We start from the raw sequence: 142,994 nt of genomic DNA, 5'->3' as shown, positions 1-142,994 counted from the left end.
AAGAGACATTTGCGCCGGTAGCAAAGATCAACACTATTAGGGTTCTTATGTCATTGGCAGCAAATCTGGGGTGGCCTCTACGACAGTTTGATGTGAAAAATGCATTTCTACATGGAGACTTGGATAAAGAGGTATACATGGATCTTCCTCCTGGATTCACTACCACTTGTGATATTGGCAAAGTATGCAGGTTGAGAAAGTCCTTGTATGGATTGAAGCAATCACCAAGGGCATGGTTTGGCAGGTTCGCTCAATCCATGAGAAATTATGGGTTCAAGCAAACTCAGGCTGACCATACCTTATTTCTTAAGCATGATAAAGGTAAACTTACAGCCTTAATTGTTTATGTGGATGATATGGTGGTTACATGTAATGACGTCGAGGGAATTCAAAAACTTCAAATGTATCTAGCCTAGGAATTTGAAATGAAGGACTTGGGTACTTTGAAATATTTCTTGGGTATTGAAGTTGCAAGATCAAAGCATGGCATTTTTCTTTCTCAAAAGAAATATGTTATAGACTTATTAACTGAGACTGGGATGTTAGCTTGTAAACCTGCAGACACACCAATTGAGCAAAACCATTGATTAGGAGACTATCCTGATCAAGTTTCGGCTAACAAGGAAAGATACCAAAGATTAGTTGGGAGGTTGATTTATTTGTCTCATACACGACCTGACATAGCCTATGCTGTAAGTGTGGTGAGTCAATTTATGCATAGGCCAAGTGAAGCCCACATGGATGCTGTACAACGCATTCTCAGGTATTTGAAGTCTGCTCCTGGAAAAGGCTTGATGTTTTCCAATCATGGACATCAAGAAGTTGAAGGATACACTGATGCAGATTGGGCTGGGTCAGTAACTGATCGCAGATCGACTTCTGGATACTTTACATTTGTTGGAGGAAATCTAGTTACTTGGCGCAGTAAGAAGCAACATGTAGTGGCTAGATCCAGTGCTGAAGCTGAATTTAGAGGTATGGCACACGGCGTGCAAGAATTGTTATGGCTCAAGATTTTGTTGAGAGAATTGGGTTTCAATTCTACAAAGCCATCAAATCTTTATTGTGATAACAAAGCCGCCATTAGCATTGCTCATAATCCAGTTCAACATGATCGTACTAAACATGTTGAAATGGATAGGCACTTTATTAAGGAAAGGTTGGTTGATGGTACCATTAACTTGCCTTATGTGAAGAGTGATGATCAGCTAGCAGATATTTTAACAAAGGCAGTGTCAAGTAGGATTTTCCATCTTTCACTCAGCAAGTTGGGCATTCAAGATATTTATGCACCAACTTGAGGGGAAGTGTTAACTGAAGCAGCCAGCCATTGTAGACTTGTAGCAGCCAGCCATTGTAGACTTGTTAACTAAATCAGCCATTGTTGACTAAAGAATTAGGAAATCAGACATGTTTTCCATTGTAATTAATAAAGTAGTTGTAAGCTGTAAAGTTAGGTATAGGCAGTAGTTTCACAGCAGTGTTTTTATGACTTCTTGTACTGGTTTCATACCTGATCATCATTGCTTGTATTCCTATATAAATCCTCCGATTGGGAGATGAATAGATCAAGAAATTAACTCTATTTTGGCAACTTTATTCTTCAACCACAAGCCTTATTTTAATTATCTTCGCCTTCGTGCAATCTCCACTGATGGTCAATCAAGTCATTCTGGCGGGCTATGTGCCAGTATGGCTCTTGCAATGAAGTGTATCGTTGAACGATCAATTCATTGTAACGTCCATCCCGTTCCAACGGCTCGTGTTGCACGGGATCTTCGGTCCGGTCATGAGCATAGTAGATTTGTGTTCTTGAGTTGTTCATCAGATCCGGCTCGTATTCATCGACGGCATCATAATCATACTCGTCTTCAACAATCATGTTGTGGAGAATAATACACGTCATCATGATGGATCGAAGAGCCTCAACATCAAACATTCTAGCTGCAACCCTGACAATGGCCCAACGAGCTTGCAGGATACCAAAACAACGCTCGACATCCTTCCTACACCCTTCTTGACATTTTGCGAAGTGTTTCTCTTTTTCACTCTGCGGGTGTGGCACTGTTTTGACAAATGTTGACCACCTTGGGTAAATACCATCTGCAAGGTAGTATGGTCCCTCGTATTTATTACCATTAACCCAATATGTGCATCTCGGCCCACGCCCTTGTAGCAGTTCGTCAAACACTGGAGATTGGGCAAGGACATTTAGGTCATTCTGAGCTCCTGGAACACCAAAGAAAGCATGCCAAATCCATGTATCAAAAGAAGCCACCGCTTCCAGAATGATGCTTTTGGCTCCTTTTCTGTCGCCATAAGCTCCTTGCCACGCACTTGGATAGTTTTTCCATGTCCAGTGCATGCAGTTGATGCTTCCAATCATGCCAGGGAAGCCTCGCATCTCACCCTTCCTCAGAAGCCTTCGCATGTCCCTTGTCGTGGGTTGCCGAAGGTACTCATTGGTGTAGAGGGCTTCAATTGCAGAGCAAAACCGCATCAGGGACTCCAGAACCGATGTTTTACCCATCCTTGCGATCTCATCCACTTGATCTGCAGATGCTCCATATGCAAGCATTCGCAAGGCAGCCGTAATTTTTTGCTCAGGAAGAAGACCTAGAACATGAAAAGCATCATCTTTTTGCACAAAATATGGATCATGGTTGCAGACATCACTCATGATTTTAGCGAACAAACTTCGTTGCATTCTATAACGACGTCTAAAAACATGATCAGGGAAAACGCTGTTGGGAATAAAATAATCTTCCAAGAGATCTTTACCTCGTCTTTCCCTTCTTCTATCGATGTTTGCCGCATGTCTGGGTTTGGCTATCTGACCCATAGCTTCCATGATACGGCGGGAATGTGAGGCCCTCCGCCTTCTATGGTGATCATCCTCATCCTCCTCCATTGCGAAGGCCTCATCTCCACCTCCACCTTGGTCAAGATTGATCAATTCTTCCTGTTGTGCCAACAACCTTTTCTGCTGCTCTTGCAACTGTTTATACGCTCTCCTTGAAGAAGACATTGTAAGAACTCAAGATTTGAAAACGATAAAGAAGAATTCTGAGCTAAAAAAAAGGATTGAGTTTAGTGTGAGGATGGATGTAGGGATGTAGGGTTTATATGGACAAAAAAAAAAAGAATATGAGGTTCTGGACAATGCCACGTGGCACTACGGGATTGGTTGAAAATCTTAGCGGAAATCTATTCAAAAAATAGTACGTTCGGATAATGACACGTGGCGTGACGAGATTGGTTAAAAATCTTATCGAAATCTTGCCTAAATTATTGTAAACAGGAAGTGACACGTGGATTGTCGGGATTGGTTGAAAATCTTAGGGGAAATCTATTCAAAAAATAGTACGTTCGGATAATGACACGTGGCGTGACGAGATTGGCTAAAAATCCTATCCGAAATTAAAACTTTTTTTTTTTATTATTTTATAAAAAAATTATTTAATATTTTAAATGGACTGGGTGCCAGCGCATTTTGTAGGGGTGGAGATCGTTTGTACCAGCGCATTTTTTAGACTGGGTGCCAGCACATTTTTTTTGGGGTGGAGATGCTTTGGCCTATTACTGTTCTTTGGGTCTATTACTGTTCAATTAAGTGGATAAATGCGCTGGGTGCTGGCGCAAAGTGGATAGGGGTGGAGTTGATCTTATGAGCTAGAGATAAGGCTCTGAAATGTTCATTGCCTGCTCAAAATCATATGCTTACTATGATTCTGCAATCTTCCATTTCATGCGACTCATACTATTCTTTTATCTTTTGGTCCAAATAAAAAAACTACTTTTGAAAAGCTCACTATCCAGATGCCGGTGTAAATTTATGTTGCAGACATGTTTTCGCTGATACCACGTGAAAGAGAGGATCCATGTCTGTGTAAATTTAATTTAGCAGCAATCAAATCTTCCAGTATCATCCAAAAACTAATCACCGAACTAAGTTCCAACTAATCAACTAATTATACGGGAAAAAACGATTCTAACCAAATTAACCAAAGAAATTAATCCACCTCAAGTCCCAGAAATTAATTAAAAATAGAATTTAACCAAATTAATCAGCAAATTTCAATCATTTTGGAACAAAAATCAATTGCAGAAAAATGAAGAAAATGACTTATAGTTGAATCAGTTCAATATTTCAATATTCCAACAATAAATTGTCAAAATAAGCAAATTAGAAATTGAAACGAAAGAAAACTCACCTGTTGTTGGTTAAGAGTGCTTGAACCGGAGGAGATGAAGAGGATAGATGGGTCTATGCCCGAACCAGATGAGAGGGAGAGGAGAAAGCGCGAGAGAAATAGGGAAAGGTGGAAATTGAACGAAGCATAGGAGAAAAGGATAGTATTGTCAGCATAAATGTTTCATTAATTGACAATTTTTACGCTCTTCTATGAAAAAAAAATGCTCTTTTAGAGTCTAACCTACTTTTGCCTTCTATTGTTTTTGATCCACAATTGAAGAAAAAAAAAACTCTTTTTTCCAACCAAACACAATTTATGGTTCCAACTTTTTTTTTCAAAAAAATTAAGCAATCCCAAGCCAGCCTTATGTTTAGAGGAGGACATATAAATTTAGAATTTTGGCATGGAAAAAAAAAAACTTAGAATTTGGTACCTTCAATTCTTAAATTTAGTTTCATGTAAATAGATGTTATTTTCATATTTCTATAAATGAGAGTTTAAAAATAACAAATTCTGTATTCATTTCTATTGTTCTTTTAGGTTAATCAAACAAGCAAATTCACAATTTCTAGATAATAAAATTTTGTCATTTCAATTTCCATCATTTTAAAATTCTTTAGTAATATAAATTATTTTCATCCAAACAGATTGTTAGGTTTTATTCTTATGCTATGTGTGTACGTCATTTTGTAGTTTAACATAAAGAAGATGAATTAATAATCAATAAGAGTCTTGTCTCCATTTTTCTAATAATATATGAACACAACTACAAGTTATTTTAACTTAAGATAGCACAATTCAAAAAGAAAATGGTGCAACCTCCACTTCAAATTTCTAGAGTGCACAAAATTTGCCACAAAAACAAAACAAAAAAATCCTTCCAATTTTTTCCTCGTGTTGCACAATGCCAAAATATCATGTGCATTCTCCGCACCTCCAATTTTCCATTTGCGAAAAATCTACAAAAAGAAAGTCTTGCTCAATTTTCATATTGTTTGCCTCATTCGTCTTGTGAAAAGACATTAAAATTTGTTATTGATTCCTGCAAACAGAAAGTTAAGCGGGTAAATATATAATATAATTAGCATTTATGACATCAAGTACACATCTATATTTGTTTTTATGTATTTTAGTTGTCATATATGACATGTCATCTCGACCAAACTTTTTTCCTGTATTATCAGACTTATTTCTTCTCAATTCGCCCTAGTCAGCTACTCTCTTTTTTCCCTTCTTATCATCTTTTCTTATGTATTGAATAGTCTCATTCTTCTCCTCATCATTTGGTCCAACAGTTTTAGATTGTAAACAAACATCTTCCGTGGATTCCTCCATAATATCTGGTGGTAGTACACTAGACAAAGGTAAATCCACTTGTCATATAACTATTGTATTGAAAGATATATCTTTCGATGAAGTGGAAGAAATAGATCAAAGGAAATCTATAATTAATTAGAGCTGAGGATGCTTAAAGGAAGAATATCTTATATTATAAAAAAAAAAATACAAATATGCTATATTATGTTATGCTTAAAAAAAATAATAATAATAAAACGAATGACTGAAAAAAAAAAAAAAAATACAAACAGATGACATGTTTCACAATATATATAGTAATGGGGGATTATGGGACAAAAAATAAATCCATTTGGCATGGAGCTAGAACCTTGTTTCGAGATGGTTTTGCTGGTATTGCTCCAGATTTAGATGCTCAACTGGAATTTGGAGCATTCCAAAAACTTGGAGATCCAACTACAAGAAGACAAGTAGTCTGATACAATATGCGTTGTTACTTGTTACTTTTCATTTTTTTTTTTTTTTTGTGATTTTTAGATGGGGTACCAAATAAATCTTGATTTGAATCACTGCCTTTTCTTTGACTCTTGTTCTTTATTTATCCGGGAGACGATCCCAAATAAACAGGTATGGAACCTATAACTGTAAACCACGATCGAATCTATGGAAGCATTGGTTCATACATTCCTTTTAGTCTCAACTCTAGAAATAATATTTTTCGCTATCTTTTTTCGAGAACTGCCTAATGTTCCAACTAAAAAGGTAAAATGATTTGTTATCATCTCAATTGAAGTACGAATCCTCCCAATATTGGGAGAATCCATACTTCAACTATTTCCTTTGTTCCTCGAATGGATCTCTTAGTTGTTGAGAGGGTTGCCCAAAAGAAGTATATAAGGTGTACAATTTTTTGGTTGATAAAGGGATCAAATGGTATAATTCTTTTGTTGGTAGATTGGAGGATTACGAACATGAATATTGCTTCCCTATTGGCTGTTTTTGCATTAATTGCTACTTCTTTAATCTTACTGATTAGTGTTGATGTTGCATTTGCTTCTCCTGAGGGTTGATCGGGTAACAATGTTCTATTTTCCGTATACCTGACAATTTCTTACACGACCCGTTAACACGACACGTAAACGACACGAAAATAATGGGTTTCGGGTCAACATGATAACTAATCGGGTCATTATCGGGTCACACGATAATAACCCGTTAATAACAGGTCCTTAACAGGTTTACACGAGAGTAACACGCGGGTAACCTGTTTCGACACGATAAGAAAAATGCTATTTTGATGATTTTAATTTTTTAAACTACTAAAAAAAAATTATTATAAAATGCAATAGATATAATGAATATGTATATATTGTTTATTAATTATTATTCTATATAAACTTTAAATTTTAAGTTTTATCTATTTATTTATTTTTATAGTATATTATAGGCAAAGATTGAGATTAAAAATCATAAAACACATTAAAAATAAAAATATCAAGTAATATAAAAATACCAAACACATAAAAAAATTATAATAATTAATTTCCCGCCTAATATTTCAAGAGTTTCATCCATTTCCCCGCCTAATGTTTGGGAAATTTTGCAGCCTATATCCATCCATTTCCCGCCTAATATTTAACCCATAGAAACTCTAAGTGTTAGTTAATGTATCGTTTTGATGGGATACGCATCCTATGAAACAAATTTCAATGATCCAACCGTCAAACTTGTTTATATATGCTTCGAGATCGCATACACCAAAATTTACAAAAAAAAAAATATTCAGAGATCAAGAAACGAGACAAAACTTTTCAACGGTTATAAACGAAAAATCACGATTTAACGGTTGTTTTAACTCTGATTTTGATGATTTTTTACAGCTATACTCTTTGACCCTATATGAATATAATGAATGAATTCGATCTTCAATTTAAAATATTTACATTGGTGGATACCACAAAATCTTATGTTATGACACACCCCGAGATCAGGGCGTGCTGGCTATCACACGGAGGTGACGTAGCCATATGCACGTGCGGAAGCTAATAAAGTAGTAATATAAAGTATGAATAATTTAAAAACTAGCATACAAAGTACTAAAACAAGTGCTAGCGTAAGTGAAACACGAATTCAGAGTAAGACTACAGCAGTCCAAAGAAAAGACTCGACGATAGTACACCCGAAGGTGACCCTACAATGGTGAGTGTCTGTCAGAAATGCCGGGAATGCCCTCTGGGAAACCACCGAAACTGCTAAGCAACTAGAACCTGGAGGGGCGCAAAACAAAAGCGTGAGTGGGCAAAAACAAATCTTTCGAAAGCCATTTATAGAAATACTTTCTAACCCTTCGCCGTAAAACCTGTATACTTCCCAGAAAATAAACATATATACGTATGTATATAGGTATGTCAATCATGCTCAAATATATGCCATGTGCTCAATAATATGCCATGCCGAAATCTCATAATGATATGCAAGTGCTCAGGTATAAATCATGATCATAACATATAATCTGGTAGCCGGAGTCACCTAACGTGACCTGTACGGCTGCATATAGAGCTCAAATCTCAAACTCAATAACTGAACCTGCCCACGAGTCGGAACCAAAAGCCCACTCACTGATATGTGGAAGGGTCGTAGCCCCCTGCCTCGAGTGACCACGCTCGTCCTCGGGATACGTATCACCTATATGCGAAATAACTATAAAAACGTCAATTTTAAAGCACATAACCAACTTCTCGTAATAACTTCTCATACATTGCTCAAATTGGACAAATGAATATACTAACGTGCTCTACACAACCTCAGGATCACAACCATATTTTTAGAAAAATTTTCCTCCGCCGCACGCGCCCCCACGCGCCGGCCAAGAAACGGCCACACGCGCCGGACACGCGCAGGCACGTGCCTGGCACGCTGACGGCGTCAACTGACGCCGTTAGGAATATTCCGTCAGTTTTGACAGATTCCATTAACGGCGTCAGGAATATTCCGTCAGACTTGACGGAATATTCCGTCACCTTCTCCGGTGAACCTCCGGCGAGGCTCCAGCGCCGTCGTCGGCGCCGGAAAACTGGAAAAACTTCAAACTTCGTTTTCTCACTCGTTTCTACACCATTTTTCACGTTTCTTGAACCAAAATGAAGCTTAGGACTAGTAGAATCACAATATACTACTTTTAAAGGCTAAAAACCACTCGATCATACCTGTCTCCAAACTCCAAAAACCGGCCAACTTCGAACCAAGCTATTCCGACGTCCAAATTCGTCCAACGAAGTACTCCTGAGCTCCTCGTGACACCACCAAGCTACCTACGAGCTTAGAAATCCCAAAAATGTGCTAGATTAAATTTGCATGAACAGTACTCAAATCGGACCACCTCGAATCGACGTGAAAACGTTAGGATTCTCACCTGAAAATGGTACGATCGTGCTCCTCTCTACCTCACGAGTTCGACAGTGTCCTTGGTTCCCTCGATCTGCTAAGGTTTAGAGTGCTTGTGGGTGTGTCCGTACGTGAATAGTGAGAGGGGAAGGGAAATGGGAAGAAAGGGAACTCAGGAGAGAGAGAGAGAGAGAGACAGTGAGAGTGGGAGTGACAGTGTGTGTGTGTGGCCCAACACATGCCAACACCACACCAAGTAACCAAAAACATGACGAAAACGAACTAGGGGCAAATTCGTAATTTCACACGTACGTTAATATGAATTTTGGGACGGGATGTCACATGTTATACTTGATAAAAGTATAAATAAACTCTCAAGTGTTAGTGAATTTATCATTTTGATGGGATACGCATCCTTCAAAACTAATTTCAACGATCCAACCGTCAAACTTGTTTATATATGCTTCGATATCGCATACACCAAAAATTGCAAAAAACAAACATTCAGAGATCAAGTAACGAGACAAAAAATTTTGACGGTTATAAACGAAAAATCACGATTTAACGGTTATTTTAACTCCGATTTTGATGATTTTTTACAGCTACACTCCTTGACCCTGTATGAATACAATGAATGAATTCGATCTTCAATTTAAAATATTTATACTAGTGGACACCACAAAATCTTATGTTATACTTAATGAAAGTATAAATAAACTCTTAAGTGTTAGTGAATCTATCGTTTTGATGGGATACGCATCCTACGAAACTAATTTCAATGATCTAACCGTCAAAGTTGTTTATATATGCTTCGAGATCGCATACGCCAAAAATTGCAAAAAACAAACATGTAGAGATCAAGTAACGAGACAAAACTTTTCAACGGTTATAAACGAAAAATCATGATTTAACGGTTATTTTAACTCTAATTTTGATGATTTTTTACAGCTACACTCCTTGACCCTATATGAATACAATGAATGAATTCGATATTCAATTTAAAATATTTATACTAGTGGATACCACAAAATCTTATGTTATACTTGATGAAAATATAAATAAACTCTCAAGTGTTAGTTAATGTATCGTTTTGATGGGATACGCATCCTATGAAACAAATTTCAATGATCCAACCGTCAAACTTGTTTATATATGCTTCGAGATCGCATACACCAAAATTGACAAAAAAAAAATATTCAGAGATCAAGAAACGAGACAAAACTTTTCGACGGTTATAAACCAAAAATCACGATTTAACGGTTGTTTTAACTTTGATTTTGATGATTTTTTACAGCTATACTCTTTGACCCTATATGAATATAATGAATGAATTCGATCTTCAATTTAAAATATTTACACTAGTAGATACCACAAAATCTTATGTTATACTTGATGAAAGTATAAACAAATTCTTAAGTGTTAGTGAATCTATTGTTTTGATCGGATACGCATCCTACGAAACTAATTTCAACGATCCAACCGTCAAACTTGTTGATATATGCTTCGAGATCGCATAAGCCAAAAATTGCAAAAAACAAACATTCAGAGATCAAGTAAAGAGACAAAACTTTTCAACCGTTATAAACGAAAAATCACGATTTAACGGTTATTTTAACTTTGATTTTGATGATTTTTTACAGCTACACTTCTTGACCCTATATGAATACAATGAATGAATTCGATCTTCAATTTGAAATATTTACACTAGTGGATACCACAAAATCTTATGTTATACTTGATGAAAGTATAAATAAACTCTTAAATGTTAGTGAATTTATCGTTTTGATGGAATATGCATCCTACAAAACTAATTTCAACGATCCAACCGTCAAACTTATTTATATATGCTTCGAGATCGCATACGCCAAAAATTGCAAAAAACAAACATTCAGAGATCAAGTAATGAGACAAAACTTTTCGACGGTTATAAATGAAAAATCACGATTTAACAGTTATTTTAACTCTGATTTTGATGATTTTTTATAGCTACACTCCTTGACCCTATATGAATACAATGAATGAATTCGATCTTCAATTTAAAATATTTACATTAGTGGATACCACAAAATCTTATGTTATACTTAATGAAAATATAAATAAACTCTAAGTGTTAGTTAATGTATCGTTTTGATGGGATACGCATCATATGAAACTAATTTCAATGATCCAACCATCAAACATGTTTATATATGCTTCGAGATCGCATACGCCAGAAATTGCAAAAAAACAAACATTCAAAGATCAAGTAATGAGACAAAATGTTTCGACGGTTATAAACGAAAAATCACGATTTAACGGTTATTTTAACTCTGATTTTGATGATTTTTTACAGCTACACTCCTTGATCCTATATGAATACAATGAACTAATTTGATCATCAATTTAAAATATTTACAAAAGTGGATATATACCACAAAATCTTATGTCATGATGATCTATGAAAATTGAGGATTTTGTAAAAGGAATAACATGTAAGCTTTGAGTTCCATTGGCAAGGTTACATGGTCGTTTATATTTTTAAAACCCTTCAAATCTCATGAACAATGTTATTTATTTTAGTGAAAAATTAATAAAATTAATAATAATAATAATTATTGTAGAAGTGTGAAAAATGTAATCACTCGTAATAAAAAGCTTTACAACTTTCATTAAGGGGTCAACTCCGAAATTTAGTATGCATATACTGATTTAGTATTATGTTTTACATTTTTTTGGGGTCAAATTATGTTTTTCATTTTCATTTTTATTGATTTAAAATATATTTTTCTTAACGGGTAACGGGTCGGGTCATATTACCTGAAAATATTAACGGGTTGATTTCGGGTCGGGTCATATTACCCGTTTACTTTAACGGGTATTACACGACACGACCCGTTAAGCTATCGGGTATGACACGAAAACGACACGAACACGAGAAACACGACACGAATGCCAGGTCTAATTTTCCGGCACATCATTATGGTTTGGATTAGTCTTTCTGGTGGGTATCCTTAATTCTCTCATATCCTGAACCTATTCGTTCTATATCCAAAAATGAAATGACCCCCCTTCCCAATTCCTTCAGGTTGTGAGACACACTAAAATTCAATATAAGTCCCAAAAATTCAAATAAAGAAAAAAAATTAGAAAAATTAGAGAGGGGTCAAACTTTTGTGTTTTTGAATTGTAAAAATATATATAAATGAAAAATATTAAATCAAAATAAATAGATGTAAGCTAATAAAAACCAGTCTCTTGAAACAACTAATCAATTTCTTGTACTACCAAGAAGAAGCCACCCCAATGGTATCTTTTCACAATCTTTAGGAGCGAAATAGCCAATTTGAGAACCTAGCTATTTCGATGCCTTCTTAATTAGCGTGGAAATACAATTTCACAAAACCACTGGGTTTACGGATTCAATATTAAAACTCTAACAAGAAGAAAAAGATCAAGATTAATTAATTCTTCATCCTTATCGATTATGCACTTATGTAAAGAATTCTGGTCATAAATTTCTACCTTTTTGTTGGGTCAAATAATTTTCTACTGTTTGAATAAGTCTCTGTAGCTAATCGCCCATATTCAACTTCAAAAGTTTTGCCCATCAACAGTTGGACATGCATAATATAAACATGCAGATAAATGACTCTTTGTTTCCGAATCCAGAAAACATTTTCTTTCCCTAAAAAAGTCAAGAGTATTCAAGGATTGATTATTTCAAATTAAGATGAGATCGATCGAACTGTTGTGTACATTATCTTACTTTTCAACTCAAGGAATAATTTTATAAATAATGTATTTTTGTAGTATAAGTTATTAATTTCTTAATCTTAATATGAATATCATATATACAAAAAACTATTCAAATTGAAGACTGTTTAGTCATCCAAATGTATCAATAAAATGAATAGTTCGTTATAAATCTTTTATTGAAATAATTCTTTTTGTTTAGATGATGTTCAAATAAAAATTAGGAAACTAAATGATCACAATATAAAATTTGTAGAATATGTGCATTCCTCATAGGTGGAACGCAAGGATTATCCATTCTTTTACGTACGCAGACAACTATTGGGTACATGAAACGTGCTTTCTTTTAAATTACAGTCCATGACTTGGACTTTAAACTAGGACTTTCAAAGCCAATTTTGTTTACAAATTTTAACCCTTTACTATTCTCATTCTTGTACCAGCAAGAAGAATGTGTAACTACTATACTTTGAAGGGTGTCCAAACCTTCGAAAAAACCACCCCAATGGAATCCTTTCACAATCTTTAGGAATAGCCAACTTGAGAACCTAGCTATTTTGATGCCTTCTTAATTAGAGTGGAAAGACAATTTCAAAAAACCACTGGGTTTACCAATTCAATACTAAAACTCTAACAAGAAGAAAAAATCAAGATTAAATTCTTCATCCTTATCGCTTACTACTTATGTAAAGAATAGTGGTCATAAATTTCTGTTTTTTTGTTGGCTCAAGTAATTTTCTACTGTTTGAACAAGTCTCTATTGCTAATCTTCCATATTCAACTTCAAAAGTTATGCCTTCAACATTGGGACATACATCATATAAACATGCAGATAAATGGCTCTTTGTTTCCTAATGCAGTTAACATTTTCTTTTGCAGGAAAACTCAAGGGTAACTCAAGGATTGATCATTGCAAATTAAAATGAGATTGATCGTACAGTTGTCTATATTATCTTACTTTTCAACTCAAGGAATGATTTGTTTTTATAAATAATGTATTTTCATATATATAGTATAAGTTATTGATTTTTTAATCTGAATTTGAATATCATATATGCAAAAAACTGTTCAAATTGAAGGCTATGTAGTTATCCAAATATGTCAATAAAATGAATAGTTCATTATAAATCTTTTACTTAGTATCAACACTATCGATTGGGTTCATATATTTAAATGACTAAACGATCTCAAATTCAAATAATTATTTTTGTTTAGATGATCTTCAAATAAAGATTAAGGAAATGAAGTATCACAATATAAAATTTGAAGAGTATGTGCATTCCTCATAGGTTTATCCATTCTTTTACGTGCGTACGCAACTTTTGGGTACATGAAACGTGCTTTCTTTTAAACTACAGACCATGATTTGGTCTTTAAACTAGGGTTTTCAAAGTCAATTTTGTTTACAATTTTTAACCCTTTACTATTCTCATGACTTGGTCTTTAAACTAGGGCTTTCAAAGTCAATTTTGTTTACAATTTTTAACCCTTTACTATTCTCATGAGCTAGTACGTAGACACCATATCCCTTCCTCCCTTTCTCTATATAAACCCCATGCAATATTCCAGGAGGAGATAACTTAATTAATTATCTCGATCGATATCAAAACTCCCAAGTTATGGCAATGAAATATTCACGATCTTTGCTCTTTGGTGTGCTGCTACTCATTGGCTTTGCATTGACAAATAGCAAAGCAACTAATACAGATCCACCTGTTCATTGCGAATTTCTCAATCGCAGCAGTTTTGAACCAGGGTTTATATTTGGCACAGGTTCCGCAGCTTACCAGGTCTGTATATATATGTATTTTACACACACACACACACACATTTATATATTTCTTTTGGGATTATTTACCATATTTTTGGTGTATTTTATACATGCAGTTAGCATCCATGCATGAATTATAATGTTGACATCTTCCTTGCGTGTGTAGTAGTACTCTTACGTATATGCATGTGTGTATATTTCAGTATGAAGGTGCAGTAAAAGAAGATGGAAGAGGCCCAAGCATATGGGATACCTTCACCCACAAACATCCAGGTCTGTGATTTAATCAATTGATAATATGAAAACTTTAGCTACTTCATTTCAAAAGGAGTATAAATAGCACCTCATTCTTTTCTTCGTGAGGACAAGTAAACTCCAACCTCTCTAATAACCATGCACTTTGTTGGGAGACGAATAGTACGTGGTCATGTGATATGTACAATATATGTATATACATCATCAGTGCGCACGCATATAAAGTACTTTGCACATGATATGGATTTCACCATTATGTTTTTGAATGACTACAGAAAAAATCGCTGATGGCAGTAACGGAGACGTCGCTATAGATCAATATCACCGCTATAAGGTCTAAAACCTCATAACTTTGTCTCTTGACCCTTTATACTTGAAGGGCACATGTTAACATATTAAATTGGAGCCTCTATAAAAATAAAATAAAAAGGACAATAGATAATGAGATCCTCAATATTTAATTTTAAACTTTTGTCATTTTAGGAAGATGTGGGGATTATGAAGGATATGGAGTTGGATGCTTACAGATTATCTATTTCATGGTCCAGATTATTACCAAGTAAGTTGCTCCACATCCTCATATTTGGTTGGGACCAATGTCAATATTGTGCATAAGAATTATTTTTCCTACAAGAAAATTATTCTCTTTATATACTTTTAACTAAAGTAATGTGATCGAGTTATCTACTGGTTAACCCTCTTTTTTTTTTTTTTTTTTTCTAATTAGATGGAACATTAAGTGGTGGCATTAACAGAAAAGGAATTGATTATTACAACAATCTCATCAATGAACTCCTACGAAATGGTTAATCATCCTACCTTAAACAATTATTACATGAATTTTTAGAACATCATTCAATTAGACTTTTAATTTGATTTTACTGATCATGTACTACAGGTTTAAAGCCGTTTGTAACACTCTTTCATTGGGATGTTCCCCAAGCTTTAGAAGATGAATATGGTGGTTTCTTAAGCCCTCGTATTGTGTAAGTGAACAAAATTTATTTTCTCTTTGATAATTTGATAAAATACATACTGATATACGTAACATAAATTTGTATCTACAGGGATCATTTTAAAGACTATGCAGAACTTTGTTATAAGGAATTTGGTGATCGAGTCAAGCACTGGTTCACGGTAAATGAGCCATATACTTTTAGTAGCATGGGTTATGCTGTTGGGACTCTAGCACCAGGACGTTGCTCTTCTTGGCAAAATCTAAACTGCACCGGTGGAGATTCAGCCATTGAACCATACTTGGTGACACACCACATTCTTCTTGCTCATGGAGCAGCTGTAGAATTGTACAAGAATAGATATCAGGTTCAATAATAGTTTCTTTTTTTTTAATTTTTTTCTTTTTTTTTTTGGGTCAGCATATTGGCTCCTAATTGAGAATTCTATATGAATCATTATTATTGAGTTCTAATACAAGAGGGAATACTCTCAGTAGTAAGATAATCTAAAGGTTGTATCTTTTTCTATAACTCCTATTTATTCAACAAAAATTCATATTTTTGGGCAGGCATCTCAGAAAGGCTTGATAGGAATAACATTGGTGACATACTGGTTTGAGCCTGCTTCGGAGTCAAAGCAAGATAAAGATGCTGCCTTACGATCTTTGGATTTTATGTTTGGATGGCAAGTGTCTTAATAAATTATATATAAACTCAATTACACGTTTACTTATGACTTGTAACATTGATACAACCTAGCTAGCATTACTCTTTATATATAATGCTCTAATTAGGCTAATATTTGGAATTTTCATGTTTTGTAGGTTTTTGGATCCGTTAACAAGTGGTGACTATCCACACACCATGCGATCAATTGTTGGAAAAAGATTGCCAAAATTCACAAAAGAACAATCCAAGTTGCTAAACGGATCGTTTGATTTTCTTGGAATAAATTATTATACTGCTAGATACGCAACTAGTACACCGAAGAACAATTCACTACAGGCAAGCTTCTTAACAGACCCTCAAGCTGATCTTACAAGTGAGTGCGAAAGGAAACTTACTTTCAATAGCTTAAGTTCTTTGTTCTTCTTGACCTAGTTTGACTTCTTAATTACATTAATTATATTCTAATATTTACACCAATTGTATTCTAATGTTTGTAAATATTGTGGCAGCTGAGCTTAATGGAGTACTTATTGGTCCACAGGTATACATCAAATTTTTTATTTTGTGCTATTTGCATTTGGAGGATTAGTTTTTTACCCCAACAGTAACGTATTATCTTGAAATGGTGTTGCAGACTGCTTCAGATTGGTTATATGTATATCCAAAAGGAATTCACGATCTTGTGCTCTACACAAAGGAAAAATATAATGATCCACTCATTTATATTACTGAGAATGGTATGTCATACATACTTTTAAGCCTTGATTAAATGCAAAAGTTTCACATATTTATAATGGTGTAAAATGAAACTACCCCTTTTTTTTTTTTTTAGAGGAAAAAACTAAATTTAATTTTTTGTGCATTAATATGTACGTAGGTGTATCAGAGTTGAATAATCCAGAACTATCAATTGACGAGGCTCTTCATGATACCAATAGAATTGACTACCACTACCGTCACCTGTGTTACCTTCAAGCGGCGATCAAGTAAGTAGTTATTAACAAATTAATTAAGGCTATATACTGCCTAGCCTTCTTAAGTTATTGTTATTTAATCATTATATTGACCTAATCCATTTGAACATTTATGTATTTGTGTGCAGAAATGGTGCGAAAGTGAAGGGATACTTTCCATGGACATTGTTGGATGACTTTGAATGGGATTCTGGATACACCGTCCGATTTGGTTTAAACTACGTGGATTATAATGACGGGCTAAAAAGACACCCAAAACTCTCAGCACATTGGTTCAAAAATTTGCTTAAGAAGAATTGAAGGAATTAAAAGAAATTTATTGTTGATTATAAACATTTAAGTGGATAATTGTCCTTTTTATGTATTTGTATTTCAATTCCTTCCGCATTTGTATTTCCTTTCAATAATGTAAGTATTCTTTGAGATTCAATAATTCAATAAAAAGCTATAAGAGCTGTGAATGCTACAGTAAGACCTCTCTATACAAAGGAATAACTTATTTATAGCCGTAAACAGTTTTGGTCCTAGTTTGGGTTGAGAAATAAATAGCACATTGTAATAAGTTATTATTTTTCTTGGTCCTATTGTAAAGAAACTCGCCTCGACATAGTAGTAATTGTTAATAAGCACAATAATAAACAAGGCCACAAAAAAAATAAAAAATAAAAAAAAGATAAGAAAAGGTTTTAGATGGACTAAAACATTTCTATACTATTGTTTGGGATGTTTTTTTTTTTTTTTTTTTTTTTTTTTTTGGAGTTGATACCACACCTTGGAGCTTTTGGGTACGTATGTAAAACCTTGTTAATATCTTCTTGTTGAAGTCAAAATATTTCTAGCTCCTCAGGATTATCTTTGTCCCCTTCTTGCCTAATTGTATTAGTGATTATTTTTTCAATTAAAGCGTGCTCAACTTTTTGCACAACTTAACGCAAATGTTTTCAGTTAGCTGGCTTTACATATGACCTTGGGTGACATGACAAATTTGATAGAAGAAAAGAAAAAGTATACGCTTGAACTGGTCGAAGGTTGGATTGTACGTATTTGTCAAATTTACTTAGAAGAATTAAAGAGTTTTAAAACTTTTGCTATATATTACAAACATCTATTTTTTATTCTTTGTTGAACATAAGGATGCTAATAGATTTTAATATATTCCACCTGTTTAACACAGTTTTAAAATTCACGGCATCGCGCGGGCTTAATTGCTTGTAAGAAACTATTTACAAATGTTGATGCACAAAATCAGTGAGACTTTGGAACGACGTAAAGTGTTGAGTTTGTAACCATCGCAATGTTGCTTCATCACCTAGTGAGGATAATATGTAAAGAGATGGAGGTAGGGAAGCAACACAAGATGTACGTGGTTCACCTTAAATGGGGCTACCTCCACGAGGGTGGAGGAGTCCTCATTAATAGTGAAGATTTTACACAAGACATAAGTTTAAGCATAATCATCATTAGTGAGTTCTAATGACGAGTTTATGCACCATAATGACATTAGGAATTAATTGTTCGAGAACGGTCTCCTTGTATAGTTGATGAGGGTCTTTGGCTCCCATCCACGATTGATGTGGGACTCTAGGAGTTTTATTTTTAGGTTGACGCTTGTCGTGTTGTGATTGGTCTCTTGATTGGAGAAAAACTCATGTGCTTCGGCAAGGGTGCCTCCACATGAAGTCTTCAGTGGGTCCTTGAAGGTATAAGGTTGACCGGTGCTTAGTAGTTTCGAGGGTGGTGAACTACGGAACAAACAGTGGTCCCCCAAGTTCACGAGTGAGGAAAGCTTCTCGGTTGGAGACTTGCAAAACCCAAATTGGTGAGTACTCATGAAACTTTCGAGTACTAAAGTGCATTAGCATATATTAGGAGTCCACCAAATCTCCTATCGATGAGGATTACTGAAGGAGGTGTCTTATATTTCCCGAGCCAATGAAGAAAATAGACTTTAAAAAAATTTTCCTCTTTTTTTTGGATGTAGCCCAAGTACATAAATTTTTTTTCTTATGCCCAATTCCTTCTTTCTTTTTTTGTTGAGAAAAGAAAATCGGATTGAAGTTTTTCATTTGTGTATATAACTTGAGTGGTTGAAGCTTTTTCCTTTGGACAAATGGCTTGAAGGGTTGATGTTTTTTCCTTTGGGCACATAGCTTGAGTGGCTGAAACTTTTTCCTTTAGACACATAGCTTCAGTGGCTAAAGATTTTTCTTCTGGGCGCATAGCATGGCTGAAGTTTTTTCCTTTGGCCACGTTGTTTGAGTGGTTGAAGCTTTTTCCTTTGGCTGCATAGCTTGAGTGGCTAAAGCTTTTTCCTTTGGATACATACCTTGAGTGGTTGAAACTTTTCTCCTTTGGACACTTAGCTTGAGTGGTTGAAGCTTTTTCCCTTAAGCACATAGCTTGAGTGGTTGAAGCTTTTTTCTGTGGACACTTAGGTTGAAAGGTAGAAGTTTCCATTTACCATTGTTGGCAAGTAAAGTTAAGATATAATACTTGCATGTTGTCATGGTGGCTATATAGGTTATTGAAGTTTGCGACTTCGAAGTTCTTGTAAATGTTGGAGTAGAAAATGCCTGATGTTTTTAAAAAGCCTATAAATGAGTTTCCTTCAAACCATATCCATGGCAACCCAACTAATTTATTGAAGCTACAATGTTTGACCTCCTTGTACAGTTGAAGGAGATGTTAATAATGCTTCATATTGCATGGTGCAAATTAAGCCACTGAAGAGTTGAAGCCTATGTGTTGCTTAAAGCCTTCTGGAAGCTATACAAATTGATTGACCTCCTAAATGTGTTATTCCCCCTACGCAATGCCTTTATAGATAATAATAAGGTTGGAAAGAAATCATTCTCCTCCAAGGAATACAAGTCCTAATAGGGAAGAATAACTACAATAAAAGCTAATCTATGATTTCCACAATCACACTTAAATAAGAGGTTTATAACACTCCACCTCGAGTGTGTAAATACTCAAGTAGATTCGGCATCATGTGTTGTTGAGGAAGTCGACTCGTCGTCACTGATTCTAGGAACACGGTAGTCTCATTAAGGTAGGAACATGCATAAGGAAATAAGTCTCATAAAAAATTCTAAGCCTATGGTAAAAATCCGAGTAAGGACAAAATAGTTAAAGAAAAATTTGTGAGCAATGCAAAGTCAAATGAAATGTCTACAGGACGTCATTAGGGATATAACCAACCCAAGATGAGAGCCTCGTCAAAACCTCGTCAGGTAGCAAAACCCCAGTGGGAAAAATGCTTCTAATCGTAGGGAAAAATAGTACATTAAGATCAAGCAAGTATATTTCAGGATACTCCCCTGAGTTTGACATAATTTCAAAGGGAACTAACAATGTCACAACTCAGAAAGTTTACGCATACCAATCCTTGAACAAGCTTCTGAAACGTCGCTTTCGGTAGTGATTTGGTGAAGAAGTCAGCCAGATGGTCTTGTGATCGAATCTGCGTGACTTCAACCTTCTGATGCTCTTGTTGTTGATGTGAGAAGAAAGACTTCGATGCAATGTGCTTGGTGTTGTCTCCTTTGTTGTAACCCTTCTTGAGCATTCGATGCATGCTGCGTTGTCTTCATAGATCATCGTCGGGAAGTAGCAACTAAGGTCTGTTTAGTTGACCTTTAAGAGATTGCGGTGCCTCTAATGGTAAAGACATAACAATTCCAATCGAAGTTTCATCTCCAAATAGATATCCACCATGGCTGACCAAACTTCTTCTGCAATTGAACAGATTGTGCAACCTAATATCCCAAATTTATGCTTTTGGCAAAGACCCATGAATTTGAAATTGCTTTGTGTAGGTGATTCACCATATTTCTGTCCAATTTAACTTCACTAAGGTCTCTCTTATTCTGGTTTCGTATGAAGGCTAACCCTGAAAAATGCGAGAGGAAATATGCAGCTTTCTTTTGTTTTTTTTTTTTTTTTGTTTTTTTCTTTTACTTGTCGGTTCAGTATTGCATAGACTTGTGATCTATGAAATAAACATGTGCTGAAGGCTTCTCCAATTCCAACAAGTGACATGCACTGCACAAAAATCAAAAGAAAATGAATGTAGGCCACAAGTATATTATACAGCCAAATAGGTAGACACTTAAATCATAACAGACCATTAGGTTTATTTAAAAATAAGGAATTATAACATCATATTTTCCTCCACCTCATTAATATAACTATAAAAGCACAACACTATGTAATTCCTTTCGTCTAAGTCCAAAATATCACAAGAAAATGTAGCTTTCGCGAGAAAATAAATAGTAAAATATGCGTTCATCATTATGCTATTTCTTAATGCTTCCATCCCTCCTTGGTTGTGATTTCGATCTTCCTCTTCATCATCATCAATATCGCTCTCTTCACTATAGTCTTCGGGGTCATCAAAATGCCTATCACATTCAGAATGCCTCCTTTTGTAGTTATGAAGAGCCATTGTAGCAATGACAATATTCACTTGCTTATTGAACACACAATCAAGCATATCCCTCAAAATTGCCCACCTTTTTTTCATACTCTAAACGTACGCTCAATTACGCTTCTAAGAGAAAAATGTCTATGGTTGAATACCTCTTTATGCCCCGTTGGTTGGCCACTCCTATAAAAATATGAGAGATGATGTCTTTGACCTTTATGCCCCATGGGGTGGTATTAAATTCCAAATCTATAAGTTTGATAATATCTATTGCCATCTAACATACAATATCCAACATAACACCAAAATATCTACTAACGATTTCCGAAGAGTGTTGAAATTGCTCTTAGCTATTCTTTTTTTTTTTTTTTTTCTTCTATACTATGTCCTAACATATGCAAGAACATTCCTAATATCACTTCCTCCTTGAACCTTTCAAACTATAGTTAGCTTGCAATACTTTCATTAACCAAATGTTACCTGTTTGAAAAAATTCATACATGGAGTTTTATGCACATATTTTAGATAATATGCTTCAATAGCTCGAGTACAAGCACATGCTAATATGTCAAACTCTTCCTCATCATTATCTAGAATGTCCATATTCAAGCGCACCTGCAAGTTAACAAATAATCCTTAACAAAATTCAAGCACCTTGCCAATTAACAGTTGTACCAATATTGAAAACAAAGTATCTAAAAATTAACTCATAATTCAAAATAACATTCAAGGAAGGTGTCAAACAAATTCTACGACATAATCCTAAAATCTGACTAAGAGTGTACAAATCCAGAATGTTTTGTAAAACTACAACTCCCTCATTGGTTGATGAACTCATAATTCAGCCAAGTAAGTTGCACACTAGGATCTTTCAAGATAGAGAACATCTCTCTCTTCTCTTGATTAAAAAACAAACGAGTTGCAAACAGCCACAACGGGCTTGTACGCTCACAACCGGTAACGGTTCAACAACCTGCACAACTTCAGGAATACTAGTGCCTGTCACCAATTGCCTCATAGTGTTCTTACCCTCTACTCCACCAATAAGGCGGTCAATTTAACCATACAATTTTGCAACATCGCCAACCTTTTTCCTTTTTCTATCAAACTTACTTGTTCTCAATTCACCTTGGTCAGCTATTTTCTTTTTCCTTCAGCTCTTTTCTTTTTCCTTTCTTAGCACCTTTTCTCATAGATTCGGTAGTGCACTCTCCTCATCATCTGATCCAATAGATTCATTTTGTATATTAACATTTCCTGTTGAGTCATCCCTACTATTTGGTAGTAGTGCACCAAATGTAGGTGCCCAAGCATTTGTACCAGTAGCAACGCTGTTTGAGAGCATCCTATCCAACTTTTCTTCGAACTCAGGAGTGATGCCTTTCTGCAATCTTCCATATTCAGGATTTATCTACAAATAAAAAAGAATGTTGTTATTATGTAGTTTATGATTACTATAACTAGAATAACATCATAACTGATGCAAAGTGAACATACCTGAATCTTATTATTCCACCATTCATCAAAGGCATCCACTGTTCCTTTGCTTGGATTCCACTCTAGGCCAGTTTCTTTCCCAATTAGTTTTTTGCACAACTACCAATCCTTTTTTAGTCTATCTCACTTATTTTTCAATTGCGCTTTACTATAAGAATTTCCTGTTTCTTTCCTAAAGTTTTCTATCAAATTTGCCGATCTTTCTTTGTTAAAGTGAGGGCCAAGACGACGTCCGACCTCAACATCCTTGATGCACAACTCACTGAATACGGATATATTATGATCATTGCATGTACCATGTGGAGCTCTTGCTGAAGTTCCCACCTTTTTTGCCATCCTTATATATATAATATTAAAGGAAAACTAATGAAAGGGTTTGAAAACTTTGAATTTTAATGATAGAGCAAAACAAGACACAAAGTTCAGAAGCTATATGGTGTATATAGATCTGGAATGGAGACCACAACAAGTCACGCAATAAAGCAAAAAAAACCACAACATCATCAAGACTTACATAGCATAATTGTAATTAGAGCATGTCCAGCCCGTGCCCAATGGACCGGCACCAAGTGAAAAAAATGGACCGGCACCAAGTGGATCAGCTCCAGCCCGCAAAACAGGCTGGCATCCAGCTCGTGCCAGGCAGGAGCCCAGCCCAAAATGGACAGACCCAGAGGCCGGTCCATTTCCCTGGCGTGTGCACAACACGCTCTCCATCCCGCGAGTAGCCAACAGCAATTGCAGGCAGTGGGGCCCGCGTGCAGGCCAAGTTGGGTTCGACTGGGTGAGGGCTACGTGGCCCTCCTCAGAGCCGTTGGATTTCCAACGGCTAGTTTTTGTAGACCGTTGGATTTCCAACGGTAAAAAAAATTTAAATTTCACTTTTAAATTGGACTGTCCGATCACAGATCAACGGTCCACGTTTTTTTCACCAAAAATTAAAAAAAAAAAAAAAGGCCCAACGGTCAGAAATTTGACCGTTGGCCACGTGGCAGCGTGTTGGCTGTTGGATTTGATTATTTTTCAAATCCAACGGTCCAGATTAATTACAACATTAAAATTTATTAAAAATTAATTAAAAATTGTCAAATTTTTTTTAAAAAATACAGAAAAATTTTAAAAAATTAATTTTTTTCTTTCTATAAATACCTAACCCTCATCTTCCACCTTACACCACATTTCAATATTTTCTACACTTTCTACATTTGAATATTTTGTACACTTTGAGAGAAAAAAATGACTTCGTGGAAGCTCAGTGACGATGTTACGTTGTGTGAATGTTGGGTTCGCACTACTCATGACCCGATTACGGGTAATGAGATGGATAAGCGAGAAATGTGGAGTAAAATTACGAAATCGTTTTGCGATGTACATGGAAAAGATGTACATGGAAAAGATGCCAAATCTAGTCAAGGTCTTCAAGGTCGTTGGAAAAAAACTCAACGCATCCTTTACTTGTTGGAAAAACGCCCTCTCTCATGCTTCTGGTAATCTGCGTAGTGGGACAAGTTTAGCGGATGAGGTAACAATATTTTTATTTATTTATATGCATTCCACCACATCAATATTTTAATTTATTTAATTTCTTATGTAATTTTATGTAATATGCATTCCACGGCCATCAATATTTTATGTAATTTCTATGTAATTTATATGCATTCCACGTCCATCAATATTTTAATTTATTTATTTGTGTTACACCCGTATTTTTTAATACTATCTTATCCCACATTTTTATAGACACTACAAGCACAAGCATTCTACAATGCAAGGAACCATAACAAATCATTCAACAAATGGGAATGTTGGCAAATTGTCAAAGAATGCCCTAGATACAAAATTGTGGCAACCGGTCCAGAAGTTGTCATGCACGGTATAGGTCTACACAGTTCGCCAGAAGCAGACACAGCCGAACAAGAAGCCAACACATTTGAAGACATAGAAGGAACGCCTGAACAAGTGCCAGAGACCCAACCGACTCATCAGTCCCTCAGGCCTCAAGGTAAAAAGGCATCAAAGAAAAAAGGTAGTTCTTCCAAAAATGACTACACTAAATATATGGAGGAACTTACTCGTCAAGGTGAACTGAACATGGCATGGGAAAAGGCTAGAGATGAGGAAAAAGCTACTGCTATGGCAGCAATTATTGCAGCTACTAAGGCTCGTGATGCGGCGGCTGAGAGACAAAGAGAAATAGTTAATCGAGAGAACAAGATGATTAGAGAAGCACTTCATCGAGAGAATGAGATGCTTAGAGAAGAAAGGATGGCTCAAACAGATCGTGACACTATGAACAAGTCTCTAGTAGGACTGTCGCCGAATTCAAAATATTTTTGGACATCAGAAAAAAAAGATGTCGTACGAAGGAGGCGTGCAAGAGATGCCGAAACAAGTCAAGGGGATTCCAGCTACAGAAATCCTAGCAACCAAGATCCTAGCACCACATATCCTAACTCCACAGACTTTGTATAATTTCGCATTTATTTGTACTACTTTATTTAATTTCTTATGTAATTTCTTATTTATTTTTAGAACTTTATTTAATTTCTTATGTAATTTCTTATTTATTTTTAGAACTTTATTTAATTTCTTATGTAATTTCCTATTTACTTCTAGAACTTTATTTAATTTCTTATGTAATTTCTTATTTATTTTTAGAACTTTATTTAATTTCTTATGTTATTTATTATTTACTTTTAGAACATTATTTACTTTCTTATGTAATTTCTTATTTACTTTTAGAACTTTATTTAATTTCTTATGTAATTTTTGTACTTTATTTAAATATTTGAATAAGATTACATAAACTCACCAAATAAACATTTTAAAAAAAAATACCAAATAAAATTACATAACCTCACCATTTAAACTTAAAAAAAAAACAAACACACTAAATAAGATTACTTAAAAAACAATACACTTTATTCTTCAACCACAAGCCTTATTTTAATTATCTTCGCCTTCGTGCAATCTCCACTGATGGTCAATCAAGTCATTCTGGCGGGCTATGTGCCAGTATGGCTCTTGCAATGAAGTGTATCGTTGAACGATCAATTCATTGTAACGTCCATCCCGTTCCAACGGCTCGTGTTGCACGGGATCTTTGGTCCGGTCATGAGCATAGTAGATTTGTGTTCTTGAGTTGTTCATCAGATCCGGCTCGTATTCATCGACGGCATCATAATCATACTCGTCTTCAACAATCATGTTGTGGAGAGCATAGTAGATTTGTGTTCTTGAGTTGTTCATCAGATCCGGCTCGTATTCATCGACGATATCATAATCATACTCGTCTTCAACAATCATGTGGTGGAGAATAATACACGTCATCATGATGGATCGAAGAGCCTCAACATCAAACATTCTAGCTGCAGCCCTGACAATGGCCCAACGAGCTTGCAGGATACCAAAACAACGCTCGACATCCTTCCTACACCCTTCTTGACACTTTGCGAAGTGTTTCTCTTTTTCACTCTGCGGGTGTGGCACTGTTTTGACAAATGTTGACCACCTTGGGTAAATACCATCTGCAAGGTAGTATGGTCCCTCGTATTTATTACCATTAACCCAATATGTGCATCTCGGCCCACGCCCTTGTAGCAGTTCGTCAAACACTGGAGATTGGGCAAGGACATTTAGGTCATTCTGAGCTCCTGGAACACCAAAAAAAGCATGCCAAATCCATGTATCAAAAGAAGCCACCGCTTCCAGAATGATGCTTTTGGCTCCTTTTCTGTCGCCATAAGCTCCTTGCCACGCACTTGGATAGTTTTTCCATGTCCAGTGCATGCAGTCGATGCTTCCAATCATGCCAGGGAAGCCTCGCATCTCACCCTTCCTCAGAAGCCTTCGCATGTCCCTTGTCGTGGGTTGCCGAAGGTACTCATTGGTGTAGAGGGCTTCAATTGCAGAGCAAAACCGCATCAGGGACTCCAGAACCGTTGTTTTTCCCATCCTTGCGATCTCATCCACTTGATCTGCAGATGCTCCATATGCAAGCATTCGCAAGGCAGCCGTAATTTTTTGCTCAGGAAGAAGACCTAGAACATGAAAAGCATCATCTTTTTGCACAAAATATGGATCATGGTTGCAGACATCACTCATGATTTTAGCGAACAAACTTCGTTGCATTCTATAACGACGTCTAAAAACATGATCAGGGAAAACGCTGTTGGGAATAAAATAATCTTCCAAGAGATCTTTACCTCGTCTTTCCCTTCTTCTATCGATGTTTGCCGCATGTCTGGGTTTGGCTATCTGACCCATAGCTTCCATGATACGGCGGGAATGTGAGGCCTTCCGCCTTCTATGGTGATCATCCTCATCCTCCTCCATTGCGAAGGCCTCATCTCCACCTCCACCTTGGTCAAGATTGATCAATTCTTCCTGTTGTGCCAACAACCTTTTCTGCTGCTCTTGCAACTATTTATACGCTCTCTTTGAAGAAGACATTGTAAGAACTCAAGATTTGAAAACGATAAAGAAGAATTCTGAGCTAAAAAAAAGGATTGAGTTTAGTGTGAGGATGGATGTAGGGATGTAGGGTTTATATGGACAAAAAAAAAAAGAATATGAGGTTCTGGACAATGCCACGTGGCACTACGGGATTGGTTGAAAATCTTAGCGGAAATCTATTCAAAAAATAGTACGTTCGGATAATGACACGTGGCGTGACGAGATTGGTTAAAAATCTTATCGAAATCTTGCCTAAATTATTGTAAACAGGAAGTGACACGTGGATTGTCGGGATTGGTTGAAAATCTTAGGGGAAATCTATTCAAAAAATAGTACGTTCGGATAATGACACGTGGCGTGACGAGATTGGCTAAAAATCCTATCCGAAATTAAAACTATTTTTTTTTTATTATTTTATAAAAAAATTATTTAATATTTTAAATAGACTGGGTGCCAGCGCATTTTGTAGGGGTGGAGATCGTTTGTACCAGCGCATTTTTTAGACTGGGTGCCAGCACATTTTTTTTGGGGTGGAGATGCTTTGGCCTATTGCTGTTCTTTGGGTCTATTACTGTTCAATTAAGTGGATAAATGTGCTGGGTGCTGGCGCAAAGTGGATAGGGGTGGAGTTACTCTTATGAGCTAGAGATAAGGCTCTGAAATGTTCATTGCCTGCTCAAAATCATATGCTTACTATGATTCTGCAATCTTCCATTTCATGCGACTCATACTATTCTTTTATCTTTTGGTCCAAATAAAAAAACTACTTTTGAAAAGCTCACTATCCAGATGCCGGTGTAAATTTATGTTGCAGACATGTTTTCGCTGATACCACGTGAAAGAGAGGATCCATGTCTGTGTAAATTTAATTTAGCAGCAATCAAATCTTCCAGTATCATCCAAAAACTAATCACCGAACTAAGTTCCAACTAATCAACTAATTATACGGGAAAAAACGATTCTAACCAAATTAACCAAAGAAATTAATCCACCTCAAGTCCCAGAAATTAATTAAAAATAGAATTTAACCAAATTAATCAGCAAATTTCAATCATTTTGGAACAAAAATCAATTGCAGAAAAATGAAGAAAATGACTTATAGTTGAATCAGTTCAATATTTCAATATTCCAACAATAAATTGTCAAAATAAGCAAATTAGAAATTGAAACGAAAGAAAACTCACCTGTTGTTGGTTAAGAGTGCTTGAACCGGAGGAGATGAAGAGGATAGATGGGTCTATGCCCGAACCAGATGAGAGGGAGAGGAGAAAGCGCGAGAGAAATAGGGAAAGGTGGAAATTGAACGAAGCATAGGAGAAAAGGATAGTATTGTCAGCATAAATGTTTCATTAATTGACAATTTTTACGCTCTTCTATGAAAAAAAAATGCTCTTTTAGAGTCTAACCTACTTTTGCCTTCTATTGTTTTTGATCCACAATTGAAGAAAAAAAAAAACTCTTTTTTCCAACCAAACACAATTTATGGTTCCAACTTTTTTTTTCAAAAAAATTAAGCAATCCCAAGCCAGCCTTATGTTTAGAGGAGGACATATAAATTTAGAATTTTGGCATGGAAAAAAAAAACTTAGAATTTGGTACCTTCAATTCTTAAATTTAGTTTCATGTAAATAGATGTTATTTTCATATTTCTATAAATGAGAGTTTAAAAATAACAAATTCTGTATTCATTTCTATTGTTCTTTTAGGTTAATCAAACAAGCAAATTCACAATTTCTAGATAATAAAATTTTGTCATTTCAATTTCCATCATTTTAAAATTCTTTAGTAATATAAATTATTTTCATCCAAACAGATTGTTAGGTTTTATTCTTATGCTATGTGTGTACATCATTTTGTAGCATAACATAAAGAAGATGAATTAATAATCAATAAGAGTATTGTCTCCATTTTTCTAATAATATATGAACACAACTACAAGTTATTTTAACTTAAGATAGTACAATTCAAAAAGAAAATGGTGCAACCTCCACTTCAAATTTCTAGAGTGCACAAAATTTGCCACAAAAACAAAACAAAAAAAATCCTTCCAATTTTTTCCTCGTGTTGCACAACGCCAAAATATCATGTGCATTCTCCGCACCTCCAATTTTCCATTTGCGAAAAATCTACAAAAAGAAAGTCTTGCTCAATTTTCATATTGTTTGCCCCATTCGTCTTGTGAAAAGACATTAAAATTTGTTATTGATTCCTGCAAACAGAAAGTTAAGCGGGTAAATATATAATATAATTAGCATTTATGACGTCAAGTACACATCTATATTTGTTTTTATGTATTTGTAGTTGTCATATATGACATGTCATCTCGACCAAACTTTTTTCCTTTATTATCAGACTTATTTCTTCTCAATTCGCCCTAGTCAGCTACTCTCTTTTTTCCCTTCTTATCATCTTTTCTTATGTATGGAATAGTCTCATTCTTCTCCTCATCATTTGGTCCAACAGTTTTAGATTGTAAACAAACATCTTCCGTGGATTCCTCCATAATATCTGGTGGTAGTACACTAGACAAAGGTAAGATCCACTTGTTATATAACTATTGTATTGAAAGATATATCTTTCGATGATGTGGAAGAAATAGATAAAAGGAAATCTATAAATTAGAGCTGAGGATGCTTAAAGGAAGAATATCTTAGATTATAAAAAAAAAAAAAAAAATACAAATATGCTATATTATGCTATGCTTAAAAAAAAAAAAAAAAAAAAACAAAAAAAAACGAATGACTTAAAAAAAAAAAAAAATACAAACAGATGACATGTTTCACGATATATATAGTAGTGGGGGATTATGGGACAAAAAATAAATCCATTTGGCATGGAGCTAGAACCTTGTTTCGAGATGTTTTTGCTACTATTGTGATGCGAGATTTATACGACACACAAATTAAACCCTATTTGTGACAATTGTAGTAATGATGTAAGTAGGGATCGTTCTAACCGGGGATTAACTAGGGGTGCTAATCTACTTTGAATTGACTCAAAAACACAAAAACTAAATGTAAAGACTCTTAACAAGACTACTATGACTCAGAATAGCTTTGAAACACTCAAACTACCTAAAACAATCAAATTGACTCAAACAGAAACTAGAACTTGATTTAGACGAATTTGAAAGTGTTTATGACTCCAAATGCTTAAAGACACAAAATAAAACGAATTTGAATGACTAAGACTCAACAAAATATGGGGGAATGTGTTTGGACGAGATTAAATTAAATGGACAGATTATAATTAAAACAGATTGTAAAACAAATTGTGATGAATTAATGGATGATGGAATAGCCAAGGGGTTCTTCTCCACACATGTTACACTTGCATACAAGATGATTTTCAGTTGGTCTTTCGATAAATTATGAAACTCAACACCCCGGGTTAATTAGGTCCGCTTAAATTAACTGTCAAGTTCTCCTTAAGTTAATGAATTGGATGGGTTTGCGCAACGCAATTCACAACATTCTCCAAAAGTCCTTTACGTGAAAAGCACAATAAAGATACAATCAAAGATCATTAAGCATCATGAAAACTATAAGTGTTGACGAGGCCTTCGTTACTATGATGAGCATGAAACTAGTGCCAAGAATTCATTTAACGCGATTATTTATAAGCAACCTCCACTACTTGTGAATATAAGTTCATAACTATTAGGTGAAACTCACTTATATTCGAGCGTCATATTCATGCATGAAAATTAAGCATGCACTCTCAATAAACATACATAAATAAGTTATCAATCAAACGGTTAAACAAATTGAATCCACAACTTATGAAATTCCAACCAAAGGTAATCAATTCATATTGCAAGCATAAACATGGTTTCGAATCACCCCCTAGCTAAAGGGGGTTTAGTTCCTCATACGTACAAGACAAAGAGAATTGAAATTAAACATTGAAATCAAAGAAACACCTAAACATTCCAACAACTCAAACTTGAATTGTATGAACGTTTAGGCCCTCTTCTCTTCCTCTTTGTTGTGGCACAAGGTCTAAGGAAATGTTTAGGGCTTTAGGTGTATGTGGAATGGAGTGGATGTGTGATGGTAGAGTAATGTAATGGTGAAGGAATGGTTGAATTTCTGGAATGGTGGATGGGGAGTAAGGCACGGCACAAAATGGTTGGAATGGTGTGTTGTGTGTTGGTGTGTTGTGTGATTGATTTGTGGTGAATGGAATGGTTTGTATGAATGCATTGCATGGTTTTATAGGGAGAGAATGGATGGGAGAGCATGTGAATGGCAGCTAGGAATGATTAAAGAAGGGAATGCATGTGGAATGACAACTAGGTTGGTTGGTGGAAAGCTGAAAATGCAAATGGGAATGCTGGAAATGCAAGGGGATGCACGGCAAGGTTGTGTTTGTTGCATGTGAGAAAATGGATGAATGATTAAGAGTGCATGTGAGTGAATTATAGAATGGGAAAGCATGTGAGTGACAACTAGGGTGAATGGTGGCTGCAATGATGAAGTGTGATGGCTGAAATTGCAAGGGAGGCCACGGCATAGAATGGGTTTTGTGTGCATGTGGCTGAAATTGGTAGGTTATGCATGGGTTAGGATGGTTTTTGGGAAGAGAATGGGCTAGGCCCTTTGTTTTATGTCCTAAAGTGCATACAAGGCCTTCAATTTCATCCAACACTTTGGCTCCAAGCATAAGCTATCCATCCTTAGCCCAATAGTGCTCCAAAAGTCCCAAATTCTTTGCTCCTTTAGCCCTTAGAACCTGAAAACATACGAAAATAACTTAAAAGACTTAAAGAACTAAGACATAACAACGTAAATGCACAAGAACAAGCCAACTAAGTTGCCTAAATATGCTCCTATCATATTGATCCAGATTTAGATGCTCAACTAGAATTTGGAGCATTCCAAAAACTTGGAGATCCAACTACAAGAAGACAAGTAGTCTGATACAATATGCATCGTTACTTGTTACTTTTCATTTTTATTTTCTTTTTGTGATTTTTAGATGGGGTACCATATAAATCTTGATTTGAATCACTGCCTTTTCTTTGACTCTTGTTCTTTATTTATCCGGGAGACGATCCCAAACAAACAGGTATGGAAGCTATAATTGTAAACCACGATCGAATCTATGGAAGCATTGGTTTATACATTCCTTTTAGTCTCAACTCTAGGAATAATATGTTTCGCTATCTTTTTTCGAGAACTGCCTAATGTTACAACTAAAAAGGTGAAATGATTTGTTATCATCTCAATTGAAGTACGAATCCTCCCAATATTGGGAGGATCCATACTTCAACTAGTCCCTTTGTTCCTCGAATGGATCTCTTAGTTGTTGAGAGGGTTGCCCAAAAGCAGTATATAAGGTGTACAATTTTTTGGTTGATAAAGGGATCAATTGGTATAATTCTTTTGTTGGTAGATTGGAGGATTACGAACATGAATATTGCTTCCCTATTGGCTGTTTTTGCATTAATTGCTACTTCTTTAATCTTACTAATTAGCGTACATGCTGCATTTGCTTCTCCTGAGGGTTGGTCGGGTAACAAAAATGTTCTATTTTCCGGCACATCATTATGGTTTGGATTAGTCTTTCTGGTGGGTATCCTTAATTCTCTCATATCCTGAACCTATTTGTTCTATATCCAAAAATGAAATGACCCTCCCTCCCAATTCTATCAGGTTGTGAGACACTAGAATTCAATATAAGTCCCAAAAATTCAAATAAAGAAAAAAATTAGAAAAATTAAAGAGGGGGTCAAACTTTTGTGTTTTTGAATTGTAAAAATATATATAAATGAAAAATATTAAATCAAAATAAATAGATGTAAGCTAATAGAAACCAGTCTCTTGAAACACTAATCAATTTCTTGTACTACCAAGAAGAAGCCACCCCAATGGTATCCTTTCACAATCTTTAGGAGCGAAATAGCCAATTTGAGAACCTTGCTATTTCGATGCCTTCTTAATTAGCGTGGAAATACAATTTCACAAAACCATTGGGTTTACGGATTCAATATTAAAACTCTAACAAGAAGAAAAAGATCAAGATTAATTAATTCTTCATCCTTATCGATTCTGTACTTACGTAAAGAATTCTGGTCATAAATTTCTACTTTTTTGTTGGGTCAAATAATTTTCTACTGTTTGAATAAGTCTCTGTAGTTAATCGCCCATATTCAACTTCAAAAGTTTTGCCCATCAACATTTGGACAGGCATAATATAAACATGCAGATAAATGACTCTTTGTTTTCGAATCCATAAAACATTTTCTTTCGCTGGAAAACTCAAGAGTATTCAAGGATTGATCATTTCAAATTAAGATGAGATCGATCGAACTGTTGTGTACATTATCTTACTTTTCAACTCAAGGAATAATTTTTTTATAAATAATGTATTTTTGTAGTATAAGTTATTAATTTCTTAATCTTAATTTGAATATCATATATACAAAAAACTATTCCAAATGAAGACTGTTTAGTCATCCAAATGTATCAATAAAATGAATAGTTCGTTATAAATCTTTTATTCAAATAATTCTTTTTGTTTAGATGATGTTCAAATAAAAATTAAGAAACTAAATGATCACAATATAAAATTTGTAGAATATGTGCATTCCTCATAGGTGGAACGCAAGGATTATCCATTCTTTTACGTACGTAGACAACTGTTGGGTACATGAAACGTGCTTTCTTTTAAATTACAGACCATGACTTGGACTTTAAACTAGGACTTTCAAAGCCAATTTTGTTTACAAATTTTAACCCTTTACTATTCTCATTCTTGCACCAGCAAGAAGAATGTGTAACTACTATACTTTGAAGGGTGTCCAAACCTTCGAAAAAACCACCCCAATGGAATCCTTTCACAATCTTTAGGAATAGCCAACTTGAGAACCTAGCTATTTTGATGCCTTCTTAATTAGAGTGGAAAGACAATTTCAAAAAACCACTGGGTTTACCGATTCAATACTAAAACTCTAACAAGAAGAAAAAATCAAGATTAAATTCTTCATCCTTATCGCTTACTACTTATGTAAAGAATAGTGGTCATAAATTTCTGTTTTTTTGTTGGCTCAAGTAATTTTCTACTGTTTGAACAAGTCTCTATTGCTAATCTTCCATATTCAACTTCAAAAGTTATGCCTTCAACATTGGGACATACATCATATAAACATGCAGATAAATGGCTCTTTGTTTCCTAATGCAGTTAACATTTTCTTTTGCAGGAAAACTCAAGGGTAACTCAAGGATTGATCATTGCAAAATGAGATTGATCGTACAGTTGTCTACATTATCTTACTTTTCAACTCAAGGAATAATTTGTTTTTATAAATAATGTATTTTCATATATATAGTATAAGTTATTGATTTTTTATTCTGAATTTGAATATCATATATGCAAAAAACTGTTCATATTGAAGGCTATGTAGTTATCCAAATATGTCAATAAAATGAATAGTTCATTATAAATCTTTTACTTAGTATCAACACTATCGATTGGGTTCATATATTTAAATGACTAAACGATCTCAAATTCAAATAATTATTTTTGTTTAGATGATCTTCAAATAAAGATTAAGGAAATGAAGTATCACAATATAAAATTTGAAGAGTATGTGCATTCCTCATAGGTTTATCCATTCTTTTACGTGCGTACGCAACTTTTGGGTACATGAAACGTGCTTTCTTTTAAACTACAGACCATGATTTGGTCTTTAAACTAGGGCTTTCAAAGTCAATTTTGTTTACAACTTTTAACCCTTTACTATTCTCATGACTTGGTCTTTAAACTAGGGCTTTCAAAGTCAATTTTGTTTACAATTTTTAACCCTTTACTATTCTCATGAGCTAGTACGTAGACACCATATCCCTTCCTCCCTTTCTCTATATAAACCCCATGCAATATTCCAGGAGGAGATAACTTAATTATCTCGATCGATATCAAAACTCCCAAGTTATGGCAATGAAATATTCACGATCTTTGCTCTTTGGTGTGCTGCTACTCATTGGCTTTGCATTGACAAATAGCAAAGCAACTAATACAGATCCACCTGTTCATTGCGAATTTCTCAATCGCAGCAGTTTTGAACCAGGGTTTATATTTGGCACAGGTTCCGCTGCTTACCAGGTCTGTATATATATGTATTTTACACACACACACACACACATTTATATATTTCTTTTGGGATTATTTACCATATTTTTGGTGTATTTTATACATGCAGTTAGCATCCATGCATGAATTATAATGTTGACATCTTCCTTGCGTGTGTAGTAGTACTCTTACGTATATGCATGTGTGTATATTTCAGTATGAAGGTGCAGTAAAAGAAGATGGAAGAGGCCCAAGCATATGGGATACCTTCACCCACAAACATCCAGGTCTGTGATTTAATCAATTGATAATATGAAAACTTTAGCTACTTCATTTCAAAAGGAGTATAAATAGCACCTCATTCTTTTCTTCGTGAGGACAAGTAAACTCCAACCTCTCTAATAACCATGCACTTTGTTGGGAGACGAATAGTACGTGGTCATGTGATATGTACAATATATGTATATACATCATCAGTGCGCACGCATATAAAGTACTTTGCACATGATATGGATTTCACCATTATGTTTTTGAATGACTACAGAAAAAATCGCTGATGGCAGTAACGGAGACGTCGCTATAGATCAATATCACCGCTATAAGGTCTAAAACCTCATAACTTTGTCTCTTGACCCTTTATACTTGAAGGGCACATGTTAACATATTAAATTGGAGCCTCTATAAAAATAAAATAAAAAGGACAATATATAATGAGATCCTCAATATTTAATTTTAAACTTTTGTCATTTTAGGAAGATGTGGGGATTATGAAGGATATGGAGTTGGATGCTTACAGATTATCTATTTCATGGTCCAGATTATTACCAAGTAAGTTGCTCCACATCCTCATATTTGGTTGGGACCAATGTCAATATTGTGCATAAGAATTATTTTTCCTACAAGAAAATTATTCTCTTTATATACTTTTAACTAAAGTAATGTGATCGAGTTATCTACTGGTTAACCCTCTTTTTTTTTTTTTTTTTCCTAATTAGATGGAACATTAAGTGGTGGCGTTAACAGAAAAGGAATTGATTATTACAACAATCTCATCAATGAACTCCTACGCAATGGTTAATCATCCTACCTTAAACAATTATTACATGAATTTTTAGAACATCATTCAATTAGACTTTTAATTTGATTTTACTGATCATGTACTACAGGTTTAAAGCCGTTTGTAACACTCTTTCATTGGGATGTTCCCCAAGCTTTAGAAGATGAATATGGTGGTTTCTTAAGCCCTCGTATTGTGTAAGTGAACAAAATTTATTTTCTCATTGATAATTTGATAAAATACATACTGATATACGTAACATAAATTTGTATCTACAGCGATCATTTTAAAGACTATGCAGAACTTTGTTATAAGGAATTTGGTGATCGAGTCAAGCACTGGTTCACGGTAAATGAGCCATATACTTTTAGTAGCATGGGTTATGCTGTTGGGACTCTAGCACCGGGACGTTGCTCTTCTTGGCAAAATCTAAACTGCACCGGTGGAGATTCAGCCATTGAACCATACTTGGTGACACACCACATTCTTCTTGCTCATGGAGCAGCTGTAGAATTGTACAAGAATAGATATCAGGTTCAATAATAGTTTCTTTTTTTTTATTTTTTATCTTCTTCTTTTTTTGGGTCAGCATATTGGCTCCTAATTGAGAATTCTATATGAATCATTATTATTGAGTTGTAATACAAGAGGGAATACTCTCAGTAGTAAGATAATCTAAAGGTTGTATCTTTTTCTATAATTCCTATTTATTCAACCAAAATTCATATTTTTGGGCAGGCATCTCAGAAAGGCTTGATAGGAATAACATTGGTGACATACTGGTTTGAGCCTGCTTCGGAGTCAAAGCAAGATAAAGATGCTGCCTTACGATCTTTGGATTTTATGTTTGGATGGCAAGTGTCTTAATAAATTATATATAAACTCAATTACACGTTTACTTATGACTTGTAACATTGATACAACCTAGCTAGCATTACTCTTTATATATAATGCTATAATTAGGCTAATATTTGGAATTTTCATGTTTTGTAGGTTTTTGGATCCGTTAACAAGTGGTGACTATCCACACACCATGCGATCAATTGTTGGAAAAAGATTGCCAAAATTCACAAAAGAACAATCCAAGTTGCTAAACGGATCGTTTGATTTTCTTGGAATAAATTATTATACTGCTAGATACGCAACTAGTACATCGAAGAACAATTCACTACAAGCAAGCTTTGTAACAGACCCTCAAGCTGATCTTACAAGTGAGTGCGAAAGGAAACTTACTTTCAATAGCTTAAGTTCTTTGTTCTTCTTGACCTAGTTTGACTTCTTAATTACATTAATTATATTCTAATATTTACACCAATTGTATTCTAATGTTTGTAAATATTGTGGCAGCTGAGCTTAATGGAGTACTTATTGGTCCACAGGTATACATCAAATTTTTCATTTTGTGCTATTTGCATTTGGAGGATTAGTTTTTTACCCCAACAGTAACGTATTATCTTGAAATGGTGTTGCAGACTGCTTCAGATTGGTTATATGTATATCCAAAAGGAATTCACGATCTTGTGCTCTACACAAAGGAAAAATATAATGATCCACTCATTTATATTACTGAGAATGGTATGTCATACATACTTTTAAGCCTTGATTAAATGCAAAAGTTTCACATATTTATAATGGTGTAAAATGAAACTACCCCTTTTTTTTTTTTTTAGAGGAAAAAACTAAATTTAATTTTTTGTGCATTAATATGTACGTAGGTGTATCAGAGTTGAATAATCCAGAACTATCAATTGACGAGGCTCTTCATGATACCAATAGAATTGACTACCACTACCGTCACCTGTGTTACCTTCAAGCGGCGATCAAGTAAGTAGTTATTAACAAATTAATTAAGGCTATATACTGCCTAGCCTTCTTAAGTTATTGTTATTTAATCATTATATTGACCTAATCCATTTGAACATTTATGTATTTGTGTGCAGAAATGGTGCGAAAGTGAAGGGATACTTTCCATGGACATTGTTGGATGACTTTGAATGGGATTCTGGATACACCATCCGATTTGGTTTAAACTACGTGGATTATAATGACGGGCTAAAAAGACACCCAAAACTCTCAGCACATTGGTTCAAAAATTTGCTTAAGAAGAATTGAAGGAATTAAAAGAAATTTATTGTTGATTATAAACATTTAAGTGGATAATTGTCCTTTTTATGTATTTGTATTTCAATTCCTTCCGCATTTGTATTTCTTTTCAATAATGTAAGTATTCTTTGAGATTCAATAATTCAATAAAAAGCTATAAGAGTTGTGAATGCTACAGTAAGACCTCTCTATACAAAGGAATAACTTATTTATAGCCGTAAACAGTTTTGGTCCTAGTTTGGGTTGAGAAATAAATAGCACATTGTAATAAGTTATTATTTTTCTTGGTCCTATTGTAAAGAAACTCGCCTCGACATAGTAGTAATTGTTAATAAGCACAATAATAAACAAGGCCACAAAAAAATTAAAAAATAAAAAAAAATAAGAAAAGGTTTTAGATGGACTAAAACATTTCTATACTATTGTTTGGGATGTTTTTTTTTTTTTTTTTTTTTTTTTTTTTTTTTTTTGTTTTTTTTTTTTTTTGGAGTTGATACCACACCTTGGAGCTTTTGGGTACGTATGTAAAACCTTGTTAATATCTTCTTGTTGAAGTCAAAATATTTCTAGCTCCTCAGGATTATCTTCGTCCCCTTCTTGCCTAATTGTATTAGTGATTATTTTTTCAATTAAGGCGTGCTCAACTTTTTGCACAACTTAACACAAATGTTTTCAGTTAGCTGGCTTTGCATATGACCTTGGGTGACATGACAAATTTGATAGAAGAAAAGAAAAAGTATACGCTTGAACTGGTCGAAGGTTGGATTGTACGTATTTGTCAAATTTACTTAGAAGAATTAAAGAGTTTTAAAACTTTTGCTATATATTACAAACATCTATTTTTTATTCTTTGTTGAACATAAGGATGCTAATAGATTTTAATATATTCCACCTGTTTAACACAGTTTTAAAAAATGCAAATGGGAATGCAAATGGGAATGCTGGAAATGCAAATGGGAATGCTGAAAATGGAAATGGGAATGCTGAAAATGCAAATGGGAATGCATGGTTTGTATGAATGCATTGCATGGTTTTATAGGGAGAGAATGGATGGGAGAGCATGTGAATGGCAACTAGGAATGATTAAAGAAGGGAATGCATGTGGAATGACAAATGGGAATGGTTGGTGGAAAGCTGAATATGCAAATGGGAATGCTGGAAATGCAAGGGGATGCACGGCAAGGTTGTGTTTGTGTGCATGTGAGAAAATGGATGAATGATTAAGAGTGCATGTGAGTGAATTATAGAATGGGAAAGCATGTGAGTGACAACTAGGGTGAATGGTGGCTGCAATGATGAAGTGTGATGGCTGAAATTGCAAGGGAGGCCACGGCATAGAATGGGTTTTGTGTGCATGTGGCTGAAATTGGTAGGTTATGCATGGGTTAGGATGGTTTTTGGGAAGAGAATGGGCTAGGCCCTTTGTTTTATGTCCTAAAGTGCATACAAGGCCTTCAATTTCATCCAACACTTTGGCTCCAAGCATAAGCTATTCATCCTTAGCCCAATAGTGCTCCAAAAGGCCCAAATTATTTGCTCCTTTAGCCCTTAGAACCTGAAAACATACGAAAATAACTTAAAAGACTTAAAGAACTAAGACATAACAACGTAAATGCACAAGAACAAGCCAACTAAGTTGCCTAAATATGCTCCTATCATATTGATCCAGATTTAGATGCTCAACTAGAATTTGGAGCATTCCAAAAACTTGGAGATCCAACTACAAGAAGACAAGTAGTCTGATACAATATGCATCGTTACTTGTTACTTTTCATTTTTATTTTCTTTTTGTGATTTTTAGATGGGGTACCATATAAATCTTGATTTGAATCACTGCCTTTTCTTTGACTCTTGTTCTTTATTTATCCGGGAGACGATCCCAAACAAACAGGTATGGAAGCTATAATTGTAAACCACGATCGAATCTATGGAAGCATTGGTTTATACATTCCTTTTAGTCTCAACTCTAGGAATAATATGTTTCGCTATCTTTTTTCGAGAACTGCCTAATGTTACAACTAAAAAGGTGAAATGATTTGTTATCATCTCAATTGAAGTACGAATCCTCCCAATATTGGGAGGATCCATACTTCAACTAGTCCCTTTGTTCCTCGAATGGATCTCTTAGTTGTTGAGAGGGTTGCCCAAAAGCAGTATATAAGGTGTACAATTTTTTGGTTGATAAAGGGATCAATTGGTATAATTCTTTTGTTGGTAGATTGGAGGATTACGAACATGAATATTGCTTCCCTATTGGCTGTTTTTGCATTAATTGCTACTTCTTTAATCTTACTAATTAGCATACATGCTGCATTTGCTTCTCTTGAGGGTTGGTCGGGTAACAAAAATGTTCTATTTTCCGGCACATCATTATGGTTTGGATTAGTCTTTCTGGTGGGTATCCTTAATTCTCTCATATCCTGAACCTATTTGTTCTATATCCAAAAATGAAATGACCCTCCCTCCCAATTCTATCAGGTTGTGAGACACTAGAATTCAATATAAGTCCCAAAAATTCAAATAAAGAAAAAAATTAGAAAAATTAAAGAGGGGGTCAAACTTTTGTGTTTTTGAATTGTAAAAATATATATAAATGAAAAATATTAAATCAAAATAAATAGATGTAAGCTAATAGAAACCAGTCTCTTGAAACACTAATCAATTTCTTGTACTACCAAGAAGAAGCCACCCCAATGGTATCCTTTCACAATCTTTAGGAGCGAAATAGCCAATTTGAGAACCTTGCTATTTCGATGCCTTCTTAATTAGCGTGGAAATACAATTTCACAAAACCATTGGGTTTACAGATTCAATATTAAAACTCTAACAAGAAGAAAAAGATCAAGATTAATTAATTCTTCATCCTTATCGATTCTGTACTTACGTAAAGAATTCTGGTCATAAATTTCTACTTTTTTGTTGGGTCAAATAATTTTCTACTGTTTGAATAAGTCTCTGTAGTTAATCGCCCATATTCAACTTCAAAAGTTTTGCCCATCAACAGTTGGACAGGCATAATATAAACATGCAGATAAATGACTCTTTGTTTCCGAATCCATAAAACATCTTCTTTCGCTGGAAAACTCAAGAGTATTCAAGGATTGATCATTTCAAATTAAGATGAGATCGATCGAACTGTTGTGTACATTATCTTACTTTTCAACTCAAGGAATAATTTTTTTATAAATAATGTATTTTTGTAGTATAAGTTATTAATTTCTTAATCTTAATTTGAATATCATATATACAAAAAACTATTCCAAATGAAGACTGTTTAGTCATCCAAATGTATCAATAAAATGAATAGTTCGTTATAAATCTTTTATTCAAATAATTCTTTTTGTTTAGATGATGTTCAAATAAAAATTAAGAAACTAAATGATCACAATATAAAATTTGTAGAATATGTGCATTCCTCATAGGTGGAACGCAAGGATTATCCATTCTTTTACGTACGTAGACAACTGTTGGGTACATGAAACGTGCTTTCTTTTAAATTACAGACCATGACTTGGACTTTAAACTAGGACTTTCAAAGCCAATTTTGTTTACAAATTTTAACCCTTTACTATTCTCATTCTTGTACCAGCAAGAAGAATGTGTAACTACTATACTTTGAAGGGTGTCCAAACCTTCGAAAAAACCACCCCAATGGAATCCTTTCACAATCTTTAGGAATAGCCAACTTGAGAACCTAGCTATTTTGATGCCTTCTTAATTAGAGTGGAAAGACAATTTCAAAAAACCACTGGGTTTACCAATTCAATACTAAAACTCTAACAAGAAGAAAAAATCAAGATTAAATTCTTCATCCTTATCGCTTACTACTTATGTAAAGAATAGTGGTCATAAATTTCTGTTTTTTTGTTGGCTCAAGTAATTTTCTACTGTTTGAACAAATCTCTATTGCTAATCTTCCGTATTCAACTTCAAAAGTTATGCCTTCAACATTGGGACATACATCATATAAACATGCAGATAAATGGCTCTTTGTTTCCTAATGCAGTTAACATTTTCTTTTGCAGTAAAACTCAAGGGTAACTCAAGGATTGATCATTGCAAATTAAAATGAGATTGATCGTACAGTTGTCTACATTATCTTACTTTTCAACTCAAGGAATAATTTGTTTTTATAAATAATGTATTTTCATATATATAGTATAAGTTATTGATTTTTTATTCTGAATTTGAATATCATATATGCAAAAAACTGTTCATATTGAAGGCTATGTAGTTATCCAAATATGTCAATAAAATGAATAGTTCATTATAAATCTTTTACTTAGTATCAACACTATCGATTGGGTTCATATATTTAAATGACTAAACGATCTCAACTTCAAATAATTATTTTTGTTTAGATGATCTTCAAATAAAGATTAAGGAAATGAAGTATCACAATATAAAATTTGAAGAGTATGTGCATTCCTCCTAGGTTTATCCATTCTTTTACGTGCGTACGCAACTTTTGGGTACATGAAACGTGCTTTCTTTTAAACTACAGACCATGACTTGGTCTTTAAACTAGGGCTTTCAAAGTCAATTTTGTTTACAATTTTTAACCCTTTACTATTCTCATGACTTGGTCTTTAAACTAGGGCTTTCAAAGTCAATTTTGTTTACAATTTTTAACCCTTTACTATTCTCATGAGCTAGTACGTAGACACCATATCCCTTCCTCCCTTTCTCTATATAAACCCCATGCAATATTCCAGGAGGAGATAACTTAATTATCTCGATCGATATCAAAACTCCCAAGTTATGGCAATGAAATATTCACGATCTTTGCTCTTTGGTGTGCTGCTACTCATTGGCTTTGCATTGACAAATAGCAAAGCAACTAATACAGATCCACCTGTTCATTGCGAATTTCTCAATCGCAGCAGTTTTGAACCAGGGTTTATATTTGGCACAGGTTCCGCTGCTTACCAGGTCTGTATATATATGTATTTTACACACACACACACACACATTTATATATTTCTTTTGGGATTATTTACCATATTTTTGGTGTATTTTATACATGCAGTTAGCATCCATGCATGAATTATAATGTTGACATCTTCCTTGCGTGTGTAGTAGTACTCTTACGTATATGCATGTGTGTATATTTCAGTATGAAGGTGCAGTAAAAGAAGATGGAAGAGGCCCAAGCATATGGGATACCTTCACCCACAAACATCCAGGTCTGTGATTTAATCAATTGATAATATGAAAACTTTAGCTACTTCATTTCAAAAGGAGTATAAATAGCACCTCATTCTTTTCTTCATGAGGACAAGTAAACTCCAACCTCTCTAATAACCATGCACTTTGTTGGGAGACGAATAGTACGTGGTCATGTGATATGTACAATATATGTATATACATCATCAGTGCGCACGCATATAAAAGTACTTTGCACATGATATGGATTTCACCATTATGTTTTTGAATGACTACAGAAAAAATCGCTGATGGCAGTAACGGAGACGTCGCTATAGATCAATATCACCGCTATAAGGTCTAAAACTTCATAACTTTGTCTCTTGACCCTTTATACTTGAAGGGCACATGTTAACATATTAAATTGGAGCCTCTATAAAAATAAAATAAAAAGGACAATATATAATGAGATCCTCAATATTTAATTTTAAACTTTTGTCATTTTAGGAAGATGTGGGGATTATGAAGGATATGGAGTTGGATGCTTACAGATTATCTATTTCATGGTCCAGATTATTACCAAGTAAGTTGCTCCACATCCTCATATTTGGTTGGGACCAATGTCAATATTGTGCATAAGAATTATTTTTCCTACAAGAAAATTATTCTCTTTATATACATTTAACTAAAGTAATGTGATCGAGTTATCTACTGGTTAACCCTTTTTTTTTCTTGTTCTTTTTTTTCTTATTAGATGGAACATTAAGTGGTGGCGTTAACAGAAAAGGAATTGATTATTACAACAATCTCATCAATGAACTCCTACGCAATGGTTAATCATCCTACCTTAAACAATTATTACATGAATTTTTAGAACATCATTCAATTAGACTTTTAATTTGATTTTACTGATCATGTACTACAGGTTTAAAGCCGTTTGTAACACTCTTTCATTGGGATGTTCCCCAAGCTTTAGAAGATGAATATGGTGGTTTCTTAAGCCCTCGTATTGTGTAAGTGAACAACATTTATTTTCTCATTGATAATTTGATAAAATACATACTGATGTACGTAACATAAATTTGTATCTACAGCGATCATTTTAAAGACTATGCAGAACTTTGTTATAAGGAATTTGGTGATCGAGTCAAGCATTGGTTCACGGTAAATGAGCCATATACTTTTAGTAGCATGGGTTATGCTGTTGGGACTCTAGCACCGGGACGCTGCTCTTCTTGGCAAAATCTAAACTGCACCGGTGGAGATTCAGCCATTGAACCATACTTGGTGACACACCACATTCTTCTTGCTCATGGAGCAGCTGTAGAATTGTACAAGAATAGATATCAGGTTCAATAACAGTTTCTTTCGTTTTATTTATTTATTTTTTTTTTTTCTTTGGGTCAGCATATTGGCTCCTAATTGAGAATTCTATATGAATCATTATTATTGAGTTGTAATACAAGAGGGAATACTCTCAGTAGTAAGATAATCTAAAGGTTGTATCTTTTTCCATAACTCCTATTTATTCAACCAAAATTCATATTTTTGGGCAGGCATCTCAGAAAGGCTTGATAGGAATAACATTGGTGACATACTGGTTTGAGCCTGCTTCGGAGTCAAAGCAAGATAAAGATGCTGCCTTACGATCTTTGGATTTTATGTTTGGATGGCAAGTGTCTTAATAAATTATATATAAACTCAATTACATGTTTACTTATGACTTGTAACGTTGATACAACCTAGCTAGCATTACTCTTTATATATAATGCTATAATTAGGCTAATATTTGGAAATTTCATGTTTTGTAGGTTTTTGGATCCGTTAACAAGTGGTGACTATCCACACACCATGCGATCAATTGTTGGAAATAGATTGCCAAAATTCACAAAAGAACAATCCAAGTTGCTAAACGGATCGTTTGATTTTCTTGGAATAAATTATTATACTGCTAGATACGCAATTAGTACACCTAAGAACAATTCACTACAGGCAAGCTTCGTAACAGACCCTCAAGCTGATCTTACAAGTGAGTGCGAAAGGAAACTTACTTTCAATAGCTTAAGTTCTTTGTTCTTCTTGACCTAGTTTGACTTCTTAATTACATTAATTATATTCTAATATTTACACCAATTGTATTCTAATGTTTGTAAATATTGTGGCAGCTGAGCATAATGGAGTACTTATTGGTCCACAGGTATACATCAAATTTTTCATTTTGAGCTATTTGCATTTGGAGGATTAGTTTTTTACCCCAACATTTACGTATTATCTTGAAATGGTGTTGCAGACTGCTTCAGATTGGTTATATGTATATCCAAAAGGAATTCACGATCTTGTGCTCTACACAAAGGAAAAATATAATGATCCACTCATTTATATTACTGAGAATGGTATGTCATACATACTTTTAAGCCTTGATTAAATGCAATAGTTTCACATATTTATAATGGTGTAAAATGAAACTACCCGTTTTTTTTTTTTTTTTTTTTTTTTTTTTTAGACGAAAAATCTAAATTTAATTTTTTGTGTATTAATATGTACGTAGGTGTATCAGAGTTGAATAATCCAGAACTATCAATTGACGAGGCTCTTCATGATACCAATAGAATTGACTACCACTACCGTCACCTGTGTTACCTTCAAGCGGCGATCAAGTAAGTAGTTATTAACAAATTAATTAAGGCTATATACTGCCTAGCCTTCTTAAGTTATTGGTATTTAATCATTATATTGACCTAATCCATTTGAACATTTGTGTATTTGTGTGCAGAAATGGTGCGAAAGTGAAGGGATACTTTCCATGGACATTGTTGGATGACTTTGAATGGGATTCTGGATACACCGTCCGATTTGGTTTAAACTACGTGGATTATAATGACGGGCTAAAAAGACACCCAAAACTCTCAGCACATTGGTTCAAAAATTTGCTTAAGAAGAATTGAAGGAATTAAAAGAAATTTATTGTTGATTATAAACATTTAAGTGGATAATTGTCCTTTTTATGTATTTGTATTTCAATTCCTTCCGCATTTTGTATTTCCTTTCAATAATGTAAGTATTCTTTGAGATTCAATAATTCAATAAAAAGCTATAAGAGCTGTGAATGCTACAGTAAGACCTCTCTATACAAAGGAATAACTTATTTATAGCTGTAAACAGTTTTGGTCCTAGTTTGGGTTGAGGAATAAATAGCACATTGTAATAAGTTATTATTTTCTTGGTCCTATTGTAAAGAAACTCGCCTCGACATAGTAGTAATTGTTAATAAGTACAATAATAAACAAGGCCACAAAAAAAATTTAAAAAAAAAATTCAAAAAAAAAAAAAAAAAGAACAAGTTTTAGATGGACTAAAACATTTCTATACTATTGTTTGGGATGGTTTTCTTTTTTTTTTCTTTTTTTTTTTTTCTTTTTTTTTTTTTAGGTTTTTTTTTGGAGTTGATACCACACCTTGGAGCTTTTGGGTACGTATGTAAAACCTTGTTAATATCTTCTTGTTGAAGTCAAAATATTTCTAGCTCCTCAGGATTATCTTCGTCCCCTTCTTGCCTAATTGTATTAGTGATTATTTTTTCAATTAAAGCGTGCTCAACTTTTTGCACAACTTAACACAAATGTTTTCAATTAGCTGGCTTTGCATATGACCTTGGGTGACATGACAAATTTGACAGAAGAAAACAAAAAGTATACGTTGGAACTAGTCGAAGATTAGATTGTACGTATTTGTCAAATTTACTTATAAGAATTAAAGAGTTTTAAAACTTTTGCTATATATTACAAACATCTATTTTTTATTCTTTGTTGAACATAAGGATGCTAATAGATTTTAATATATTCCGCCTGTTTAACACAGTTTTAAAATTCACGGCATCGCGCGGGCTTAATTGCTTGTAAGAAACTATTTACAAATGTTGATGCACAAAATCAGTGAGACTTTGGAACGACGTAAAGTGTCGAGTTTGTAACCATCGCAATGTTGCTCCATCACCTAGTGAGGATAATATGTAAAGAGATGGAGGTAGAGAAGCAACACAAGATGTACGTGGTTCACCTTAAATGGGGCTACATCCACGAGGGTGGAGGAGTCCTCATTATTAGTGAAGATTTTACACAAGACATAAGTTTAAGCATAATCATCATTAATGAGTTCTAATGACGAGTTTATGCACAATAATGACATTAGAAATTAATTGTTCGAGAACGGTCTCCTTGTATAGTTGATGAGGGTATTTGGCTCCCATCCAAGATTGATGTGGGACTCTAGGAGTTTTATTTTTAGGTTGACGCTTGTCGTGTTGTGATTGGTCTCTTGATTGGAGAAAAACTCATGTGCTTCGGCAAGGGTGCCTCCACATGAAGTCTACGGTGGGTCCTTGAAGGTATGAGGTTAACCGGTGCTTAGTAGTTTCGAGGGTGGTGAACTACGGAACAAACAGTGGCCCCCCAAGTTCACGAGTAAGGAAAGCTTCTCGGTTGGAGACTTGCAAAACCCAAATTGGTGAGTACTCATGAAACTTTCGAGTACTAAAGTGTATTAGCATATATTAGAAGTCCACCAAATCTCCTATCGATGAGGATTACCGAAGGAGGTGTCTTATGTTTCCCGAGCCAATGAAGAAAAAAGACTTTAAAAATTCTTTCCTCTTTTTTTTGGATGTAGCCCAAGTACATATATTTTTTTTTTCTTAAGCCCAATTCCTTCTTTCTTGTTTTGTTGAGAAAAGAAAATCTGATTGAAGTTTTTTCATTTGTGTATATAACTTGAGTGGTTGAAGCTTTTTCCTTTGGACAAATGGCTTGAAGGGTTGATGTTTTTTCCTTTGGGCACATAGCTTGAGTGGTTGAAACTATTTCCTTTAGACACATAGCTTCAGTGGCTGAAGCTTTTTCTTCTGGGCACATAGCTTGGCTGAAGTTTTTTCCTTTAGACACGTAGTTTGAGTGGTTGAAGCTTTTTCCTTTAGGCGCATAGCTTGATGGCTAAAGTTTTTTCCTTTGGATACATACCTTGAGTGGTTGAAGCTTTTTCCCTTAAGCACATAGCTTCAGTGGTTGAAGCTTTTTTCTGTGGACGCTTAGGTTGAAAGGTAGAAGTTTTTTCAAGCTTCAACCACTCCATGTATTGATTTTTCTTTGCACAGTCTTGATCAAGAGTGTGCGAAGCAATTTTTTGTTGGGTCATTCTCATGTTGTTGATGAGTTAGAGAATTGGCAGAGTATGATTTTTTTTTCTTGGACATTAGTGTGCATTTCCCACCGAAGTTTCCATTTACCATTGTTGGCAAGTAAAGTTAAGATATAATACTTGCATGTTGTCATGGTGGCTATATAGGTTATTGAAGTTTGCAACTTCGAAGTTCTTGTAAATGTTGGAGTAGAAAATGCCTGAGGTTTTTAGAAAGCCTATAAATGAGTTTCCTTCAAACCATATCCATGGCAACCCAACTAATTTATTGAAGCTACAATGTTTGACCTCCTTGTACAGTTGAAGGAGATGTTAATAATGCTTCGTATTGCATGGTGCAAATTAAGCCACTGAAGAGTTGAAGCCTATGTGTTGCTTAAAGCCTTCTGGAAGCTATACAAATTGATTGATCTCCTAAATGTGTTATTCCCCCTACGTAATGCCTTTATATATAATAATAAGGTTGGAAAGAAATCATTCTCCTCCAAGGAATACAAGTCCTAATAGGGAAGAATAACAACAATAAAAGCTAATCAATGATTTACACAATCACACTTAAATAAGAAGTTTATAACACTCCACCTCGAGTGTGTAAATACTCAAGTAAATTCGGCATCATGTGTTGTTGAGGAAGTCGACTCGTCGTCACTGATTCTAGGAACACGGTAGTCTCAATAAGTCTCACTAAAAATCCTAAGGCTATGGTAAAAATCCGAGTAAGGACAAAATAGTTAAAGAAAAATTTATGAGCAATGAAAAGTCAAATGAAATGTCTACAGGACGTCATCAGGGATATAACCAACCCAAGATGAAAGCCTCATCAAAACCTCGTCAGGTAGCAAAACCCCAGTGGAAAAAATGTTTCTAATCGTAGGGAAAAATAGTACATTAAGATCAAGAAAGTATACTTCAGGATACTCCCTTGAGTTTGACATAGTTCCAAAGGGAACTAACAATGTTACAACTCAGAATGTTTACACATACCAATCCTTGAACAAGCTTCTGAAACGTCGCCTTCGGTAGTGATTTAGTGAAGAGGTGAGCCCGATGGTCTTATGAACGAATTTGCATGACTTCAATCTTCTAATGCTCTTGTTGTTGATGTGAGAAGAAAAACTTCGACGCAATGTGCTTGGTGTTGTCTCCTTTGATGTAGCCCTTCTTGAGCATTAAATGCATGCTGCGTTGTCTTCATAGATCATCGTCGGGAAGTGAACGGCGGGGAAAAGATCGCAGGAGCTTCAAATATCACCCACAGCCGCTAGCATCCAGAAATATTCTTGAGTTGTTCAATGCATGCTGCGTTGTCTTCATAGATCGTGTACGGCGAGAATTTCTGCATTGTTGGACGAAGTAGCAACTAAGGTCTGTTTAGTTGACCTCTAATAGATTGCGGTGATTTTAATGGTAAAGACATAACAATTCCAATTGAAGTTTCATCTCCAAATAGATATCCACCATGGCTGATCAAACTTCCTCTGCAATTGAACAGATTGTACAACCTAATATCCCAAGTTTATGCTTTTGGCAAAGACCCATGAATTTGAAATTGCTTTGTGTAGGTGATTCACCATATTTCTGTCCAATTTAACTACACTAAGGTCTCTCTTTATTCTGGTTTCGTATGGAGGCTAACCCTGAAAAATGGGAGAGGAAATATGCAGCTTTCTTTTGTTTTTTTTCTTTTCCTTGTCGGTTCAGTATTGCATAGACATGTGATCTATGAAATAAACATGTGCTGAAGGCTTCTCCAATTCCAACAAGTGACATGCACTACACTTAAATCAAAAGAAAATGAATGTAGGCCACAAGTATATTATAAACCCAAATAGGTAGACACTTAAATCATAATAGACCACTAGGTTTAATTAAAAATAAGGAATTATAACATGATATTTTTCCTCCACCTCATTAATATAACTATAAAAGCACAACACTATGTAATTCCTTTCGTCTAAGTCCAAAATATCACAAGAAAATGTAGCTTTCGCGAGAAAATAAATAGTAAAATATGCGTTCATCATTACGCTATTTCTTAATGCTTCCATCCCTCCTTGGTCGTGATTTCGATCTTCCTCTTCATCATCATCAATATTGCTCTCTTCACTATAGTCTTCGGGTCATCAAAATGCCTATCACGTTCAGAATGCCTCCTTTTGTAGTTATGAAGAGTCATTGTAGCAATGACAATATTCACTTGCTTATTGAACAGACAATCAAGCATATCCCTCAAAATTGCCCCCTTTTTTCATACTCTAAACGTACGCTCAATTACGCTTCTAAGAGAAAAAGGTCTATGGTTGAATACCTCTTTATGCCCCATTGGTTGGCCACTCCTATAAAAATATGAAAGATGATGTCTTTTACCTTTATGCCCCATGGGGTGGTATTAAATTCCGAATCCATAGGTTTGATAATATATATTGCCATCTAACATACAATATCCAACATAACACCAAAATATCTACTAACGGTCTCAGAAGAGTGTTGAAATTGCTCTTAGCTATTCTTTTTTTTTTTTTTTTTTTTTTTCCTTCTTCTGTACTATGTCCTAACATATGCAAGAACATTGATAATATCACTTTCTCCTTAAACCTTTCAAACTATAGTTAGCTTGCAATACTTTCATTAACCGAATGTTACCTGTTGAAAAAATTCATACATGGAGTCTTATGCACATATTTTAGATATTATGCTTCAATAGCTCGAGTACAAGCGCATGCTAATATGTCAAACTCTTCCTCATCATTATCTAGAATGTCCATATTCAAGCGCACCTGCAAGTTAACAAATAAAACTTAACAATATTCAAGCACCTTGCCAATTAACTGTTGTACCAATATTGTAAACAAAGTATCTAAAAATTAACTCATAATTCAAAATAACATTCAAGAAAGGTGTCAAACAAATTCTAAGACATAATCCTAAAATCTGACTAAGAGTGTACAAATCCAGGATGTTTTGTAAAACTACAACTCCCTCATTGGTTGATGAACTCATAATTCAGCCAAGTAAGTTGCACACTAGGATCTTTCATGATAGAGAACATCTCTCTCTTCTCTTGATTAAAAAACAAACGAGTTGCAAACAGTTGCAAATAGCCACAACGGGCTAGTACGCTCACAATCGGTAACGGTTCAACAACCTGCACAACTTCAGGAATACTAGTGCCTATCACCAATTGCCTCATACTGCTCTTACCCTCTATTGCACCAACAAGGCGGTCAATTTGACCATACAATTTTGCAGCACCGCCAACCTTTTTCCTTTTCCTATCAAACTTACTTGTTCTCAATTCACCTTGGTCAGCTCTTTTGTTTTTTCCTTTCTTAGCACCTTTTCTCATAGATTCGGTAGTGCACTATCCCCATCATCTGATCCAATAGATTCATTTTGTATATTAACATTTCCTGTTGAGTCATCCCTACTATTTGGTAGTAGCGCACCAAATGAAGGTGCCCAAGCATTTGCACCAGTAGCAACGTCGTTTGAGAGCATCCTATCCAACTTTTCCTCAAACTCAGGAGTGATGCCTTTCTGCAATCTTCCATATTCAGGATTTATCTACAAATAAAAAAGAATGTTGTTATTATGTAGTTTATGATTACTATAACTAGAATAACATCATAACTGATACAAAGTGCACATATTTGAATCTTATTATTCCACCATTCATCAAAGGCATCCACTGTTCCCTTGCTTGGATTCCACTCTAGGTCAGTTTCTTTCCCAATTAGTTTTTTGCACAACTACCAATCCTTTTTTAGTCTATCTCACTTATTTTTCAATTGCGCTTTACTATAAGAATTTCATGTTTCTTTCCTAAAGTTTTCTATCAAATTTGCCGATCTTTCTTTGTTAAAGTGAGGGCCAAGACGACGTCCGACCTCAACATCCTTGATGCACAACTCACTGAATACGGATATATTATGATCATTGCATGTACCATGTGGAGCTCTTGCTGAAGTTCCCACCTTTTTTGCCATCATTATATATATAATATTAAAGGAAAACTAATGAAAAGGGCTTGAAAACTTTGAATTTTAATGATAGAGCAAAACAAGACACAAAGTTCAATGGAGACCACAACAACATCAAAAGCTATATGATGTATATAGATCTGGAATGGAGACCACAACAAGTCACGCAATAAAGCAAAACAAACCACAACATCATCAAGACTTACATACTATTGATTTGATGATCAAGGCATTTATGAAGTACCTCAAAGAGTCATTTCATAAGTTGTAAAGTGGAGAGCGGGAGAATAAAAAAGAGTACAACTCATGAAACATCAATTCAAAAATATTAAGAAACCGACATGGTCCATGTATAATGGTAAAGCAATGCCAGAAGTTGTTTGAACCAAAACGGATAAGAATCATGTATGTATGTCAACCATACCTGTGCACTATGGTCTGCCAATCACTTCCGCGGGTGTTATTTGGTTTCCAACCAATCATTTCCCTCTCATTTCAGTAAACCTTATCTGCTACCCTACCTTCGGTTTCCATTTCCATCATTATCTCTGAAAGTTCATCAGCCTCCTGCTTATTTCCCCTTTACCTAATCCATCAATTACTGGCAGGAATGACGGTGGATCAAATCCATATCCTTTATTCTTCATTGCATGAAGGATGCTAGCAGCATCCTCTAACTTTTCATCCTTGCAAAGTCTGTCAATGAGATCATTATAGTTAAAATTCCCCAGATAAAAATACCTGTCCAATGCAATTTCAAATAGCTCTTTAGCACTCCATATTTCCCCTCCAGCGAGCAACTCATTAAACATCAAACTATACAAGGCTTCCTTGTGGCCACACACTTAAAGCAATGTTGAATACCTCATGCACGGCTCCAAAATCACATCCCTTAGCGAAAGCTTCAATCAATATTCTGAGGGAAGATATATTCGGGGATATGCCTTTCTGCAGCATTTATAAGTGGCATCTCTGACTCTCTCTCCTTCACAGAGACTTTTCATCATGTTATTATAAGTGAATACATCAGGAGGAACTCCTCTTTCTCTCATCTCATCCATCAGTCCGTATATTTCAAAATTTTGCTTTTTCCTCCCTAATCCCAGGATTAGTGAATTATAAGTTTGAATACTCATGTTGCAACCATTTTTCTCCATGTCCTTCAACACCCGAAATGCAGATGATATCTTTCCTTGTTCACAAAAACTTCGTATAAACATATCATAAATCACTGAATCAGGGTGCAAGCTTTTCCCCAACATCTCCATGAACTTCTTCTTCGCTTCATCAAGCCTCCCAGCCTTGCATAACCCACCAATTATGGTTGAATACGTTATCAAATCAGGGATGCAATTCTTCCCATTATTACTATCGCCAACCAGGCCAAAAAATGAGTTCCCTATGTTTCCAAGAGCCACACTTCCATGAGTCCACATCCCACTCACAATTTCCATTGCTTTGTCCAATTTCGCATCATTGCATAGACCATCAATTACAATATTGCAGGTCACAGTATCTAAGCCATAACCTCTCTCATTCATCTTTTTCAGAAGCTCCTCTGCTTCTGATGTCCTTCCCTCCTTCCAAAGGCTCTGCAGCAAAGTGTTTCAAGTATGAGTATTTGGGAAGCAATTATTCGTCATCATCTCACGCAGAATATTGTTGGCCTCAAATACCTTACCTTTACTGCAGAAACCGTGAAGTAAAGTACTGTACGTCACCGTATCTGGGGAAATATTATTTCTTTCCATTAGACTCATCACCGTTCTTGCATCACGGAGTATCCCGGTTTTGCATAACCCATTTATCACAATGATGTAAGAGTAAATACTGGGTTCTATGCCTTCATCTACCATCTCTTGAAGAACCGATCATGCCTCTAAGAGCTTCCCGTTCCTGACCAGACCCAACAACCATATGTTATAACTCCCTAAATTAATAAAATCACCAGCCCTTTCCATAGATTTGATCAATGCCTCTGCTTCCCCTAACATCCCATCCTTGCAACGTCAAATTATATGTTACAACATTAGGTTGAGACAGCCCCAACTCTTGATCATCTATATGCATATCTCTAAATATTCTAGAAGCTTCAAGGATTTTCCCAGCACTACAGAGAGTCGAAATCCTAGAATTGAAAGTAACGGCATCCGGAAACAATCCATCCTCTCTACCAACTTCTCAGCCTCATCAGTCCTGCCTTGTTTGCAGAAGCTAGAAATCAAAGTATTGTACATAACCTTGTTCGGAAAAACGTCAGAACTCCTCACCTCATTCAAAACTTTCAAACCTCTGCCAGCAAGCCTAGCTCTACAATACCCACAAATCACAATTCCGACACTGTACTCATTCGGCAGACAACCTTTGCGACGTATTTTATCAAACATGTCGCGGGCATCATCCAAACGATCCGATTCACACAAGGCCCATATCAAAAGATTAAAGGTATATGTTTCCGGCTTAACCCTGGAGACGATCATGTCCTTATACAGCCACAACACGAAATCTACATGATTCTCCCTGAGAGAAGACTCGAGGAGCAAATTATACAAATACACAGAGGGGGGCTCTTCAGGGAACCGGCTGCAGAGGGATTTAAAATGGGCAACGGCCTTATAGGGGAAGTTCGACTTGGCCAGGGTTTGCACGAGCGAAAGGAGGCAAGGGCGAAGGGTTTGGAGGGGCTGCGAGTGGAGGAGGAGCTGGTGAAGGCTGTCGATTTCGCGGTGCATTTTGGAGTGGATGAGGATACGGGCAATGACGGGGAGGGAGCGGAGGCGGAGATCGGAGGAGGGCGAGGAGGATGAGGATGTGGGGGAGGAGAGAATGCGCTTGAAGAGGTGCCATGCTAGCTTGGGATTGTTGGCGTTGTTGAACAAAGCCTTGGTGAGTGACGTTGTTGGGTCCATGTTTTGGCGGGACTAACTGTTAAATATTTTTTTGTTCCTTTTTATTTTATTTTATTTATTATTTAACAAGTGTCGTTTTTAAGAAATGAGATCATAGAAGGAGGATTCTTTACCTTCCTATTCTCATCCCTTTTCATCTCTGTCTCTTACACATTATTTTTTTGTCTTATTATCTCTATAAAAAAAATCAATGTAAGATGTTGACGTGGCTTAACCATGACTATTTAAATAAGAAGGCATAGAAGGGTATAGAGATTATGAGGGTAGAGAATCTTCCTCCGAGATCATAACCTCCTCTACCAAAATGAAGACATGAGCTAATAGGTGGCATGACATGGCTGCTAATGTATGGGAAGTGTTATTGACACTTCAAAAATCTTATTTTACGCTCCTCACAAGTGTATTTTTCTTTCTAAATATAAAAAGTTTGAAATGTAGGATGAGAATTTTGAAGTGCCTATAACAATTCCCTAATAGATTAGCAAAATGGATATTTTTTTTCCTTCATTTTTCTAATAAATAGTAGAAGTTAATCGTGTATCAATTAACCGGTGAATTGACATGAATACGGCTAATATAAATAGATCAACCAGTGAATTGACACAAATACGGCGTATATAAATGGGTCAACCAAACAGTCATGTATGCGACATTAGACCTACTTTTATTTAGCAGTTGAAAGGGTGTCCGTTGTGCTCATAACTTTGGACCTGCTTCACTTCCTCTTATTGTCAACCCTAATCCGTTTAATTACGTCTCACTTGGGTCCGCCCTGCCCACATGGTGCAGCAACTTAGCCCTGCTTGAGGGACGACGGTACGACGTTGACAATGCTCTAATTGCTACAACATTGCGTTTTAAGGTAATTTCCACATCATTGAGGATTCGAAGGTTTTGCTGCCAGGGGTCACTGGAGCTTCTACTTCCCATGCGCGTCGTCAAGCCAATGAAATTGTTCACCGCCTTGCTCGTTTTCCCCAAGCGACTGCACTTGGTTCGAGGAATCACTGGATATTATTATTGATGTATTGTTGTCGGATAGTAGTTCTTTGATATAGCAGGAGCTTCTCCTGTTTCTCTGTAATTGCTACTATTCTCTGAACACTTAAATCAATGAAATACCATATCGTTGCTAAAAAAAAAAAAAAAAAAAAAAAAAAAAAAAAAAAATGTACTTACTTAAATCTGTAAACAAACTACCATCAAAAGATGGAAGGTATATATGCGTGAGACTACACGATCTTTGATACACCCACACAAAAAGCCTGCAATGTTGCATGTCTTTGCTACGTCATGTGCCACAAACGTGAGACACCAGTTACATATGTGCAAAGTTTATTTCCACCCGTACAAATCGCAGTCCATATTAAGCATACACGTGGTTCAGGTAACATTCCTCTTACTTAATGCACAATGTACCCACAAAAAGAGAATCATAATGGTTGAATATTACAGATGAGGACATTATACGATTTCTTTACAAGATTTTTGTTGTGAAATTATAAAGTAAATAAAATATAATATTTACGAAGTTCGAGAAATGTGTCTACGTACTCGCGGCAGCAATAGTATTTTATTTCATTATCTGAAATAATAGGAGTATAAAATAATTCTTACTATTTCCTCTTATTCTCTAGCCTAGCTCATTGGTATTCTCCATATGTTTCTCTTCTTTGTGTGTTGTGTTTTTTTTTTTTTTTTACTCTGAAATCATTGATCTTTTATCATATTGTTGACATTTGTTTGTTACGTCATCAATATTTAAGTTTTATGTCATTGATATATAATTTTTTTTCAATTCAGCAATGGTATCTGATTTTTACCATTGCTAAATGATACAAAAATTACCCTGTTAGAATGAGTCACCATTCTATATATATGTCACAAAAATTACCTTTTTTTTGTTTTTTTTCCTTTGTCAAGTTAGGTTGTTACCTATCTCTCAACCGTATAGGAACAATGTTATAAGGAGACTTCCGATGGCATTTGAATGCCCCTTATACGCACAACTAAGTGATTTGTGTGAAAAAAACTGTATTTCATTCCAAAAAAGTCATCATGCATCGTCCACATTTTCGCATTAGAGTTCATACGAAAACAAGTCCCGTATACCGTCCTAAGTCTTTCGTTTCCCGAAAACTAATGGTAGAAAAGCAAAGATGTAGCGTAGGGTATCGCATAGGGTTCTTCCGGAAGTTTTTTCAATTTTCGACACTGAACCTACACCATCAATCCCAGTCACCACGAGCAACTGACTAACGAACTTTGTTCGATTAAGTCGAAATCTCGAGCATCGAATGCGTATTTCGATGAGAAGGTGAAACGGATTTGGAGTGGGAATTATCAACACCAGCAACAAATCTACATGCCTTGTTACCAACATGCACTAAGCTGTAACCAGCCACAACACTCACCCTTCTTTCCTTCACCAGCCTTCTCATACTCGCTGCATCAATCCACAGCCCGTTCGCCGCATAAATACTCGACGCCAGTAAGTACCCGGCTGAGTTTTCAGGCTCCAATTCAGGAACACGAGAGGCAGCTTCTAAACCAACTTCGCTGTTCCTAAAACTTCTACAAGCACTCAATAATGCACCCCAAGCATTACTTGTTCCGGAGGCCATCAAACTTTCCGGGCCTTTTCTTATAAATTCCATTGCTGTTACAAGCTTTCCTGCTCAACTCAACATGTCAACTACACAAGTGTAATGTTCCAATCTTCGTTCAACTCCATGATTTTGAACCATTGAAGCGAACAAGGAAAGGCCCTCTTCGACTAAACCTCCATGGCTACACGCAGATAGCAGAGAAAGAATGGTCACTGCATTTGGTTTCAAACCATACATATTCATTTCTGCAAGCAAAGATAGCGCTCTTCATTTTTGCAAGCAAAGATAGTGCTTCATGGCCAAGACCATTCATTCCATACGCAGCTATCATGGCACTCAACGACACAATGTTTTTTTTTTCCACAAATTTGTCCAAATGCCTTTCTTGATTCTCCTATTGCCCCACATTTCTGAGTACATGTCAACAATTGCAGTTCCGATGGCTTCTTGTGCTGCTAAACCTCTTCTAATAGCAATTCCATGAGCCCAATTCAACTGAAGCTGAACAAGCGTCAAAAACATTTATGATGGCGATCTATTGGGCTTCTGATCTTGTCCCTGCACATCATCTAATTGAAGACTGCAATTGCTTCATCAGGTCTGCCACAACTGGCAAAACCTCCAATCGTATCGCTCCACGAAACCACCTCTCCTTTCTTCATCCCTCTGAAAAGTTTCCGTGCAAGTTCAACATCGTTGCACTTCGCATAAGAATCCATGAGAGAATTTAGGAGCAATTCGTTTGATTTGTATCCCGATCTGATTGTTATGCAGTGCACCGACTTGCAATGAATCAAGCCCAAATGTCAGATGTTTGAAGAACATTCACAAGAGTCACTTTGTCCGCGTCAATTCCTCCCTTCCCCATAGAGAAAAAACAGAGACGGGGCCTCCAAATGCTTCTCGTTGAACACAAATCCAGATAAAATAGAATTCCACGAGACCTATTCCTTCGCGGCATTGCCTCGAAAACTTTAAGTGCAGAATCTGCATCACTGCACTTGGTATACATATCGATCAAAGAGTTTCCAACAAACATATCACGATCTAGACCTCTACAGATTACCAACCCATGGACCGCCATTCCCATGGTCAAGCCCTTCAAATTAGTGCATGCCTTAAGAACACTGACCATTGTAACACCATCCGGTCTAATGCCAAGCTCAGATACCATCTTTCGGAACATCCGTATCCCAATTCGAGCTTCCTCACAACACTCAAAGCCACCAATCATCACACTCCAAGAGACAACATCTCACTCACGCATTTCATCAAAAAAGTTCCGTGCGCTGTCCATGTCACCTTCTTCTGCATACAGACTCAACAAAGAGTTCTGAACCAAAGATACAAAGCAAAACCCGCCTCGAATCACATAACCATGCACCGCCAGCCCCTTGCACTTAGCTCCGAGGCAGCGACAAGCTTGGATTACAAGCACCAAAGTAGAGTTATTAGGCTGAAATTGAAACCCATCAGCAGAAGCCCCAGCATTGTTCAACCACTACAACCCTTGTGCCAAATCACCCTCATCAAGGCACCCACAAACCACAATATTCCAAGAAACTTCATCTCCGCTCCTCATGCCGTTGAAAAAGGACATACAGCCTTGGCAAGAACGACGTTCTGTGGAATATATGACTCATGCTCCAAAACACACAATGCAGAACCCAATTCCCCTGCTTTGACGTAAAAATCCATGGCGGAGTTCGCCACGGAAGTGCAGGATTCAAAACCGGTCTTGATCAAGCTTCTATGCACCAGCTTTCAATGAGCGTAGCGGTCATCATCACGTGATGTTATGATATGATTAATATTTTATGAACGTAAAGTATTAAATATTAATAATATAATTATATATATATATATATGTTCTATAATATTAGTGAATTAGTAACAGCGATCCTGTGTTCAATTTCCCCTCCCCCAATCTCATTTGTATCAACAGAAAAATGTGAAAAAAAAAATGACTATTTACGTTCAGCAGCCAGCATAGAAACAACAGAAAAGAGAACTACCATAACCATCAACGAGCATATGATAAAAAGTGTATTTCTTAATATGATTTTCGGCAATTTTTCACACTCGAGACTATGGATTAGATTTTGGAAGCTGTTAATAGCACTCCCAAATAATAAGTACGGTTTCCAATCTGCAAAAATATCTTCTCTTCCTAGACTACAATGGCAACGCCTCCGAACGAAATAAAGAATTTCGAATTTCCATTTCTTCTTCCGACGACGAATATTACAAGAGCGTGTGTGTGTGGTGGGGGGAGGGTAGGTTTTTATTCACTGATTCTACAAAGTCGAAGGTAAGGGTTATCAAACATTACATATTTTGACCAGTATGCCTTGTATTTTGAAATAGCCAGATCCAACCATGGCTTGTAGTTTCCGTTGTAATGGATCACAGCTGCATTCTTTATCGCTGTTTGGTTGAGGGCTGGGTCATAGCCGAGTCCCAACGCATGCCAACCCCGATCCAGCGGATAGGTCAGGTTGTAAAAAGTTATAAGTCCTGGTGGCAATGTCCCAAGTTTCCAAAGAGTTCTATCTTCATTCTGCAAAACAGTTCTTCCATCAGTTACAGTTTCTTAATTGGGAATATCTTAAGAACTTGAGAATGAAAAATGGAAAATAATGGGAAGAACGGAAAAGGTGATGAATTTTACCATGTCTTGCCAACGATGATATATTCCAGTGATGTTTCGCTTCCTCCACTCCTTCAAGTCGAAGATATTCATGCCGTACGCCCAGCCACAAGCATGGGGATCGAAGTTCGCAGAGATTAATGGATTTGAGAAGTTGAGATATTTATCATACCGATGGAAGCTCTCTTTACAGGTCTCTACTGCACCATTTACATTCCCGTGAAGATCAACAGACCAAAGAGGTGTCAAATCCTTCTGAATGACAATATCATCATCCAGAAATAGAATCTTATCCAGCTTCGGGTAAACATCCGGAAGATAGAATCTCAGATGATTCAGCAGGGACAAATATTTTGGATTCCGATATTTGAGATGGTCAGAACCAATAGAGAGGGAAGAAGGATCATTTGCCTTGAAATAATATTCTTGAAGTCTGGCAGATTCAAGCTGACGGAGAACAGAACACGAAGAAGAATTCAGCCACTTGAAATCATCAATGTTTTCAACCTGGACTGTTGCTCCTCCTGCAGGAGGGTTGACAATAAACCACATTCTCATAGCAGCATAATTTAGTTTGTCAGTGACTACATGAAAAACATGCTTGTTGGGTTCCTTCGCATGCACTACGGTAGAATTAACAACCACTGATGTTGCTAAAACATTATCAGAAAATATGGCATAGTGGTAGAGAGAAGGATCCTCAAGCTTTTCTTTGTTTGCATCCTCTCTATTATGATAACCCAACAAGAAATAGTCAGATGTAAGTTGTAGAGGAAGGCAATGTAATGGTTTAGGGACTATTTTTGCAGCAAGCTGAATCAAGAATGCACTCTTTTTCTTCAAATCATTTACTTTCTCTTCAGTTGACTGAAGCATGGCTCTTAACTTCCTTTCCACAGTGAGGCAGTCATATAGTTTGTCCTTTGCCGCGGAGAGAACACGGCCCATTGCTTTTGCTCGATTAAATGCACTGGTAAAAGAAAAAAGAAATGAAATTAAAACTCTGCATGAAAAATCAAAACTGACCCTGGTAAGCTTGCAAGCAGTTAAGGAATAGAAAAACCTTGAATGAAGCTCAAGGTCTGAACTTGCTTCTCCAATAGCATGCTGACTGAGTTTAAAGTGTTTCATGAGAGAATTAAAAAGATCGGTTTCATTCTTAGACTTGGCAATGTTTGCGTAAGCTTTGGCCATTATGATCTGGTCCTGCATAAGTTTCAAGGTTGAATCAGAATTTGGGCTTTCATAATCACTCCTCCATATGCTGTACTTTCCCTTGACTAGGGGGTCAAAGTCATTTGATCGTTCAATTGCTGCTGCAGCCATCTGGTTATTAGCTTCTGTATCTTTTCCTATCAACTCTGCGGTCCGAAGATTCCTCCTTTCTTGCCGCATTACCTAATGGGCCAGGAAAACGTTCAGAATTCAAACCCAACTGAACAAAATGAATAGAGTGAAGTAAAACAAGAAGCATTTGACAATTCACCCGACGCTTGAGCTTCACTGGGCTCATTGATGATAGGCGAGGATATGGGAGTTCACCTTCTCCAGATTGATGATCATCTGTAGGATGCTGAGTCTTTTCTTCAAATATCATTCCAGATTGAGATGAATCCTCCACCATCTGGAAAGTAGCATTAACTAAGTTAATTTCCTATCATGTTTCTATCACAACTCCAATCCAGTTCAACTAAGAGCCTGTGACAAATAGATACGTAGAAGTTGTGAAATTTCAATCTATGCGACCCTCATTTCCTTCAGCTATGATTAGAAACTGAATATTCAATACCTGAAAACTCTTTGGATGTTCCTGCTTTCCATCAATAGGATTTTCCAAGACCCAGGAAGCAGATAGGTCCCCCATTCTAACCCTACCACTTTGCACAGCTCCAAGATTGTTGCTGTATGTTGCAATTATGTCAATATTCTGTTCAGGATGGGATAAAAGACATAAGTACCAATGGCATATACTCCAAACATAAAGAAAAAGTACCCGTTATCAATTACCTTTTCATCTGGAACAGTGCTGGCTCCAATAACGGAAGATGCACCCTCTCCCTGCTCAGCCAGCATATAGTAAAGATTTGGCAATATGAGATGTTTACATAGCCACTTCAATTGACGATAAAGATAAACATATGAATGAAGGGTTTGTGGGTGTCAGTCACAGATCATATCACTTCAGCGATCAATCTACTCTACTCTACCAATCATATGAATTCTACCAGTCATTCTATATCACTTCAGCGATCAATCTATCTCTCATATATCAACCCAGTAAGGTAACTTAAACGATTGTAGATCAAATAAAATTCCTCTGGAAATATCCTTCCGTGTAATGTATTTTCCTAGATCATCAAGAAAATGACAAAGGATAACTTTTCTCATAAAATAAATATCTAGTAATCTATATAACTAATTCCGAGAAGCTATGCAGAAACTATAATTCCCAACTTAGGTTCCATTTCGTTGTCCTTTTCTAAATGGCCCCAAATGTTTCCAAACTAAGAACTCTCTCAACAAATAAAAAATATAACACAACTGGATGCAAGGCCATGAAAGCAAAACGAACATAGGCGACTAAACATGTGTGTTTCCTACAGGCTGGTACAACTAAACTAGCATCACCACAAATGCATAGTTACTAAATTAACATTAAATGAGGAAAGACGGGATACAAACCTTGCTATCTCGACATTGCTCGCAGTCACATAGCGATCGGTATTTACTGATATCTCTTTGTCTGAATTAAAATCACTAACAATAATTAAAACAATAAGAGAAAAAAAATTGAAACAAAAACAACAGAAGCAATTCCGTAAAACCAAGAACAAAGCGGGACATACCGCGTTGTAGCATCAGATACATCTGCTCCAACTAGGTCACAGTGGAAGGCAACCTGAATTAATTGATTCATCAAAAGCAGAACTTAATACCGAATCTGAAATAAATTGATGCATAACCAGAAACTGCTCATATAAGTGAATGATCCAACGGTATAACACTAATCACTAAACCGAGATTAGCACTAATCATTCAATCAGAGAATACAGCAGAATCTGAGCTATCGGTCTCGACTAATACAATTAGATGAATAATTAGCGGATTATATGCATAATAAAGAGGGATCTGCGACTGGAAGTTATGGAAATCGATCCGCCATAGAAACAAAAAAACCCTAGAAAATCACAGAGAGAGTAAACTTGTTACCAATGAGATGCAGAGGATAAGCAGAGAAGCGAAGCTAGCCGACGTTCTCGGAAGAACTTCCATTGCCGATGTACAGACAGAGAGACAGATGGACAGAAAGAGAGAGATCGTCGCCTCTATTTCTGAATTCCCATTCACTCGACGACATGCCGTCCTGCTCCTTTTTTAATTTGATGTTTTCGCCGATTTACCCTTTTAGTTTTTAAATATTTTTTAGGCAATTATACCTCTTAATTTTAATTTTTATATTCGTCACGTGTATAGTTCCTGAGCTATAATTTGAGTTAGATATTTAAATTTATAGGCATAAACAAACTTAGTGGTTCAAACATAGGGCGTTTGAATACAGATGCCTAATTTTTAAAATTTTGAGATTAAATATTTATGTCTTTTAAAGTTTTGATTAAACATTTTTCTAGAATTTAGGTATGACATGTAGCCTTTTTTATAATGTAAAATTACCCAACTTGCCATTATATAAATATACTTTTTAATTCCTAAATAATACACCAAACTCTTAAAATCTTGTAGATAAATATTGTAGAATTTAATTTCAATAAAAAGTCTTTCAAAGTACACATGAACGTGACTTGCCATTATATTTAATATACCTTTTAATTCTTAAATACTATATATAAACTCCTAAAATCTTGTAGATAAATATTGTAGTATTCAATTTCAATAAAAAGTCTTTCAAATGACACATGAAACGTATATTTCTTCTTGGTACATATTCGATACGTTACTTAATATATCTTCTTGGTACATATTTGGTATGTTTGTATTCTTTTTTGTATGCATTTGGTACGTTTATATATCTTTATGGTACGTTTATATTTATTTTAAAAAAAATTGGTACATATATTTCTTCATATACGTATTTGGTACGTTATTTTTATATATCTTCTTGGTACGTATTTTGTACGTTTGTATTTCTTTTTCGTATGTATTTGGTAAATTTATATATTTTTGGTATGTTTATATTTATTTAAAAAAAACATATTTGGTATGTTACATTATATATCTTCTTGGTACGTATTTGATACGTTTATATATATTATCGGTACGTTTATATTTATTTTCAACAAAACAAAAAAAAGATCAAAGAATAAACTGAAAGATACAATGAAGAACAGATTTTTGTAAACTCCTAATCCTTGTACTAATATACAAGACATACGCAAATTACAATTCAATATAAGTCTCGAACTCCTTATCCATAGTGGACTAAACAGCAACAACAATATCACAGCAAGATTATACTGTAGCAGCAAGCATAGTTGATCCAGGCTTCTTTGGTTTATCACAAACAACTCGGCAATTTTTGCTTTTTGAGTTTCTCCAATTTTTTTGCCTTTTTTTCGTTTTTCTTTTTCCAACGTTCCAACGCCAGGAGGGATCCAAATAGAAACAAAACCTGAAAATTAATGGGATACATATCATCTTTATTTGCAATTTGGAAAACTAATGAGGTACATATCATCTTTATCTTTGAATTTCAAAATTCAAAAAATTGCCGAATAAAAAACCCTCTCCACAAATTAAAATTTGCAAATGATCATAGCTTTAGTAGGCAAAGAACGTAGCTTTTCTTTATGAAGTAATAATTTAGAGCAATTTTGTATTTACATAAACTACTAAAAGACTAAGAAGATGGATCAATGTACCAGCCTCTTGATAACACCTGAAGCAGTAAAGAATATTGATGAAACCTGCTCAACGTACTAACATTAAGCCACCGAAAACTGAGAGTAAATAGCAAAACGTACCAGCATTAAGTTGCCGAAAACTAAGAGTAAATAGTAGATTACATATACGTCTAATTATCTCAAATGATAACAAGATAAAATTGTGAAAACAACCATTAATTGAATTGGATAAACCCATTCAAAATTCAAAAATGGAAGATCACAAAATCAAACATGGGAGAGAAATCCAGGTTCTCATCAAATGCAACAAACCAGAAACTACTTCCTAAAATAAAGGTCACGTACAAAGAAATATCAATCTAAAAGAATATATTTAAAATTCAATAATTAGCATTTTAATTTAAAAAATACAATAATGACATGTAATTTAAGTAAATGTAAAAATGCTGATGTGGCTATTGTTTAAGGTGGCTATTGTTTAAGACAGCTTAATCAAATCTTAAAATTGAACCAATGTTTAATCTAAAAGTATTAAAAAATGCAGGAGATTCTAATTTAGACATTTCTTATTTATAGTTCAAGTTGTACAATATTACGACTCGTTTAAAGTGGGACAACCATGACACGAAATGATTAAAAATGGGACGGCTTCTAGCCTGAAGATGAGCCATATGATAAGTAGAACAAGAACCGATGTTAAAAATTTGAGCCTTACCAACAATTGGTTTTATTAGGAGTCCTCAAATTCCATAAGTTACATATAATTACACGTGGGAACATATTCGGAAACAATATAATCATATGTATCACGTTGTCACATGTGATTGACTAGCTGAATTATTCATCTTGACCAAGCCAAATTCAGATATCTTGACAGTATACAACTGCACTACAAGATATGAAGGATTTGAAGGATTGTGCGTGCCATTTTACTAATAAATTGAATCAAGTTAAAAGAAAACATATAATTGATTGGGCACTAAATGCACGGGCACTAAATGAACATCATATGTGTACTAATGGGATACAAAATGTAATCGCATGACAATGTTTCAGATAACTAACTAATATCTAGTCTAAATCATAAAGTGAGAGAATCTATTTAAGTAGCAAATACCATTTGTGTATTGTGCATGACGCACTTAAAACGGCCTGTACTCATGTTATATTTGTGTTGACTTCGCCCATTGTACACCTCGAATTATGAGCTAGTCCGTACGTTTACACTTATTTTAAATGCATAACTCAAAGTAGCATTCTAATAACAACTAGTGTAAACATCACCATTGTTAAATTAATGTAACGTCTCTATATTTTACATGATTTGTACTGAAGTTGCTGTAATACCAACATTACAAATTTAAACTACAAAAGGTAAACTGACAGTAAAATATTTTGTCCTTGAACCTTTAAACTTGATAACAAAATGGAAGGGTAAATTTCCCTTCCAGAAAATGACAACTAATTACTCTGCTTACAAGTTTTGAAGCTTAATCACCGAAGCTAAACAATAATTACAGTGTCACTGCTAACAGAACACACCCAGTTTAACACAACAATAAGCTTAATCTAACCTCCCAGGAGATACATAAATGAACAAATCGAAACTTTTTGACACAATATTTCCTGACAGCAGTCGTGCTAGAGTTACTTCACTCGAACCTGGTGTGACTGTTGGTAGCTTTGAGATCCATCTTGCCTGGGGTGAAGTGGAGAGCGATGATGCAACGGCTTCTGGCCTTGTCGATGAGTCATAGGATGAGTAGAACGAGGCCTTGGTTCCCTTGTAAGTTCATTAGCCGATTCTATCCGTTCCAATGTCTCCACAACATCTTTCATTGATGGCCGGTTTCTGTGTTCAGATTCGATGCATTTTAGAGAAAGAAGAGAAATTCGAAAGGCAGCTTTGGAAGGATATCTTCCCTGCAGCTGGGGATCCATAATGCTTTTCAGTTTTCTTTTGTCTGAAAGAAATGGTTTTATCCAGTCTACTAAGTTCTGTTTTCCACTTGGACGATGTGTATCAAGGGCCCTCAAGCCGGTCAATATCTCGATCAAAACAACACCAAAACCATACACGTCGCTTTTCACATACAGATGACCTGTAAAATTAAACATGGCACTAGGAATGTCATGGCTCGAACTTGAATTTTGTAATTGGCCTAAATCTTTGCCAATCCAGCATCAAAAAGTTGACCCTTTCCACCAATTGGTGTTAGGATCCCACAAATTCCATAAGTTATGTAGAATTACCTGTGGCAACATACTCAGGAGCAGCATAACCATATGTACCCATAACCCGTGTTGTCACGTGCGATTGACTTGCTGAAGGACCCATTTTCGCCAAGCCAAAGTCGGATATCTTGGCAGTATATGACTGCAGTACAACAAAAAGTAAAAAATAAGTCTAATTTGTCTCTCTTTTTTTTTCAATCAACAACTTTTGAATTAGAAATGATTTCAACAATATGGTGGATAAAAATGAGTATGTGGCATGGGTAAGGTTTGAACATATGAAAAAAGATCTCTTGAGCAATCGGAGAAGCACTTTGATGGTAAGAAAATGAAACGTATAAGCGTTTCTTAGCTTAATTCTTGATAACTGTTCATAAATCAAATAGAATTTTACCCCGTCAAGAAGTATATTTGAAGCTTTGAAATCTCTATAGATAACTTGCTTCTCTGATGTATGCAAGAATTCCAGGCCTCGAGCAGCTCCTATTGCAACTTTAATCCGTGTATCCCATGGAAGTGGCTGAACAGCCGATCCCCCTGCAAAAGTAGAAAACATGAAGTGTAAGGTGAAGAACGAACTTGCTATGTTTGTAAACTAAACACCTTATGCCTGCACACAGGAAGATGCGCATGTATAACTTGTAATGTTTGAAACTTATTTATGCTTCTTTACTTACTTCCAAATAGATGGTTTTCCAAGCTACCCTTTGACATGAACTCATAAACAAGAAGCAGCTCCTTATCCTCCCAACAGTATCCAAATAGCTTTACAAGATTAGGATGAGATAGTCGCCCTAAGAAATTCACCTCTGACTGCACCGGCAAAGAACACTCGGATAAGGATACAATGCGTTAACTAAATTGACTTGACAGTTGACACACACTGCTTTATACTCCCAGAAGACGGATAAAACAGGCCAGAAGTCTGCCAAGGGCTAATATTTATGTGTGTGTGCAATGCATGCCAAGAATGCAGGAAAGAGATTATGGCTTGAGTTGAGGGGTGTTTGGCAAAATAATGTCGCTCGACTTAGCCTTTTTTTTATTCAAACTAGAATCCACAATATCGCCTAATCAAATTTGAAGAAACTGCATATCATGGCATTGCTTTATCATCTACAGAACTCTATATCTCCCTTAAATTGTTGTGGACTCAGGGCACCAGCTGCATTAACCAATCGGCACTCTGCCCTCCGAAAGGTCAGTGGATACCACAGTGATTGTAGCTACAAAAATTGTTATTTACAGTTTAATTTTGGTAAAGGATCAGTATTTTACTTTACACTTTCGATTAGCATATCTAATCAGAACTGCAACCCTTAAGATCTCATTTCCTTGAACAAGTGCTAATACAAAACAATTGAGCACCACCAATTCCCTCAGGTGCAGCTAATTTACCTGCCATTCCTCAAATCCTTGCAAGCTCTCAGAACTCAATTTTTTCACCGCGATAACTGTTGATTTTCCTGACTTGGACGGCGCCTTGTCCTCGAGCCAGCCTTTGAAGACCATCCCAAAACCTCCTTCACCAAGCACTGTATCTGGTCTGAAGTTTCTGGTTGCAACCTTCAACTCCAAATAACTGAAGATCCTCAAGTTTGGGGTGGGTAAGATCTGCCCATGTGCACTGGCCTCCTCGCCGCTTGCAGCGGAGAACTGGCTATTCCGGGATACAGTACACTCCCCTGAAGATGTGTTATTACTGGTTGTCCGAGATAAGTTGCTGATGTTATTACTGGTTGTCTGAGATAAGTTGCTGATATTCTTACTGGTTGTCTGAGATAAGTTGCTGACCACTGAAGAAGTAGCACAAAGTCAGAAAATAACATTCAAATTAAAACCCATGGATTTTTCATTTTTCCCATTTGACATGCAGCAAGAACATCAGCTTTTCCTAGAAATCCAACAAATTCCAGCAGGAACCAATTATAGTAACTTGAAATCCAGTAGCCACAATATTCATGATTTAGTAATTACTGGTCAATGGCACAGGTTAGAAACATAATTGGCAGCTCAATTAATGATGGGCGTTGCTCAAAATCAAATACAACAAAAACCCAAATCAAAAGTTGAAAAATTTATGAAATCTAGTGAAAGAAAACAACAAAATATAAAAATAGTAATTGTGGGTTTTACCTATACTGAGATCACCGGTAGTTACTGGTGTTGGGTTTTCAACTGGAGAACCGCAACAATTCCCCATCTTCTTCTTCTTCTTCTTCTTCTTCTTCTTCTTTCTCCTTTCTACCTCCTCCAAGCTTCAACCACTAAAATGATATTTCTCTCTCCTCCCTCTCTCTCTCTCTCTTCTCTCTCTCTCCCCCCTCTCTCCAGTTTCCCAGAAGAAGAAAAAAAGGCTACTCGTGGATTCTACCTCCTGAAAGCTTCAACCACTAAAATGATATTTCTCTCTCCTCCCTCTCTCTCTCTCTCCAGTTTCCCAGACTTCCTGAAAGCTTCAACCACTAAAACGATGTTTCTCTCTCCTCCCTCCCTCTCTCTCCCTCCAGTTTCCCAGAAGAAGAAAAAAAGGCTACTCTTGGATTCTACCTCCTGAAAGCTTCAACCACTAAAATGATATTTCTCTCCCTCTCTCTCTCTCTCTCTCTCCCCACTTACCCACAGAAGGAAGAAAAAAAAAGGCTATGACTTTGTTATGGCCGTGGTTTTTGTGAGCCAATTGAGCATAAAAGAAAAGCGAGTAAAGACTGAGTCTTAAGGAAGAAGGTGAAGAGCTTGGTGGCGGGTAGTGCAGAATTTCCAGACTCTCTTTCCAAGTCAAGTCAACTGCCGGAATTACTCGTAAAGGGAAGGCAGATTCTCTGCGCACTGTTACCGTACTTTTTTCGTATCTTTTTATTTATGCGATTACGATTAAGTCACGTCAATATTTTATATTTTTATTATTTTTTATCTTATTATTTATATTAAAAAATTAATATAAAATATTAACGTAACTTAATCGTGACCGTATAAATAAAAATGAATGAAAAAGGGCAGACACTCAGCGTCCATTTGTAAGTCAGTTTGGTCAGCACACAGAATTTCAATTCAATGCAAACAATTAAAGCGCGCAATATACTAATAAATTTGAGAGCAGGCTGTTATTACTTTTTTTTTTTTTTTTTTTAAGAGTTTTAACGAAAAGCTTACAGTACTATTTATTTTTTTTAAAAAATTATATTTTTACATTAAAAAATCAATTATGGTACTATTTACTTTACCCTTTATTTTGTCGTTATCATTAAAACTCAAAGTTTTCAAGCTCTTTTTATTAGTTTTTTTTTTTTAAAAGGGTTTGACGTAAGCTTCATCACAGCAATTTATTCTTTCGAAAGTCGGGAAAACTCACAAAAATATTTTAGCCTTCCTTGATTATCATCGTATGATTCACCAATGCTAAAAAATGAACGTAAAACATGTGGTGCAGAATAGAAATCTAAAATTCGTCCCTAACTACCGAATCTCTTTGTGATGGTTACGTTGTTATTGTTAGATAGTAAGTTGTCCTGAGCAAAAGAAAGTCTTTCTCTTCTACCTTCAAATTATTATTTTATTAGTGTGGGAACCAGACAAGTTTTGTCATTCGTTTCCAATTTGCCACCTGAAAATGAAATTTGTAAGCCAAATTTAATTAAAGTTTTGCTAAAAATTTATAATTGTGCTCCTTGACGTTGACTTCGTGTTTGTTAAGAATTGGGGGAATGACTAAAGCGTTTTTGTTTTTTTTTTTTTTTTTTTTTTTTTAAAGAATTATGATACATTTAACAGAAAAAAGTTATATATGCTTTTCGAGTTTTAAAGTGTTTTTTAGAGAAACACATAATATTTTGTTTTTTATGAAACATTTGGATTTCAATAAGAGTTTCTCAAGTGAGTTGCGTTTATCATTATGCTTAGAAAGTGCATATTCTGCACCAGATTCTTTAAAAATAAAAAAGTGTTTATCGATATTTTCTCCATTAGAGTACCCTTCAAAGAGGTCATCAACAGAACACCGTAATTTTTGGAACAAAAATGGTAAATGGAGTTAGATTAGATGACACATTGCAACCCCATTGACAATGTCTTTGGGGGGTGACGGATGGTGTAGTGTTGGTCCTGAAAACTAGAGTTTGTGTTGTTGTTTCATTGAAGCACAATAATTCCAGGCAAATATAAAGGTGATAAGGGTTTGCAAAATGTAAGTTGGGTCAATACATTAGCTAATTGAGTATTTGACTAGGCACCGAATATTTGAATTGATCCAAATAGAAGCCAAATCTTGTTAGCCATTTAACTTAGACAACTTTTTCCGGAAAGAAAGGATTACTCATCTTTTGATTTTAGTCTAAAGAGATTGAAAAACCGACCAATTTTTTATATTATTAATGAAAATTTAGTCTACACGTTTAAAAATTACGTGATCTTAATAAGGGTTTGCAACATATTAACCACTCGCAATCATTCAAATGCGTGTGTAAAGGGACTCGACATGGCCTCCAAGGTGCCAGCTGCTTGTCACACCATTAATTGTTATGTTTAGATTGAGCAATTGAGTTAGAAACATCGTGCCATTGTTGACCAGCTCCCTTCCAAGAGCATAAAGACAGCACTACCTCTCCCTCTCTCTCTCTCTCTCTCTCTCTCTCTCTCTCTCTCTCTCTCTCTCTCATGGTCATGGGTCATCCACTGCCTCAGGTCAAGACATTTTGTTCCCAATGTCAAACCTGTGGCCGACATTTAAGTAACAAGACAATTTCACAAGGATACGACTTACGAGTCACGACCAAAACTGAAGACAATTCCATTAGAAGAAAATGTGTACCCACACTATCTAGATCGTTCACACGTCTACTAAAAAAAGTAAGGGTGAAGGGATAATGTTATTGACGTATCCGTTTTTATTTTTCACATATTTTTATTAATTTAAGTTATTGATTTTTTTTTAATTTATTTGATTCGATGAACGATATTGAGAAAATATGTAAGAGGTAAAAATTAGTGTTTGGATAATACCATCCAAAGTAACAAAAGGATAACAATGAAACAAAAGCTCGAACCTCTACCTGTAATTTCACATTAACACCATAAGACAAAGAGTTTGTAACTTAGTTAAAAGTATTTATTAGTTTACTAAACGTCTCAAGTTCGATTCCTGCTATTGTAATATTGCTTGCAATAATAATACTTTGTTGTTATGATCCTCTTCAACCAATGTGCGCACTGCTTGCAGGGGTGCAAGAGTCTTTTCAAGCTTAAATAAGTGTTAAGTTTACTTTAATGGCAGGCTTATTCACAATTATAAATGGGGTGCACTTAGGAGTTTTAATTCGGTGCTACGTATCATTAAATATTACGAGTATTGAATAACTTGAATTCAAAATACTATATTAACGCAATAATTTAAATCAATTTAAATCATCTAATGCTACTCTATAAATACTACGTAACATAAAAGAATTTTTCCGCACGTTAATCGAAATTCCTCAAAATTTAAATGAAATATTCAATTTCAAACCGATAAAAAGAACAACCACGGATGGTAAAGAATTTTTTGAAAAGTAACTGTGTAATACATTAAAAAATAAGAATGTGCCCACTGCCCACGGTAAGAAAAATTGTCCATCATCACTGTCCCATTAAGAAAAATTGTCTCATCATCCCATTTTTCATAACTGGATATTTTTTTTAAATTAAAAATTAATTATACCCCTTAATAAAAAATAAATAAAATATAAAATGAAAAGCAATGCTTTCAACAATTTTGATAAACTAAATTTATAAATCATATAACGTGTCATCAATTACATATAATAAAACATCAATTAAAACAAAAATCAATCATGTCTTCCAAATCTGACGCTTATAAACACATCATTGAATAATCTCAATCAAACTTTTTTTTTATACAAACTATGTTCTACTGTAATTTACATAAACCCGAGAAACAGTGAGTTATAGCTAAAATCCCCTAACCATCAGGACAATTTCACCGCTTACAATCTCAAGCAAACTTTATTTCTCCAGGCTAATAACAAAAATTTCAAATGTGTGAAATAACAATATTATCAGCGGAGATTACACTCCTTGCAGGATTACACAAGGATTTTCTAAGTTTAAGAATAGTCAGTACATCTTCTTCAGACAAACATCCTAAACCCTGCCTACATCATGGTTTCTTTCTAACCTCACAAATCAAACTTTTTCTTTTACTTTTGCCCCCGAACAATTAGCATTAGGATACATTAATACTGTACAAGAACAATCTACTCCTTTGCATTACAGTCGAGTGGGGATGCGCTCGACGACGCAGAGAGACCGCCTATGGTCTCGTCAACTTGAATCACTCACCATTCTATTGGTTAACTTAATCGAAGGAGAATCGTAATGGGGGAGGAAAAAAATGGATTAATCTCACAGCTGCAATGCTAAATCCGGCTGCGCTGAATCAGCCCGGCTAGAACTAGGGGACCCTGGGGACTGGAACCTGACATTCAGGTCTGGTGGAACTGAGTCGGGCTTTTGTTGTGGCGTCAATGCTGAATTGGGTTTCTGCTGTTGTGACAACCCTTGCCAAGATGGCCGAGGAAGAGTCCCCATTGTCCGTGCTGCCGTTGCCTCATTCACTGAATTTGGAAATGAACTGGAAGAGCTTATTATACCTGGAGTTTTGGAGAGTTTAGTTTCTTCTGAAGTTAAGCTGTTTGAAGTAGCTGGATGGAAGTTAGCGTTAGTCCTAGAGACTGCGTCGAGCATTTGAGACGGCTGGAAGTTAAAACCACCGGGCCTGGCCACTCCAACTGGCTTTCCCATCTGAGCACGAATGTTTAATCCGTATGTGCCGTTAAATCCGTTGATCCCAGGTTGGAATACGGAATTCTGATGCATCTGAAATGGAGGCCTCGGTCTCATTACACCAAGATTGCTGCTCGGCATATTAAACCCAGTATGAGCGTTTGATCCTTCAGCAGTTTCTACTTTTCCAGGGAGGGGTTCAGGAGATTTATTAGCAACAATGGGGGGTGATGAGGTAGTAGCAGACAGAGGAAGAGGACTGCTTGTATTTGCTGAAGGAATAGAAGGCACATGCTTCTCTGATGAGTTATGTCCCGATGGCTTCTCTGACGAGTTATGTCCCGATGGCTTCTCTGACAATTTATCTCCATTAGACTCAACAGAGCATGATGTTGCAGCAGAAGATGCATTTGGACGAATGGGAAAGGGCTCTGATGAAGATGGCTGACCTAGCGAGGCTGCGGCTAATTGCAGTGGCCTATTTGGCGCAACGTCATTTTCTCCAATCCAACCTGGGCCAAACTTAACCCCAGGGGGTAAAGACCTTTCAATCTTCTTTGCAGCAATGTTCCACGCAACAGGTCCAAGATTTGCAGCAAATCGAGCCAGGCTCCTTGCATAACCATAGTCCGAGTGAAGCCCTACCTGATTCACATAAAAGACAAGTCAGCAAACCACACAAATTTAAATCCATACAAAAGACAAGTCAGAGACCACACAAATTTAAATCCACACAAAAGACAAGTCAGCAGACCACACAAATCAAAATCCACACAACTGACAAGTCAGCAGACCACATAATATCATCCATCAAAAGGCAGGAAGCAGGATGTGCTGGGGTGTGTAAAACCACCGCAATGAAAATCTCTCACAGGGCAGCAAAAAAATCCAAACCCACCGCATGGTTTAATTGTATGTAATATAGAGTTAAATATCCTTTTTCCTTTAGTATGGGTTTTCCACTTAAATTAACACCCCAGACGGGTCATGACCATCCACTAGCAAATAAGTATAACCCCTAAAACATATCTAAGACACCAATATACACAGTTCTTATACAAGTTGTGGCAAAATTCAGGCACCAACTAAAGTATGAACTCAGAGAAATGCATAAAGTTGTATACGTACAGGCATTAGCTGTTTCCTTTCTCCATCGAATGTAGTCAATACAGATGACTCTTGTCCGCTGGCTGAAGGATGAGATTGATTATATGTATTACGCCTGTTCTCATCAAACACAAAATGTTTTTTCCCTAGCTTCGAAATAGCCTTCGTGGAACCTGAAATAATTGCAGATTTAAGATCAATATTAATCAATGACCCACCAAGCCTATTAAATGAACAAGTAATACCAGAATTGATGCACATAAAAGCATATCAAACCTGCGACGTCATCATTCCTCTCAAACTTGTTATCCGTCAACCAATTAGTATAAACATCATTATTCCGTGAACCTGTCAAACCAGACTTGTCTGAAAGATGAGATCCTTTTTTATGATCCAATGTGGCATTTTCAGCCCCAGTAGCAAGAGTGGCATTTGAGAACTCTGAACCAGCACGGTCCAAGGAAGGCCTGCCCAGTTTTTTATGCAAATTTTTTGTTGGTGGTCTACCTCTTCTAACGACCTTTGGTCCTGATTCATTATCATCACTGTCTTGCCTCAAATTTTCAAAATTCTTTTTCGCAAGCTCTTGTATTGAGCGTGCCTGGAAAGTAGTCATCAAAGTTCAGACAACAAACAGATAACCTCAAACAAAGTAAGAAAGGAGCTGGATCTAACTGTACCTGTCGAAAATATATGGTATCTGGGGCATTGTACTGCATTGCATTGGAGCAGATTAAGAAAATATCATCCTGCAAGATCATAAAATCGATTTTTAATTCTGATATGCCAATGTTCCAGCAAAAATGAAAAATTAGATAATCATCCCTTCGTCAATGGCACCACCAAATTCTATTGCTAATGTTCAGCGGTCCAAGACAGAATTGGCTACAATGTACTCCATGAAGATACTACATACTAGAATTTCAACAGTCTGAACCAAAAGAAAGCCAAAATTTTTTAAAGAAGATGATTTTAAAGCAAAAAATAGATTTTTGGAACATACAAGGTCAACATGAAGCAAACATTGCATGACAATCAAACATGGTAAACTGTTATTGCTTAAACTAAATAAGGAGCGAATTATGCAGTTGATAACTACAAAAGCAACATGTCGGTGGCCCGAATTTCAAGGTGTGAATATTTGATAATGTCCTAGCTGAGCATCTACACATAAACTCCTAGCTGAGCATTTTCGACAAATACATCAGAAGACTGATCTTTTGATTCAGGGAAAGCAATACAGTGGAATCTTTCTTATTAGGTACAATCATGTTAACAAGTGAAGATTGAGCCATCCAATTATGCTTCACTTCTGAATAGAATCTTTAGTAATTAACTCTCCAAACTGAAAAGGTTCTAAGCTGGAAAAACATGAACTGTTGAAGTTAATACTCTCAAATTCCCAATGCGCATTGTATATTGACCTACTCAAATGACATTTAACAAAGTGCAAATTTTGTGAAAGTTAGAGAAAAGTACGTACTGGACTAAGTACGCAGCTCAAAATAAAACCAAAATGAAACGAGAACGTACATAGACTAGAGTTTATAGTGTTTATTGTTTAACTAACAACTGATCAAAGTACTTCGTAACGCCACGATGAAAATGGTTACTAGAAGAAAAACTAATCCAATGGTCACTTAACCAATTAAATGTAAATGACCACTAGAAGACATGCAGGATGGATTTTCAGCCGACAAACTCTGATAAGGTGGGTAACATGCTATTAAAATAACTGCAAGGAAACCTCATTCCAAATCAGGACTTCTCATAATCAACCTATTCAATTGGCATACAAAACACATCACACCAGTACAGGATAAAATAATAGAGATCTCAAACAGATGATGCAAGAAGGACTAAAAGAAGATGATATCGGTGTAAGCTGACCTCAAACTGTTCCAAACTGGAGTACACTCCACTCGTAAGTTTCTTCTTCACCGTCCCGAAATCCATAGGGTGCTCTATTACTTCATGGTAGTCCGGAAGCTGCATAACATAGAATAAAAGTTAACAAAAAAGAAATCTTTACACAAATCCTGGAGGTTAATGTGTCACCACAAGATAAACCAACCTCTTTGGGGTCCACTGGTTCAGAAAACACTCCGTACGTGTCCTTCCTGAAAAAAAATTGAAAAAACACAATCAAACATCATCCAACTCTGATGTTCTAGAAGCTACTGCAGCAAAGCAAGCATAGCACAAATCCAGAAAACCCCAAAAACACACTTTTGGAGCCTGACAAGAACGAACAGCAGCAACTTTTTATCAGGCAAAGGGGTAGAGGGTCCAGGGTCCAACGTTGTAGCCCCTCCTGCACATGATTAAAACCCCATTATATACAAAACACAGCTTCCAAAATCCAAATCCCAATCCAAAAAAATCAAAATTGTTTCCAGTAAAAGCACACCTTGGAGGCTGCTTGGTGGGTTTGCAGCAGGAATTGATTTCTCACCCTGCAAAAGTGAAAAATTAAATTTGGCAACCCAAAAACAGCAAATTTATATTTTCCATTGTTGGCTGTGAAAAGGGATTCAAAGTACCCCATAAGGGGCAAATAATACAGTTTGCCAAAGCTGTGAAATAAAAATTATAAAATTGGAAAAAAAGGACAAAAGACAAATTTAAACTTTAGCCGATAGATATGACAGTCAAATCATCATTAAGGGTTAGTAAATAAAACATGAATCTAATCAACAAAATCTAAGAAAAACACTGACAATTATGATCAAAGTTAAAAACTTTTTGGGAAATTTATGCAGCTCTGCAGAAATTCAATAAAGACCCACCAGGTCAACCCTATTTACTAAAGATTCTAGAAGAAAAACACCTGAAATAAAACATAGTTCAAAGGTGCGAAATTCAAGGAATTTTGAAATAATAATGTCAACGTATAGTTTTCCAGACCCACAGAAAAATACCGGGTTAAAAAGGAGGTATATTTTTTGGCGCTTCGAACCCGCGAAAATTAAAAAGACAATTGAAAATCTGGGCATTTCGCCCAAAGCCCCAAAATTGAAATACCTTTTGAGAGTGAGTGAGACCAGATCCATCGCCGATCGCATTGATCTTGCGCTTCCGGTCGGTTCTGTAGTCGCCGTCGTCGTCGTCATTGGACTCGGAGCCGCCGCCGTGGGAGTTCCGAGTCGCGGAATTGGCCGACGACTTCTGATTGTTGGGGGGCAATTTGAGGACCAGCTTGAGTTTTTTCTCGCGGCGCTTCCCGGCCGAAGCGTCTTCGTCTTCGTCTTCATCCTCCTCCTCGTCGTTTGAATTACCGTCGGGGTCAGGGTTGCGGCGGGTGGATCGACGGAGGGAAGCGCGGGCGGAGTCGGCAGGGGAAGTCCTGTAATTAGGGTTGGAATGAGGGGCAGGGTTGGGCTTTCGCTTCTGCTGCTGTTGCAATTGCTCCTGCTGCTCTCTGAGAGTCCGTTTTTGAAGATCCAAAAGAGAGGGCCGTCCTTTCTTCTTCTTCCTCTCCACTACCTTACCCATTTTTGGTGCCCTCTCTCTCTCTCTCTCTCTCTCTCTCTCTCTCTCTCTCTCCTCTCCTCCTCTCTCTCTAGGCAGACAACAAACAGCGTCTTATTTTTAAAAAAATTAATTATATTTATCTTTTTTTACTTTATTTATGTGGGAAATTATGACTTTTGGCGACGGAAGGTGCATGCGAATCACGTGATTTACACTGCCTTCGCGTGGTGAATCGACACGTGTTGCGGGAGATGCCTGGAATGGGAGCCGTGTCAGAGGGGAACCTCCCGGTTCTGAGAACTGACTGGGTTTTTGTCTTTTTGTGTACCTTCGACCGTCGACGTGGCGGAATTGCAGACGGAAGAGACAAGAGCTTTGTGAGGCGAGGTACCACAACGTGTTTTAATGTCGACTGATCTGACAAAACAGTTAAGAGCGGATTATAAAACATAAATAGGTTGTTTTACAAGTACGAATAGTTTCGTTATTATTGTCGCTCCAAAAATATTTATACCGCATCCTCGTGGAAGAGTAGTAAAGAAATTTTTTTTTACTTAATTGACTCAAAGTAATTAAATTTTGCGTAAATTTTAAAAATGAAACCTGAAATGAGTTGTAAGATTGTAATTGGGAGACGATAGGGGATTCAAATGAGCTTACCAATCTTCACTATTTCCAGATACTCAAGTGACAGGCTATTTTTAAAGACTCAAGTGAGCGTGACTATCGTTATATTAACAAGAATCTAACTTGCATGTTGATTATGTTTTCGGTTGTCATTTAATGTCAAACTAGAATCTCACAGTTTTCATTGGTTATGACATTTATCTCCCCTTCTTGTTCTACATGTTCCACTTTTGTTCTCGACATTTATTCTTGTTTAACGTCGTGGCCTTGAGTTAATATGTACTAAAAACACAAATAGAGGATCCAAAATGCATGTAAATTTCATCTTATCATTGTAAAATGAAGCATTGCTTCTTTGGGTCTTGTTAGAACATGAATCAGACAGACATTTAATGTATGCTTCAGACCATCTCCAAAGAAGATATCAAATTTGAAACTTAAAATTTAAATTTAAAGGCTTCCATGGCCCTTTGACATATTTTAAACTTTTACTCTCCAACCAATATGTCAAATTTTAAATATAAAATAATAATTCATGTACTTTCTTTGCATTGGGAATGAAAAGAAACAAAAGGATAATGTTTTAAACTAATAAAAAATTAATAAAACGAATTTAATAATTAATTAAAAAAATCTGAAGGTGCTGTCAAATTTGGCAGCAAGAATGAGAGATGTCAATCCATGTCATGCCACATCAGATTTGACTTCTTGGTTGGAAAATATTAATACTGTCTTTTATTACCGTATTACTGATTTAAATAATTTAGCATCTCTTTTGAATATGTGACACAAAATCCTCCGCAGCGAAAAAAGTTTCCTCTTTTGGAATCAAAACCTTACCGCCAATCCCACGTAAAATCCTGAAAAAGTGCAAAGCTTTACCCCCAAGAAGGCAGCTATTGACCCACGTTTCAGTGGGGCCAACTCACGACGTGGAGAGAGAAGTGAGAGATCACGATGGACCGTCCTTCAACGCAGAATCGTTGTAGATTGTAAGCGTTGAGGAACCAAAACTCTGCAAAAACGAAGTAAAAATTGTGGGGGGAAAAAAAAAAAAGGCTACAAAATGTGTATAGCTGCGTTCGTGTGGCAAAATCACCCAGTTTACCCGTTCCTTCTGCTGCTCAACAGGGACGAGTTTCACAGCAGGTGAGTGTGGCAATTCTGGGTTGTTCTTAATTTTCTATTTTCTGATTGAAATTTGATGATAGATCTGATTCAATCGGGAGACTAAGCTAAAAGTAAAAGTGGGTTTTTTGGTTAATTGGTTTTGTTTGGATGGCTCTTCTGGGTTGCTTTTAATTTTATGTTTCTGATTGAATTTGAAATCAATTTATCCAATGGATTAGTGAGCTAAAACTGCAAGTGGGGTTGTTTTGATTCTGGGGTTTGTTCTTAATTTTCTGTTTTCTGATTGAATTTGATTTTATTCAATGGGGTTAGTGAGCTAAAACTACAAGTGGGTTTGTTTTGGTTTTTGGATGGCTCTTCTGGGTTGCTTTTAATTTTATGTTTCTGATTGAATTTGAAATCAGTTTATCCAATGGATTAGTCAGCTAAAACTGCAAGGGGGTTGTTTTGATTTTTGGGTTGTTCTTAATTTTCTGTTTTCTGATTGAATTTGATTTTATTCAATGGGGTTGGTGAGCTAAAACTATAAGTGGGTTTGTTTTGGTTTTTGGATGGCTCTTTTGGGTTGTTCTGAATTTTATTTTTCTGCTTGAATTTCATTTGATTTTATGGGTTGTTGTTAATTTTATATTTCCTGTTTGAATTTGATTTGGTTCGATGGAGTTAATGAGCTAAAATTTCAAGTGGGTGTTGCTTTGGTTTTGGTTTTTGGAGGCCAACAGAGCCTCTGGCATGGTGGGAAGGAGGGGAGATCTTAGGGGGAAGAGATGGATTGGCAGGTGGGACATGGCTGGCTTGCACCAGAGATGGTAAGGTGGCTTTTATAACAAATGTTAGAGAAGTTCAGAAGCTTGCTCAAGCTAAAAGCAGAGGGGACCTTCCGGTTCGATTCTTGGAGGTGATTATCCTGTTTGATTTCATATGTTTTGCTTCACCCACTCTATCTGCTTGTTTGATTTTCTCTATCAGCTGTTGGCAAGAAGTTTTGTTTGCATATATTGATGGGATTTTGGGTACTTTAGTTAGTGTAATGGATTGCAAGCTGAATTCCCATGTGCAGGGAGATAATAGATGGGAAATTTGGTGGAACATTGAAGTATAGGGGTCCAATGAGCTTGTGATACACCATTTATTCTCCCGGCCGGATTTAAAGAACGCAGCCATTTAGAGCTTAAACTTAGGATTCTAGTGTCGGATTGGTTAAAAATTGATTCGTTTTCAGATTTAAGTATCATATTTTCGGCAAACCAGAAAACAAACTATAAAGGTTCAAGATTTAAGGTGTAGGTGAAAACTTATTAACTTATATGAAGTTATGGAGCAGGCTCCATCCCCCCAACCTTCTAGATTGGCAGTGAAGAAAGTTACTCTACCAATTTGTGTTTACGTGGTTAGTTAACTTTTAGGTTCTTATTGATGTTATTGTTTGAGTAGGGTGAATGATTTTACTGCAATGTACTACAGAGAGCTTCAACTCTGACATGTGATTCAATTGCCAGCCAATTCTTCAGATAATATCGAAAAGGAAATTTCGTTGGTAATAATGTTCTCTTCTTATTTTTATGTTGGTTCTCTGTATGGAAGTAACGGAAGACTTGGTGCAAAACTAAGAGCAATAAGATTCGTATAGCTGACCCCACTTAACGGGATAAGGCTCTGTTGTTGTTGATTCTGTGTCTGATTTTCTCTAGTGAATTCAACAATCAATCAATATTTCTTGGTTTATTGCTATTCCTTTTTCTTCTAAGCATAGTGATTTCCAATCTAAACTCTAAACTTTAATGTTTCATCAGACTAATTCCTTTTATTAGAGACAAGCTGAGAAATTTCCTCGGATAATTGTCGCATCTTTTTGTGATTGCAGAGCAAGAAAAGTCCCATGGAGTTCGCCGATGAAGTTGTGGAGGAGGCGGATCAATACAACGGGTTTAACCTGATATTGGCCGATCTTTGTTCTAGGACCATGGTTTATGTAACCAACAGACCGAAGGAGGACAGGAATTTTGTCACTGAGGTCTCTCCCGGGATCCATGTCTTGTCAAATGCACAACTAGATTCTCCTTGGCCTAAGGTGAGAAAGCTTCTTGTTCCACCTTGTTTGCTTTGAAATAGTAAAATATCGGTCCTCGGATCGGAACCTGGAACCCGACTCCGCTACCATATTAGAACGACAGCATCCAACACAACGGACCCCGAGTGGTCCTGCATCGTTTAAACTGCACTCCCAATTGTGTTTCCATCTCTATATTTTTGTTTAACTTTCGATCCCCGGGCTACAGACTTCCGAGTTATCTCGCGTATCGTTTTGATTCGGCTTCCTCTTTTGCAGGCTCAACTGCTAGGCGATAGTTTCAGAGAGATACTTATGGAATCCAGCGGCGACGATCTTCCGATAAAATTAATGGTTGAGAAACTAATGACGAACACGGTTAAAGTCGAGGACGAAAGCCTCCTGCCTCACATATATCCTCCGGAACTGGAGCACCATCTCAGCTCCATATTTGTGGAGAAAGCCCCTCAGTTGGTAAATCCATTTATCTATCTCCCCATGCAGCTTTTGTATGTGTTTCAACAGAACCTCTCAAATGCTTTGTTTTGCATATTTAGGGACACTATGGCACTCGAAGCACCTCGGCATTGTCTGTGAAGACTAATGGGGAAGTTAGCTACTACGAGAGATACCTGGAAAATCAAGTGTGGAAAGAAGGAACATTAACTTATCAGATTGGAGATGGCTTTAACTTGTAACTCTTTCAGCCTTGTAAGATTAAATTCTTGTGCTAAATTTTTACTGACTGTCCAGTTTGGACTAATTGAAAGGATAATGATTTCCGCAAATCCTTTTATCGCCTTATAAATACTTCCGTTTGTTTATTTATGTCTCTCGATTCTCAGAGTTATTGTAATCTTCCAAAGGAGATCGAACCCCATTGCTTTGGTGGGATTTCAGCATCAATAATATCGATAACTGAAATTGTGAGGAGGAATAATCATCTAAGGAGGAACAAAGAGGGGAAACATAAAACACTTACAACACACTTTATTTACTTATTCTACCATTCCAAAACTCCATAAAGTCAGTAGGGTTTATAACTACTTGATTACACGACACTATCCGTCAACCGCGATGGAACTTAACTTAAGCTGTCTAAAGCTAATTACACCTTCTTCTTAGATACTTGGGGGTTCCCGAGTCTGAACCATTAGGCTGCACAAGAGACGCATGCGCAGCCCGCGCCACATGTGCATTTGGCCTTGCCAGCCGTGGCTGCGCTCTTGGCGCAAGTGCATGGGTTGCAGCTGCAGTGCTCGCCACAGGAGCATGTCATGTGGTCGCCCCCGCTCGTGGGGTCGGAGGTGGTTGCGCACCTGGAAATACATATAAGTACGTAACAAAGAGTTAGATGCGTCAAATTGCAAATCATAATCATCAGATCGATGAAATTATTTCGAAAACTATGGCAGAACATTTTGTTTAATTCCAAATGGAATCTAAAAACATAGTATATCTCAATTGATGTGGAATCTGCTAACCAAATACGATATTTTCATAACCAAATATAATATCCAAAAGTCTGGTAATTTAACATACCAACTATCTGAAGGTCTTACAACATATCAGATATGCAATTTCTTAAGCAGTTACTTACTTGCAAGAGGAGCCACCGGGGCACGGATTAGGGCAGCCGCACCGGTCGTTGCAGCTGGCCTTGAGACCTCCCGCTGTGGTTGTATCTGCCATTGTTGCTTCTTGCTGTGAGATGTACTGAGAGAGCTAGCGGCTGCTAGAACTAACTGCTTCCTTTTATACTGCTTGGAAGAAGGGACATGTGTGATGCATGCCGTATTCGTTCGCACAGATAATAGATATCCTGGTGATTCGAGACTGTGGAGGTGGCAATATTTTTCCATGCATGTATTGTAGTTGCACCACGTACACAAAACATTCAACATCCTTCTAGAGATTGGGATTTTATTGAAAAAGTGAAGAGATAATTATCATTTAAATTCAGGGGAAAATATTGTTCCTGAAAATTCCAGGCTCGTATGCGTGCTTATCTCATGCTCGCTCGAAAGTCAAAAAGTGTTTTAACTCGAACTTTCTTTTCTTTAATTTGATAAATCTTTGGTATTTTTCATATTTATTTATTTTACAGTAATCTTCTACCATCTGAGTTTTTTATCTACGTAATGAAAGGAGTTATATATTTCTGTGCACTTGATAATCAATTGATAAAATTGATGGGTTAATTAACAATTATGAAAAATAAAAAAAATAAAATGCATGTATGGTGCAACAACTTGATGATCATAATTCATTAGGGAAATAATTCACCCTTTCCTTTTACTATTCTTGGAAATATTTCTAAAATTATTGTTATATTTCACAAATTTGTAGGAGAAATAGGTTTTACATTCAAAATATAGATGAGGTATTTACTTTTAATATCACCGAGACTTTTTTTGTTAAAATCTTACACCTAATTATTGATGGTTAAGTTGACTATAATATCTATAATGTTGTTGATGAACCATATTTAGCATAAAAAGTTTATCAAAACTTAAGCATACCTTCTCTAAAAAATAACTTGCATGCAATAGTAATATGTTTATTTTTCTCATCACATGATCATCAAAAGATTTAGCGTTTGAAAAGGTCATATAAAATTGAGCAAGGAAAAGAATACAGGGTCCCATGGAGGGGCCGCTTAAGAATGTTTTTATGTGAATTTCATTGATTACACCAGCAGACAGCAGAAATTAAGCTCCACCATCTTTTTAGCTAGATTGAATTAAGCGTCTCTCTGCTGGGACCTTTGCTTTTGGGGGGCGGGGGAGAGTGGACTCTCTGGTGGGGTGCGAGCGTTAGATATTTCACAAATATCATTGACAAAACAGTGAGAAAAGAAAAAAAAATCATTACATAATCGATATTTGAGGTAGTTCACATGCGCAACATCGAACTATTTACTGCGACAAAAGTTGGACCCAACTTTTAAGTGACAATCATTCAAGGGGTTGTAAAATATGAACAAATTTAAGTATAAATTATCATAAACTAAAAAATTTGATATCGTAAGTTGCTTATGCATTTGTTCACAAGATCTGATCGTTTGATATATTATGAGCTAATATGTAAGATGAATAGGAAATTTTCATGCACGCATGGGCAATGAGAAGACAAAAACACATAATTTCTAACTCGCTTTCTAGCCAAAATGATCTATTAGATAAAAACATTTTGTTGAGAGATTACAAACTTCGACCCTTTGAAAATCATGTCCCAAATGTATTTGAACCATGATCTGAGTGACTCTATTTGATCCCCAAGGGAAATTCATGATCCCAATACCATAATTAGCATTCAAAAATGGTGGTGCTATTCACACACCAACTTTTACCTCTCACATATTTCTCTCAATTTTCGACCGTCGGATCGAAAGAATTGAAGAAGATCAATGAACAAAAATTAACAAAAGTACGTTAAAAGTAAAAAAGGTGTGTGAATAGCACTCTACTTAAAAAATTGGACCTCGAATGAACAAACCACAAACATTTCCAGGAATATTCATAAATTTCAGCATGAAATCAACTGGAGCAAATAATTAAGCAGCAACTCTGACATGTCAAATATAATAAGATAATAAAAAATCAGATTTATCTTATCATGTGTATCAGCTTGCAACTCTAGGAAAACAAAGTTTTAAAGAAGTGCATTTTATTTTTACCCGATCTTTTTATCACTTACCCATCTTTAATAATTTTCGTTTATTAATTATTTTTAATTCATTTAAGTTAATGATTAAAATTTAAAAAAATATGTAAAAATTAAAAACGTACGCGTAGATAGCACATCCTCAAATTTTATTGTCAGTGGAAAGGGTAAAAAAGAGTCAATGGTTTACCACCGCCATCCGCAGCAGAGTTTGGTTTTGGACTTTTTGGACCCACCGTGGTCATATTTTGGTATAATTAAATCTAAATCTTTCTTTATTTTTTATTTTGCAAGCAGCCACTCCAAAGAGACTTAGTAAAATTGCAAGGCCCAAGGCCCTCTTTTGTATATAATAATAAATGTGTACTTTTGTGTGGTCCCCAATATTAGCTGTAGATCACAAATGTGCCATTAAAGTCGGGATTTTGGGTCATGGGTGTGGCCTATTGTCCAAGTTTCCACCAAGTACCGCACAATTTGACTACAAAATGCCTAAATATGCCAATATCCGTTCATTCAATAATACTCGAAGATAAGTAAGAACATTTAAAATTTAAGAACTTTAACGAAAAGCTATCGGTACTGTTTATTTTAACGAAAAATCATATTTTTACACTAAAAGGTCAATCTTGTCACTATTCACTTTACCGTTTATTTTATCATTATCGTTAAAACTCAAAGTTTTCAAATCATTTTCATTAGTTTTCCTTTAAAATTTTTCATGTTTGAATTATAGAATTTTGTGCTGATGATTAGAAACATTCATATTATGAATCATTCTGTAATATCGTATTTATTAAAAATAAATTAAAACTCAGGTGGTTTAGTTAATTTATCGTAACTAATACATAAATAGTTAGTAATGTTTTTACCATTTCCGTTTATTTGTTTTTATACAGCTAGATGACCAAACGACCTTAGTTTTAAATGAGTATATACAGAGACGATCTTTATAGCATGATTTATAATATGAACGGTTTTGATCATAAATACGAAGTTATATGGCGGTCTCCTTTCCAAAATCTTTAAAAAATAAAAACCTTTTGGTTAAAATAAAGTTTTGGCAATGGCGAGGTTGCAGAATCAAACATTGCTTGGCTCTTGCACGACGCACTTCTCTTAACCTGCAAATTACGGTTGGAAATGCATACATGTTAAATTATAATAAATTAATTAACAATAATAAATAGGCCCAAGAGATTCAAGATCTTTTAAGTCATTAGGACCGTTGGACATGCCACATGGATAATATATGCTATGGTTGAGAATTTCATTTAAAACTAATTGCATATAAAGTTGTATGTTGGAAATCTGACGTAACAAGTATATTCAGTGATTTTACTTCTGATCGTACCAAGTCCTCTTGTGGCATGTGATCAAGCTAACATTTGATGGACCAGACTCTGAATTTTTATCGCATTGTGTAGGGATAGATGTGCTCGTGAGGTTGAATTTCCCTTCCCGCACTTTAGATAAAGGGCATGTTTACTTAATAGAATTGGGAAAATGAAGGCATTAGAGAACTAAAGATACGAGAAGTAAGAAAAAAAAAATCAGATCAATTAGTCTTCCTTGATTGATATGATTTTTTATTTTTAGGTATTTGATTATGGATTTCAAGGGAACTTGTCCGCTTTTTTATGTGGAAGTAAATATAGTAGAAAGTTAAAAAGTGAAATGATTCCCTTACGTATATTTTAGTAAACGCAAAGAACTCAAGAATCAAAATAATTTCTATTTATTTCGTGGAAGTAAACATGCCCAATTTAAGCTTAACAAAGATCAATTTTCAATATGAAAGTTGATATACAGTCAACATAAATAACTCCTTTCATGCATGAAGCGAAGCATTTTGTTTAAAGAGTGAAGGGAAAGAGCATCAAATCACATTACCAAAATGATTGTAAGGTAGGCGGCGATGGTGATTAGTTGCATAATACAAGATTACGTCCACTCCATGACAAACAATTAAGATTATGAAATCAAACTTTTGAACTTATGTTCAACAAATACTTTATGATTATTTAATCTTAATTTTATTTTTAAATTTTTTCTTTAATTTTGTATTGAGTAAAAACACAAGAACCCACTTCAAATGATGACCTGAAATTCCAATAGTAGCGTGAAATATGATATTTTTGGCTCTCCAAGTTATGTTCAAAGCATGACGATGATGACGACTGTGAAATATGACATTTTTGACTCTCTAACTTCTGTGTATCAAAATTTAAGTAAAATACTTAAATAAATGCTACACTTTATTCACTTTCACAAGCTTCTAAATTCGACAGCTAAATAGTGAATTCCACAGTTCAAAATACCTACCTCTTTGTCCAAGTTGTTAGTGATGATAATGACATTGGCATCCACTTTTATCCATTTTTATAAAACCCAAAAATACGTATCAGCATATTTTATAATATGTGAATTTTTAACTTTGCGTGAAAGTACCAGTCCCTTAGTACTAATCTAGTGATATTCATCTTCACTTATGAGTGAAAAGTTTTATGTTTGATTCTCGTCAACAATGAATTTGAACTACATTATTGCTAACTTATTATGAGGCTAAAACTCATCCATTTACTTGAGGTTGATAATATTGTTTGTAAAAAAAAAAAAATTGAACAAAACTGCCAATGCAAACTTTACCAAAAAATTGCCAATGCAAATTTCCTTCAAATGGAGAAAAAAGAAATAAACATATGAACATGTAGTATAAAAATTGATATCTAAATAACCTAACTAAAACCCACCAAAATAAAAAAGAAAAATCAAGAAAATTACTATAAGCTCAAGCAGAGCTTACTTTATCCTCCTCCGCCGCCACCGGCGCAGCTACCACCACCGCCACCCAGATACTCTCTGCCTCCAACTATCCCTCCTATAACAAAATAATACAAATTTCTATCATTTTTCTTTTAAATTTAATCTAGTCCAAAGCATTAGGCCCAGCGCAGGCCTTCAAAACAGGGCTCCAAATCCACTGCAACAAAAACTTCCTCCCTTTGCTTCCGTTCACATTGAACGTCCTCCCTTCCCTGTCCCTCATCACCTGCCCAATGTACCCGCCCCCGCCACCGCTCCCGTACAACCCTTCGCACAAGTCCCCAATCTCCGTCGGCGCCGTCGGATCCTCCCCAGCGTACCACGCATTCACCAGCGGGTTGGACGCAAGCTCAGCGAGCTCGTGCCCAATCACGCTGATCATCCCGTCCACGCCCACGTCCCTGTTGGGTGGGGACAGCGCCCCGGGCCCGCCGCCACCCATGTACCGGGGGATAGCGAACGGGTAGGCGCAGACTTCCGGGCACTGCTTGCCAGAGTTTCCGATCCAGGCGTATGGCAGAGTGTGGCCCACCATGGAGGGAAAGGTGAAATAATGGAACCCACAAACGGCTCGACAGAAGTCCTGAACGGTGACGTCCTCGGAAGTGAGGATTAGGTAGACGCCGTGCTTGTGATCGACTGGGAAGGGGGCGGATCGGACGGCGGAGGCGATGACCTGCTGGACGGAGAGGCGGGTAAGGTGATTCCCGTGGGAGTACTTCATGTCGGAGTACTGGCCGGCGACGACGACGGAGCGTGAGACGTTGGCGCCGGTCTGGTCGGTGTACAGGGAGACAGTGCGCCACCACTCGGCGACGGAGGGGGATGCGGAGGGAGCGGCGGAGATGGAGTGGATGAAGTCGGTGATGAGGAGCTTTTGGGGCGGGGCCCACTTGCCGTACCAGATGAGGTAGATGTTGATGGGGGAGGAGGAAAGGACGGGGCCCATGTGGTAGCGGAGGTCGACGAGGTTGGAGGAGCCCTCGAATTTCTTATTGGAAGAGAGGGTGCGGGGAGGGAGCTTGGGGTTGAAGAGCTCGTGGGTGTTTAGGGTTTGGACAGAGGGAGTGGCTGCGGCATTGGCGCGGGAGAAGATTGTGGCGATCGTGAGCAGGAGGAGGCGGAGGAGGAGGGAGGCGAGATTAGAGAGCGGCATTGTTGGGGGGTGGAGGACAATTGGAGAGAGGGGGAGGCAGGAGAGGGGTTATATAAAGGTAGGAATGGGAATTGGGAGGGAAATAGGCTGGAGACAGCTGCAATGTGTGGGCACAGAAGAGAGAGAGAGAGAGAGAGAGAGAGAGAGAGTGCTGTGAGTGAGAGTGGGTGTGTCACTGTCTCTCTATCTTGTGTTTGTTCTGGAAAACCGGGAATCGGTTTTTTGAGCGATGAGTTTTTTTTCCTCTTTTTTAAATTTGGACACGAAAAGATGTGAGTTAGTTTGACTGACAACACTAGTGTGTAATTTATTGCATTCAAGTTTGAATTTTTGTTTCAAATGAACAAGTTTTCATTTTTATGGTAGAATTTTCGACATCACAAATTAGAGTAATTTGAGAGATATATATATATATATATATACACACAAAAAAATTACAATTTCACTTGATTTAGTTAGTTGACTACTATGAAGCACGGATTCAAGAGCTTGTATTTCAAAAATTGTTAAAAACAAGAATCATTTTTTTGACTGGCCTTTTTCATTGAATCGTTATAAGGAGCTTGTAGCTTAGATCTATGCCAAGGTTTAAGATGAAAAGCAAAAATGGAGAACCAAAGCGGTGAATTTGGCTTCGTCAAAAACAAAGAACTCTGATTTGGAAACGACATGAATATGTCAATTGAAAACATTAAAGTATCTTAATAATAATAAGTGTTCCAAATTGTCCTAGTACTATTAGGAGTCTTATTATTTAGTATTTTTCTATTAATAATTTTATTTTTTATTTTGATAGATAAAGAAAAGAAAAAAAGAAATGATGTTAAATAAAACGTTACAGTGTCGACTTTATCTTCTCCCTCGCCCTAAGCCTTGAACAAAAAACGACTTCTCCTTTTCAAGATTGCAGCCGCTCCGAGCCAATTTCAAGATGAATTTCTTGCGAACCCAAAAGAATTTGGCCGCTGGAGCGCAATTCGTCACCAACTCGAAAAAATTGACATGCAAAGTTAAAAAAATGTCATAAATTCGGACCTGGATCCTCTCCAAGACAAACCCTCGTGATCCTGCTGAGCGAGAAACACGGACCGTTGGATTTCGATTCAACGACTACAAACAGGAGGTCCCTTTTAAATTTATAATAATTGTAGCCGTTGGATCGAAATTCAATGGTCTGTGTTTCTCGCTCAACAGGATCCCGAGGGTTTGCCTCAAAGAGGATCCAGGTCCCATAAATTCATGGTATTAAATTTTATTTTGATCTATGATAATGTAATAAAAAAAATTAACATTTTAGGCTTTTAAATATAAATTACATATTGGTGCGGAAAACATCATGCATGTGTACCATGGTGGGGATTTGGTTCCCACTGACTCCACTTTGCTTGACAACTAACTGTATAGCTGAATAACGTTATCGTTCTACTAATATATATAAACTACATTAACATAATTGAATCATAATCCTTTTAGACCTAAATTTTTTACTCAAGACCTAGTTAGAGTTGTTAATAATGCTATAACAAAATTCAAAGTACTGTAACACCACGAAATTTGTTCCATAATTAAGGGATTAGAGACCACAAATATAATTTTGGCAAAGAAATTGCTAAACCCTCAAAGATTTTTGAATAAAAAATTTAGCACTCGTTTGTCTCTTATCGTTGTCTTGGCTCATTTTCTAAGCTTTGTCTATTATTTAGGAGAAAGAAACACATGGTCAATAGGCATGGTGCTCCCAAACATTCGTTATCAAAGGGGATGGGAGGTGATAAAAAGGTAAGATGCGTGCCTTTTTCTTTTTTGGCAGTGAAGAAATTTTTTTTAGGATTTATTTCAAAAATTAAAATGTTCACTGATAAATACAAAAATATATTGAACTAAATGAACCGAGGAATATTGTAGGTTGCGTAGACGATTGGAGTAGTCTGTTATCTATCTTCCACCTAAGTTTGATTTCTCTTTTATGTTAATTATAGTAATTAGAATATCAAACTGTAAAAGGAAAAAAAATAACGCTTTACAGTTTGCTACCATTTTCTACTTGGAAAGGAATCGAATGAACAGAGGAGGCTACACGAGCATCTTGATTTTACTCTAGAACCAAAAAAAAAAAAAAAAAAAAAGCTTATTTTTAAACTAAAATAAAACATGTTAGAATTTGTTATGACTACGACGGAGATATATGTCACATCCCGGCTCGGGCCCCCATCATATTTCGGACTCGACTCCACCGTAGCACGATATTGTCCACTTTGGACCCCGACCACGCCCTCTCGATTTTGTTTTTGGGAACTCAAGCGAGCATAACTTCTCAGTGGGTCACCCATCATGAGAGTGCTCTCGCGCTACTCACTTAACTTCAGAGTTCCCATGGAACCCGAAGCCAGTGAGCTCCTAAAAGGCCTCGTGCTAGGTAGAGATGGGAATATACATATAAGGCTTACATGATCCACTCCCCTGGGCGATGTGAAATGTTACGTATATCTCCTAAAAGTTTGGGGCAATATTTATTAGGGGTTTTTAAATTTTAATCCTTTAAGAAGATTAAAATTTAATAAAAACTTTGTGTTAGATTGGATATTGATTTTAGTCCCTTAATGTGTACTTAATTCAAATTCGTATTATATTTTTGTTTTAATATTTCATAGATATCTTATTTAATGTCATTACATTAAATTTTAAATTTATTATTATACACATTTTAATTCATTAATTTTATTTAACTTCTTCTAATTAGTATACCTAAACGTCTGTATCATAATATATGACACACCCCGACCGAGATCAGGGCGTGCTGGCCGCCACGCGGAGGTGACGTAGCCATGTGCACGTGCGGAAGCTAATAAAATAGTGATATAAAAAGTACGAATAATTAAAAACCAGCATACAAAGTATTAAAACAAGTGCTAGCGTAAGTGAGACGCTAAGTTCAGAGCAATAAGTCTACAGCAGTCCAAAAGAAAATGATGCGACAACAGTACACCCGAAGGTGACCCTACGCTGGTGAGTGTCTGTCAGAAATGCCGGGAAAGCCCTCTGGGAAACCACCGAACCTGCTAGACTACTAGAACCTGGAGGGGCGCAAAATAAAAGCGTGAGTGGGCAAAAACAAAGCTTTTCTAAAACCATTTAGTAAAATACATTCTAACCCCTCGCCGTAAAACCTGTATACTTCCCAGAAAATAAACATATGTACGTATGTAAATAGATATGCCAATCATGCTCAAGAACATGCCATGTCAAAACCTCAGAATGAAATGCAAGTGCTCAGGTATAAATCGTAACAATAACATATAATCTGGCAGCCGGAGTCACCTAACGTGACCTGTACGGCTGCATATAGAGCTCAAATCTCAAACTCAATAACTGAACCTGCCCACGAGTCGGAACCACCTAAAGTGGTCTGTACGACAGGCCTGGGTGTAACATATATATACGCTCAAGTGCTACGATCACGTGAAGGCTGTGTGAATAATCGCGGGTCACCTACGAGTCGGAACCACCTAAAGTGGTCTATACGACAGGACTGTGCACCTAACTTGGATCCAAGCTGAGCGTGTGGTGCGGGAGGTGAACATCACGTGAAGGACTGTGCCCTACTCTGGGCGGGAGCACTAACACCGGGGGTGCAGGTTATGAGCTCTCTAAGTATCTCAAACCACTACTGAACGTAAATATAAATAACACTTACCTGGCACTTACCTGTGCGTTCACAGCACCCAAACATGCATATGTTTATATATATGCAACTATTAACATAACCAACGATGTATGAATAACAATAATGTAATGCATGGCATATAACTAATAAGCATTTAAATCAATTTCTGGGAAAAATATAGTATATAGGTATATACGGAAAACCAAAAGCCCACTCACTGGTAAGTGGAAGGGTCGTAGCCCCCCTGTCTCGAGTGACCACGCTCGTCCTCGGGATACGTATCACCTATATGCGAAACAACTATAAAAACGTTAATTTTAAAGTACATAACCAACTTCTCGTAATAACTTCTCATACATTGATCAAATTGGACAAATGAATATACCAACGTGCTCTACACAACCTCAGGATCACACCCAAATTTTTAGAAAAAATTTTCACCGCCGCACGCGCCCCCACGCGCCGGCCACGAGCAGGCACGTGCCTGGCACGCTGACGGCGTCAACTGACGCCGTAAGGAATATTCCGTTAGTTCTAACGGATTCCGTTAACGGCATCAGGAATATTTCGTCTCCTTCTCCGGCGTCGGCGCCGGCGTCGGAAAACTGGAAAAACTTCTAACTTTGATATCTCGTCCATTTTTCAACCAAATTCCATAATTTTTGCACCAAAATGAAGCTTAGACCTAGGAGAACATAAATATACCACTTTTAGGAATTAAAAACCACGAGATCTCACCTGTCACCAAACTCCAAATCCGGCCAACTTCGAACACGGCGATCCCGACGTCCAATTTCTTCAAACGAACTACTCCGAGACTCCTTGGGACCTCACCAAGCTACCTACGAGCTTCATTTTCCTTAAAACGTGAGAAATTACGCTTGCATGAATAGTACCCCAAAACTGACTTCGTGAAATCGACGTGAAAACGGTGATAACCTTACTTGAAAATGGTACGACTGGACTCCTCCCAGCCTCACGAGCTCGACTATGGTCTTGGTTCCCTCGATCTGTAAAGGTTTAAGGGATTTTGGGTGTGTGTCCGTATGTTTTCAAGGGAAATGGGAGGAGAGGGGACTCGGGAGAGAGAGACAGGGAAAGGGACAGAGGGTTAGGGAGAGTGACAGTGTGTGTGTGTGGCCCAACACATGCCAACATCACACAAAACAACCAATAACGTAAAGAGAACGAACTAGGGGTAAAAGTGTCTTTTCACACGTACGTTTTGATATCTTCGGGACGGGATGTCACAATATATTTTACTAATTTAGTGTACGAAAATGTCCGTACCTAAATATATTTTAGTGAATTAATGGCACATAAGAAAATATGCAAAAACATAAGTGTACCGAAAATTATGTACCTAACTATATGATACTAAACTAGTGTACCAAAATGCCGGTACCTAAATATATTATACTAAACTAGTGTACCTAAATGTCCGTACCTAAACATATTATACTAACTCAGTGTATTGAAATGTTCATACCTAAATATATTGTAATGAATTAGTGGCACATAAAAAAATATACAGAAACATAAGTGTATCGAAAAATCTCTACGACAATATTTTCTTATATAAGATACTCACCATAATGAGAATTAAAATTTATAATATTTTCATAAAATGTAATTTATGAACACCATAAAATTATAAATAAAAAAAAAGACATTGAATACATATGTTGGCATTAAATAGAGTTTAAGGACTAAAATCAATTTTTAGTCTTGTATAAGCACTTTTCTAAAATTCATCTTATTTAGGAATTAAAATCTAATTTTCTATATTTATTATTGCCATTTTCTTTTTGAATAAATTATATTATCTACATTAAGGGAGACGAGTGGGCTTAGCATCACAATACGCTAGCAATAATGTGGTTCAAATTCATTTTTGATGAGAATAGAATTTAAGATTTCTCACTTATAAGTGAAAAAATATCATTACAGCGTAGTGCTAATCGACTATTATTTAAAAATATTAGTAACTCTTATTTAATTAAACAAAATGACAGTGAATATTGAGTTGTCTAAGGGCTGGTTTGGTATTGATGTGCTTTGAAAAAAAACTGCTTTCAGTTATGTTGTGAGAATAAGCAGCTGTAAAATAAAGCAGCAGAGTGTTTGATAAACTTTTTTGTAAAAGTGTTTTTGAAAAAAAAAAAAAAAAACAGTATTATAATGACACACCCCGATCGAGATCAGGGCATGCTGGTCGTCACGTGGAAGTGACGTAACCATGTGCACAGTGCGGAAGCTAATAAAATAATAATATAAATAGTACGAATAAATAAAAACTAGCTTTACACAAAGTAATAACAACAAGTGCAAACATAAGTGCGACGCTAGGTTTATAGTATAAAAGCCTAAAGCAGTCCAGAAGAAAACGACATAACAAAAGTACACTTGAAGGTGGTCCTACACTGGTGATCGTCTGTCAGATATGCCGGGGAAATCCTCAGGGAAACCACCAAACGTGCTAGCCAACTAGAACCTGTATGGGCGCAAAACAAAGGCGTGAGTGGGCAAAACAAAGCTTTTCGAAAACCATTTAATAAATAAGTTCTAACCCCTCGCGCATAAAACCTGTATACTTCCCAGAAAATAGAATATATATATATACATATAAGTCATGCTCAAGAATATGCTATGCCAAAACCTCAAAGTAAAATGCAAGTGCTCAGGTAATAACGCATCAATATCATATAATCTGTCAGCCAGAGTCACCTAACGCGACCTGTACGACTGAATCTAGAGCTCAAATCTCAATCTCACTAACTAGACCTGCACACGAGTCGGAACCACCTAAAGTGGTATGTACGACAGGCCTGGGTGTAACATATATATACGCTCAAGTGCTACGATCACGTGAAGGCTGTGCGAATAATCGCGGGTCACCTACAAGTCGGAACCACCTAGAGTGGTCTATACGACAGGAATGTGATCACGTGAAGGCTGTGCGAATAATCGCGGGTCACCTACGAGTCGGAACCACCTAGAGTGGTCTATACGAAAGGATTGTGCACCTAACTTGGATCCAAGCTGAGCGTGTGGTGCGGGAGGTGAACATCACGTGAATGACTGTGCCCAACTATGGGCGGGAGCACTAACACCGGGGGTGCAGGTTATGAGCTCTCTACGCATCTCAAATCACTACTGAATGTAAACATAAATCACAACTCACCTGGCACTTACCTGTGCGTCCGCAGCACCAAACATACATATATATCAACCATTAACAATGCATAAACAACGGCAAAACTATAGGCATGGCATATAAACGAATAAACGTTCTAAATCAATTTCTGGGAAAAGTATAAGTATATAGGTATATACGGAAAACCAAAAGCCCACTCACTGGTAAGTGGAAGGGTCATAACCCCCTGCCGTGAGTGACCACGCTCGTCCTCGGGATAGGATTCACCTATATGCGAAACAACTATAAAAACGTTAATTTTAAAGCACATAACCAAACTCAAGAAATAACTTCTCATACAATGCTCAAATGGGGTGTATGAATACACCAACGTGATCTACTCAACCTCAGGATCATCCCCATATTTTTAGAAAAAAATTTCACCGCCGCACGCGCCGGCCACGCGCAGGCACGTGTCTGGCACGCTGACGGCGTCAGTTAACGCCGTCAGGAATATTCCATTAACTTTAACGGATTCCGTCAACGGCGTTAGGAACATTCCGTCCAAACTGATGGAATATTCCGTCGTCTTCTCTGGCGAGGCTCCGGCGCAGGAAAATCGGGAAAACTTCAAATCGTCTTATCTTCTTCGTTTTTCAACCAAATTTCACACAATTGGTACCAAAATGAAGCTTACAACGAGAGGAACAAAATCATACCACTTTCAAGTGCTAAAATCCACGAAATCTCACCTGGAAAATACCCCCAACTCCGGCCAACCTCGAAACTCGTGATCCCGACGTCCAAAACCTTCAAACGAACCACCCCGAGCCTCTTAAGGACCTCACCAAGCTTCCTACAAGCTTGAAATTCCCAAAAACATAAGAATTTACGTGTGCATGAACAGTATAAAAAATCAGGTATCCCGAGTTCGACGTGAAAACGAAGGTATCCTTACCTGAAATGGGTATGGTTAGACTCCAATGGACGTCACGAGCATGAATATGTACTTTGTTTCTTCGATCTGTGAAGATTTCATGGGTTTTGGGTGTGTGTCCGTACGTTTGGATGGAAAATGGGAAGGCAAATGGCACGAGACAAGGAAAGGGTGAATGTGTGTGTGTGTGTGAGGGAATGTGTGGTCCACCATCAGCCAACAACCAACCAAAAACAACCACACAACGTAAAGAAATCGCACTAAGGGAAAAATCGTCTTTTCACGCGTACGTTTTAAAATTTTCAGAACGGGCTGTCACATATAATGTTTGATAAACTTTTATGTAAAACAGATGTAAAAAAAAAACTGGTTTTTCAAAGTTGGGTTTTGCAGCTTTGTGTTTTTGGCTTTTTTTACCTAAAATTGTGAAAAAAAAAGCTGAAGATGAATGTTTATCAAACATAAAAAAAGTTCCCAGCTTTTTTTGATAGCCATTTTTTTTCAAAATCACCTCAGAACCAAATTAGGGCTAATTACAACACACAAAATGTGACATCCCACATCATCCAGGGGTGTGATCCTTATATGTATTCTCATCCTTACCTAGCACGAGGCCTTTTGGGAGCTCACTGGCTTCAGAGTTCATCAGAACTCCGAAGTTAAGCGAGAAGGGGGCTTGAGCAATCCCATGATGGGTGACCCACTGGGAAGTTGTTCGTGAGTTCCCAAAAATAAAACTGTGAGGGAATGGTAAGCCCAAAGCGGACAATATCGTGCTACGGTGGTGGAGCGGGCTATGGGAAGTGATCCGCCCCGGGCCGGGATGTGACAAATTGGTATCAGAGCCAATCCCTGGCCGGAAATGTGTTGACGAGGACGTCGGGCCCCTAAGGGGGGTGGATTGTGACATCTCACATCACCCAGGGGTGTGATCCTTATATATATTCTCATCCTTACCTAGCACGAGGCCTTTTGGGAGCTCACTCGCTTCAGAGTTCATCAGAACTCCGAAGTTAAACGAGAAGGGGGCTTGAGCAATCCCATGATGGGTGACCCACTGGGAAGTTGTTCGTGAGTTCCCAAAAATAAAACCGTGAGGGAATGGTAAGCCCAAAGCGGACAATATCGTGCTACGGTGGTGGAGCAGGCCATAGGAAGTGATCTGCCCCGGGCCAGGATGTGACAATTTGCTATCAGAGCCTAACCCTGGTCGTGATGTGCCGACGAGGACGTCGGGCCCCTAAGAGGGGTGGATTGTGACATCCCACATCGCCCAGGGAAGTGATCCTTAAATGTATATTCTCATCCCTACCTAGCACGAGCCCTTTTGGGAGCTCATTGGTTTCGGGTTCCGTAGGAACTCCGAAGTTAAGCGAGAAGGGGGTTAGAGCAATCCCATGATGGGTGACCCACTGGGAAGTTGCTCGTGAGTTCCCAAAAACAAAACCGTGAGGGAATGGTAAGCCCAAAGCGGACAATATCGTGCTACGGTGGTGGAGCGGGCCCGGGAAGTGATCCGCCCCGGGCCGGGATGTGACACAAAATATTTCAGTAAATTTTCCAAAAAGTATGAAAATTACATCCCAAGTTGACCCAAAATTATGTTCCTTGTTGTGATCAAAACGCAAGTTTTGTCATGGAATTGGAGACAGATCAGCTTAAAATTTATTAATTTTGACCTCTTTTCTGAAATAATTGGGAGGGCAAAAGGGCCTACAAAGTGACGCTTAGAAAATGCAAAGATCTACCTTTTAAATTGTTGAGTTTCTATAAATATCTACAGAACCTCTGAAAATATCTAGTGGAAAACTTCAAGTTTTCTGTAACTAGTGACTACTGCAGTTGCATTTAATGGGAGCGATCAACTATTTGTCCCAGTCCTTCATTATTTCTTTGATTATTATAAACTCAACATTTATTGGAACACAGGAGCAGAAGAGAAAGAGGAGTTGTGTTATTTTATGTTTATATGAACATATGTTAAGACAGTGATATCCTAAACTAATTATACGACGTTAAATTTGGTCATGATATGTTTGAGCACTATCAAAAAAACTTAGCCGTCCCACTTTTTGAAGTTTGATTTTTATGACATTTATACCTTTGGAAAAAAAATTTATGACCTTATCTATGAAAAAGAGTTCAACGTTCACCATTTTTCCTCTATCCTTTTAAATCCTATTATTATCGTGTATAATCTTCAATTAACCTAGGAGTTGTATTAATCTTTAACCTTGTATTTAGGATTGATTCGATTGACAATTCTTTGACACAAGCTTGTTACATTAACCAATAATTAACTTGTGAAGAATTACTAATTTTTATAGCTTATTGTTTGCGATGATAATATTAGGATGAATTATCTTAGATTGTCCAACATTAGCAAATTCTATTTTATAAATCCGTGTTAGCTTCGTACCGTGTTTTGTCAAAATTTATCATCCTCCAACACCAACGGTTCAACACGATCGTGTTGTGTCTCATTGCGATGAGGATTGAGGATGATGAAAATTGAAAGAGCTCTGGCACCCCTTCATCAAATTTCACTTTTATCGTAATGTTCTCGTTGCTTTCTGCATGCCTGGCCACATACTCAACTTTAAGAATAATGTTAGGGAGATCAATTTTTAAAATTAAATATACAAATAATCTGATGTATCACTAATAAAATAAGCATATTAATAAATACTTAAAGGGACACTTTGGATGCGGTCTCTATGTGACAGCCCGTTTCGAAAATTTTAAAACATACGTGTGAAAAGACGATTTTGCCCCTAGTGTGATTTTCGTTGTGTGGTTGTTTTTGGGTTTTTGTTGGCATGTTTTGGGCCACACACACACTCTCCCACACCCCACACCCTTTTCCCTTGCCCTGCACCCTGTCCCGAGCTCCCTTTCCCTCTCATTTCCATCCATTTCGTACGGACACACTTCAAAACCACCCAAATCTTCACAGATCGAAGAAACAAAGTACATATCCATGCTCGTGAGGTCCATTGGAGTCCAACCATACCAATTTCAGGAAGCTTGGTGAGGTCCTTAGGAGGCTCGGGGTGGTTCGTTTGAAGGTTTTGGGCGTCAGGATCACGAGTTTTGAGGTTGGTCGGAGTTGGGGGTATTTTCCAGGCGAGATTTCATGGATTTTAGCACTTGAAAGTGGTATGATCTTGTTCCTCTTGTTGTAAGCTTCAGTTTGGTACCAATTTTGTGAAATTTGGTTGAAAAATGAAGAAGATAGGACGATTTGAATTTTTCCCGATTTTCCGGCGCCGGTGACGGCATCGGAGCCTCGCCGGAGACGACGGATCGTAGCACTTGAGCGTGCTAGGCAAGTGCCTGCGCGTGGCTGGTGCGTGTGGGCGTGCCTTGGCCGGCACGCGGGGGCGCGTGCGACGGTGAAAAATTATTTTAAAAATATGGGGATGTTCCTGAGGTTGAGTAGATCACGTTGGTGTATTCATACACCCCATTTGAGCATTGTATGAGAAGTTATTTCTTAAGTTTGGTTATGTGCTTTAAAATTAACGTTTTTATAGTTGTTTCGTATATAGGTGAATCCTATCACAAGGACGAGCATGGTCACTCGAGGCAGGGGGGTTACGACCCTTCCACTTACCAGTGAGTGGGCTTTTGGTTTTCCGTATATACCTATATATTTATACTTTTCCCAGAAATTGATTTAGAACGTTTATTCGTTTATATGCCATGCCTATAGTTGCCGTTGTTTATGCATTGTTAATTGTGTGTGTCTATATATATATATGTATATGTATATATATGTATATGTATGTTTGGTGCTGCGGACGCACAGGTAAGTGCCAGGTGAGTTGTGATTTATGTTTACATTCAATAGTGATTTGAGATGCATAGAGAGCTCATAACCTGCACCCCCAGTGTTAGTGCTCCCGCCCAGAGTTGGGCACAGTCCTTCACGTGATGTTCACCTCCCGCACCATACGCTCAGCTTGGATCCAAGTTAGGTGCACAGTCCTGTCGTACAGACCACTTTAGGTGGTTCCGACTTGTAGGTGACCCGCGATTATTCGCACAGCCTTCACGTTATCGTAGCACTTGAGCGTATATATATGTTACACCCAGACCTGTCGTACATACCACTTTAGGTGGTTCCGACTTGTGTGCAGGTCTAGTTACTGAGATTGAGATTTGAGCTCTAGATTCAGCCGTACAGGTCACGTTAGGTGACTCCGGCTGACATATTATATGATATTGATGCGATATTACCTGAGCACTTGCATTTTACTTTGAGGTTTTGGCATAGCATATTCCTGAGCATGACTTATATATATATATATACTCTATTTTCTGGGAAGTATACAGGTTTTACGGCGAAGGGTTAGAACTTATTTATTAAATGGTTTTCGAAAAACTTTGTTTTTGCCCACTCACGCTTTTGTTTTGCGCCCCTCCAGGTTCTAATTGGCTAGCACGTTTGGTGGTTTCCCTGAGGATTTTCCCCAGCATATCTGACAGACGATCACCAGCGTAGGACCACCTTCGGGTGTACTTTTGTTGCGTCGTTTTCTCCTGGACTGCTTTAGACTTTATGCTCTGAACTTAGCGTCGCACTTACGCTTGCACTTGTTGTTATTATTTTATGTAAGACTAGTTTTTATTTATTCGTACTATTTACATTATTATTTTATTAGCTTCCGCACTGTGCACATGGTTACGTCACTTCCACGTGACGGCCAGCATGCCCTGATCTCGATCGGGGTGTGTTACCCTAACTATCAATGTTCTTTGACTAAAACTTTTGTGATTTTTAGTTTTTTATCGAAGTCCGTAACATTAATGTAATAATGTATTTCTATGTAGGTTATTTTATTGTTAAACTAAAAATAAAATTTGTAGTTATTTATAATAATGAGATTCTAGATAAAAACTCATAATTTATGGGATTAAAAATATTAAAGATAAATTATACTCTCCAATGTATTATGTGCATACATGGGTACGTTCATAAAAAACTAACCAAAATATGGGTGCATTTTTCAAAAACACAAAAAAGAAGAAGATATTAGGCTTAATAATTATTAAGCATTTCTTCTCTTAAACTTGACATGAATACATTCTTAAATCAACAAAATAGAATGTACCCATGTAAGTTTAAAAAATGGATTAGAGAAAATATTGAATGAATTTTATATGAAAAATGGATACGTTTTATATTAAAAAAGGGTACATTTTTCATATAACAAATTGGTATATTTAAGAATGGGTACATATCATTCTTTTACAAAAATTTAATGGGTACAAACTTATTCTGATTTTATTTTTTATATTTTGGAAATGTTTGAATTGAAATTAATTAGGAGTTTAATAAGGGTGTGAGTATTAAATGTCACATCCCCGCCCGGGCCCCCACCACATCTCAGACTCAACTCTACCGTAGCACGATATTATCAGTTTTGGGCCCCTACCACACCCTCACGGTTTTGTTTTTGGGAACTCACATGAGAACTTCCTAGTGGGTCACCTATCTTGGGAATGCTCTCGCCCCAAACTTGCTTAACTTCAGAGTTCCTACGGAACTTTAAGCCAGTGAGCTCCCAAAATGCCTCGTACTAGGTAAAGGTGGGAATATACATATAAGACTTAGATGATCCACTTCTCTGAGCGATGTAGGATGTTACAATCCACCCTCTTTAGGGGCCCGACGTCCTCGTTAGCACACTACGGCCAGGGTTAGGCTCTAATACCAAATTGTCAAATCCCGACCCGGGCCCCCACCATATCCCCGACTCGACTCCACCATAGCACGATATTGTCCTCTTTAGGCCCCGACCACGCCCTCACGGTTTTGTTTTTGGGAACTCACACAAGAACTTCCTAGTGGGTCACCCATCCTGAGAATGCTCTCGCCCTAAACTCACTGAACTTCGGAGTTCCTACGAAACTCGAAGCCAGTGAGCTCCCAAAAGACCTCGTGCTAGGTAAAGATGAGAATATACATATAAGTCTTAGATGATCCACTCCCCTGGACGATGTGGGATGTTACAGTAAAACTCTAAATCAATTACTAATTTTTATTATAAAAATTATGCAACTTACTTGTAATTCATTAATATATTAATGCTAGGGACTTTGATCAAAATCTAAAAACTAATAAGGTCTTAATCAATGAACATTAGAAACTAAGGACCGGATACAAATTTTTCTGTACTTAAATAATATTCTAATCATCAATAACTACGTCATATAATTTACAAAATATGATTTAAAAGATAATCTCCATAGCATTACCCCAACTTCATATGGTACAAAATGGAAATTTGGTGTTGTCTTTGTCTTTGATGCTCTCAAGAGAAATGCAGCCATGTGGCACACCAAAATGGACAGACATGGATCCTCTCCGGATCCAATTGTCTTAATTCTCGGGATCAATGAGTCCGGACTATTGAAATTTGATCCAACGGCTACAAACAGGGGCCCACTCTAAAAGTTATAATAACTTTAACCATTGGATCAAATTTCAATGGACCAGATTCATTGATCCCTAAAATTAGGACAATTGGATCCGGAGAGGATCCATGTCCAAAATGGACAACATGATGCTTAGGTGTCATTCTGTCATTTGTGCAGCCAAAAACAAAAGAATAAGACAAGGAAAGGGGGTCCGTCGAATCCCTTCCACCTGAGCCAATTGAGTAAAAAATTCGAACCTTTAAAATTTGATCCAACGGTTACAAACAGAGAGTCTCATTAAAAGTTATAATAATTTTAACCATTGAATCAAATTTCAAGGATTTGAATTTTTTCCTCAATTGGCTCAGACGAAAGGGATCCAGAGAACATCATTTCCTAAGGACAACGATAGGCGTGTGAGATGTCTAGTGTCGTTTGGTTGTAAAAGGAAAACTATATGTCTTTTGTGTCGTTTGTGTCGTGACATGACAAGATATGTGCCATGATGGACATTGTCACGTTGTCGTTTGCTTCTAATTCTGATTTGAACTCAATGCTTTGAGAGGCCTAGGCAATTGGGCTTTTATTAGCTAAAAGTAAGGCCCCTTTTGAAAGATAAAAACCCTTGTGGCCCATCGTTTGATGGCTAATTCATTATTGAACACTTGATAGCTAGTTTGGTACTGCTATGTTTTAAAAAAAAAAAAAATTATTTTTGTTATGCCATAAGAATAAGAAGATGTGAAATAAAACAGTAAGGTGTTTGGTTAATTATAGTTATAAAAGTGTTTTTAGCAAAAAAACGAAAAACCTATGTTATAGTGTTTGGTAAATTTTATGTAAAATAGACGTGACTGTTTAAAATGAACCAAAAAATATATAATACTAGACGTGCTATTGATTTATAGTGTTTGGTAAATCTCCTAACTAAGTAAACATTTTGTATTAGCTTACATATATGATATATCAAAGGGAACTTGATGTATCAGAAATATTTGGTTCTTTATAATTACTCTAAGTAGGAAATTTTAATAGTTTGATGAACGTATGTATTGAATTTTTTCATTCGTGCTTAACGATGGGAAAGTAAGGCTACAAAGTAGTCCAATAACCAAGTCTTTGTGAAAACTTCCTTCTGTTGAAGATGAAGAGATTTAGGGAGAGATACGACGAAATGGGAAGGAGATTTTTAGTTTTTGGTATTAAATGGTTGATATTAATGCGTGGAATGAAATATTTTATTGAAAATAATAACATTAAAAAAAAAAAAAAACCTGAACTAGACTAATTGCGATTTAGTTCGGATTAGTCCAAAATTGTAGTATTTTAGTATATAAAACCTAAAGCAAACAACTTGAACTAGCGTAATTTAACATGTTTCAATGGTCCGTGCAACTTTTGTTTTGTTTTACCCTTTACTCTCACTAATGTATGTGGGAAATGATCTTCGCATTTTATTTTACCCCGTTGCACTCCTTTTCTTTTTTACATTTAAAAAGAAAAAAAAAAGTGAAAACGCTGATAATGTGTCATCGATGTTGTTATGACTAGGCAATATGGTAGCTACACAGATGATGAGAAAGCCAATTTGCTTTGGATTTTTGACCCAAAAAAATATGTCCCATGGAAAATGAAAATGACATCTCCTCCAAGATACGAAGCAGCTTGGAAAATGGTCTTCCCAACAAGGCCGTCATCGGATCTAATCATCAACCTTTATATGTGTTTTGAGGAATTTTCATTGGTAATACTTAATGGGCCGGGCTCATTAGAATCAGTGGCAGTTTTGAAATATCACAACAATACAGTACCATTTTTGTCACAAAAAATGAAAAGGAAAAATCGATTAACGCGACCGTCTTTTTACCTCAAACTATTGGCATCTCTCAGCGTCTCCGTCGTCTTCTTATTTTCCTCCTAATCGGAGAAGAATACGTCGTCGTTTTCTAAGGCTTCGGAGTCTTGGTCCTCCGAATTCGTGGTTTTCTGATTCTTCCCGGCGCTCCTCACGATTGATTCCATGGTCTGACCTTCCGCGAATCGCAATCTGACTGTGGCGATGGCGTCGGCTCAGAACCAATCTGCGAATGTGGATCTCTTCGATGCGTATTTCCGACGAGCAGACTTGGACCGCGATGGCCGGATTAGTGGCAATGAAGCCGTAGCTTTCTTCCAGGGCGCCGGTCTCGCCAAACAGGTCCTTGCGCAGGTACTCTCTCTCTCTCTCTCTCTCTCTCTCTCTATATATATATATATTTGTATATGCTTGTGTGTGTGTATATATATATGTATGATTGGATGTGTATTGGAGTGTGTATGATTATATTTGTTTAATTATAGTGGTTGATCGGGATTTGATGCTGGTGGAAATGTGTTCCAAATCAGATTGATTTTGAATTTTTAGTCCAATTGTAGTTGAAGTGGTTAATGTCATCTCGGGATGTCATAATTCTCTGATATAAATGCGGAATTGAAGTCCAAATGGTAGAACATAAGTAGATGAAGGGTTTATACTACAGTAGTGAGGTAGAGAGTTTTTAGAAATGTGTTATATGACACAGGGATTGACCAGGGATTGTTTATTACATTACAATAATGTAGTAGTGAAAATCTGCAGCATAAGATGACTACAGAACAGTTAGGATTGTAGCATACAAGGGAAATGTTCTTGGGTCATGATCATATCGACAAATAGGTTCTTGAAGCTGTATATTTGTTTTGCTGAAGGATTTTCCGTATAAAATGATAACCGGGGGCATAATATGTTAAATATTGATTATATTAATGCACTTTCTCATTATCGTTTCGTAACAGAAGTTTGGATCTGTTCTAATTTATATTGGTTGCTTATGTTTATTGGCAGATATGGGCACATGCAGACCAGAGGCAGACTGGATTCCTTGGTCAGGCAGAGTTTTACAATGCCCTTAGACTTGTCACTGTGGCACAAAGTAAGAGAGAACTTACGCCAGAAATGGTGAAGGCAGCATTATATGGCCCAGCTGCAGCTAAAATACCTGCACCCAAGATAAATCTTGCAGCGACTCCTGCCCCTCAGTTCAATTCTGCTGCAGCAGCACCTGCCACTCAGGGTGGTCCTGTTACTCCGACGTCCTCGCAAAATCTTGGGTTTAGGGGACCGCAAGTACCACCTCAGTATAGTTCTTTTGGAGCAGCACCTGCCACTCAGGGTGGTGCTGTCACTCCAACATCCTCCCAAGATTTTGAGTTCAGGGGACCACAAATACGATCTCAGTTTAATTCTGCTCCAACAGCGACTCAGGGCGGTCCTGTTACTCCAACATCTTCCCAGAATCTTGGGTTCAGGGGATTACCTCCAAGTGTGAATGTGAACCAGCAAAATTTCATTTCTCAAGATGGAAGGTCAATTAGGCCTCCAGTGCCTCCATCTAGTTCTGATTCCCAACCCACACAGGGTGTTGCTGGCCCAGGCTTTCCCAGTGGAGGTTCAGTGGGTGGTCCTCAACCACAAAATTCAAGCATGTCGAATGATTGGGTTGGTGGAAGGGCAAGTGGATCAATGTCCGGGATACCCTTGCAGGTTGTAAACAAAGGGATCACTCCTTCTGCAACACAAGATGTATTTGGGCAGGCAACATCAGGACCAACAGCTTCCCTACCACCTAGGCCACAGGCAGGTTCTGGGATCAGACCACCAGGACCACCGACTAAGGATTCCAAACCATCAAATATATCTGGGAATGGCTTTGCTCCCGACTCATCTATTGGAGTCGATGTGTTTTCTGCAACCCCATCTCAACCAAAGCAGAATTTTCCTCTTGTCAGTGTACCCTTCTCATCAACCATTGTGCCAGTATCTGCTGGGACCCAGTCTTCAGCTAGCCCAAGTACACAGGTTGGTGGGCAGCCTCAGCCGGCCCAATCATTTGCAAAAGCAAACAACCAGGTCTCAGCTCAGACTAGTGCTACTGGAGTTTCACGTGGAGCTGGGAACTCTGCTTCTAGTCAGTCCCATTTGTCATGGCCTAGGATGACTCAAACTGATGTTCAAAAGTACACCAATATTTTTGTGAAAGTTGACACAGATAGAGATGGGAAAATCACTGGTGAACAAGCCCGCGACCTATTCCTGAAATGGGGACTACCAAGAGGTAGTATTATTTTCTTTGAATTCATCTTTTAGCTTGCGTTTTACAGGCACAGGTGCCATGTGGTTATTGAAGCTCTTTTCTTTTGTTTGTTTCTCTTCTGTGTTAGCTTGTAACTAAAATGATGCATTTTTGCAAAACATGTACTATCCCTATCCTGTAGTTAAAGTTGTTTATGTTTCCTCTTCCGGGTGGTGGATTGGCAATGTTTAGTTGGTGACATTTAGCTTGAATTCCTGAACATAAAAGGCTAGATCAAGCATCTTTTAGCTTGCATCTCATCAACCGTTGTGATCTGTTTGTATATTGATGTAAAACTTACTTGATGCCATAGATATTTTGGTAGATATAAAATTATATTTGGAAATCGGAGTAATTTTTTTCTGGACAATTGACATACAAAATCCATAAATACTACCTATCATGCCACATTATCTTGAAAGAGAATGTCGTTATTGCATGTGAAATTTCAGGGTGTGTTAAAACTCATATGGTGCACTTCTTTAAGCTGATAGTGCAGGCGTGGACACTGTCCATAGTTACAGTTATGCGCCTATATAGTATGACCACAAACATAACTTTTGGAAGCTATAAGTTCCCCTACTCTTAACTTTATGCTCTGTTTACATCTGTCAGAGGTTTTAAAGCAGGTGTGGGATTTATCCGATCAGGATAACGATAGCATGCTTTCTGTCAGGGAGTTTTGTGTTGCGCTATATTTGATGGAGCGGTTTAGGGAGGGACGCCCTCTTCCAGCAGTGCTACCAAGCAATGTTATGTTTGATTTATCCAATATTTTTCAACCTGCAAATAATTACTCCAATGCTGGCAATATAGCCTGGAGACCTGCATCTGGTATTCATCCATAAAACAAATCACTTTTTTTTTTCTTTGTTTTTTTGAAACCATACGTCTTTCTTTGATGGAGAATAGTTTCTTATTTTTCACTTTCAAAGGCTTTCAACAACAGCAACTGATGCCTGGTCCTGGTGCTCGGCACATGGCACCTCCAGCTGGAGGAAGGCCACCGAAGCCAATTGCTCCTTCTCATGCTGTGGAAAGGCAGCAGGCCAATCAGCAGAAACCCAGAGTACCAGAATTGGAGAAACATCTTGTAAATCAACTGAGTACGGAGGAGGTTAACTCGTTGAATTCAAAGTTCAAAGAAGCAACCGAAGCTGATAAAAAGGTACTTAGAACTTTAATGTTTCCCCAATTTTTTCAGCTTCAGCAGCAAAGTGATGTGTGCATGTTACATTCTGATAAATGTCAAATCATAACAAATATCCCAAAGACTTGGAATTCTTGTGATTGTGAGTTTTACTTTGCTCTTAATATTGCTCATTTCCATGGGAAAGATTTTGATCAAGTTTAAGAAGCAGGGAGGCTTTTAAGGGTTTTGAAGTTCATGATCAGTTCTTTGATATTAGTAATTTTAATGATTGGCATTCCACATTTTTTTAGTGCATGGCATTCATTATACTTTCTTTTTAATACAGCATTTATTATACTTTATTGCTGTTTTGTTCCATGTTCAGCTTGTTTTTTCTCAACCTTTTGATGCGATTCCATTTGTTCTTTGCAGGTAGAAGAACTGGAGAAAGAAATTTTGGATGCTAGAGAGAAAATTGAATACTTCCGGGTCAAAATGCAGGAACTTGTGAGTATCTCGTGTTCTTTTCTGCCCTTTCTTTCTTGTATGCCATTGGTTGTGCATATTGAACATTCTACAGTAGTTTTAATTTTTGCGTTTGAATATAATTGTTCTCGATTGATAGATTTTTGGATGTCCTAATCCTTTTTTGTTTTTAAATAATCTGCAGACTTCTTAGTATTTGATCTTTGCAGTGGTTTAAGATGCTTTTTTGAACAATTGGATGTTTGTGGTCTGAATTAGTATTGAGTCTTGAATTGACAAGTACTCTTGAGAGAAGGTGCAGATCACGTGTTTTATCATTGTCCTCTAGCTTTATATGTGTGGCTGAGATTGTGTAGGGAAGGAAATGTGAGCTGGGTAATTCCTGCAGGGTACATATGTAGTTTGGTGGTGATATGAAGGCTTTTGTGAGGGTGCAGTATGCCAGCAATTTATTGAGGGTTTCTTGGTTTGAGAGAAACACGAGGGTTTTTGAAAACTATATATTTGGGTGAGGAGTAGTTATGGAATAAAGTTAGATTTTGTTCACCACGTTGGCTCAGTATTTTCTCAATTTCATGATCTATATTTCTTAGCCATGTTCTTTGATTGGAAAGATGCTGTTTTTGGATATTCTATGTTGAAGGTCCTGTATGTAGGAAGAAATTGTATTGTTCATGTAGTCTAGTTTTCATTGTTGTCCGTTAGCCGAAGAGATTGCACTGTTTGAATAAAATTGTGTTGAGGAGCTTTGGTAGGCAATTAAAGCATTCCTTTGTATTCACCACAATGGTGATGAAATAAAGATCCAAATTTGGTTGAACGGGGAACTGGGGGTTGGGAATATTTTATCATATGTGTAAATTAAGACCACATTCTTACAAGATAATTTTATCTTCCTTTAGGCTCGGAATATTTTAGAAGGCATTTGACTCAAAAATGTAATAATTTTTTATCTAGCTACTAGCCTAAGGAAATGATGTTTTTAACTTTCAGTTTTTGAATGCTGATTCTACATAATTGTGAATGCTGGTGCTTTATTTTAAGTCTCACATATATAGGGTGTGGTGTTGAAACTATGATGTATACCTTTTTATATTTGTTGTAATATATTTTCTTATTGGTATAAGGTTTTGTACAAGAGCAGATGTGACAATCGCCTCAATGAGATCACAGAAAGGGCATCTGCTGATAGACGTGAGGTATGCTGTTGGATACTTGAGACTAAGCACATATTTGCATTAATCTTTACCTACTGTCTTGGCTTAATGAATACTACATGAATCTAGGCTGAGTCCCTGGCTAAGAAATATGAAGAGAAATACAAACAAGCTGGAGATGTAGCTTCCAAGTTGACTATTGAAGAAGCCACGTTTCGTGATTTACAGGTACCCTTCACCACATATAAATTTGTGGACAATTAGTGACCCCATGTAGTGTATTTACTTTTGCTCATTCGAAGATCAAGGTGTTAAAGGCTTGCTGTTTGTTTTGTTAGATCTGAGTCATAATTGCCTGTACATGTGATGTGAGTTGGTGTGCTTTTATTTTTTATGAGATAAGTGCCAATCAAAATTAAAAAACAAGTATGAGTAGGACGTTTTACTTTTTGGAGAAACAAAGAGAATTGTTTTATGGTTTTTGGGCTTGTTGGGATAGATAGCTGATGACAGAGAAAGTAGTGTGGGAAAATAGAATCAGTTGAATGGTCATACCCCTACAAGTGTATTCTTTTTATTATCACTGGACTGATTATCTTATGTGATTTATTTGCAGGAGAAGAAAATGGAGCTATACAGGGCAATTGTCAAGATGGAGCAAGAAGGTGATGGTGATGGCATGCTTCAGGTACCTTTGCACAACCTTGCTGTTTAAAAAATATCTTTGCTCAACTTGTCTAAGATCATTTCCAACTGAAATTTTCAGGATCGTGTTGATTGCATCCAATTAGATCTTGATGGGGTTGTGAAAACTCTCAATGAGCGCTGCAAGAACTACGGATTACGCGGAAAGCCTACAACATTAACTGAGCTTCCCTTTGGTAAGTTGATCTCTTAGCTAATTTCTTGGGAATCTAAGAATACTATATATAATGATAAGGGTACTTACATTAGCTTATTCTTTATCAAACTATCTGATGGATTGTACATAGAACACACTGTTTTTGGATATACTTTTGATTTGGGTAGTCAAATAATTTCAATTTATTAATAGCATTGCCTTTCTAGAAGCCGAAAGTCATTCTGTTGCTAAATTATCAATATCCTACACAGAAGCCCTTATTTTCACTATTGTAATTTTTCCTAATCACTCTGGTTTGTTTGATTATCAATATTCGTATTCTACGTAGCTTTCATGAATGTGTCATTTTCTTTTTTGTTATTGTTCACTGCTGCGGTATTTGTACTACGTTGCATTTTATAATCTGAAAATTTATTTTATTTTCATATAGGCTGGCAACCTGGCATCCAAGAAGAAGCTGCTGACTGGGATGAGGATTGGGATAAATTTGAAGACGAAGGTATTGCCAAAAATGAGTTATTATAGGTCCAGTATTGTCTCTGAGATAATGAATTTCTTGTGGCACTTAAGATTCCTTTTACCTTTCACCTTGTGGTAAATGGATCATATTGCCCGCTTTTTGTAGTTTTTGTCGTCTGGTTGTGGTTTGCCAACCTGTTTAGGAGTTTTAACTATTCGAGGTGATTGATTCAGAAGTTTAATTGTCAGGATTCACTTGTGTCAAGGAGCTCACTCTTGATGTGTCAAATGTCTTGGCACCTCCAAAACAGAAATCATCATCAGTTCAGAAAGAAAAAGCTCCCCAAGTTGAGAGTCCAACAACTGCTTCTTCACTTAAAGTTGATGTTAAGTCTGAAAAGCCTCAAAGTACAGATGTGAGGGTTGTTGAAAATGGAGCAGCATATGATAAAAATGAGGACGAGTCAGCAAAAAGTGCTCCGAACAGTCCATTTGCCAGCAGTACTGTTGGAAGCCCATCTAGAGAATTTTCAGATTCTAACTACGGAAAGACAACAGATGCAGATGCCTCACCCCGTAATAAGGAATCTCAAAGGTATAGTTCTCGATCTGTAGTTTTCTACATATTTCACCCTGATTGGTGCAAAGTTGTTGATATTCTAAACTTTCATGCTCAGTCATGATCATGCGGGTGCTGGGTCTATGTTTTCTGGTGACAAAGGTTCCGATGAACCAGCATGGGGGACATTTGACAATAATGATGACGTTGACTCGGTGTGGGGTTTCAATGCAGTTAGTACCACCAAGGTAAGCCGATATTGTACATTCAGTAATTATTTATTTTTATTTTTATTTTTGTATTTATTTGTATTTTAGAGTGCATTCAGTATTTATTTATTAGAACTCAATTGTTTGACCTTGTGTTTATGCTGACTGGATATTGCTTCATGATTGCTGTTAATACCACTTAGTTGTTTGTGGTGGTGACCACTTATCCTTGTTTTAAGAGTTTGCCTTAAGTGTCCTAATGCTTGCTGAGTTGTTTAGTTATTAAAGATGGTTCTGGGAATTGTAACATTATTTGAATAGTTTCTATCTTCACCATTCTGATGGTTTCATCATGCAATCAGTTAGTAGTATGGGTCTTTCAACCAAGTATGGCGAAACTGACTTTCCTGATTTTAGTTTTGGTTCACTGTAGATATAAAAAGAAGGGGTTGCGGGATTGTTCTTGGTGCAATTAATTGCACATTGAAGGGGACTCTGATTTAAGCCTTAGGTCTTGGTTAATCTTAGTCAAGATCTTTTTTGTGTTGACAACTTGACATTGACAAGAGATGGTGCCATATTGCGCACACTTTTCGAATATTGACGGTTTCCAGGTTAACAATGTATTAATCATTGTTAAAAATAGTGACTGGAAAAAAGAAAGGAAAACTAATGAAAAAGGTTTGAAAACTTTGAGTTTTAACGATAAGGACAAAATAAAGGGTAAAGTGAATAGTACCAAGTTTGATTTTTTTTGTGTAAAAATTTGGTTTTTCATTAAAGTGAACAGTACCACGGGCTTTTCTTTAAAACTCCCTAAAAAAGAAAGTTAAGTTTCAAGTTAAAAAACTAGCATTCATTGTCATGTTAGAAACACTTCTTGTTAACATTTTGTAGCCGATGGAAAGTTTCCATTATTTTGCACCTTCCAAGTAGGCATGGATTCTAGGTTCCAGTGAATCCGCTTTCTTTTCTAATAGCATGTCGGTTATGTAGCACTTTCAAGCTTTTTGTTTTTGTGGTTTTATATTTGTTGTTATTGCTGGCATGCTGGATTGTGCTGTAACTGCTCGTAATCGTGTCTGATTTAGGATATGGATCAGGAGAGTAACAAGGATCACTACTTTTCTGGCCCTGGGGAGTTTGGCCTCAACCCTATCAGGACTGGGTCATCACAAGGAGGTGGCTTTTCCCAGAAGAGCCGCCCTTTTACTTTCGACGATTCTGTTCCTAGCACACCACTCTCAGCCTTCAATTCAGGGTATTCACCGCCAAGGTACAAGGATAGCTCAGAACCTTCATTTGACACCTTTTCTAGGTTTGATTCGTTCAAAAGCACGCAAGATACTGGATTTTTTCCTCAACCAGAAACACTCGGAAGATTTGATTCTATGCGCAGCAGTAGAGATTTTGATCATGGTAATGGTTTTCCAACATTTGATGACATCCCAGACCCGTTTGGCTCTTCGGTGCCATTTAGGTCATCGCTGGAAAGTCAAACTCCAAGAAGAGACTCAGACCCCTTCGGATCTTCAGGTCCATTTCGGACGTCACTGGAGAGTCAAACTCCAAGAAGAGAATCAGATTTTTTTGGGTCTTCAGCAGCGCCATTTAGGACATCATTTGACAGTCAAACTTCAAGAGGAGACTCGGACGCATTTGGATCCTCTCCGTTTAGGACATCATTCGACAGTCAAACTCCAAGAAGAGACTCGGACCCATTTGGGTCTTCAGGGCCTTTCCGAACGTCATTGGAGACCCCGAGAAAAGACTCTGATCATTGGAGTGCATTTTAGTCAGGTGGTTGCTCTGCTTCGTTTTTGTGTCTGCTATTTGCCGTTCCAAGCCTTTCTATCGTGAGTGTTACGGGCCGTGGCCATGTTTTATGCTTGAAATCACTGTGCTTGTAATGTCTTTTGTATTTCATTTGTTTGTGTATGTATCTTGCTTTGTCTTCATTCGTTTTCCTTTAGCTTATAAGTTTTCTCTGTAATTTTGGAATGTTCCTAGTCCTATTGAAGCGAAGACCCCAATAGTTTTATCGCTGTTACAAATTTGATGATTGTATTATTAAACTGGGGCTGTGCCTTCCCTTTTTTTTTTTCGGTTGGCCTTAATTTGCTGTAATTTTTTACCCTCCTTAATAAAATTTGTTCTCCTGATCTTTCTTTTGTTCAAACAAGAACACTGTTTTGCCGGTGTTAGTCCAATCGGCCCTAGGCCTGTTGTGTTAATTGATGTCCACGTCTATGATACAAAGGCGAATTTCAAGATGCCGTTGGACTTGATTAAAGATGAGAAATATGATATTACACACTTTGTCCACAACATTGCGCTTTATAATGTAAAAACAATACTTAAATGGTAAGAGCCTTGCCTATTTGCCAGTCTTATTTCTTTAACTTGCCACTCTCTTCAGCGCCGTGCAGCCTTCAGCTTCAACATTACATTAAGATTGAAGCTGCTTGATTGAACTTGCCATTCTTCTCAAGGCGATAGCAGTCTCTTATATCCAAGTAAGAAATGTTTTCGTTAGACCACACTGATTCAGGCAACTCCTCTATACCACTGAAATGTAAATCCAAGTATTCAATATTTCCTGGCATCTCTGGAAGATACTTGAGATTCATGCAGCATGCAAGATCAAGATGAGTAAGCTTGTGGAGATGTTGTGATTCAGGCAACTCCTTTATACCAGCGTAATGTAAATCCAAGTATTTAATATTTCTTGGCATCTTTGGAAGATACTTGAGACTGGTGCAGAATCTAAGATGAAGATGAGTAAGCTTGTCAAGATGTTGAAAACACCCAGGAATTTCAACCAAACTTTCACAGCCAGAGAGATTTATGTTCACAATGTTTAGACTCCCAGAGAGATTTGGAACTTCAGTTAGATTTGTAGAGTCATGCAGATCAATCACTTGTAAGTTCACAAGTCTCTGTATCAAGAGTAAATAGAAATATAAAGAATTAATATAATTTCTACACTTGATTTTATACAAGAATTAAAATAGGCATATAATATAATATACCTTCTCTTCTTTCCAAAGCTTCTTAACTTTGCTATTGGGCATATGAAGCTCAACTAGATTTTCCGGAGAAAAATTTGACGGCAAATATTCCAATGGATATCCCCACCACTCAAGATAACGAAGAGAATTGGGAAGGTCTATAGAAGCGTTGAATTTGTAGCCACCATACACAACTAGCAATCTCAGGTTAGACATCACTTTGAAGTCTACACGTTTCAATGGTAGCTCTGCAATGTTATACGAAGTAAGGAATATGGCTTCAACATTTGAAGTTTCCTGACAATAAGAAGAAAGTTTAAATGTGAATATATGTACGTGTTTTCAACATGTTAAAATGTAATGTGCACTTGGAAAAGGAATTCTACAACGTTACGTAATAATTTAGTATTTGCGATTGTAATGATGTACAAGTGTCTAAAATATCCAACATAATTGTATCCTCCTCTACTTGTCTTAAAAAACAAACGTTTGTTCATATTCCAAAGACTTCCTAACACAATAAAAATTCAATCAAATTAATTTTTTTTAAAATTTTTACTTTTTACAAATCTGATTTCTTTTTATAAATGCAAAAACACTACTCTTACCATCTAATTATATCGTCAATTGTACCGTCACTATTAATCTCTAATAAAGATGAGACTCGTATGTGTTTTTACTACAAAAAGAAGAGAAAAAAAAATTGAGTGCATTTGACTCTTACCGTGTTACTTTTCAATACATGATAAACATCCTCATCGTTGAACAACCTACTCCGCTTACCGGAATCTTCAATGCATTGTTCTTGAACAATTGTCCTTCCCATTTCTTCAAGCAGATCATGCATCTCGATGGTTTCCCGTTCCCATCTTGAACCAATTGATATGAAAGACATATCAATGAGAATTCTAATTCCGACCGTCGCATAGAATCCACGAACATCTAACAATTGTTTTACCTCATCCACACCATGCCCTTTATGAAAACATGCTATATCCAAAAATATCTCCTTCTCATTTCTTCCCAATCCATCATAACTTAATCTCAACACTCTCTGGATATTTTCATTGGGAAATTGTTTCAATTTGTCCAATTCATCTTCCAAGTCTTCTTTGCTCTTGCAATTTAGGAATGAGGATCCAAGAAGTATAAGAGCTAAAGGAATGCCTCCGGCATAATGCATCGCCTTTTCTGCCAACCCCTTATAATCTATTATACGAGAATTCTTGAAAGCACGCGAACAAAAGAGCTGAAGAGCGTCATCCGGTTTTAATCTCCCAACCTCGTAGATTTTATCCTCTTCAACAGTTTGCCTAAGTGTGCCTCTATTTCTACTTGTGATAATGATTCTACTTCCATTGCCAAACCGAAGACGATTGCCAACTAAACCTTCCATTTGCATTGAATCACTCACATCATCAAGAACAATAAGGACGTTTGTACGGCTAAGCCTATCTCGAACAAAAGTTGATCCTATGGATAGACCTTCTTCCTTTAATATTTGACTGAGAAGTGTATTTTGCAAGTGTTGTAGCCCATCTTTTTGTTCTCTCTCCCTAACATTTCTAAGAAAACAACATGCTTCGAATTTAGAAGAGAGTTTGTTAAACACGGCTTCAGCAAGGGTGGTCTTGCCCATACCACCCATTCCCCAAATACCAACATTGATGCAAGCATCCTGTGAATGAATGTCTAATAGCGATTCAATTTGCTCGATGCGGCTTTCAATTCCAACTAGGCCCTGTAAATCGCATGATGATTCATGACACAATTGGGTCAAAATATCCTCTACAACTTTCTTAACCAAATCAGCATCCGTCCTGGCATATATATGTATAATTATGTAGGAAAGTAATAGTTAGTCTTAAATCTATATACCTTACAAAATCTTAGCACAAACAAAATCGACACAAGTTAAAAGAAAATTTAAAATTTTATACAAGTTAAAGAATTCGTTAGTTACCCATAATTTTTTGAATCAAAGCCAGATGTATTTCCTGCATTTGTCAAAGCATCCCTCCACTTGCGCACCTTGCCGATACTATTCTCGAAACGTTATTCACAGTTAACTTGGGGCATTGTCATTCATGGTTTATAAGAAGAATAACTGAAAATCGATTTGTATGCATATGATTCATGTGTGGAGAAGAATCCTTAAGCTACCATTTCATCCATATTTCATTCACAACTTAATTTACTTGCTGCCATTTAATTTTGTTTTCATTAAATTCGTCCAAAATCCTAAACTAACTAAGTATGTAGGAAAGTAATAGTTAGTCTTAAATCTATGTACCTTACAAAATCTTAGCACAAATAAAATCGACACAAGTTTAAAGAAAATTTAAAACTTTATACAAGTTAAAGAATTAGTTAGTTACCCATAATTTTTTGAATCAAAGCCAGATGTATTTGCTGCATTTGTCAAAGCATCCCTCCACTTGCGCACCTTGCCGATACTGTTCTCAAAACGTTGTTCACAGTTAATTTGGGACATTATCATTCATGGTTTATAAGAAGAATAAATGGAAATCGATTTGTATGTATATGATTCATGTGTGGAGAAGAATCATTTAACTATCATTTCATCCATATTTCATTCACAACTTAATTTGCTTGCTACCATTTAATTTTGTTTTCATTAAATTCGTCCAAAATCTCCCCCCCCCCATTGTTTTTATGTTTGTTTAACTTAGTTTTCAGTTTTATAAGTTTAATTTGTGTTGATTAGTATTCCTTCTAATCTCCGGAATAAAACGATTCCTATTTAATCGTACTACGATTGCATAATTTATAGGATTTAATTTGTGTGTTAGTTTCTACCACATCATATACCTTACAAAATCTTAGCACAAATAAAATCGACACAAGTTAAAAGAAAATTTAAAATTTTATACAAGTTAAAGAATTAGTTAGTTACCCAGAATTTTTTGAATCAAAGCCAGATGTATTTGCTGCATTTGTCAAAGCATCCATCCACTTGCGCACCTTGCCGATACTGTTCTCGAAACCTTGTTCAAGTGGATCAAGTGCATAACTCCCCCGTTGTTTTCGTACATCCGATGGAAGGGTGTCGTAAAAAATTGGTATAACCAACTGGCCATGTTTTTCTTTGCATTCTAGGATATGCACAAGCTCATCCAAACACCACGGGGAAGAAGCGTAGTTTTTTGAGAAAATGATCACCGAAAGCCGTGATTTTTCGATTGCTTTGAGAAGGGCTGGTGCGATTTCATCTCCTCTCTTAAGCTTGTCATCAACGTAGGTTGTGATTTTTTTCTCAAGTAAGGCAGCGTGAAGATGGCTGGTAAAAGTACGGCGGGTGTCCTCACCTCTGAAACTAATGAACACATCGTACTTTTTTGTAACAGCAGCATCAGCAGGAGCAGCAGCGGATGAAGAAGAAGAAGAAGAAGAAGAAGAAGAAGCCATATTCATAACCTCTAGTTTTCAGATCCAGGGAGTTGTTGCAGAGAGAATACTTGTTAATTGGGGAGAGAGAGAGAGAGAGAGAGAGAGAGAGAAACTAGTTTAGAAATAAGGATACAAAAGAAAAATAAAACCTTTTCCGCATTTGAGAAGGAAGTCCGGAGCACGGGAGTGAGGGATGGGGCCCTCCCATTACGCGCTTTGCGTACTCGGTTTTGAATTTTCCCGGTTAGTTCGTTAGGGACCAAAGTGTTTCAAGAAATTTTCATGCCTGGTTACGAGAAAAGCAAGTGGTGAATCATTTTTATGGTTAGATTATTATAGGTCCAGTCTTCCAGCATTGTCCCTGAGATAGCACTTGGATTCCTTTTACGTTTTCACCTTGTGGTAAAAGGAACATATTGCCTGCTTTTTGTAGTTTTTGTTGTCTGGTTGTGGTTTGCCAACCTGTTTAGGAGTTTTAACTATTCGAGGTGACTGATTCAGAAGTTTAATTGTTAGGATTCACTTTTGTCAAGGAGCTCAGTCTTGATGTGTCAAATGTCTTGGCATCTCCAAAGCAGAAATCATCATCAGTTCAGAATGAAAGGGCTCCCCCAGTTGAGAGTCCAATAACTGCTTCTTCACCTAAAGATGATTTTATGTCAGAAAAGCCTCAGAGTGCGGATGCCAAGGTTTTTGAAAATGGAGCAACATATGATAAAAATGAGGACGAGTCAGCAAAAAGTGCTCCGAACAGTCCATTTGCCAGGAGTACTGTTGGAAGCCCATCTAGAGAATTTTCATTCTAACTATGGAATGACAACAGACGCAGCGTAATAAGGAATCTCAAAGGTATAGTTCTAGATCTGTAGTTTTCTACATATTTAAGATCACCCTGATACCTGCAAAATTGTTGATTTTCTAAACTTTCATGCGCAGTGATGATCATGCGGGTGCTGGGTCTATGTTTTCTGGTGACAAAGGTTCCGATGAACCAGCATGGGGGACATTTGACGCTAATGATGACGTTGACTCGGTGTGGAGCTTCAATGCAGTTAATACCACCAAGGTAAGCCGATATTGTACACTCAGTTTTTTTTTTTTTTTTGGTATTTTAGAGTGCGTTCAGTATTTATTTATTAGAATCAATTCTTTGACCTTGTGTTTATGCTGACCGGATCTTGTTCCATGATTGCTGTTAATACCACCTAGTTGTTTGTGGTGGTTACCACAATCCTTGTTTTAAGAGTTGCCTCAAGTGTTCTAATGCTTGCTGAGTTGTTTAGATATTAAAGATGGTTCTGGGAATTTTAACATTATTTGAATGGTTTCTATCTTCACCACTCTGATGGTTTCATCATGTAAATCAGTTATTAGTACGGGTCTTTCAACCAAGTATGGCGAAACCGAGTTTCCTGATTTCAGTCTTGGTTCACTGCGGATATAAAAAGAATGGGTTGCGGGCTTGTTCTTGGTGCAATTAATTGCACATAGAAGGGGACTCTGATTTAAGCCTTAGGTCTTGGTTAATCTTAATCAAGGTCATTTCCGTGTTGACATTGACAAGGGATGGTGCCATATTGCGCACATTTTTCGAATTGACGGATTCCAGGTTAATCATTGTTAAGAATAGTGACTGGAAAAAAGAAAGTTAAATTTCAGGTTAAAAAAACTAGCATTCATTGTCATGTTAGAAACACTTCACGGTTGTGTGACATATGTACACGACTCCTCAAATAAAAGATAAAAGCAAACTAAAACATTTGAAAATGAACCAGCAAACCTTTGAGATAGAAAATGCACACCTTCCAAACTGGCTTCGGTGAACTAGAGTCAGCCTGATTACGAGAAAAACAAATGATGGATTACCCTTATGGTTATGTCATTTTTCTTCAATTCACAATGTTTTGGGTTTGTACTCTTCTGTGTTCCCTTAGTATAGATTAGTGTAATATATCCCTTGTAATTAAAAAAAAGAAAAAAAATTAGTATCCGGTTTCTAGTTACTAATGTTATTAACTGAGATCTTATCCGTTTTTAGATTTTGATCAAAGTTTTTAACATTAATATTATATTAATTAATTTACATCTCACTTACATAATTTTTTTTAAGGCTTAAACATCAAAATAGTTCATGTGTTATAGTCATATGACCAATTTAATCCCCTTGTTTTCAATTTAGCTAATTTAATATTTGTGTTTGTTTCTGTTAGTGACATTGCATTCCGTCTACTTTAAAGAATTCATAAGAAAAAATACATGAGATATAATTATTCTTTCTCTTTGCAGAAAAATGCAAATCAACAAGAAATAACACGTAAAAAAAACATAAAAAAAATATTATAGAAATTGTTACATTGATCTTGGTTAATCATTAAAAAAATAAAAATAAAAATTCCCTAATTTAAAGAATGTAAATTGAATCTCAAATGATATATGGGAGGATTATACAGTCCGGTAAGCCTTGTAGTATTCTTTTTTACTTGTAAGTGAGAGGTATTCAGTTCAAATCTCTTGGATAACGAATTCGATACCAAATTAAATTGCTCATTATGTGGCTTAGCCAAACTCATTCTCCTTTAATGTAAATATATTGTTGTATTAAAAAAAATACAAATTGTCAAGTTGGCTTTGATTTAATCAATCTTTTTGGTATTTTATTTATTTTTCTGTTCTTTCTACGTGCCTTAGTCTCGGTTTTACCATTAAAAAAAATATAAAGTGTCAAGTTGCCCTTGATTTTATCAATCTGTTTAGTATTTTATTCATTTTCTGTTCTTTCCCCCTGCTTTAGTCTTGGATTTGCCATGCAAGAATATAAATTGTCAAGTTGCCCTTGGTTTTATCAAATTTTTTTGTACTTTATTCAAAAGAAGACTAATGAAAAAAAGTTCGAAAATTTTGAGTTTTAACGATAAGAATAAAATAAAGAGTAAAGTAAATAATATCAGGATTGACTTTTTTAGTGTAAAAATATGGTTTTTAGTTCAAGTGAACATTATCATGGACTTTTCGTTAAAATGAACAATACCGTATGCTTTATTCAATTCATTTTTTCTGTTCTTTCTCTAGAAGTAGGATTTTTTTTTTCCCTCCCTTTCCCTCTCTCCTATTGAAACGGTCACTGTAAAGCCATATCAATATCTTATATTAATTTTTTATAATAAAAGAAAAATAAATTAAAGAATGTGAGACAAGGGAATAGAAAATGATGAAAAGACAAGGGGAAAGAATCTTAATCCCCTTCTCTGTGCCTTAGCCTTGGTTTTATCATTGAAAAATACACATTGTCAAGTTGGCCTTGATTTTATCAAATTTTTATTCTTTTTTTTATTTTCTGTTCTTTCTACGTGCCCTAGTCTTAACTTTATGAAATTTTGTATTTTTTTTTTTGAGAAATGTTATTAGCATTCCAAAAATCTCATTCTATATTCCTCACAAATATATATTTTTTTTTCCAAATATAGAAAATTTGAATTATAAAATGAGATTTTTGGAATACCAATAACAATTCTTATTTTTTTGCGGTCATCTTTTACTCTCTTATTAAAACTCCCACTTTTATCTGTCCCACTTTCTTTAACGTTTTTCTTTCCAAAAAACCAAATCCTCGCCTCCTTTGTTTTACTTCCACACGCTTCGAAGCATAGAGTGTTAAGAATATAGTCATTAACTATTAGAAATTGCATAAGATTTGGAATTTTATCTTTTTGAGGTTAGCGGAAGTTTAGACTTAGAACTTAACTTGAATGTAAGCAAGAAAAATAAATGGTGGATTGCCTTTATTGTTAGGACATTTTCTTCAATTTATTGTGTTTCGGGATCAAACCCTCATGCTTCTCCTTAGTATAAATTAATGTATAATATCGCTTGTAACTAACAAAACAAACTATTTCTCATTCAATTGACGTGTTTACACAGTTAATATTCAAAGTTTTTTTTTTCTCAATTATTGAACAATATCTTTTAAGAACTTTCGATTGAATACTTTTTTATAATTCCTAGGAAATATAAAAACAAATGATTTCACACTACAAAATCATAGAGGGCTAGGAATATAGTCCTTCATTATTGGAGATTGCCTAAAGATTTGGAATTGTCTATTTCACCGTAATAAGGTATCAATCATCAACACTATCAATATCATCATTATATTATGGTGAAATCAAAATTCATATTATAATGAAATCAAACTAAACAAATCTTAATGATTACTTATTAATAATCTAATGAGTTGATTTGTCAAGGCTATCAAGAAGTCAAAGAGTCTAAAGCTCTGTCTAAAATTATGTGTCTTGGCCCAAGGGATCAGGGTTCACTCGGTCTCTCTCTCTCTCTCTCTCTCTCTATCTCTCTTTAGGCACTAAACTAAGCAAAGACAAAGATAAAAATTGGGAAGCAAGCACGGGAGAAGAGAGTAGTTACCCGCACAGGCTAGATCAGATTTTACTTCTGCAATTGTATTGGTTGACTTGACTACTTGCGCAAGTTATTCAAAATTTTATGGCGCTCCGAATACGAAGCTTCCAAGAAAACATCCAAAGAGATTATGAAAAAAAAAAAAAAAAAATTCAAATGAAGACAAATTAAAGCTAGCTGACTACTCACAAGTCACAAGTGCACTGTAGTGGCAAACACACAGTAGCCAATATTCCCCTTTTCCCGGCCTTACGCGTTTTAACTTTTAAGTACAAATCAGCAACCATGATGTTGCGGATTTTAAAATTTTCTTAAGTGTGTGGAATATGTTAAAATTCATTTACATTTATATTAATATTTACTTCCTTATATTTAATAAGGAACAAATGATACGTGTTATAGAATATAGAGTAAAGTACAAAAAACTACCTCAACTATTAGTGTCACGACACTTTCATACTTCATCTTTTAAAATTGACAATGGCATACCTCATCTTACGAATTTGTGTCAATGTCAGACCTCCGTCAGTTTTTCTGTTAATTTTTCTATTAAATGCTGACGTGGCTTAAGATGGGCTCCACTCCGTAGTCCAATTGGATTGAAAAATTAATAAAATAATAAAATAATATTTCTATTTAATATTTTTATCCCCAACAAATTCATCACCCTCACTAAATTTAAATCTGTAACCAAACAGCCCCACAATCCTCCTCTTCCGCCATCGCCACAACCCCAAACTCTCTCTCTCTCCGTATAGTTACACCACATTGACGCCATGACGCTTAACAAAACCCAACCCAACTTTTCCACCTCCGCCTCTAGCGTGACGCCTTCAGTGTTAAAACCTTTACCTTACTCACAGCCGCTGTGACATCCCCAAACAGAACAACCAGAGGTGGCGGTCACATCCCCAAACAAAACAACCAGAGGCGTCTTGTCCATCTCCAGACACTTCTCTGTTTTCTTTCTCATCTCCATTCTAGACCATCATCGTCCCCCATCGCCGTCCCCACTGCCTCTCTTCCCCTATTTGACTTTTCTGCCACTGATCCACTGCTTCGACCTCCCCCGTCGCTCCCGTCTTCTCTGTGCCGATCACTACCGCCATTCAAAACCCATCATCCAAAACCAATTGACACCAAAAACCCATTTCTAAAATCGAATTAAATTAAATAATTTATGGATACCCATCAATCGAAATCATCAGAAATCCAAAACCCATATCCCGAAATATTTCAAAAAGCTGTGAAAAGCTAGGAAAATATGTACTTGAAATCAAAGCTTGAATTTTTTTTCTTCAGGGGAAACAAAAACGAACCATCATTCAATAAGAACATGCAGAGAGGAAGCTTGCGCTTGAAGGCATCTATCTTCCTCATGGGATCTGGGTTTGGGGTGTTTGGGTTAGGGAAGACGAGAGGGGGAAGGTTGGGGGGATGGGTGGGAAGGGTTGCCCAGAGAGAGAAGAGAGAGAAAGGCGAGAGTGAGAGAGAGGAGAGAGAGAGATATGAGAGAAAAAAGGCGGTGGAGGAAGGTTGGGGGGACGGGTGGGAAGGGTTTCTGGGATTTGGGGGATGGGTTGAAGGGAGAGTGGCGGGGGAGGTCGAAGGGAGAGTGGCCAAGGAGGTTGAAGCGGCAGGGGAGGTCAAATGGAGAGTGGCGGTAGTGATCGGCCCAGAGAAGACAGAAGCAGGATAGGATCTGGGTTGGGGTGTTTGGGTTTGGGGAAGACAAGATGGGGAAGGTTGGGGGATGAGAGGGAATGGTTGCCCAGAGAGAGATAAGAGAGAGGCGAGAAAGAGAGGTGGATCCCATAATTTAATATAAAAAAATAATTTTATTTTTAATTTTTAATATTTAATTATTTTTTAATCGAGTTGGACTAAGGAGTGGAGCTCATCTTAAGCTACATCAGCATTTAACAGAAAAATTAACAGAAAAACTGACGGAGATCTGACATTGATACAAATTCGTAAGATGAGGTATGACATTGTCAATTTTACAAGATGAGGTATGAAAGTGTCGTAACACCAATAATTGAGGTAGTTTTTTGTACTTTACCCTAAAAACAAACCATATATGCTTTAAATCTCAAGCGGCATCTTTTGTCAAAATTTCAATCGGCATTTTTTGTCCAAATTAAAAGCTTTATAAGATTTGAGAAATGTGGGGTGTATAGAAAATATGAGGTGCATGTAGAAAATGTAAAGTGTATATTAAGAATGTGGGGTGTGAGGTATTATGGGGAAGTATGTGGGGGTTATTAAGATAATTTTTAATTAAAAAAGAAAATATAGGGTGTATTAAGTATGTGGGGTTTATGACACATCCCGACCCGGAATGTCCACTAGGACCTCAAATCGAGTTGTGCTGGCCAACACCTGGAAGGTGACGAAGCCATAAAGTGTGATAGTGCATAAAATGTGAATAAATTAAAACCTAAAAGTGCTTAAGTACACGAGTGCATGGTGAGTGGTTATGGACCCCCTTCACACGTGATACAGAGCATAAGTAAAGTACAGTAAGATAAGATAATAATTATACCATCATAAGAGCCACCTGAAACTGGGGAGTTACACAAGTCCTCGTCGATACGAAAATTTGCTACTAGAACCTGAAGGGGTGCAAAGTAGAAAGTGTGAGTGGGCAACACAGATTTTCAAAATCATTTCAATTATCAAAGGTAGTAACCTTTCGTCGCAAAACTTGTATGTTTCCAGAAAATCATACTACGTATATGTATGAAATCAAATGTATAACAATAGTAAATCCAAAAGTATACCACAACATAGCATCTCGTTAACAACATAAATAATCATGTGTTTGATAACCCATACTAGCACGCAAGTCGGAAGTCACCTATGGTGACGTATGATTGCACCCATATCTCCTTAATCAATGCTAGCAAATAGCTCAATAACATGCTAGCCGATAGCTCATCAATATGCAATAACATGCTAGCCATTAAGTCACTAGCCAATAGCCCAATAACATGCTAGCCAATAGCTCATCAATATGCTAGCCAATAGCTCAATAACATGCTAGCCAATAGCTCATCATGGCTAGCTCATCAACATGCTAGCCAATAGCTCAATAACATGCTAGCCAATAGCTCATCAACATGCTAGCCAATAAGCCAATAACATGCTAGCCAATAGCTCATCAACATGCTAGCCAATAACTCAATAACATGCTAGCCAATAAGCTCAATAACATGCTAGCCAATAGCTTATCAATAAGTATACCTGCACACGAGTCGGAACCACCTAAAGTGGTCTATACGACAGGTTGGGTGTAAATAAGTACGCTCAAGTGCTACGATCACATGAAGGCTGTGCGACGAATCGCAAGTCACTTATGAGTCGGAACCACCTAATGTGGTCTGTACGACAGGCTGGCACTAAATTTGGATCCAAGGTGAGCGTGTGGTGCGGGAGGTGAACGATCACGTGAAGGCTAGGCCCTGTCCTTGGGCGAGAGCACTAACACCGGGGTGCAGGTTGATGAGCTCTAACCACATCTCAACACAACATGTACAATTCATAGGCAACCAGTAGGACAAAGTTGGAGTTGCATAGAACATCAATATAGTCATACCATAACTCAATCATTTCCGCTAATACCATAAACTCACCTGAACTTACCTGGGGGTCATGCATTCACCTTTGCCCTTCAAAGCATTCACAATAATTATGTGCAAGTAATATACATATGGATATACCGTGATGCAATCTAATACTCAACCATGTCATAGCATTTTCAATTATATACATATATATAATATGGCATAAAATGCATAAGCTGTAACTCCCTACTCCCAAACTATTTATTGTCGAGGTAATCATCGGTGACAAGTCCAACTAGACACTAGTTTAATTAACTATCAATACTTATGATTCCTTGCTTAAATTTCTTGATTCTCCACACATTGATTTATAACCAACATTTAACCACCAACACATAAGGTTAAAACTCACATTTTACACCAATGTCCCTCACATTGTTCAATTCCCCAAACAAAGCTATTGTCTCAATTATTTAATCTCACATTTTGTATGGCTGCATCTAACGTCTCGTTAGACTGCCTACGTACCTTAAACAGGGAACAAACCATTCGTAGTTCATGCTAGTCCTCCAAAGCATTAACATAAATTATATGAAATTCAATTTATAAACGTTTGTGGAATTATCAATTATATATATATATATACACACACGATAAAAGGAAAAGACCCACTCACCTGGAGTCCATGCTATGATTCTCTAGCATGCACATCGAGGCGTCCCGAACGATTGGTGCCTAGAACAATTATCGAGTCAAATCTCAGAACTTATATCAGTAGGATACGTAATTCACATAAAGCAAATCATCAAGGACATTCTAAAATAGTTTGAGACCCATTGACCACAAGTCAACTGTTGATCAGGGTCTACAACCATGTATAATTCGATCCGGAAGATCCGTAGATTGGATTTTCGATCCATAACTTCTAAAGATTCACATTGTGCTTCTAAAACATCATACTAAAGTTTCATTATGATTCAACGGGTGGATCTTCGCCAATTGCCAAATCAAGTGGCGGTCAACGTTTTATTTTACGAACTTACAAATCTAATTCAGGAAGGTTCGTACATCAGATTCCCAATCCGTACATTTCTAATATCCTCAAATATTACATACTATAATGTATTAAAGTTTGGTGACGATCCAACGGTTGGATCGTCAATTCATGTAAGGACCTCTTAATGGCTAACTAAATGGTCAACTATGAAACTATATTAAACATCCTAATTTCACTAAACGGATGTCAAATATGGAATCGGGGCTTCGAAATTAGTCTAGGAAGGTCAGGTGGATTCTCGGCCCACGCGCCGCCGCGCGTGGTGGCCGGCCGCCACGGTTTGCCGGTAAATTCCACTATTTCCAAAAATTCTCAAATTTCACAGAAGTGACAATCTCAAAGAGAGAAACAACTTTCATACCTGCCACAAAGTCCAAAAGTGGACGGAAGATGTTAATTTTGCCCACGAAGCCAGTGGGTGCCTAAAGCTTCCAGGTGTCAATTCGTCTTCTACGGTGGTCCAACGGGGTCAAGGTTGGTTGGGTTTTGCTCCTGGGATGATGGGCTACAAAGCCCAAGTGGGCCATCGCTTTTCCGATTTGCCGGAAAATCGAAAAGAGTGGCTGGGGCACTGTTGACTTTCGTCGACTTTCGTGGCCTCCAACCTCCACATACCATGGTTAATCAAGGTGGTTCTTGGGAGTTTTGTAGAGGAGAATGAGAGCTTCAAGATGGTGGTGGTGGCGTCGAAAAACTCCACCGAAGTTGGCCGGAATTGGCCTTGGAAGTTGGGTGGTCGCGGTGGTGGCGTGCACGGGAAAGCTGGGAGCTTTCTCCTTTTTTTTTTTTTTTTTTTTTCTTCTTCTTCTCCCCTCATTTCTGATTGGTCAACCCTTCTTTTATTTTGATTGGTCCCTTTTCTTTCCTTAAAAACCGATTGGCTTCCTTCCCACAAAATGGGAGCTCAAATTATTTAACTAACTTTAAATAATAAATTTCAAACGTCTGTAACTATACCGTTATAATCTGGACTCGCAAACGGCTTTCGTCTATGCATTTGAACCAACGAGTACTACGAGAATATGCTAAAAGAATAAGTACCACATCTCTCAAACCAATGGTCAACAGAAGTCAAAGTCCTTGCCTCTAGGGCATTTTCGTAAATTCATGCTTTTAAAATTAATAAAAACATAAAATTAGAGACGGGTTGTCACAGTTTATTCAATAATTTGTGAGATGTTAATATAATAAGCAGTTGGCCTTTATTTTATCAATCTTTTTAGTATTTTATTCATTTTCTGTTCTTTCTGCGTGCCCTAGTCTTAATTTTATCAAATTTTATATTTTATTATTTTTTACTGCCATCTTTTACTCTCTCGTTAAAACTCCCACTTTTATATGTCCCACTTTCTTTTAACGTTTTTGTTTCCAAAAAACCAAATCCTCGTCTCCCTTGTTTTAATTCCACACGCTTAGAGGGCTAAGAATATAGTCATTAGCTATTATAAATCACATAAGATTTGGAATTTATCTTTCCGAGGTTAGTGGAAGTTCAGACTTGGAACTTAACTTGAAAGTAAGCAAGAAAAACATGTGGTGGATTATCTTTATGGTAAGAGCATTTTTTTAAAATTCATTATGTTTCAAGTTCAAACCCTCCTGCTTCTCCTTAGTATAAATTAGTGTATAATATCGCTTGTAACTAACAAAACAAACTCTTTCTCATTCAATTAACGTGTTTACACAGGTAACATACAAAGGTTTTTTTTCTCAGTTATTAAACAATGTCTTTTAAGAACTTTCTAAGAACTTTCGATTGAATACCTTTTTATAATTCCTAGAAAAAAATAAAAATAAGTGATTTCACACTATAAAATCATAGAGGGTTAGGAATATAGTCCTTCACTATTGGAGATTGTCTAAAGATTTGGAATTGTCTTTTTCAGCATAATAAGGTATCAATCATCAACACTACCAATATCATCATTATATTATAGTGAAATCAAAATTCCTATTATAGTGAAATCAAACTAAACGAATTTTAATGATTACTCATTAATAATCTAATGAGTTGATTTGTCACATTTATTGTCGAGGCTATCAAGAAGTCATAAGAGAGGCCAAAGCTCCACCTAAAATTGTGTCTTGGTCCAAGGGATCATGATACACACTCTCTCTCTCTCTCTCTCTCTCTCTCTCGGCACTAAACTAAGCATAGACAAAGATAGAAGGGTAAATCTCAGTATATTACCCTCAAGTTTTGTGATTTTCAACATTTAGTACATGATGTTTTTTTCGTCCCAGAGTCATACCTAAAGTGTTAATTTTGGGACATTCTCATACACCTGTTAGTCTGGCTGTTAAGTCTTCCGTTAATTGATGATGTGGCACCCATGTGGATAATGACTGGAAGCCACATGTCATTAAGGGGTCCACGTGGAAATTAAAAATTCAAAAAAATTTAAAATATTAAATTAATTAATTAAATAAATTAAATAAAATTAAAAAAAGAACCTAGTCTCTCCAATCTAATCCCAGGCTTCTTCCCCCACCTCTAGATTCTTAATTGACTTTGCGATGGAATTTGACTACCAGATCTTCCAGAAACCCTACCTTTCCTCTCATGATTCTCTCCAATTCCTCCAAGAACCACTTCTCTCTCTCTTCTCTATCTCCACCTCCGTCTTTTTCGCTCTTCTCCTTCTTCACTTTCGTCTCCGATCAAGCTCCTTCATCTTTCACCGGCGAAGAACTAGAAGCTCTTCCTCCTTCTTCCATTTCGGCTGTCCAGTGCCGATTAGCGCTGCATTTTCGGTACACTTAATTTTCTGGCAAAAGCGAGAAAGAGAAAAGCCCTAGGACCTATGGTGCTTGATCTGATTGTGGATTCTGGATTGAGGTTATAGTGTACTAGATGAGTACCATGGACGATAGAAGAGGAGGCTCATTCGTCCATCCTAGAATCACCGCCGCCTTGTAACGACCCAAAATTCTTAATTGGAAGCTAAATGTAGTGATAGGCCAAAATAAAATCATGGTTAATTTCTACGCTATTAACCGTAATAAATTTCTTTCCTTAAAAGAAATCTAGCACAATATTAAGTTTGGGTTATTTTATGGTTGCATCTAACCGTCTTGTTAGACTGACTACGTATCCTACGAAGGGATCAAGCCATTCGTAGTTCACATTATGCTTCTAGATCAACATACTAAAACTTCATTACGATCCAATGATCGGATATCTGCCAATCACGAATTCAAGTGGCGGTCGACATTTTATTTTAAGAACTTACAAATCTAATTCGGGAAGATCTGTAATTTGGATTCCCAATCCTTAAGTTCCTAAGGTCCTCAAATATTACGTATTATGATGTATTAAAGTTTGGTGACGATCCAACGGTCGGATCGTCGATTCATATCTTGACCAAGTAATGTATCGTAGTGAATTTAGGTTCAAACGATTAAACTACGTCATACGAATATCAAATTTGAAATCAAGACATCTGATTTAGCTTTAAATAGTATCGACGGCCCTCTAGCCACGCGGCGCCGTAGGTGGCCGTTGGCCGCCCCGACTTGCAGGAAAATTCCAACTATTTCTAAAAATTCTCAAAATTTACAGAAATGAAGATTTCAAAGAGTAGAGCAAACTTTATACCTGTGGCCAATTCTAATTTGACTGGGAAAGGCTCCAAATTGACTCGAACCTGCCGGAAACCTTAGAATTTAGTGACTTCAATCCGTCATCTCCAGTGCTCCGTCGCCCTAACCAATGGCTGGGCATTATTACTGAGGTTGAGGGGAGTCTATTGGTGGTAGTGGTTGCCCGAGTTACTTTCAGGTTTGGTGGATTGCCACCACCCATCGCACCCACCGTACGAGTTTCCACATTTTCAAGGCCAATTTCCCTCAAATTTGGGGTGAAATTGGTAGTAAGGACGATGGTTAGGTGTTTGATAGAGGTAGTAGGCTGTAAAACGCCCAAAAAATGGGTAGAAAACCAGTCGAAAGTTGTTGCCGACGCGGGTCGGGTCACGGGTCCTCAAAGGGATTTGATTCCCTCATTTTCTCTCTTTTCCCCTCCCTTCTCTTGTTTCTGATTGGGCATCCCCTATTTCTCCCATCTCTCCTTTCTCTCATTCCCTCTTCATCTCAACCACACACGTGATACTTCCATTTCTCCAGAAAATCTGGAGCCATCCAAGTTAATGGCAAAATAACTATTTTGCCCTCAATTTCAATCGCTAATAACTCATTCATTATAATTCCGTTTCATGAGCGGTTTTTGCCTACGCGCTCGTAGGATCGAACTCTATCCAAATATGTCAAGAAACATAATAAAATATATGAGGATAAAATACATCCTCATAAAATTATGTCTAGTCAACGAGGGACATTTTCGTCATTTCCACCTATCGATAAAAATTTTCCACATAATCACATATTTTAATTTTTTTTCAGGGTATTACATTCGACCCTCATTAAAATAAATCTCATCCTCGAGATTTGTACCCTCGAATAACGAAAAAGGAATCAAAGCTAATTCCACCATTCCATTTATAGTGAATAAAATCATAACCTCAATCTACGATTTTATTCAAGCCCCAGAAATAAATACTTCCACGAAGTAATCATTTATACTCAAGTTTCCTACCACGCTCATTGGTAGAATAAATATATGAAGTTCTAGCCATACACATTGGCAAAATAAATATTACATCAATCCATAATGCGCATTGGCAAAATAGATATCACAATCATTGGTAAACCACTTACCATCATTGGCTATACGTAGCCATTACCACGATTCTTCCTCAAAATTTCTAACCACAATCACTGGCGATATCAAAATCAAAAATTTTTGCCATTTTCATCATTGGCAAAACAAATATCATAAATTCAAGCCGTAACCATCATCGGCCAAATAAATATCGAAGTTCTAGTGTCACATCCCGGCCCGGGGCGGATCACTTCCCGGGCCCGCTCCACCACCGTAGCACGATATTGTCCGCTTTGGGCCCCGACCACGCCCTTACGGTTTTGTTTCTTGGAACTCATGTATATAGGTTTTACGGCGAGGGGTTAGAACTTATTTATTAAATGGTTTTCGAAAAGCTTTGTTTTTGCCCACTCACGCTTTTGTTTTGCGCCCCTCCAGGTTCTAGTTGATTAGCAGGTTTGGTGGTTACCCAGAGGGCTTTACCGGCATTTCTGACAGACGATCACCAGCGTAGGGTCACCTTCGGGTGTACTGTTGTCGCATCATTTTCTTTTGGACTGCTTTAGGCGTTATGCGCTGAACTTTGCGTCACACTTACGCTTGCACCTATTATCATTTCATGTAAAATCAGTTTTTATTTATTCGTGTTACTATTTCCATTCTTATTTTATTAGCTTCCGCACTATGCACATGGCTACGTCACTTCCACGTGACGGCCAACATGCCCTGATCTTGATCGAGGTGTGTCATCTAGCCATAATCATAAGTGGCTAAATATATATCACAATTTCAAGCCAAACAATTAAAATTGGCAAATCAAATATCAGAAATTCCAACCAAAATCATTGGAATTTCCAATCATAATCACTGGTAAATTCACTTACCATTATTGGCTATACACAGTCGTTACCACGATTCACCTTCAGAACTCGTGTGCCAACATAATCTAACCTGATGACCGGTCCCGCGACTGATTACCCTCACTTCAATCTAACCACAATAGCACGAAGTAGGGTAACGAGAGTATCCATTTAATCCTACACCCCATAACCAAGTGCCTTGCCCCACAAGATATGGTACAAGTCCGGCCATGTAGGCCTCCAGAGGTTTAGGGGATTGAAACCCAAGGCAACATGCTACGCCCCTCACTCCTAGTGCCTCTCAATCCATGAGTGTCCATTTTCCAACAGTTATACCACATAGAATATCCCACAGGAGTAGCCCGTCCGTATAACATCCTCTGAGGGTTTAGGGGATCGAAACCCAAGGGAATCTAACAGTCCCTTTCACTCTCAGGTCATCAAAATCATCAATGGTACCTTCATTCACAATCCACAGGAACCTGCACTCACAATCCAACATGTGAGTGATTCAAAGTATATATATGTATCTCACATAACCATAGAAATTATGAAATATTGTAGCCACAATGCAACTTTATTCACAAAAATTATGAAATCTGGCAATCACAATACATATGCATTTCACATAAATGCCTCATTAATGGTAGAAATTATGAATAATGCAATATCAATGCAAATCATAATTTCCATAGCACTTTGTTCACAAAAATTATGAAATAATGCATTTACATTGCATGTCATAATTCACAACAATAAGAATTTAAGAATATAACAAATTTGGAAGTAGGATCGTTCGCTCTGATACCACTTTGTAACGACTCAAAATTCTTAATTGGAAGCTAAATCCAGTGATAGGCCAAAATAAAATCATGGTTAATTTATACACTATTAATCGTGATAAATTTCTTTCCTTAAAAGAAATCCAGCACAATATTAAATTTGGGTTATTTTATGGTTGCATTTAACCGTCTTGTTAGACTGCCTATGTACCCTATAAAGGGATCACGCCATTTGTAGTTCACATTATGCTTCTAGATCAACATACTAAAACTTCATTACGATCCAACGGTTGGATCTCCGCCAATCACGAATTCAAGTGGCGGTCAATATTTTATTTTAAGAACTTACAAATCCAATTCGGGAAGATCCGTATGTCGGATTCCTAATCTGTAAGTTCCTAAGGTCCTCAAATATTACATATTATGATGTATTAAAGTTTGGTGACGATCCAACAATCGAATCGTCGATTCACATCTTGACCAAGTAATGTATCGTAGTGAATTGAGGTTCAAACGATTAAACTACGTTATACAAATATCAAATTTGAAATCAAGACATCTAATTTAGCTTTAAATAGCATCGACAACCCTCTGGCCACGCGCCGCCGTGGGTGGCGGTCGGCCGCCCTGACTCGTAGGAAAATTCCAACTATTTCTAAAAATTCTCAAAATTTATAGAAATGAAGATCTCAAAGAGTAGAGCAAAATTTATACCTGCGGTCAGGTCCAATTTGGTCGGGAAAGGCTCCAGATTGACTTAAACCGGCAGGAAACCCTAGAATTAGGTGGCTTCGATCGATCACCTCCTGTGCTCCACCGCCCCAACCAATGGTTGGGCATTATTCTTGAGGTTAAGGGGAGTCTATTGGTGGTAGTGGTTGCCCGAGTTATTTTCAGGCTTAGTGGATCGCCAACATGAACCCATCGCACCTACTGTGCGGGTTTCCACGTTTTCAAGGCCAAATTCCCTCAAATCTGGGATGGAATTGGTAGATAGGACGATGGTTAGGTGTTTGATAGAGGTAGTAGGCCGTGAAACACCAAAAAAATGGGTAGAAACCCGTCGGAAGTTGTTGCCAACACGGGTCGGGTCACGAGTCCTCAAAAGGATTCGACTCCCTCATTTTCTTTCTCTCTTTTCCCCTCCCTTCTTCTGTTTCTGATTTGGTAGCCCCCATTTCTCCCCTCTCTCCTTTCTCTCCTTCCCTCTTCATCTTAGCCACATATGTGGCACTTCTATTTCTCCAGAAAATCTGGAGCAATCCAATTTAATGGCAAAATAACTATTTTTCCCTCAACTTCAATCACTAATAACTCATTTGTTATAACTCCGTTTCACGAGCAGTTTTCGCCTAAGCGCTTGTAGGATCGAAATCTATTCAAATATATCAAGAAACATAATAAAATATATGAGGATAAAATACATCCTCATAAAATTACGTCTAGTCAACGAGGGATATTTTTGTCATTTCCACTTATCGATAAATTTTTTCCACATAATCACATATTTTAAAATTTTCAAGGTATTACACACCCCGACCCGACTATGGCCACATCAACGTCCCAAATCCGCTCCCCATTTTTCCGAAACCCTGCCCTATCTCTTTCCTCCAAGCCTCCCCCTCTGCTTTCTCAGTAACTCACGCCTCGCGCCGCCGGACTCCTCCACGGTTGGTTGTGGTGATGTCTGCTATGGAGAGGTTGGAGGATCTAGGTTGGAGAGAAGCCTGTGATTGGATTTTTTTGGGTTTGGGGTTTTGTCGACGGAGAAGATGTTGCAGCGGGAGAAGAGGATGAGGTGATGGTATGTAGTTGGTGAAGGGGGTTGGTGACATGAGAAAGGGTGGCTCAAGTGGGCAGGGGTGGAGGGGATGGAGGGATGGAGGGTGGGGAAGGCAAAGGGGGTTCTGTTTTTTTTTTTTTTTAAATACTTTTATTTAATTAATTATTTTAATATTTTGAATTTTTTTTGAATTTTTAATTTTCACGTGGACCTCTTAATGACATGTGGCGCTCAATCATTGTCCACATGGCACCACATCATCAGTTAACAGAAGACTTAACTGGCAGACTAACAAATGTACGAGATTGTCCCAAAATTAACACTTTAAGTATGACTCTGGGATGAAAAAAACTTCATGTACTAAATGTTGAAATCACGAAATTTGAGAGTAATAAACTGAGATTTACCCAAGATAGAAATTGGGAAGCAAGCAAGGGAGAAGAGAGTAGTTGCCCGCATAGACTAGATCAGATTTTACTTCTGAAATTGTATTAGTTGACTTGACTACTTGCGCAAGTTAATCAAAATTTTATGGCGCTCCAAATACGAAGCTTCCAAGAAAAATCCAAAGAGTTGATGAAAAAAAAAATCAAATGAAGAAGAAAGACAAATTAAAGCTAGCTGACTACTCACAAGTCACAAGTGCACTATAGTGGCAAACACACAATAGCCAATATTCTCCCTTTTCCGGCCTTACGCGCTTTAAGTACAACTAAGCAACCAAGTATGATGTTGCGAGTTTTGAAATTTTGTTAAATATGTGGGATATGTTAAAATTTATTTACATTTATATTAATATTTACTTCCTTATATTTAATAAGGAACGAATGATACATGTTATAGAATATATTAAGTCGTTCATATAGTTATAATACACATAAAAAATATTTCGTTTTCTATGTTCCAACTTTTCACATTATTATTCAGTACTTCACTATTCTTTCTTTTTTACTGGCAAAAAGATGATTTTCTTGTATCATGCATAGGATTTTACAAATAGATCAAAACTAACATGCAATATAGAACTTCTGCTTTTCACTTATTGAGTTATAATTTAAGCTTGAGAAAAGCATTCCATGAGCTGAAAAAACATAGTTAAGAAAAAGAAAGAAACTCGGTTACTTTGCTTTTATTACTGGTTGTGAATTTACTCAGAATACCAATGGCATGAAACTGTATTAAATTCATGAATTGTATAACTGGAAACAACAAATGAGAAGGTTGTTTTCTTAAGAAATATAATTTTTTACACACCCCGACCCAGAATATCCATTAGGACTCCGAATTGAGCCATGATGGCCGACACCTGGAGGGTGACGAAGCCATAAAGTATAGTGATGTGGAAAATGTGAATGAATTTAAACCTAAAAGTGCCTAAAGACAAGAGTACGCTGTGAGCGGGAACGAACCCATTTCACGCGCGATGTCAGAGCATAAGTAAAGTACAATAGTGTGGGTAAGGATCATACCCTTAGAGGTAAGCTGCATATACTGAGATTTACCAAGAATCCTCGTCGATACGGACTTTCAATAGCTAAAACCTGAAAGGGCGCAAAAACAAGGGTGATTGGGCCTGAAAATAAAGTTTTTAATAAAAACCTTTTTGAAAACGTTATAACCCCTCACCGTAAAACTCGTATAATTTTCCAGAAAATAATAATACATACATATATAGGAATAATGCTCGAGAGTAGTGAAAACCGAGTATATGCCATGTCAAGTATCTCAGTAATGAAATAAGTAAGCCAGGTGAAATAAATCAATGTAAAATGATATGATAGTCAAAGTCACCTAACGTGACCTATACGGCTGAACCTATAGCTCATTAACCAATTCCTACACATGAATCGGAACCACCTAATGTGGTTTGTACAACAGGTTGGGTGTAAATAGATACGCTCAAGTGCTACGATCACGTAAAGGTTGTGCGAAGTATCGCAAGTCACCTATGAGTCGGAACCATCTAATGTGGTCTGTATGATAGGCTAACACCTGCTTTGGATCCAAGGTGAGCGTGCGGTGCGAGAGGTGAACGATCACGTGAAGGCTAGCCCTGGCCTCGGGCGGAGCACTAACACTGGGGTGAAAGATAATGAGCACTAAATGCATCTAAACATAACCATACACACTGCAATTACTATCATCAATATGCACTCACTTGAAGCTTACCTGGGTGTCCGCAGCATCATGCAATAATATGCACATCTACTAATGCATATACTAAAATGTAATGCAATTGACATGACATTTAAAAACGTAAATCCATTTAAAACTGTTTATGGGAAAATGGAAAACATATATACGTATATATAGAAAACCAAAAAGCCCACTCACTTGGAGTCCGCGCTACAACTCCCTAGCACAAACATCAAGGCGTCATGAACACTCATTGCCTAGAACAATTATCAAATCATGTCTTAGAATTCTTATCAATAGAACATACAACTTACATTTACTATTCGAGAAGATCCGTACGTCAGATTCCCGATCCATAAGTTTCTAGTATCCTCAAAATATTATGTATTATAACTTATCAAAGTTGGGTGACGATCCAACGATCAGATCGTCGATTGCTATAATAATCAAGTGGCAGACCTTAATGGAACTAAGTTCAAATGACGGAAATTCGCCAATTGGACTTCACCAATGGAATCAGGGTATTCAAATTTAACCTAGGAAGGTCAGGGGACGTCTTGGCCCACGTGTCGCCGCAGGTGGCGGTTGACCACCCCGACTCGCCAGAAAATTCAACTATTTCTAAAAATTCTCTTCACTGAAATGAAGATCTCAGTGAATAGAGCAACTTTCATACCTGTGACTAAGGCCAATTTGGGCGGGAAATGTCTCAATTCCACGAAAATCCACTGGAAACCCTATAAAGGGTGTGCTTCGATTCATCGACTCCAAAGCTCCACCGCCCCAATCACCAGTTGGGTCTTGTTCCTGGGTCCAAGGGAAGGCTAGTGGTGGTGGTAATTGTAAGAAATAGTTGCAGGATTGGTGGATCTCGAGCAATGGCATCCGCGGCACCCACGGTTATTTCCTTTATGAATCTCAACCATTTCGTGTCTATTTTAACTAGTAATGGATTTTGGGGTGTGGTGCTGAGGTTTGGAGGTGGTGAATGGGTGAAAAACGCTTGAAAAATGGGTGAGAATCGTCGGAATTTACTTCGAACCCAGAGGCACCACCGGTCGGATACATGGGTATACGGGTGAAGGGGATGGAGGTTTGGGTTAGGTGCCACTCATCTCTCTCATTTCCCCTCATTTCCTTCCCTTCTAATTGGTCACTCCCTCTCTCTCTTCTTTCTGATTGGGCGTCCTACCCCTCCTTTCCCTCTTTTACTTTTCATCTCCACCGCCCATCCTATTTTTCTTTTAATCTGGGCCACACACGTGGCTCTCCAGATTTTGCCCCAAAAATCTAAAGTCTTCTAGAAAATATTCAAATTACCATTTTGTCTCTATTTTTATTCGCCCATAACTTTTTCGTTATAACTCCTAATTGCGTCCCGTTTGAGCCCACGTGTCCATAGTGACGAGTACTATGAGGATATGCTAAGAAAACAAGTCTTACGTGACATAACACGACAGTCAACAAAAGTCAACACTTTGCCTTGAAAGGGCATTTTCTTAAATTCACTTATTTCATCAACAAAAGTCAACACTTTGTTTCGAAAATGTGCAAATAAAAAGCATGTTAAAAAACCTGAAAGCTAGCGAAGAAAAGCAGCATCATCCCATCTGCCCCATGTGCAAGATAATGTTTTCATATTGTTAAATGTTTTTCTGTTGTCCTTCCCTCCGTCCGAGCATCATTCCACGTTGAGCACCGGAAAAAGAAAAGTGACCAAACGCTACTCCCAAGCGCGTTTCTCTATCATCTCATACTGCTACCCTCACTCTCTCACCGCCCTCCAAGCCTCCCACAATGAATGAAACCATTTACTTGGGACTAAGGACGAAGTTAGAGACTTGCATGGATGGGGACATTCTCAAATAACAGTGTCATAAATTAAAAAGTTAAAAAATGTACTCAACAGAACACTTACATATCTAGAAAAATGTTTTTTTTTTCATTATAAATTTAACATGGACACCAGCAACTCCCTTATAGAAATAAAAAAACAACTTGAAAAATTAAAGGCAAATGATTAGATCTAATACTCTCTTGATGAATTCCAACAAATTGAATTGGGGTTCAAATAAATTGGCAGAAATAAAAATAATGCATTCAAATACATGAACAAAAGATATTAGAACAACAAAAATCATGAGAATTCAACTTTGCAGTAAACTGTGGATCCCAAAACAAAAAGAATTATCCCTTCTCTATTTCCTTAGCTAGCCACCACTCTCCAAATTCCTCAATCCCTTGTATCTCACAAAGAGAAACACATTCATGTCCATTTCAACTCTTAAAACCGAAAGAAATGTTTGGGTTTCTTACCCAAATCCACCAATTTGAATCAAATCTCTGCAACATAGATGTGCAGCTATCAATGGTTCTTCCGCGCCTTTTTCAAATGAATTTTTGTAGTAGAACAATAGAACCAATTGTACAAAGGGTAAAATTGTTTATCAATACCATTTGGCATCTGCATCCAAAATATTTAAGAAATGAACTTAGGCCTCGTTTGATAGCTTGGATTGTACTGATTATTTCTATCAGATAGGATAAATAGCCACTGGATAGTACTGACTAAATTAGTCGAACGTTTGGTGCAGTATCAGACTAATGATCGTATTATTTATACTGTGTTTGGTACTGAACCGAATAAGAAAATGGAGGTTACATCATTGATATAATCTCAATCAGTTCAATGTAAGTTACCTCATTGATAGAAGGCAAGTCATTAGCTGCCAACACAACCTGCATAATAAGATGCAATCATGTGAAAATGCTCAGCAAGGCAACTCATTCACAAAGCATTCATAATAAATTTCATGCCTATTGTTATTTGGCAGGAAGAAACAAGTTCGGAAAATACATGCTAAAGAACCAGATGCATTGAACATAACAACAAGATTTG

At 36.7% G+C, this 142,994-nt stretch overlaps 11 protein-coding genes, 1 long non-coding RNA gene and 2 pseudogenes across 20 annotated transcripts; 5 read left to right on the top strand and 9 right to left on the bottom strand.

Annotated features, from left to right (window-relative positions):
- The first annotated feature begins 14,203 nt into the window (after positions 1–14,203).
- LOC137725944 (beta-glucosidase 12-like) lies at positions 14,204–17,802 on the top strand. Its single transcript, XM_068464789.1, has 13 exons — positions 14,204–14,398; positions 14,583–14,652; positions 14,910–14,968; positions 15,118–15,193; positions 15,362–15,439; positions 15,533–15,620; positions 15,702–15,957; positions 16,160–16,275; positions 16,415–16,632; positions 16,769–16,800; positions 16,894–16,996; positions 17,137–17,245; positions 17,362–17,802. Exons 1-13 carry the CDS (start codon positions 14,228–14,230, stop codon positions 17,531–17,533), a joined length of 1,548 nt encoding a protein of 515 aa, XP_068320890.1. The 5' UTR covers positions 14,204–14,227; the 3' UTR covers positions 17,534–17,802.
- Positions 17,803–22,353: 4,551 nt separating this feature from the next.
- LOC137726963 (uncharacterized) lies at positions 22,354–23,682 on the bottom strand. Its single transcript, XR_011067709.1, has 2 exons — positions 23,157–23,682; positions 22,354–23,070 (listed from the first exon to the last, which is right to left on the bottom strand). It is a non-coding gene; the product is annotated as an uncharacterized lncRNA (long non-coding RNA).
- Positions 23,683–35,522: 11,840 nt separating this feature from the next.
- On the top strand, positions 35,523–39,014 carry LOC137726104 (beta-glucosidase 12-like). The gene is made up of 13 exons (XM_068464975.1): positions 35,523–35,717; positions 35,902–35,971; positions 36,229–36,287; positions 36,437–36,512; positions 36,680–36,757; positions 36,851–36,938; positions 37,020–37,275; positions 37,480–37,595; positions 37,735–37,952; positions 38,089–38,120; positions 38,214–38,316; positions 38,457–38,565; positions 38,682–39,014. The coding sequence occupies exons 1-13, from the start codon at positions 35,547–35,549 to the stop codon at positions 38,851–38,853; spliced, it is 1,548 nt and encodes a 515-aa protein (XP_068321076.1). The 5' UTR covers positions 35,523–35,546; the 3' UTR covers positions 38,854–39,014.
- A 4,570-nt stretch (positions 39,015–43,584) lies between these two features.
- On the top strand, positions 43,585–47,165 carry LOC137726012 (beta-glucosidase 12-like). Its single transcript, XM_068464862.1, has 13 exons — positions 43,585–43,776; positions 43,961–44,030; positions 44,289–44,347; positions 44,497–44,572; positions 44,744–44,821; positions 44,915–45,002; positions 45,084–45,339; positions 45,546–45,661; positions 45,801–46,018; positions 46,155–46,186; positions 46,280–46,382; positions 46,538–46,646; positions 46,763–47,165. Exons 1-13 carry the CDS (start codon positions 43,606–43,608, stop codon positions 46,932–46,934), a joined length of 1,548 nt encoding a protein of 515 aa, XP_068320963.1. The 5' UTR covers positions 43,585–43,605; the 3' UTR covers positions 46,935–47,165.
- A 6,449-nt stretch (positions 47,166–53,614) lies between these two features.
- LOC137722486 (pentatricopeptide repeat-containing protein At2g17140-like) lies at positions 53,615–56,068 on the bottom strand (annotated as a pseudogene).
- Positions 56,069–58,258: 2,190 nt separating this feature from the next.
- Positions 58,259–60,610, bottom strand: LOC137724849 (pentatricopeptide repeat-containing protein At2g17210-like; annotated as a pseudogene).
- A 266-nt stretch (positions 60,611–60,876) lies between these two features.
- On the bottom strand, positions 60,877–64,675 carry LOC137725264 (probable galacturonosyltransferase 3). 3 transcript variants are annotated; one of them, XM_068463892.1, is made up of 9 exons: positions 64,538–64,675; positions 64,174–64,226; positions 64,010–64,070; positions 63,335–63,385; positions 63,117–63,254; positions 62,814–62,951; positions 62,391–62,725; positions 61,349–62,297; positions 60,877–61,237 (listed from the first exon to the last, which is right to left on the bottom strand). In XM_068463892.1, the coding sequence occupies exons 1-9, from the start codon at positions 64,598–64,600 to the stop codon at positions 60,962–60,964; spliced, it is 2,064 nt and encodes a 687-aa protein (XP_068319993.1). In that variant the 5' UTR covers positions 64,601–64,675; the 3' UTR covers positions 60,877–60,961. The 3 variants fall into 3 exon arrangements, with proteins under 3 accessions (XP_068319993.1, XP_068319994.1, XP_068319995.1); XM_068463893.1 differs by having other exon boundaries at positions 63,117–63,228; positions 64,538–64,669; XM_068463894.1 differs by lacking the exons at positions 63,335–63,385; positions 64,010–64,070; positions 64,174–64,226; positions 64,538–64,675 and having other exon boundaries at positions 62,814–63,025; positions 63,117–63,228.
- A 2,891-nt stretch (positions 64,676–67,566) lies between these two features.
- Positions 67,567–71,139, bottom strand: LOC137725265 (probable serine/threonine-protein kinase PIX13). 2 transcript variants are annotated; one of them, XM_068463896.1, is made up of 7 exons: positions 70,558–71,139; positions 70,186–70,217; positions 69,820–70,152; positions 69,099–69,234; positions 68,816–68,958; positions 68,440–68,563; positions 67,567–68,288 (listed from the first exon to the last, which is right to left on the bottom strand). In XM_068463896.1, the coding sequence occupies exons 1-7, from the start codon at positions 70,622–70,624 to the stop codon at positions 67,834–67,836; spliced, it is 1,290 nt and encodes a 429-aa protein (XP_068319997.1). In that variant the 5' UTR covers positions 70,625–71,139; the 3' UTR covers positions 67,567–67,833. The 2 variants fall into 2 exon arrangements, with proteins under 2 accessions (XP_068319997.1, XP_068319996.1); XM_068463895.1 differs by having other exon boundaries at positions 69,820–70,217.
- Positions 71,140–74,285: 3,146 nt separating this feature from the next.
- LOC137726483 (uncharacterized) lies at positions 74,286–79,871 on the bottom strand. 2 transcript variants are annotated; one of them, XM_068465420.1, is made up of 10 exons: positions 79,330–79,871; positions 78,716–78,761; positions 78,535–78,619; positions 78,380–78,425; positions 78,196–78,294; positions 76,986–77,054; positions 76,582–76,906; positions 76,327–76,478; positions 75,648–75,843; positions 74,286–75,551 (listed from the first exon to the last, which is right to left on the bottom strand). In XM_068465420.1, the coding sequence occupies exons 1-10, from the start codon at positions 79,798–79,800 to the stop codon at positions 74,818–74,820; spliced, it is 2,223 nt and encodes a 740-aa protein (XP_068321521.1). In that variant the 5' UTR covers positions 79,801–79,871; the 3' UTR covers positions 74,286–74,817. The 2 variants fall into 2 exon arrangements, with proteins under 2 accessions (XP_068321521.1, XP_068321520.1); XM_068465419.1 differs by having other exon boundaries at positions 74,286–75,843.
- Positions 79,872–81,275: 1,404 nt separating this feature from the next.
- LOC137726213 (uncharacterized) lies at positions 81,276–84,433 on the top strand. The gene is made up of 5 exons (XM_068465099.1): positions 81,276–81,555; positions 82,252–82,435; positions 83,402–83,608; positions 83,867–84,061; positions 84,145–84,433. The coding sequence occupies exons 1-5, from the start codon at positions 81,473–81,475 to the stop codon at positions 84,283–84,285; spliced, it is 810 nt and encodes a 269-aa protein (XP_068321200.1). The 5' UTR covers positions 81,276–81,472; the 3' UTR covers positions 84,286–84,433.
- A 300-nt stretch (positions 84,434–84,733) lies between these two features.
- LOC137726214 (metallothionein-like protein 4B) lies at positions 84,734–85,409 on the bottom strand. The gene is made up of 2 exons (XM_068465100.1): positions 85,188–85,409; positions 84,734–84,906 (listed from the first exon to the last, which is right to left on the bottom strand). The coding sequence occupies exons 1-2, from the start codon at positions 85,277–85,279 to the stop codon at positions 84,741–84,743; spliced, it is 258 nt and encodes an 85-aa protein (XP_068321201.1). The 5' UTR covers positions 85,280–85,409; the 3' UTR covers positions 84,734–84,740.
- A 4,464-nt stretch (positions 85,410–89,873) lies between these two features.
- On the bottom strand, positions 89,874–91,359 carry LOC137725404 (protein EXORDIUM-like 5). Its single transcript, XM_068464070.1, has one exon. It carries the CDS (start codon positions 91,233–91,235, stop codon positions 90,183–90,185), a length of 1,053 nt encoding a protein of 350 aa, XP_068320171.1. The 5' UTR covers positions 91,236–91,359; the 3' UTR covers positions 89,874–90,182.
- Positions 91,360–107,213: 15,854 nt separating this feature from the next.
- Positions 107,214–122,021, top strand: LOC137722081 (actin cytoskeleton-regulatory complex protein PAN1-like). Of its 5 annotated transcripts, none has more exons than XM_068461071.1 (13): positions 107,223–107,607; positions 108,262–109,531; positions 110,165–110,383; positions 110,485–110,717; positions 111,114–111,188; positions 112,307–112,366; positions 112,454–112,552; positions 112,941–113,012; positions 113,091–113,205; positions 113,617–113,685; positions 113,895–114,240; positions 114,323–114,452; positions 115,505–116,511. In XM_068461071.1, the coding sequence occupies exons 1-13, from the start codon at positions 107,458–107,460 to the stop codon at positions 116,207–116,209; spliced, it is 3,543 nt and encodes a 1,180-aa protein (XP_068317172.1). In that variant the 5' UTR covers positions 107,223–107,457; the 3' UTR covers positions 116,210–116,511. The 5 variants fall into 5 exon arrangements, with proteins under 5 accessions (XP_068317180.1, XP_068317172.1, XP_068317176.1 ...); XM_068461068.1 differs by having other exon boundaries at positions 107,225–107,607; positions 112,295–112,366; XM_068461079.1 differs by lacking the exons at positions 114,323–114,452; positions 115,505–116,511 and adding an exon at positions 121,772–122,021 and having other exon boundaries at positions 107,214–107,607; positions 112,295–112,366.
- Positions 116,627–120,929, bottom strand: LOC137722102 (disease resistance protein RUN1-like). The gene is made up of 5 exons (XM_068461087.1): positions 120,342–120,929; positions 119,803–119,880; positions 118,149–119,244; positions 117,446–117,721; positions 116,627–117,352 (listed from the first exon to the last, which is right to left on the bottom strand). The coding sequence occupies exons 1-5, from the start codon at positions 120,857–120,859 to the stop codon at positions 116,858–116,860; spliced, it is 2,463 nt and encodes an 820-aa protein (XP_068317188.1). The 5' UTR covers positions 120,860–120,929; the 3' UTR covers positions 116,627–116,857.
- Positions 122,022–142,994: the final 20,973 nt, after the last annotated feature.

Source organism: Pyrus communis, chromosome 2, assembly GCF_963583255.1.
Source record: "Pyrus communis chromosome 2, drPyrComm1.1, whole genome shotgun sequence".
NCBI classification, from domain to species: domain Eukaryota; kingdom Viridiplantae; phylum Streptophyta; class Magnoliopsida; order Rosales; family Rosaceae; genus Pyrus; species Pyrus communis.
Note: the sequence above shows the minus strand (reverse complement) of the source record. Positions and strands in the feature narration are given on the sequence as shown.

Bases quoted from the DNA above. Each gene is read 5' to 3' on its own strand.
- LOC137725944 (XM_068464789.1), top strand. From the start codon at position 14,228: ATGGCAATGAAATATTCACGATCTTTGCTCTTTGGTGTGCTGCTACTC. The intron at 14,653-14,909 runs GTCTGTGATTTA...GAATGACTACAG, and splicing joins CTTCACCCACAAACATCCAG to AAAAAATCGCTGATGGCAGT. The intron at 17,246-17,361 runs GTAAGTAGTTAT...ATTTGTGTGCAG, and splicing joins TACCTTCAAGCGGCGATCAA to AAATGGTGCGAAAGTGAAGG.
- LOC137726104 (XM_068464975.1), top strand. From the start codon at position 35,547: ATGGCAATGAAATATTCACGATCTTTGCTCTTTGGTGTGCTGCTACTC. The intron at 38,121-38,213 runs GTATACATCAAA...ATGGTGTTGCAG, and splicing joins GAGTACTTATTGGTCCACAG to ACTGCTTCAGATTGGTTATA. The intron at 38,317-38,456 runs GTATGTCATACA...ATATGTACGTAG, and splicing joins CATTTATATTACTGAGAATG to GTGTATCAGAGTTGAATAAT.
- LOC137726012 (XM_068464862.1), top strand. From the start codon at position 43,606: ATGGCAATGAAATATTCACGATCTTTGCTCTTTGGTGTGCTGCTACTC. The intron at 44,348-44,496 runs GTCTAAAACTTC...TTGTCATTTTAG, and splicing joins ATCAATATCACCGCTATAAG to GAAGATGTGGGGATTATGAA. The intron at 46,647-46,762 runs GTAAGTAGTTAT...ATTTGTGTGCAG, and splicing joins TACCTTCAAGCGGCGATCAA to AAATGGTGCGAAAGTGAAGG.
- LOC137725264 (XM_068463892.1), bottom strand. From the start codon at position 64,600: ATGGAAGTTCTTCCGAGAACGTCGGCTAGCTTCGCTTCTCTGCTTATC. The intron at 64,071-64,173 runs GTATGTCCCGCT...ATTTTAATTCAG, and splicing joins GTATCTGATGCTACAACGCG to ACAAAGAGATATCAGTAAAT. The intron at 62,952-63,116 runs GTATTGAATATT...GCTACTTTCCAG, and splicing joins AACATCCAAAGAGTTTTCAG to ATGGTGGAGGATTCATCTCA.
- LOC137725265 (XM_068463895.1), bottom strand. From the start codon at position 70,624: ATGGGGAATTGTTGCGGTTCTCCAGTTGAAAACCCAACACCAGTAACT. The intron at 68,959-69,098 runs GTAAGTAAAGAA...CTACTTTTGCAG, and splicing joins GGAAAACCATCTATTTGGAA to GGGGATCGGCTGTTCAGCCA. The intron at 68,564-68,815 runs GTAAAATTCTAT...GTTGTACTGCAG, and splicing joins CAAATATACTTCTTGACGGG to TCATATACTGCCAAGATATC.
- LOC137726483 (XM_068465419.1), bottom strand. From the start codon at position 79,800: ATGGGTAAGGTAGTGGAGAGGAAGAAGAAGAAAGGACGGCCCTCTCTT. The intron at 78,762-79,329 runs GTATTTCAATTT...TCACTTTTGCAG, and splicing joins GTCTCACTCACTCTCAAAAG to GGTGAGAAATCAATTCCTGC. The intron at 78,426-78,534 runs GTGTGTTTTTGG...ATTTTTTTTCAG, and splicing joins GTTCTTGTCAGGCTCCAAAA to GAAGGACACGTACGGAGTGT.
- LOC137726213 (XM_068465099.1), top strand. From the start codon at position 81,473: ATGTGTATAGCTGCGTTCGTGTGGCAAAATCACCCAGTTTACCCGTTC. The intron at 82,436-83,401 runs GTGATTATCCTG...TTGTGATTGCAG, and splicing joins TTCCGGTTCGATTCTTGGAG to AGCAAGAAAAGTCCCATGGA. The intron at 84,062-84,144 runs GTAAATCCATTT...TTGCATATTTAG, and splicing joins TGGAGAAAGCCCCTCAGTTG to GGACACTATGGCACTCGAAG.
- LOC137726214 (XM_068465100.1), bottom strand. From the start codon at position 85,279: ATGGCAGATACAACCACAGCGGGAGGTCTCAAGGCCAGCTGCAACGAC. The intron at 84,907-85,187 runs GTAAGTAACTGC...ATGTATTTCCAG, and splicing joins CCCGGTGGCTCCTCTTGCAA to GTGCGCAACCACCTCCGACC.
- LOC137725404 (XM_068464070.1), bottom strand. From the start codon at position 91,235: ATGCCGCTCTCTAATCTCGCCTCCCTCCTCCTCCGCCTCCTCCTGCTC.
- LOC137722081 (XM_068461068.1), top strand. From the start codon at position 107,458: ATGGCGTCGGCTCAGAACCAATCTGCGAATGTGGATCTCTTCGATGCG. The intron at 112,553-112,940 runs GTACCCTTCACC...ATTTATTTGCAG, and splicing joins CCACGTTTCGTGATTTACAG to GAGAAGAAAATGGAGCTATA. The intron at 114,453-115,504 runs GTAAGCCGATAT...TGTCTGATTTAG, and splicing joins ATGCAGTTAGTACCACCAAG to GATATGGATCAGGAGAGTAA.
- LOC137722102 (XM_068461087.1), bottom strand. From the start codon at position 120,859: ATGAATATGGCTTCTTCTTCTTCTTCTTCTTCTTCTTCTTCATCCGCT. The intron at 119,881-120,341 runs GTAACTAACTAA...TTTTGAGAACAG, and splicing joins TTTGATTCAAAAAATTCTGG to TATCGGCAAGGTGCGCAAGT. The intron at 117,722-118,148 runs GTAAGAGTCAAA...TCTTATTGTCAG, and splicing joins ATGTATTGAAAAGTAACACG to GAAACTTCAAATGTTGAAGC.